Source organism: Ylistrum balloti, unplaced genomic scaffold (assembly GCF_031769215.1).
Source record: "Ylistrum balloti isolate Yb309-2 unplaced genomic scaffold, AGI_CSIRO_Ybal_v1 Utg370672, whole genome shotgun sequence".
NCBI lineage: Eukaryota > Metazoa > Mollusca > Bivalvia > Pectinida > Pectinidae > Ylistrum > Ylistrum balloti.
In genome coordinates, this window is record NW_026782406.1 from 662,144 (window position 1) to 777,793 (window position 115,650).

Consider the following 115,650-nt stretch of genomic DNA (forward strand, 5'->3'; position numbering starts at 1 on the left):
CTACACGGTTACCTTCATCGACCAAATGACCAGTGTGAGACGTACTGACGTATGTAGTGTGGGGATCGACCGACTTTTTCGACTGTACATCTGTGAGCACGTAGGTGTAAAGAAAGTGTTATGCGATGGTGAAAAGATTATTGGAAAACAGTAAAGAACCTGGTAACAATGTACTATTGTCGATTCAGCTTTGCTTTGTTTAACACTTGGTCATAGATGTGTGTGAGGCTGTGTCATTATCGTCCACGTTTGCGGAGGATCCAGATGGCCTCCTTGACTTGCCGCCCGCAAAGGTTGTTTTCCCAGTTGCCATTTTTGGAATTTCCCAGTCAATATGATGCTTTGGCTGTGTAGAATGATCTGTAAGTGCCGATTTATTGATCTGAGAGTGTGATTGCCTTTGAACTGGTGAATTTTTCGCCTTCTTGGAATTTTTCTGGGGTTCATTAAGTCGTACGCCGAACCTCCTGGCCGTTTCTCCGATATATCAGGAATAACAACTCTTTTTATCCGATCTTGTTTACGCAATCTGCGACATTCTCTTTTGGTGTTTTATCCTTTTGATGGACTAGAATTTTGGAGAGTCTTGTGAGGTTTCGTGGCTATTGTAAGTGTAATACCATGGCCACAGTAAGTCCTATGAATTGTTTCAGGACTTTGGTGTGAGGGACGACTACATGTCCATTTTGTTATCTCCCTTGTTTCCGCGCCATTTCTTTGCTTTAACTATATTCGCTGTAACTAATTGCCCAATCAGGGTATCCACATGTTCCATGACATTGTGAATGTAACTTTGTCCTTACTTAATGTCTTGTTCCTCTCTGTCAATGGTTTTATATCTGTTGAGCAAAGTTCGTACGACGTCAAACTTCCGGTGTAAGGGCAGATTCGACCGGAAGTTCAGGTATTGGTCCGTGCTCGTCGTTTTCATAAAGATCAATATTTTATAGTTCAATCATATTTGTTTACTAAAAAGATGTCAAGAAATGGAATAGTGTCAGCGATTTCTCCTCTTCAGGTGAATTTGATGCTGTTGGTAGTGTCTACGGTATCGATGTCAGTCACAGTCTTCTGTGATATTTCCTTGTTTGCTTTCTGTAGGTCAACAATATATCATTTTATCACATAACCGACCCGTTTTCCCATGTAATACGCCCATGTCATAATAATGGTAATACACATGTGTAATAAAGGTTTCGGGTCTGCTGATTGGTCAAAACCTTGTGAACTTATTCATACGCCGCGCGCGTACTACTTTTATTTACTACGACAACAGACTGTAGTAAAATATGGCTGACCAAATCAACATTGGCGACACAGTTTTTATTGATAAGAAGGGGACTGGTGTGGTGAAGGAGATAATCCCACGGGGGTTTGCTGTATTTTATAATGTTGAATTGTGTGGAATTGACTTTCAAATTGAGCTTGAGCGCGATCGTATTGAAAAGGTGGTAGATCCCTCCCAACAGCAGACGACCGCTCCGGATGGCGGTCCTGTTGCCCCTGAACCAAGTCGTTTCGTTTCAATCAGAGAAAATGAGGTAGGAAGTTTATACAGGATCAATCAAACAAGAATACGTTGAGCAAAACTTTGTATGACATGAAACTTTTGTATAATTTTTTTGAGTTACCAGAAATAAATGAAAAGCTATCATTGAAAGTAACAGTGACTCGCAGTAACTGGAGCAGTTAGGCCGAACCTGATGACCCGTGATGACGAGGCGAGTGACGTCATGTTACCAATATCAAGTGAATTTCCAGAAGATTTTTTTGTGTGATTTTTAAAAGTTATTTTGGCATTAAACAGAATTTAAATGCTTTACTTTGTCGATATTATTTTGGAACATAACAATCTCTTATTCAATCATTGAAAAAAGGTACTATTCGCAACACGGATATATAAAACAATGATTACTGTGCGTTGGTTTTGACCTATATAGAAACAGCTGATTGCATAGTTGAAGTAAATAGTAGTTTTCTGGCGATTTTTCCATTTTAATTGGTTATGTAATAAATAGAATCTTACACTCGTGTCAGTGTATTATGGAATTTATTAAACGAGTTCAATAATTTGATATGCCACGAGCCGATGATACATTGACACTCATGTAAGATCCTCTATATCTTTTACCATCTCGTCACAGTATTCTATACCTTAAATGCACATAGATTATGGTACAACCGGAAAGCTGGTCGTTTCCTTACCATCTCGTACACTACGTACGTCAGCGGTAGTACGCTTCACACCAGTTATTTGTCTATGAAGGTGACCAGGTAGTCATGGAAAAGTCACACTCTAATGTTCTACTGGTTGCGAAATAAGAATTTCCATTATATTGACATATGTGTGATAGTTTATTATTTCGAGAAATTAAGTAATAAAAAGATGACAAAGAAATCACTTTGAGAGCAATATCCCTAGGCGGGGTCCTGTTTTGTGTGTTTTGTCTTTTTGATTCTGTGTGGCTTTTTTAATTTTTTGTTTTTTTTTGTTTTTTTGTTTTTTTTTTTTGTTTTGTTTTTTTGGGTTTTTTTTGTTTTAGAGGTTTTTTATTTAAAGCTCGATTGCAGGAGGAAATATGAAATACAGACATGTATAATGAATCAATATCTCATGGAATGACAAGGACAAAGAATACTTCGGCAAAGAAGAAATTTGTCTTGTGTTGAGCAGTTTCCATTCCATGTCATTATCATGATTTGGCGTCTCTTTATCGAGCTTTTAAGGCTGTGATACATTGGGAAAAAACCTTCCGTTTCGAAACATCGTCAATTTTTGATCACATTGAATTGATACTAATACATTGCCTTCGTCCACAGAACATAATCAAAATGTCATTTTCTTGGAATTGGATTCACATAAGCTTTGCAAAATGATGTTCAGCATTGATTTGATGAATTCCCCAATAAACAATTAAGTAATTATCACGATACTGTGAGGAAACACGTGTTTTAATCTATTTGACGTTTATTGCCGTTTTTGTATGTGTTGTAATTAATCTTTATTGTCTGTGTTATGCAATGTTTCTTGGGGACAACTTACACAGAACTCCTCACGTTAACAAGACTCCAGTTTTACTTGATCATTGGAAGTTACTATGGAATTTGTACACAAGATACAAATTAAGAGTTAAATACAACAGAGCCCAATAATGAAGAAAACTGCGTGTTTCAGCAGTTCTGTCCTTCTCGGACACATTAGTGATGATACAGGCCTAAACACTTTGGAGGCCACTGAGAATTCCCATATTATTGAATTGTATAACAGACAGCCTTGAAGTTGTGGTTTTTGTAATGATGTAATTCCTTTCATTGTATGACAAACGGCTCTAACGTTCGCCGTTTTAACCATTGAACGTCTGGCACCCATATTGTATTCACAATGACCATAAATACAATCAGACAGAAGATCAGTGTTTATATTTACATCTTGGATATTATTTTTATTCAAATTCAAAGTTGTTTTTATTCACTTTCGGAAAAGTCTCTTGAAAATCATAGTCAGCTAAATGATTCATGTAAAGCAATACTGCACGTTACCTGAGGCGACGTGGAAAGCGTTGACGTAACGTCGATCAACATAGCACAAAATGACGCCATAGTATTGTCCTGTGGTGCAGACTGCATCTATACTCCTGTGAATACAGTCCAGATTAATACTGAGTTGTTGTGAGGCTTTCACGCGAAATGTAAATATATAGTCATCTACCTCAGTACATTTTCCAAAATCAAATTTCATTTCCATATTTTAGAATTATTTTTTTTTTAAAAAAACCACCACAGGTAAGACAGTCACTGGATAGGCTGGTCTACATCAACGAAAACACTAGGAATCAGTTGACACCAGATACGCCATGTCTACAAACTATACTGATCTTATAGGGTATAGAACGACAACAAACACAAAATATTCACCGTCATTGATGGAATTTTACAAATTAAACACAAAAAGGCCATCCGTTTTTAGTATAACATTGACATTGGCCGGAGTGACAATGTAAGACATCTTTTATAATTATAAAGGTCTACGTTTATAACATTTAACGACAACATCATGAGTACAAGTCAATTTCGCCTCTTTAACAACTGGAAAATAGGATTATTCACGGTAAACAATTTAACAGTTATCCTAATGATGCCGGTGACACTGATAATCTAATATTAACATGGTAGTGTTTACTGTTTTTTAATATACGGGTTTCAAGGGCAATATCCCTGCATATCCAACCTACTGTATCTTACATGTCACAGTGGACTCGATATTCAAGGGCACGGTTCCATTATCACCATTATCGTGCGAGAAGTCGTCACTTGACCGACAAACTCGTTACACAAGGGTTCAAAAGATGCAGGTTGATGGAAATGATAGGAAAGTGTTATGTACATTCTATCTCTTTGTGCAACATGACGCTAGACGTATTTGATGCTCGTTATTTGTTCTGTTGGTTCCGTTGTTTTATACCTTGTTCTTATTCGACAGCGTGACATTACTGACTTGAATTGAGGTTAACATGGCAGTCGTCAATGAACCAGAAGACGCTTACTCTTCTGGAACACCTGAGATATTATTCTCCGTGTAAATCTTTCTTTTGTTTATATTTTGCAGTAGTTTTACGGAATTTGAGTTTGAATTCTGATAATGATGCCATGTTGGTATTTTTTTACCAGATTCTCTGATGAAGTGATCTCCATATCACATTATCAGCACAACACCAATATCATCAGATACTGACCCTACAGGAATTCATTTAACAGAAACGATGAGAGTGGACGAGCAAGTAATGATGAATCGTTTAAAGATTAGCAAATTCATTTTGATGACTTGAAATGATCGTTCTCAAAATATTGTTATTTGTAACAATCTCAGAATATTCATTAAAGTTTGTAACAATCTTAGAATATTCATTGATATTGTAAGCAATCTCAGAATGTTCATTGATGTTTGTTACAACCTCAGAATATTTATTAATATTTGTAGCAACCTCAGAATATTCATTTTTAATACTTTATGGGTGTTTGTAACATACCCAGGATGTATTTTGTGTTTCTGAATCACCCCTAGAGTATTCGGCCAGGAAAAGATTTTTAAAGATATTTCATTGCTAGTAATATGCTGAGATTTTGTGGCACAGGTATTTTGTATGAAGGAGTGAAGTTTCCATGGTTGTTTATAGTTTAGGTTAATCTTGTAGTAAAACTTACGTTATTTTGTCAGCACAAATACGGTTGTCTTGCTCGGAATTAGTTGACCGTTAGAAAACATGTATTATTGAGTGTAGTCGTCAGGTAATGACAATAATAGCGACCATTTAACAATTACGTAGTCACAATGCAGATCAAGGTTTGGGAATCCAGATTAGGAAGAATGTCCGGATTTTAATTTTATACCCTTTTTTATATAAATGTATTTTTGGAATATATTTATTTGTTATGAAAACAGTATTGTGACGTGGTACAGTCTGGTATAAACCATTAAATCATTAGGGCTCCATTATCAGTGACAAGTCCAATCTAGTTCAGGGCTCGTATTACTTTCCAGTATACGACAGCTACTGATGGTGTGTGACACACAATTATGTAACAGTAAACATATACTTACTCTGTACATGTAAGTAAGAATCAATGAACAGTTTCTACAGATTATAGATTGTTTCTGAGGTAGTTCCTATCACACAGTATTCTCAGTTCTTAATGGGATATATCAGATGCTCTCTGTATTTCGACGTCCATATTTCCTCAGATATTCTCTTTATTTCGATGTCCATATTTTGACCGATATTCTCTGTATTTCGACATCCATATTTTGACAGATGTTCTCGGTATTTAGACGTCAGATTTTGACAGATCTACTCCTCATTTCTACGTTCAGATTTTGAAAACGCGATTGATGTACAGTTTATAAACAGTGCCCAAAATATGGATATCCTCACATATACGGTCTCTTTTGTCTTGAGTTCTGTTCTTCATTATAAAAGCAGAACAGTTTCCATGGTAATGATTCAGATTATTGTATTACTAACACCAATTGATTGTACTGGATGGTTAGTGGTGGAGAGTTTAGAACTTTCTATCTATCACCTCTAAACTGATGTTAAAGTAAAGTAAATAATTAAACAAACAACTTTTTCTATAATTATTTGTTTAATGTGAATTCCGTAAAAAAAATAGGGCACCTGTCCCCTAACATCGCCTTCCTCTCTTGTAAACATTAATAACACGTGATTCCGCGTTGTAGAATTAACAGGAACCTGTTTGTACAGACGTGTCTCTACCTTAAGGTATGGATTCCAGAACCGTGTACATAGTCCTGTTTATCAACATGCAGCCTTATAAATATCCATATACAGCTCCTTGTACTTTAAGAAATAATCTACCTGGCTGCACCCGTCCCGCTCATGCCACTCATCATACTGGCCATTCCACCCATACCACCCATCAAACTAGCTAGTCCACCCATTCCGCCCATTGCCGGCGACATCATGGACATCATAGGATTCATTCCGGCCATGCTTCCCGACATTCCACCGCTGGATTCAAGCATGTCAAGCATGGCTGCCTGCATCATCATATTAGCTAATGGATTTCCACTGTTTCCACTGTTGGTGTTGGAATTCGTATTTCTCTTTCCGGAACCAGGTGGAGTTTGACCTCTGTTGTTGTTGCTGTTGTTGTTATTGTTGTTGTTGTTGTTCTGGTTAAGCATGCTTATCACAAATAGTGGATTGTCCATCAGCTGTTGCATTGCTTGCATCATTTGAGAATGAACTAAAACAGTAGAATATACATCAATCAGTCAATCAGTCAATCAATCAATATCAATCACAATCAGTCACAATCAATCAATCAGTCAGTCAGACAATCAACCATTAATTATATCAATGAATCAATTAATCAATCAATTAATCTAATTATATAATGCGATAACTGTGACATTATTTGTTATACATCTATGGTTTACAAGAAAAAAGAAAGAAATATTACAAGGTTATTTGACGGAGAGATATATCGTACATATATTAAGGTTTTTAAGTGTATCAGAATAATCAGTGGCACATATTTTACTGATCTTTAAGTAGCAATTGTTCTCACATTGTTCTCAAAATATCGGCGATAAATTTGTACTAATCGGTAAGATATGGATCCTATACAACAGCTGCACAATCCACAAATGCCTCCACGATGACGTATCTATGATGTGACGACATGTTTATGTATGCACACCTGCCTAAGGTGTATATAACAGAAACAGGCAGGGAACATTGACACCAGGCCAACGCGGGTTATTACAATTTCTGTCAAAGAACCATCAACACTTCAACAATATGTAGATATACAGCTCAATCTCTGTGGCAATATTTTCCATTTATTCCTAGTATAGCCCATAGTTTTCTAAGTAATACATTATATTTCTACAGTTATATAGATGTGGCCATGTAGCACTAGGTATGTATAGTTGACAAAACAGGATATGTTCATTCCTGTCAAAATATTGTACATTATCTGTACCTAGAGGTACTCAAGTTGTAAGGAAGGAACTGGTCTATATGAATAAATGACAGAACTATTCCGAAATATTTTCTTTTGGTTTGTAAACAATATTAAATATAGCAGAGCGTTTCAATGCAAGACACACTACATACCTTCATCAAGAAATTTCTTAAAGTGTTTGTAAATTTAAGTGTTAAGTATATATTTGGTTGCAATCAAGTTATAACCAGATCATACAGTCCCTTTATCTCGATTCCGAACAGACCCAAAGCGGAGTATCCAGACAAAGACACAGACTCTTTTTTACGGGATTTACGGGGATATTGTTCTCTAACATTCAAGGTTTATGATAACTCCAAAATGGTATAGAGAGCCACAGAATTAGTATTAACAGGGATAGCAGGTAGATAAATCATTGTTTTACTTATAATTTAGAACAGTTCTTCTGTATTAAACGACAATTGTTTACAGCGGAAGTCCAACTTCACTGACATAACTAAATATAGTATCAAAGTACCCTCCAGTTTGTTTTTATCGCTGATTCACATATTGAAAATCATTTTGAATAATCCGAGCTTTCTATCCTAACCTGAGAAGAAACAGATCACACTCCGGAATAACTAACGGATGACACAAAATCGATTTTGACGACACAGCCAGCGTTCATTTCGTCTAAGTCTTGTGCCTCTAGATTAAGTATTCCAAAACTATGTTAATCTTTAGTTTGAATTCATATTTCGCCCTTCCGAGAGCTACCAAAAGCTGCGAGTGATGATGATAGTGTACTTCAATCATAGCATTCACCTGTTCCTATTATATTGACACCAGATAAATCAGTCGTCATACTTTCACAATGCTAAACCTTTAAGCAAGAAATTGTAACAACAATTTTAAATACTTTCTCTTAGTCAGGGAAAATAACCCAAAACTTTCTTCAGAGAGGCTAAATCTCAAGTAAAGACCAAAAGTAGGGTAGTTTCAAGAGAACATTAAGACAAAGTGGTTCAAATAAATGAGAAAGATGAGATCCCGTGTTTATCGTGTCTTATAATCAAGCTATGGGATCTACGCCTTACCTGATATACTGATATGTTACTATCTAATACTCACTTCTCCGTTTAATGTTACCTTTCACTGTATATGTCTTCATTATGAAAAAGAGCTAGAATTTTAGCAGGCTCCTAATGCCAAAACCAATTATCGGTTTGACAGTCATTCGACATATGCATGTTAATCCGATTTTTGTAAATTATCAGTTTCCGATTCTCTTCATTCGGGAAAGTAAAATTTCATTAAAAACATGATTTACCAAAATACTCACAAGTAAACAGCCCATGTTGATGTAAATTTAGATACAGAAATGTCAAACTATGAAATAAACTGAATCATATATCTGTCGTCCTTTCATGACTCGTCAGTCATGCTAAGGCTATTAACGTTAAAATCGAGCTTGGTACATTTCGTAATTTTCCTATTTTCACAAAAATGTCAGTGACGTGTGTATTCTGAACCGTACCACTGATGGAATAGGTAAAATCGTGACATGCATGTTACAGTAAACCTCGTGGACTAATAGTCCAAATACAGTGTCTACCATATGCAATTACAAACATTGTGCAAAAGACACAAAAGTAATTAGCCGTGTTTAATACAAGTTTAGATCAAATACAATAAAGCCAACAAGTAAATAAAACTGCATCAAACAGCAAATGAATACCCACATGACAAACGAATCTCCACTCGAGTTCAAAATCGATGAAAATATGTTAAAATGCAAAAGAAAATTCTAGTCGCCATGCAATTCTGTGATAATGTCAATCTCAAATAAAGAGAAAACCCGTTCTATTGACAACACAACCACAATTTGAGAAAATGATTCTGACCAAAGGACATACCAACAGTTAATTAAGGTGTTTACGTACGGTCTCCAGGTGTATACGAGATGAGGGGATGTGTTGATATATGTTATTCAATGTTCGTGTTGAATATCAACATTACTTCTAAACTAATATTTAATAATAGACATGAAATAACTTATTGATTTACAGGTCTGATATTTGGATAAGGAAGTACGTGTCTATATAACTATGTGAATCGATCAGAAAACACAGGCTACACAAACAGTCAAGAAATACCGATATGTTAAATTAAAGTTTGTTGAAACTGTTCCAGGATATAAACAGGAAAAAGATCGAGGACAATGATATAGAAACATCTGTTTCATTTTCATGTAAATTACAGATATACATATTTTATACTACGCACTTTATATCGAGATATAGGAAAGACTAAATCTACTGTCCACAGTAGGTCGATATAGGAAAGACTAAATCTACTGTCCACAGTAGGTCGATATAGGAAAGACTAAATCTGTTGCCACACTGTAGGTCGATATAAGAAAGACTAAATCTGCTGCCACATGTCGATATAAGAAAGACTAAATCTGCTGCCACACTGTAGGTCGATATAAGGAAGACTAAATCTGCTGTCACACTGTAAGTCGTTATAGGAAAGACTAAATCTGCTGCCACACTGTAGGTCTATATAAGAAAGACTAAATCTGCTGCCACATGTCGATATAAGAAAGACTAAATCTGCTGCCACAGGTCGATATAAGAAAGACTAAATCTGCTGCCACACTGTAGGTCGATATAAGAAAGACTAAATCTGCTGCCACACTGTAGGTCGATATAAGAAAGACTAAATCTGCTGCCACACTGTAGGTCGATATAGGAAAGAAAGCCACACTAAATCTGCTGCCACACTGTAGGTCGATATAAGAAAGACTAAATCTGCTGCCACACTGTAGGTCGATATAAGAAAGACTAAATCTGCTGCCACATGTCGATATAAGAAAGACTAAATCTGCTGCCACACTGTAGGTCGATATAAGAAAGACTAAATCTGCTGCCACATGTCGATATAAGAAAGACTAAATCTGCTGCCACACTGTAGGTCGATATAAGAAAGACTAAATCTGCTGCCATACTGTAGGTCGATATAAGAAAGACTAAATCTATACTGTCCACAGTAGGTCGATATAAGAAAGACTAAATCTGTTGCCACACTGTAGGTCGATATAAGAAAGACTAAATCTTCTGCCACACTGTAGGTCGATATAAGAAAGACTAAATCTGCTGCCACACTGTAGGTCGATATAAGAAATACTAAATCTGCTGCCAAACTGTAGGTCGATATAAGAAAGACTAAATCTGCTGCCACACTGTAGGTCGATATAAGAAAGACTAAATCTGCTGCCACACTGTAGGTCGATATAAGAAAGACTAAATCTGCTGCCACACTGTAGGTCGATATAAGAAAGACTAAATCTGCTGCCACACTGTAGGTCGATATAAGAAAGACTAAATCTGCTGCCACATGTCGATATAAGAAAGACTAAATCTGCTGCCACATGTCGATATAAGAAAGACTAAATCTGCTGCCACACTGTAGGTCTATATAAGAAAGACTAAATCTGCTGCCACACTGTAGGTCGATATAAGAAAGACTAAATCTGCTGCCACACTGTAGGTCGATATAAGAAAGACTAAATCTGTTGCCACACTGTAGGTCGATATAAGAAAGACTAAATCTTCTGCCACACTGTAGGTCGATATAGGAAAGACTAAATCTGTTGCCACACTGTAGGTCGATATAAGAAAGACTAAATCTGCTGCCACACTGTAGGTCGATATAAGACAGACTAAATATGCTGCCACACTGTAGGTCGATATAAGGAAGACTAAATCTGCTGCCACACTGTAGGTCAATATAAGAAAGACTAAATCTGCTGCCACACTGTAGGTCAATATAAGAAAGACTAAATCTGCTGCCACACTGTAGGTCGATATAAGAAAGACTAAATCTGCTGCCACACTGTAGGTCGATATAGGAAAGACTAAATCTGGTGCCACACTGTAGGTCGATATAGGAAAGACTAAATCTGCTGCTACATGTCGATATAAGAAAGCCTAAATCTGCTGCCACATGTCGATATAAGAAAGACTAAATCTGCTGCCACACTGTAGGTCGATATAAGAAAGACTAAATCTGCTGCCACACTGTAGGTCGATATAGGAAAGACTAAATCTGCTGCCACAGGTCGATATAAGAAAGACTAAATCTGCTGCCACAGGTCGATATAAGAAAGACTAAATCTGCTGCCACACTGTAGGTCGATATAAGAAAGACTAAATCTGCTGCCACACTGTAGGTCGATATAAGAAAGACTAAATCTGCTGCCACACTGTAGGTCGATATAAGAAAGACTAAATCTGGTGCCACACTGTAGGTCGATATAAGAAAGACTAAATCTGCTGCCACACTGTAGGTCGATATAAGAAAGACTAAATCTGCTGCCACACTGTAGGTCGATATAAGAAAGACTAAATCTGCTGCCACACTGTAGGTCGATATAAGAAAGACTAAATCTGCTGCCACATGTCGATATAAGAAAGACTAACACATGTCGATATAAGAAAGACTAAATCTTCTGCCACACTGTAGGTCGATATAGGAAAAACTAAATCTGTTGCCACACTGTAGGTCGATATAAGAAAGACTAAATCTGCTGCCACACTGTAGGTCTATATAAGAAAGACTAAATCTGCTGCCACACTGTAGGTCGATATAAGAAAGACTAAATCTGCTGCCACACTGTAGGTCGATATAAGAAAGACTAAATCTGCTGCCACACTGTAGGTCGATATAAGAAAGACTAAATCTGCTCCCACACTGTAGGTCGATATAAGAAAGACTAAATCTGCTGCCACACTGCCACACTGTAGGTCGATATAAGAAAGACTAAATCACTGCCACACTGTAGGTCGATATAAGAAAGACTAAATCTGCTGCCACACTGTAGGTCGATATAAGAAAGACTAAATCTGCTGCCACACTGTAGGTCGATATAAGAAAGACTAAATCTGCTGCCACACTGTAGGTCGATATAAGAAAGACTGCCAAAGGTCGATATGCTGTTGCCACACTGTAGGTCGATATAAGACAGACTAAATATGCTGCCACACTGTAGGTCGATATAAGACAGACTAAATATGCTGCCACACTGTAGGTCGATATAAGAAAGACTAAATCTGCTGCCACACTGTAGGTCGATATAAGAAAGACTAAATCTGCTGCCACACTGTAGGTCGATATAAGACAGACTAAATATGCTGCCACACTGTAGGTCGATATAAGAAAGACTAAATCTACTGTCCACAGTAGGTCGATATAGGAAAGACTAAATCTGTTGCCACACTGTAGGTCGATATAAGAAAGACTAAATCTGCTGCCACACTGTAGGTCGATATAAGAAAGACTAAATCTGCTGCCACATGTCGATGTAAGAAAGACTAAATCTGTTGCCACACTGTAGGTCGATATAAGAAAGACTAAATCTGCTGCCACACTGTAGGTCGATATAAGAAAGACTAAATCTGTTGCCACACTGTAGGTCGATATAAGACAGACTAAATATGCTGCCACACTGTAGGTCGATATAAGAAAGACTAAATCTGCTGCCACACTGTAGGTCGATATAAGAAAGACTAAATCTGCTGCAACAATGTATGTCGATATAAGAAAGACTAAATCTGCTGCCACACCGTAGGTCGATATAAGGAAGACTAAATCTGCTGCCACACTGTAGGTCGATATAAGAAAGACTAAATCTGCTGCCACACTGTAGGTCGATATAAGAAAGACTAAATCTGCTGCCACACTGTAGGTCGATATAAGAAAGACTAAATCTGCTGCCACATGTCGATATAAGAAAGACTAAATCTGCTGCCATACTGTAGGTCGATATAAGAAAGACTAAATCTGCTGCCACACTGTAGGTCGATATAAGAAAGACTAAATCTGCTGCCACACTGTAGGTCAATATAAGAAAGACTAAATCTGCTGCCACACTGTAGGTCGATATAAGGAAGACTAAATCTGCTGCCACACTGTAGGTCGATATAAGGAAGACTAAATCTGCTGCCACACTGTAGGTCAATATAAGAAAGACTAAATCTGCTGCCACACTGTAGGTCGATATAAGAAAGACTAAATCTGCTGCCACACTGTAGGTCGATATAAGAAAGACTAAATCTGCTGCCATACTGTAGGTCGATATAAGAAAGACTAAATCTGCTGCCACACTGTAGGTCGATATAAGAAAGACTAAATCTGCTGCCACACTGTAGGTCGATATAAGAAAGACTAAATCTGCTGCCACATGTCGATGTAAGAAAGACTAAATCTGTTGCCACACTGTAGGTCTATATCAGAAAGACTAAATATGTTGCCACACTGTAGGTCGATATAAGAAAGACTAAATCTGCTGCCACACTGTAGGTCGATATAAGAAAGACTAAATCTGCTGCCACACTGTAGGTCGATATAAGAAAGACTAAATCTGCTGCCACACTGTAGGTCGATATAAGAAAGACTAAATCTGCTGCCACACTGTAGGTCGATATAAGAAAGACTAAATCTGCTGCCACACTGTAGGTCGATATAAGAAAGACTAAATCTGCTGTCACACTGTAGGTCGATATAAGAAAGACTAAATCTGCTGCCACACTGTAGGTCGATATAAGAAAGACTAAATCTGCTGCCACACTGTAGGTCGTTATAGGAAAGACTAAATCTGCTGCCATACTGTAGGTCGATATAAGAAAGACTAAATCTGCTGCCATACTGTAGGTCGATATAGGAAAGACTAAATCTGCTGCCACACTGTAGGTCGATATAGGAAAGACTAAACCTTCTGCCACAGGTCGATATATGAAAGACGAAATCTGCTGCCACAGGCCGATATAAGAAAGACTAAATCTGCTGCCACACTGTAGGTCGATATAGGAAAGACTAAATCTGCTGCCACACTGTAGGTCGATATAGGAAAGACTAAATCTGCTGCCACATGTCGATATAGGAAAGACTAAATCTACTGCCACATGTCGATAAAGGAAAGACTAAATCTACTGCCACATGTCGATATTACAAAGACTAAATCTGCCACCCACTGGAGGTCGAGATATAAGGAAGAATACAACTGCAACTACTTGCTAAGAAAGAACACAAGTTTATATGTACACGTCGAAATGATAGAATAATGTATGAGAAAGAATATATTAGCTGCTTTCTACAGTAGGTCGAGATATAAGAAAGAGTGTATTTCCTAACACCCTCTGTAAACCGAATGAGAATATTTTGCTGCTACCTACAGCAAGTTGGTGTAAGAGAAAGAACATGTCTGCCGACCACTATAGGTGTTTACTGTCCTCTGTGTCGTAGGAACTGATTTTCTCTTTGCATAATTTAGACGTTTTTCTACCGAAAACATAACACGTAAACATTCCACTATGATTAAAAAGCACTGATGAAGTGGGCGACTTTTGTAATGGAAGAAACTTAAGGATAGGCCCTCAGCATCACTGACGAGTCGTATTAGGATGTAACTTCTGTAGGATGCAGTTTAAATCAGTTTAGGATATACTTAATCCAATTATTAAGATAAATTTAATTTTTTTATTTTTATGTGTGTCCCTTTTAAGAAGTGCTATGTACACACAGATATTACCCTTTTGAGAAAGTAGTGTAGGTTTTTATCATTTCTTGACATAGCAGAGAAGAAGGTACAGAGACTGGCACTCGACAGCAAAACCATCGACAAGTATGGCCAATAAAACATAAACATGGGACTTAATGTTAAGTCCCTCTTAATGTTTTTATCCAGACATCGTGTTTAAATTCCTACTTTTGTGTATAAAGTGAATAATAATGATATATTTAGTGTGTTGCATTTTAAATTCCTAGAAGGACAAAACTGTTGTATAATGCAGTTTAATTCATTATTTTGGCTCTCACTCTTAATTTGTATTCAAAGGTGGTATTCACTTTTGTGCCTTGTACAATCTTCAGATTTAATATCGTGTTTTCATGTAATAAGTGATGCTTTTATCATTATTAATGAATAGAGGATTAGTAATTAAATACATATATATGATGTTTTATATCTAATTGTATCTGTTCCCTGTACATCACATCGTCGTGGTCTATAAAAAGACCAGTACTGAAGAATTTCGCACTTGCTCATTCAAAATAAACTATGATTTAAATCTGGAAAGTATCTTTATAATGGTAAGAACGTGGTACATGAACTGAAACCCAGATCTAATTATCTGTATTATCGAATTTTTTCTCAGAGCCTTGTTGGGATGTTTATGTAAACTGCACATCTTTAGTCGATTGGAGAAGAATTTTTAAATGTATTAGCTTAGAACATGTAATTTTATAACAATTTTCATGGATTAAAATGCGTTTAATCAATATGGATAAACCTTCCATGCAATGTTGCAGACTCCGAAAAGTTCATCATTTTCTAACTTGTCCTCATTTAATTCTTTTATATTGATTTATATCAATTTTAGTTCTACTGAGATGTAATATGCACTTAGCCGTTCAAATCCCCGTTAATGATCAAAGCAATTTTTGTAATCGGTTGTATGTAACGATCTATAAAACTGATGCTAACTTTACATGTAAAATGCCTGTTTACCTAATATGGGTATTTCGATGTGTAAATTAACTTTATATGGATAATTTAATGTGTTATTAACCTTATATGGAGAGTTTAATGAGTTACGAACCTTATTTGGACAGCGTAATATGTAATTAATCTTATATGGATATTTTGATTTGTTTTCAAACTTCTATGGATAGCTTAGTGTGTGATTATGTTATATGTATTTTTGTAACATTTTTCTACCTGATAACGATATAGATGAGAATATCTACCTGTATTAATAGCGAGTCCGAGAATCAAGATCGCGATAGCTGTCTTCATCTTGTTTTAAGTCCTTGTCTAAAGTTAGTCCGTCAGGGAATAAACACAATGTCCGGCAAGCTAGAAAGTTGAGATAGGTGCTGACCGCTTGGAAAGTATTCAATCGTTTTATAGTCATGGACTCCAGAAAAGGGTCATATTTGATGAGTATTTAGGCATTAGGATGTGTATATTCTGACACGATGTGACAGATATTATTGTCTCAACATGTGATGACATCGCTCCATGTCAACTAAATGCACACCGTAAACAAGTCAATAAGCGTGTGTTATTTTATTATACAATTATCGTCCTCGACCGAGGGAGATATGGACATTTCATAACCCAAAGATTGTAATATTTACCGACAGGTAGCAAAAGGTTATACAATGATCTACATGTAGGCATAGAAACATCAAATGAGGTTAGAAATAACGCTATGTATTTTTGTATTTGATTGACTACAGATTGCTGTGAAAAAATATCATTAAATGAATGAATATATTGCCTTGTCATAAAGATTAATAAAAAAATGTGAATAGCACCTTTTAATACAAGTTTGAATAATATACAGTGGACAGGTGCTCTAGCCCACTAATTCATTTTTAATTTTCATATGTCTGATATATCTACTAATGTTAGAAGAACATCGAGTACAATGTGTACCGTGCCAATATTCGGCAATAGAATGACGTCACAACTGGACCTGAGGTTAATATAATTGATAGGACGTGAACTGATGGGTACTTGCGCCTGTGATACACACATCGCCATGTTCGTGGTAGTGAAAAGGCCAGCGAACTGTCACGTAGAGAAATGTTGGCCGTACATCTGAGTCATATCATCAAAAAAGTCATCTTTGACATTCAACTCAAAAGTAAAACATGTTCCCGTCGTATACATATGATGATATTACAATATATGTTTACCATAAGAAAACACTTTAAGTACAATAGTAAAGTAACTATTCTGTAACAACAGTCGTGGTATCAAGTGCTATATTAAAATTATAGAAGATCAAGTTACAATCTTTTGGTAACGTGGAATTAACCATGAGTTCATATTGATGAAAAAGTCGAACAGAAAGAAACAGTGATAGTTTGATAGAATATACAGATATTACACACCTCTATCATCGATTTTTGTTTGGTCCTAGAATACATAGAGAATATCTCACTCTAATGTATAACATTTATTTCATACTGCGGAATGGGGGATAGTTTTGTGAGTTCTCCTCTGACATTAAAAATGTCTCACGCGGAGGAGGAGTGTCAGTCCCTTTTATCATATTTCTGTTCTAAGTCAATTCTTTAATGAATCCATTTCCCCTATACCACCACAGAAAAAATCACGCGCACAATATATATGGTAAGTAAAACCATTAACAAGTACTCCATATTCGATGTTTGAAAGAGAAATTGAATATTTGTCATGCTATTATAAAAATTATCACTAGTAGGTGGTGAAATGTGTTTTACTGTAAATGGTTCGTTAGATGCTATGCAGTGAGGCTGGATTTTCGTTCCTTCATGTATACATATGTGTGATATACATTCACTTACTGTCGGTTTAATCAAATGTACAGTAATTCGCTCTATGTAAATTGATTCCAATCTTTTTCCCTTGGTGACGTTATAAGTGTTCACAATTCAAAACTGAATTTTAAATGAACATTTAAATTAAGGACAGTCCAACAATAAACCAAACGCTCCATACAGCAATTCGTCCTTCTTGGAATCGTTATTAATACGAAGGACTTACATGTAACTTTTGAAACCTAGGAGTCGACTCGGGGAAAACAAAAACGTAGATTAGGAAGTGATCAGGCATCTAATACAAGTTTAGAATTAGATACAGTAGAGACCAAATATTGAACCACAACGATACACATCTTGGAGTTTTAGTAATTATAAAGTCAGAAATCTCCATGGTGAAATATGTAACTACGGTTTCAATCATTTGTACAAATAACTTATCAGATGGAGATCTGATTTCGGGAAACGCCGAGCAGCATTACAGAAAATCTAAACTGATCTCTTTGAAGTCGATTACCGTTTTATTTCCGCCAAACATTAACTTTAGAAGCCTTTGCATAATAACATGTTCATGTCCTCCGGGAGATGGCGCTGCCAACATCAAAAGGAAGTTGGAGTTTAATACCTAAACAATGCAGTATAAAAATCAGCTCACGGGATTAACATTGGGATTTTATCAGTATTCCGAATTAAACATAAATTCCCCGTTTAAATGTTCAAAAGTCTTAAATAATTCTTCTTTTTTTCAAAAAATCACAAATTAAAAATTGAGATTAAAAATGGTTCAGCTTCACAGACTAATTGAAATAGTTATTGTATATCATTATATCATTCGTTTGCTAATATGGGTGTAACACAAATATTCATCAGAATAAATTCAGATTAACGTCGATTTAATCTCAGACTTACGTAAATAGTATTTAAACTTGGTACAAAGCCGGAAGCTGCCACGTGAAAGCCTTACCTGTAAATATGTTACGCTTAGTAAACTGTTAGTAACGTGAAGCTCATCTGTTCCTAAATTAATGCTCATTGTTATTGAAATACTGTAATTACAAAGCAAAACGTCAGGGTATGAATATAAAGGGTGATATTATAGCGAAACAGTGTGTCCTTGTTTGACGTGCAGCCTCTCATAAAGATGTCCTGTACGCGATATCAAATCTACTATGTTGATCGCCGTGATTGAGAGACAGGCGTACATAATCATAGTAAGATTAATTGATAAAGATACTGATGTGCCTGTTTACGATACCAGGAACTGATTCTTTAACCTTCTATGATTTTGTTAACTTGTACATAATAGCCTTGTAGCATGAGTAAGATGGTCATCGGACAAAAACAGTGTGATGTTATTGATGGTTTAATGACATCACACATGGATATGAAGAGGGTGACAGAAGCGTTAAGTTCCCATCATGCCATTTGTAATATATACCGCATTTATTTCCGCCTATATTGAGTTGCGCAAGCAGCCCGGAAGTTAATCGAATCAACCATTCAGAATTAATGATAGATTACTCAAGGGAGATAAGCAGAAATCATTGTCGTTAGCTTTTCTCATTATGGAAATAAACACTACAGGGAGATCTGAAAACAATTTGGTTTGATGTGATTAGCGTGCAATGCTGTCGTATAAAGGACAATTCCCATAAGTAATTCATTTCTGGATCTTTGCTCATCTGATGTCTAGGATTTTGATTACGTCAGAAACACCAAGTGTAATATCACGAGTTTCGAGTCGTTTACACGATAATACCCGCGCTGCATGTTTGTGCTGAAGCACAGCTGACGTCATCATCAGCAGTACATGTCGTTTTGTTTGACTAACAACAGCAGTTTGATATGTGATGGACTCCCGCTTTAAGTGACCACATAGTACCCATTACACGTCAGTTGTTCATTAGTTTGATTTTGAAGCTCGTTTTAATTGAAATAGCTAATATTTTCCCATTTAACAACATACGGGAGGACCGTCGATTACTGTCCACAGCAACAAGGATGCAATGTCTTCAAGGACACATTCCAGTTATCACAGACCATTTTGTTTCTCAACATCCCGAGAAAAACAAACCAACACGGGAAGTGAGTGTCGAACAACACAGTTAGTGTCTTCACCTTGGGTTACGTTATTGAAGACTCTATCGACTGATCATCAGCATCCCTGTCACAAATGTGACATTGAAGTTCCTTGGCGAGTGCGTGGACGCCTGTCACTGATGTTAGAGAATCAATATTACTAGTAATAGATTTTATTCATTATTTGACTATAAACTAATATCCATCATATTAATTTGTTTACAACAAGATACTGTAAGCGTACGTAATTTGGTGCAACCAGATATAGCATTAATTTTTTCTCATCCTTTTTTCATTAATTGGCAAAATAATGAATTAGCATGTCCAAAACCATTGTAATGTAAACAAAACACAGAAACTACAGTAAGCTAGTCATATTTCAGCGCTGAAATACAATGTAATATTACCGCTAAAGTATGCACGCTTACAGTACTTTCTACAAATTCATTGTTTGGATAATAAGCTGTAATGGCGAGTTTTATTGATATCAGTGACCTTGGGTGACACCGCTACGTCATACAATGACATCAAGAACAGAAATGCGGCACTAAAATGGATATAAACAGGCCATGTTTTGGTTTTGTGTCAGTTCATCGTGTTTATGTTATTCCGTAGTTACTTGTGTACCAATGACACTGCAGATTTACATGTTTTATATGTTTGCTATATCGAGTTCGTACGTTTACTTGATCCGTTCAGAATTTATCTAGACTGAAGTTCGAACATACACGAAAACGTTGCTTTTGTAATGAATACCTGAAGATGGTTGTCTAGTGGAGTTAAACATCACACAACTTTCTGCACTACACTTTCGTGCTAAATATTAAAGATGCTTCTCCGTCCACCCGGTTTATGGTCTAACTAAAGGTCACGAGTACCATCTGTAACTAGAGGTAGAATGTTACAACTGCTTTCTCCTTCCGGTTCACGTTCGGTCTGTAACTAAAGGTCACGAGTACCATCTGTAACTAGAGGTAACAGCTGCTTTCTCCTTCCGGTTCCGGTCACGAGTACCATCTGTAACTAGAGGTAACAGCTGCTTTCTCCGGTTCACGTTCGGTCTGTAGCTAAAGGTCACGAGTACCATCTGTAACTAGAGGTAACAACTGCTTTCTCCTTCCGGTTCACGTTCGGTCTGTAGCTAAAGGTCACGAGTACCATCTGTAACTAGAGGTAACAACTGCTTTCTCCTTCCGGTTCACGTTCGGTCTGTAACTAAAGGTACTTTCTCCACGCGAGTCGTATACATTCTACATTGTAATTACTTTTGTAGCCATTTATAGATTTTAGAAGTACACGTGCTTTCTCTATATGATATATCTTCTGTAAGCAAAGTTTGCTACTAATTAGTCCTGCCAGTTGATACCTGTTGAGCCGACGTCTACACCGCATGGAATCCTCAACAGTTATTTAATTATCACAGAAACTTTTGTCTAATTTCTAAGGTTAAAGGACCATTCCAACCTGTCAATGGTCAGTTAATGGTGATATAATTCTTGTTTGGAATTATTTGATCATAGAATAGTGTTGTACAATATTACATCGTCAATAGAAACGCGAGATATTTTTGTCAGAAATGTTCAACATAAAAGTGTTTAATTATAAAAGAGATGTTAATTAAGATAATGCGTTATATCGTTAAATTACAACTCGTGTGTCATTCTATTCTAGAATTCATTTTGTTCTCGAAATACGAATCCTGTTTATGTCATGTTAATTGTTTATCGTTAAATGTTAACATTTGTGAGTCATACGTAGATGTTTTATAATAACCTATATTGTTAAAATCCTTTGAACTTGTTTTTTTATATATCATTAAGATAGATTCCATTTTTTGGATGTTGGGATGTATCAAAGTTTATTGATTGCTATATACAACTTAATTTACAATATTCCCGTTTCACATGAGAGTATCTAAATAACTCCAAGTCATTATGGATTTTTTTCGTTTAACGATTGGACGGTCGTTAGATTGAAATGGTGTTGTTGGGCCCATGTCTGTGGCCACTAAATCAATAACTGGAGTTTTATCAATAAATTAACAGGTAGTTTTCTAAGACACAAATTTCCAGGTAATCCTAATACGCCTAAATGTATATCGTTATCCTACATATCACAAAGGTTTAGACATGTAGCACTTGTGTTATGGCTTGGTGTGTAGGGTCATTCGCGGACGGCCTGCCATTGTATGTAGGATGGATGCATGTGTCACGTGACTAACTGAGATGTTGTTTTAAGTACAAGCTTCTTTGTGATAATACGTAACTGGAAATGACAATATGGTAATACCACACTTAGACATATTGCCTCTAGCAGGACACCCCACCCTGTCATATCATAAGCTATAAGCACCATTTTTAAAGAAATCTAAAGCCTCGCACAGGCGAACGGGAAACTAAAGGCCATAAATGTTAAGAACGAAGATCATAAGAGAGAGCAGGTAAAGATCACAGAATTAGGTCGCCTCATATTGTTATGTAATGGGAACAGTAGATATCATTCTTACCCCCCACCTGCAGCGCAGTCTATTTTGATCTTTCAGCTGTCCGTTTCATAGAGTACTTCTCACTCCTTCGTTAGGATTGTTCGTCTTCCGCGATTGTCTTCGTCCCTCTCGATAATTCTAACTTTGCTTCTCTTCTTTTTTGTCAGTGATGTTACATCATACAGCTGTTCCGTCTTGTTAGGACTCATAAGTGATGTTACATCATACAGCTGTTCCGTCTTGTTAGGACTCGTCAGTGATGTTATATCATACAGCTGTTTCGTCCTTCTAGGACTCATCAGTGATGTTACATCATACAGCTGTTTTGTCTGTTAAGACTCGTCAGTGATCTTACATCATACGGCTGTTTTGTCTGTTAAGACTCGTCAGTGATGTTAGGGTCCTAAATGTTAAAACCTAGGAGGTATCTGAGGGAACCAATGAATGGTCACAGTCTAGACATATACTTACCCTATAATAAGGTATCTGTTTTTTCATAAGAAGGTCAAGTGCATGTGTATTTTCTGTACAGGGCCACTATCCGTATGAATTAAAACGTGGTATACAGATTACAGCATAAAACACGATCATGCTATTTTCTTTCGGAAAGCTCTAAACAACAAAAAGATCTATCTCCTTGTAATGCAGACTGGGTTCCAACCTCTAGGATGGACGCAGATTTTATCGTCTGTTGCATTTTCTTCCCGACGACTTATGACGTTGTCAAGGGTTATATCCTTGTTTTTACCCGGATTTCAGACGTAAGCTAGTTTCTTTTCAAACATTAAATATACTAAAGTCTCCTGGGATACATTTAAAAATCCAAGTGATCAAAACCAAGATGGATATGTGCTTTAGTTCCTTACTTCAATAAATTTCGGAATTATTGCTGATAATTGGAGAAGAACGCCAGGTACCTGTGTATATTTTGCTTTGTGTCACTTAGTTTTAGGTAATGACAAACCTCGGGCATTAAAAGTCTTCCATCTGTGCCTACCACCTGCAATCTCGAAAAGGTTATTCAGCTCATTTAACCTGTGTTTACTCTGTGCTAATTCAACAAATGAACGAATATTATTTAAATCAGATTTTGTTTTCTTCTTGCGTTGGGACTGGTCGACAATGATGGTATTTTCTCGTTACTATAAGAGTCACACAAACGTTTCATTGTGACGTCATTCCATCTTAATGGGATATCGTTTTCATAAATGCCATACTGTCTTTGACACACAGAGACATTTATATGTGTATATTGGTCGAGAAATAAGCACAACCAATCCGTTAAATTGAGATTGTGGACGAATTGCAGACTTTTAAGAGATGGTTTACTGATTAGGAAATTAACAATTCAGTAGTGTCTAGGTTTTATCTGTAACAGTGTAGATGTTGAGAGGTACAGGTCGCCTTACTAGCTTCGGTTAGTGGGAATTTAGTCGAGCGGTAGATTGTCCGGTAGAGACAGAAGGGTCACTAGTTCGAACCCCAGCGGAGGCAGGTTGTTTTTCATTACTCCTTCCTATTACAGATTTGGTGCCGTGACCACTCCAAGGATAGAAGCTATAGGAAATTGAGATGCGTCCTTGGATATAATGAACCTGAGTTGTGGTTGTTTTCGGGATAGCAGACTTTGTGGAGGAGAGAGTAGTGTAGAAGTTGAGAGTACAGGTCGCCTTACTAACCTCGGTTAATGGGAATTTCCCTTTGGTCGAACAGTAGAGTGTCCGGCTAGAGACCGAAGGGTCGCCAGTTTGAACCCAGCCTGGGGCAGTGTGTTTTTCATTACTCCTTCCTATACAACCTATGTATGGCAGTGTCATCATTATTTGTTGATACCTACTTCGATAAACGGAAGCCAATCAGCTGCCACATATATCCATAGTAAATGAAGATGCGTTGTAATGTGTTTTCCGCAACCAAGCACGTCTTTCTTGGGTCTCTTTAACAAATTTAGGCTTTAGTTTAGGACAGGTGTGTTGAGGTATTTCTGAAAGACTTCCTATGATGGTATTTTGTCTGCCGATAACATGTGACAAATACCAACACAACTTCATGGCAAAGAAAATACAAGTATTCCTTGGACAGTTATTATGTACGGTGAGCGACATTTTCATACTTCATTTCCAATATTGTTCTTTCTAAAAACATTTCTGAGAGGGGTTGGCTGGAATAGAATTGTCTTCACGACTTCTCATTCCATGATGTTAAGTGACATTTTAGTGTTGAATATATCACCGTGCCCATTAAATGCCGTCTTTTTATTATGGAGGCTATATTGCATCCCGTAGTTTGTGATACTTGTATGTTCTATCACCCAAGGTCTGTATTCGTGTTAGGATGGTTCCTCTGTAAATTAAACACGAGTTGGCAGTGACCGAAATCCATCTTCCTTTATTTGATACAGTATTGTTAATTAAAACGACATCTCTTGCCCCTTTCAATATCCAATGTCTGTCTTGTTGCCAGTGTCTTTTCTTTTTCAATTATATAAACGCTCCATCAGACTGACTGTAATGTCAGAAAGACGAGTTGCCCCATTCAGACCGTAATTCGCTCGGACTTGTCCAGCTGATCCATGCCCTAGTCAGGTCATTACTTGAAAGGTTACATTTGATACTACTGGTCTGTACATATCCCACACAAGAGTCACTCGGTCAAGGCTTTACAGTCATTACATGTAGGAAATGAGAACGTTAATTATTCAATACGTCACAAAGCGTTTTATTGATAGGGAATTTTATGGAGTGGCCTAAAAACACTATCACCGAGGTTTTCACGTCTGCGTCTCTATGTGTACATCAGTAATTCCATTCATAACATTTCTCATAAGCGATTCCATGTGAAGCACTATTCAGCAAACCTTCCCCACCCCCCTCCTCCCTTTTTCCCCTTGTAATTCGGTAAAATTAGATGCAGCAGGAAGACCAAGGTTTGAATTTGGATATTACAAAAGTGATGCTTCTGTTTCATTCTTTGGTTGCATTGTTTCACGTCCTGGCGACAGCTATGGTGATTTTAGGCCGGTATTCCGGTGTATGCGAGGTAAGTGCTTATTTTGAGTTTCGTGTTTAGCGGGAGGCTGTAATATAATTGGGAAATGAAGCCGACTTTAAAGTGCTACACGACACTTCAGTATACTGACAAAGACCCCAGGCAGGACGCAACACTCGGGCACATTATACTGATGTTATAATAACTCGTGTCTTGGCCTAAAGAGATTATGAAAACCGTAAAAGACTTTTACAACTCATGGAATAATACATTGAAATACATATACTTTTCCTTCCCTTCTACGATTCCCACAAACTGGCCCATGTGTACAGAGGGAATAAATAAACTTCACTCAACTCGACCTCAGGGACAGATCGACTCAGGTTAAAGATACCACCTAAATCTTAAGTCGAAGGGAACCACTAAATTCTTAAGGCGAAAGGGAGACCACTCGATTCTGAGGATGAATAGAAGCCCCTCGATTCTAAATGTGAAGGGAGGCCGCTGGAATTTTAAATTGAGGAAATACCACTCTTGTATGAATGTGACAGCAGTTAATGAGAGAGCCCAAGATTATGCAGATGAAGGGAGATGACTCTATTCTGCGAGTAAAGGGAAACTACTCGGACTCCAAGTTAAGGAAGACCAAAAGCAGCAAAGCGTGAGACCGTTTTTACAGATACAGCGTCATGCAGCCATAAACATTGTTTTTCCCGATCAGCAGTAACAATGACTGATTAATGAAACATCACCAATTAAAGAAACCAGTCTGATTCACAATGACGCCCGAGAGCTGTTCTGCGTGGAAGAAGAGCATACTAGCCCGGATATAGTTAGTCTAATTACCCACTAACCATCACATACCACTGCAAAAACATCGCGAAATCTATTTACATTTTCGATCTGCACAGAACGCTGACTTGAGCTTAATCAGATTTCTCGGTGTTTTGTCTAGATGCATAATTAACTCTATACACAATGGCTCAGTCTGAAATGAAGTTTGTGTAAAAACTGAAATACAAAACTAAAATAACTGGAACAATTATCAAGTCACGTTCAACATACGTTCATCATAACACGTGTATACTATACGATGTATGTACGACACGTGTCTACTAATGTATTCGTCGCCTTCACTTCAATGAAGCATTTAAAACAATAAACATGTTTTCTCTATATTGGATAGAAGCCTAATCATTCGATGAAGACATTTGGTCAGGAGGTTGTATTTTGTTGTTATTTTTTCACTCTAGATACAATCTCCATTTCTAAAATGCACGTGTTTTTAAACTGCCTGTATATATTGTTCTGATGCAGCTTGATGTCACGTGACAGGGTGACTTGTGAAACTACGGGTATTTGGCCACGATCTGAAAGGTTCTAGAAGTTTAGATATTGTGTTACAGTGTTTTAGTGTATCTTATATAATAGCTTGCGTTGATGGCGAATTATGTGTAACTAAAGGTATACCGGCAAGACTTTTTAGAATAAATCAAACACTAAATAACTGATTGGAATACTGTGATTATATTGCCGAGTGTATGTCTCGTCCTCACCACCCACACTTCTCCGTATGTCCCCAATCGATTCAGTGTTACTTAGAGCCTCCCTGTGCTAAATCTGGTACTAACAGTACGCGATCTCTGAGCGTGACATCTTAGTATGATAATGAAGCATTCTAAGAATTCAAACTATATCCTATATATACAAGAAGCATTTTGGTTTCAGTCGACTTACATTTAGATTCGACACATCGGTATTGTGTTAGAGGCAGTCAATCTGACGTCGTCAGTTATCACAACCAATAATGTTTCGCTCTATTGGTCCACTTCCTACATGTATCACTTGACAGAACTGAAATTCTAGGCTTATGATTTCAAGATTGATGCCCTACCATTACACTAAGGAGCCCTACCAGTACACTAAGGAGCCCTACCAGTACACTAAGGAGCCCTACCAGAGCCCTACCAGAGCCCTACCAGTACACTAAGGAGTCCTACCAGTACACTAAGGAGCCCTACCATTACACTAAGGAGCCCTACCATTACACTAAGGAGCCCTACCAGTACACTAAGGAGCCCTACCAGTACACTAAGGAGCCCTACCAGTACACTAAGGAGCCCTACCAGTACACTAAGGAGCCCTACCAATACACTAAGGAGCCTTACCATCACACTAGGGAGCCTTACCAGTACACTAAGGAGCCCTACCATTACACTAAGGAGCCCTACCATTACACTAAGGAGCCCTACCAGTACACTAAGGAGCCCTACCATTACACTAAGGAGCCCCCTACCAGTACACTAAGAGCCCTACCAGTACACTAAGGAGCCCTACCAGTACACTAAGGAGCCTTACCATCACACTAGGGAGCCTTACCAGTACACTAAGGAGCCCTACCATTACATAAAGGAGCCCTACCATTACACTAAGGAGCCCTACCAGTACACTAAGGAGCCCTACCATTACACTAAGGAGCCCTACCAGTACACTAAGGAGCCCTACCAGTACACTAAGGAGCCTTACCTAGCCCTACCAGTACCTACCAGTACACTAAGGAGCCCTACCAGTACACTAAGGAGCCCTACCAGTACACTAAGGAGCCTTACCATCACACTAGGGAGCCTTACCAGTACACTAAGGAGCCTTACCATCACACTAGGGAGCCTTACCAGTACACTAGGGAGCCCTAACAGTACACTAAGGAGCCCTACCATTACACTAAGGAGCCCTACCAGTACACTAAGGAGCCCTACCATTACACTAAGGAGCCCCCTACCAGTACACTAAGGAGCCCTACCATTACACTAAGAAAAATTCTCACTAGCCAACCACAGTAAGATGACACGTGATTTCAAGGGTGATTCTCTCTACCAATTCACTTACGGGAGATTCTGACTAGCCGACACCGGTGAGATGACATGTGATCACGAGGTCGATGTCCCACCACTAGACTACGGGGAGATTCTCACCAACCAAGGCGGAAATGAGGCATGTTGTCTCAGGCCGAAGCCCTACCATAAGACTAATGGGAATTTCCCATTAGTTGAGACAAATAAGCTAACATTTGATATCGAGGCTGTTGCTCTACCTCCAGACTTACAGAAAAATTCACACTAACCTAGAAAAGTAAAATAACATGTTATCTTGATTTCGATGCTCTGCCACCAGACTTTGGCGCAATTCTCACTAGCTGAGACAAGAAATGTGGTCTGTGTTCTTAACGTAGAATCCCAGCACAAAGTACCATTAAACATGAGGGAAATCCTCACTAACTGAGACAAGAAATGTGGTCTGTATTCTTAACGTAGAATCCCAGCACAAAGTACCATTAAACATGAGGGAAATCCTCACTAACTGAGACAAGAAATGTGGTCTGTGTTTTTAACGTAGAATCCCAGCACAAAGTACCATTAAACCTGAGGGAAATTCTCACTAGCTGAGACTTGAACCATGACACATGAGATCAAAGCTGAATCCCTAACTACTAATACTACAGGGAAATTCTCGCTAGTCGTTACGAGTAAGGTTGTGATTTACCATTAGAGTAGAACGTACAACTTTTATGTATACCTGGCCTTCTGGATACATTCGGCTGTGATAACACAAATCCTACCAGCGTGACATTGTTATTATCTGTTGATTTGTTTTCAAATAAAACGAACACCAACCGCCATGACGGAAAACTTGACTCCTCCGTTGTCGCGAGACTTCTGAACTTCTACCCTAACCATACCCTTATTATTTTACTTACCAGATAGGTAATTTTTTACTTATTCTGTCAATGTTTGCTAACTTTGTAGAGTATCATACATATACCAAGTTTGAAAATATGTCATACTCAGAAATGAGATTTGAGATAAAATCGTGCGTAGGCGTGTTTATACGGTCAGTATCGATATGACTTCGTGAATCCGATTATAAACATTAAATAGCACGATATAAAACTTAGAATTCTATATTGCAGGACTAATCAAACATTGGGAAATAACACCTGAAACTTATCGTTAGGAGGATTACACTAAGATGGACTCACCTCGAACAGACAGGAAGTTCGTCCATCAAATGATTGTTAACAGGAAGCCTGCATAAAATCAAAGATTGTCTTATAGAAAATGGATTATAATATGTTAGTTGTTAACCCTTTCCCATTATCTATAAATACTTTAATGGGTTCAGTGGAGTGACTATGCACAGTATTATCTGTTCAATAAAGAAGAGAAAATAATATTAATTACCTTGAATGATCTTTATACACTGTAATGTTGTATCCAATTTAAGATGTTTTCGTCTGTTTCTCGAGACTCGTACCAGATAAAGACACCCCCACCCGATAGTTTACAGCACCCGGACGTTTATAGACGTTCGCAACCTTAACTTCCACATGTATCCAATTATCCTCCCTAACAACAGAGACCTATTAATCAGAAAAATCGATTTTAATGAGCTTACAATTTTCAATTGGGAATTAAAGAATTGAGCAGCCATGTACATGGGCTTTAGGCTCGCGTGCCAAGTGGGTGATCACTTGGGATGAGGCATTCGACTTTTCTCGTCCCTAATTACGTGGCATTGTATCACCAGCAGATATGACACGCTGATTTGTAATCGCCTGCCAATGAAATGGCAATGGACTCAGTGGCGTCACAGCAGGACCGATGAAGCACAGCCGTGCTTTTTTTAGCGACACAAGTGACAGATAGAAGTAAACCTTCGACATTCGTGATCCCCCCAATACAATGAACAGCGGGCGGAAGTAAAGATAGACCTAACGTACCGGAAGGTGGATATAAACACAATAAAGAGATACCGACATGTTAATGGAACCATAATTCAACCACAAAATCGATGAAAGTAGAGTAAAACACTCCTAAAAAGTACTAGGATAATACGACTAGGTGTGCCGAAAGGGTCAGCGTTTTCATGTTCATCGCCAATACCCGATATATATGCAAACCTTGGTCAATTATAATACAAATGACGAAATGTCACGTTTCCAAGTGAGAATAAGGTAAACAGCGAAACCACCATATATACAAACGAGAATCAAACACGCCCACATTCATATCGCACAAAAGGAACGCATTTCTGATGAGATTATTTTCACCACCATAAAACTTCCAAATCATTTTCATCGACCTGCATCTCTTGAAATCCTGTGAGTTTATCAGTTGCCGACATCTTGCAAGAAAATCGTGACATTAGAAAGAAGCCCTAGAATATCGAATCAACTGCGACATGTAAACACCGTAGGTTGGGGATGTACCGAAGTTATTATTCATAAATGGAAAATTCATTATAAAGAAACTGATGTCATCACGCTTACCATACAGCTTGGTGATGCAAAGATGTCTATGTTGGTTGTAGGAAATGACCGAGAATAGCGGCATAGTTGTGAACAGAATGGAAAAATAAGATGTTCTTATAGCAGAAATGCTTTTAATGGAAGATGTTGAAAACTAGTCAAAAGCTCTTTAGAGTCCTTCAAAATCCACATACTATGAAGTCCACTTGTAGAGTAAACAGTACCATGATAAGATTGCCGCCCTTGTTTGCTAGTTCTTAGAATAGCATGAAAAAGATTTGACAAAGGTTTGGCTGAACCAGAAATAAAACACTATTTATATGGATTCTTGTATAGCTTGGGAATCCAAAACAAACGAGGGAGTTCCGTATCCTTATCACCAATAGGCAATCTACATCATAGCATGATTAGCCAATACTTTGAAAAGATTGCATAATGTATAGGTGGGGTATCCTTCCTTATCAGGCAAACATACTTGTTCTTTGTGTATGCATGGAATGATGTGAAGCCTGTAGACAAGGATCCGGTTATTGGATCTGTATACACAATGATACAAATGTACATCGGCAAGTGTCTATTTAGCTTCAGCAGCGAGGAATACTTGTGTTCATTTTTATTTCAGGTTTTAAGCTACTGATTAATTTAAGAATATGAGACCAAATGGATCTAACTCACTCTGAAAGTGAATCCAAAGCAGCATGTTCTCGTTTTAACCACTTTCTGCCATAGTAAACACTCAATATTCGTGGTCGCTCGAATACAAAAGGTCTGAAGTGAACATGTGCCATTCCTGGTAACCCTAATACAATGAACATTAGTCGAAAGCAAAATAGCCCTACTGTTCGAATTAAAGTAAACACACGGTAGTTTTGATGGCCCTATTACAGAATGGAGGACTGAAGTAAAGCACCATCATTCGTGAAGGTTTTAAGATCAGAAGCGAAAACACAATCGCAAAGAGCAGTTACATTGTAATATCCGACATTTGATGCGGCTTGAAATGAGTTATGCATCTTCACCGAGTCATTTTATTACTAGTATCAAATCTGCTTACCTGTCGTTAAGATACTTAAACACGTGACGTTATTAAGGCAAAATGATTAGCTGTTGCTTGAATGATAATAGTGGCAGGTTTCTGATGTTAAATAGGTCATACAACTTATTTGATGTATAGTACATGTGTATATGATTCCATTTTATACTTTATAATAATACTGATATAAAGTATGAGGGAATGCGCTAATTGCTCTGATAAACAATCTCGAAGGACCTTCCGCTTGGTGTTCAACACGGTAGCTACAAATACTCTCCAGATGTTAATTACAAAAGAGAAGGTATCGAACCTAAAAATTTTAAAATCGATAGATAATTGAAATATATCCTCAAATCTAACCCACTATGAATATACGTACAGTTATTGTTCACGTTGTAGACATGAAACATCTCGCTCTGTAATTTTCATTTTAATTCAGCTGCAAGGCAGATACTTTTAGCTCACGTGTGGGGATCAAAAGCTGCTGACATAATTTAGAAATATCAATCTATTCCAATTGCACTAATTTATTTATCAGAAACTTTTACCGCACATACCATATTTCATATGCCAACATCACTCATGTCTCGATCATTTGTTGATAAATACCAAGCGTCACTTCCAACAGCGACCGTACTGGATATAACGCCGCGCGTGCACCAGAGGCCGAGTAGGCCGCGAGAGCAGCACGTGAGTGGGGATGTGTATTAGATTCGTTATGCTGGCCGTATTAAAACTAATGATGGATGAAATATGATTGGAAGTTATTGAAAATTGTTTCTCTATTGTGTGTGGTTCTTTAAAGGTATATTTTATGCTGTTCTACATGTATGATAAGAGGTTCCCGCCTACAACAGAGCCGGTGACTACAGTATAACACACGGGATTTGAAGCGGAACCATTACGATATCCAAAACTGTAAGTGTTCTTTAAATACTATAACAGATAAGGCTGACCATGTGTTAAACCAGAACCTCTGTTGTAGGGGGTAGAAGTTTTCACGTGACAGAGATACACGTGTAATGTTGCACGTGTAATTATCTATAGCTGCATTAAGGGGAAGCCATGTTTACTGTCAAGAAAGCAGCGATAAAAGTTATCATTTACAGTTAAAGCTTCCTAGTAACGTGCCCAATCTGTCCGGACTGATCTAGCGAGATATTCAGATCACTGGAATTGTCGTCATTACACAAATGTTTATAGTATACGCTTAATTAGATGCTATTCTAATTAAATTCTTGTTTGCTAATTTAAGATTGATTGCAACTATATACCAGAGTTTTGTGTTTGTGTATTGCATTCAATTATCATTTCAACCTTTCCTCCACGATTATAACAAAAAACACATGACATAGGTAGTTCGTATCAATTGGTCAGCATACGCTAGGTAAAGACCGCTTACAGGCATATGTCATGTTCTTCTCACTAATTGTCTGCCTGTCTTGGAACCGTCAATGAGACATTTGACTCGTGAAAAACAGCCTTTTCGTTCCAGTAAATACTATACAACAAAACAAAGTGAAGTTAAAATTTCATGAATGTCATAAACTTAAGTCGGGAACTGTTAACTGTTTTCTGACAGAGCAATACAACAAAACAAAGTGAAGTTAAAATTTCATGAATGTCATAAACTTAAGTCGGGAACTGTTAACTGTTTTCTGACAGAGCAATCTACAATGTACTGGTACTTACAACCATGCCTGATGGCTGGGCGGTCTATGGATTTCCCTGTAGGAGATGTGGTAATTGAGTCTTGGTGTATTGACAGGCTTTGTAGGGGAGGTACAGGTCAGGTGTTGCGCTGGTTTGACGGACATCACGGTATTTGTTGACATAGTATCAAGTTAAAATGTAAAATTACATTAAAATATAATTTTCCAGGTAAATATACGCTTTATGAAGTTGTATAAGGCGTGTTCTGGTCATTACATTGTTGTGGTCATTACATTGTATGTGGTCATTACATTGTATGTGGTCATTACATTGTTGTGGTCATTACATTGTATGTGGTCATTACATTGTTGTGGTCATTACATTGTTGTGGTCATTACATTGCTGTGGTCATTACATTGTTGTGGTCATTACATTGTATGTGGTCATTACATTGCTGTGGTCATTACATTGTTGTGGTCATTACATTGTTGTGGTCATTACATTGTATGTGGTCATTACATTGTTGTGGTCACTACATTGTATGTGGTCATTACATTGTTGTGGTCATTACATTGTTGTGGTCATTACATTGCTGTGGTCATTACATTGTTGTGGTCATTACATTGTATGTGGTCATTACATTGTTGTGGTCACTACATTGTTGTGGTCATTACATTGTATGTGGTCATTACATTGTTGTGGTCACTACATTGTATGTGGTCATTACATTGTTGTGGTCATTACATTGTATGTGGTCATTACATTGTTGTGGTCACTACATTGTATGTGGTCATTACATTGTTGTGGTCATTACATTGTTGTGGTCACTACATTGTATGTGGTCATTACATTGTTGTGGTCATTACATTGTTGTGGTCATTACATTGTTGTGGTCATTACATTGTATGTGGTCATTACATTGTTGTGGTAATTACATTGTTGTGGTCATTACATTGCTGTGGTCATTACATTGTTGTGGTCATTACATTGTATGTGGTCATTACATTGTATGTGGTCATTACATTGTATGTGGTCATTACATTGTTGTGGTCATTACATAGTTGTGGTCATTACACATTGCTGTGGTCATGACATTGTTGTGGTCATTACATTGTATGTGGTCATTACATTGTTGTGGTCATTACACATTGCTGTGGTCATTACATTGTATGTGGTCATTACATTGTATGTGGTCATTACATTGTATGTGGTCATTACATTGTTGTGGTCATTACACATTGCTGTGGTCATTACATTGTTGTGGTCATTACATTGTATGTGGTCATTACATTGTTGTGGTCATTACACATTGCTGTGGTCATTACATTGTTGTGGTCATTACACATTGCTGTGGTCATTACATTGTTGTGGTCACTACATTGTATGTGGTCATTACATTGTTGTGGTCATTACATTGTTGTGGTCACTACATTGTATGTGGTCATTACATTGTTGTGGTCATTACATTGTTGTGGTCATTACATTGCTGTGGTCATTACATTGTTGTGGTCATTACACATTGCTGTGGTCATTACATTGTTGTGGTCATTACACATTGCTGTGGTCATTACATTGTTGTGGTCATTACATTGTATGTGGTCATTACACATTGCTGTGGTCATTACACATTGTTGTGGTCATTACATTGCTGTGGTCACTACATTGTATGTGGTCATTACATTGCTGTGGTCATTACATTGCTGTGGTCATTACATTGTTGTGGTCATTACATTGTATGTGGTCATATTGTTGTGGTCATTACATTGTTGTAGTTATTACATTGTATGTGGTCATTACATTGTTGTGGTCATATTGTTGTGGTCATTACATTGTTATGGTCATTTTGTTGTGGTCACTACATTGTTGTAGTCATTACATTGTTGTGTCATAACAATGGTTGTGGTCATTACATAAACTGATGTAGATATACGATTTTAGACAAGGTTTGGCATTTCCGTTAAATACAACCAAAAGGCAGCAACACCATAAACGTCGATCTCACTGGAGGCGTTTTATGTTCTGTAACCGCAATGCACTCCTGGACAACACACGTGATTTCTCAGCCAGGATTAGGATTCATGCAAAACCTGAGCTGAAAACAGATTAATGAAGCCTGGCTGTAATTTCATATTTCCATCTCCGGTAGTAAACATGCACTTCATCTGAAATGGGGCAGACTCTATGCTGTTGTTTCGGCTCGCTGGGTGATCTACTTCAGCGTAACGTTAGTTGTCGGAGGGTAAAAGCTTTTATTTGATATCAGAATTCATTTCAGAGGCCCTAGATATACCAAAGGTAAATTGTATTACAATGTTTCGTTTGTTACCATGATGAAAAACCGTAAACATTATACAGGTTTAACTTGTACTTGTGAAGATCAATCAATTAATAAGTTATCTAAATTAACAAATGAAATTAGTCAGCGACATGGATTGACATTGTATAGAATTCATTTGCATATCTTCTACAAGGATTAAGGATCAATATATATATATATTACTGTATGTTAGTTATCGCTAGTTTATAAAAGTATGTTAGGTACAATGTGCTACTGTTGTATTTATACCAAATATCCCTCAGTTACCTATCAGAGAACAAAGATGATCATAGAACTCTTTAAACAATAACAAATAGCTTGTAGCCGAGTCAAAGATTCTTGCTTGTTTACAACACCAACAACCAAAAACAAAACAAAAACAAAAATATGAAGTTGGTTATCGAGCACTACATAAGACTGTACAAGAAACACTGGCAGCTCTTACTGGGGATTACGATGTACTCCATTGCATACTGCAACATTGATGTAATGTACAGATCAATTACATACTCCATAACCGACAACTTATTGGGAGACTTCTAGCTAAAGGGAAACTTAACCTAGTATCATTACTAATGCCGTGACAGGCCATTGATTCCTATCAGTAGTGAACACTTTTATTGTGGTTTGTTGGTATCAGCCACCAGCTGCCATTTACACGTAGATACATCTCACAATAAAAACAGACACATCTGTCAGTTTATACAATGTTAACCATTCGTTATTTAGTGGCGTTTAGATTTGATAAGTTGAAACTTCTAAACTGATATTTCATGATGGCAGTGAAATATTGTGTACATAATCCTATTAGCTAGTCAGCACGATCCCACAAGGATTGAGATATCCCAGATTCTGTTTTTACTGTATCATGGTGTTCGTCATACAGGTGTAACATATATCCCATTAATTCAATGTGTTGAATTGCTTAATTAATTGTCTCAACTGTCATTCTGTGCTATAATAAAGGATGTGTGACATGTGTCTTCCTCTCCTGATCAACTTTCATCGTGACATGTCTGTGTCGTGTTAAACTTCGTCGTCACGTGTCTGTGTCGTGTTAAACTTTCATCGTCACATGTCTGTGTCGTGTTAAACTTTCATCGTCACATGTCTGTGTCATCTTAAACTTTCATTGTCACATGTCTGTGTCGTGTTAAACTTCGTCGTCACGTGTCTGTGTCGTGTCAAACTTTCATCATCACATGTCTGTGTCGTGTCAAACTTTCATCATCATATGTCTGTATCGTGTTAAACTTTCATCATCACATGTGTGTGTCGTGTTAAACTTTCATCGTCACATGTCTGTGTCGTGTTAAACTTTCATCGTGACACGAGACCGTCGTTAAAGAATCACTTTAAATGACTACACTCTGGGGTTGAATGCGCCATATTTGCTGAAGATCTTATTTGCCGGAAACTTCTGGGGGCCTACAACACCCGCTTGCCACCCTTCATTTGTGTTGTTCTAAATTGCATCTATTCATTAATTTTGACAAAATTTAATCAAACAATCTTTCAGTCAGTTAACGAAACGAATACAAGTAACAATTTCAAATTGGAAATGCTATTGCTCCATTAATGAGTGCAACTATCTTGGGAATGTTATCGATGCTGCAGGCAAATATATCCCCTCTGTGAAAGGTCTGATAAAGAGTCTAAAAACAATTTTTGCTGTACAAAATATTCGTTAAAATGAAAATCTTATTGTTAGGGCTCATTGCAAACCATTTGAATCTTCAGTTCAACATTCACTTACTTTATAAGACGTCGCTCGATGTCACAACCAGGGCACAATAACAAACACTATGTCTATCCCTCCATTGATTATCAACATTTAAACAAGTACATGTTCATTAAAACATTAGTTGATAAGGATAATTAACTATCTGTATAATGAAGCTAATTAACTTTCGGTAGAAGGAAGATAATTAACTATCTGTATAATGAAGATAACTATCTGTATAATGAAGCTAATTAACTATCTGTATAATGAAGCTAATTAACTATCTGTATAATGAAGATAAATATCTGTATAATGAAGATAATTAACTATCTGAGATAATTAACTATCTGTATAATGAAGATAATTAACTATCTGTATAATGAAGATAATTAACTATCTGTATAATGAAGATAATAACTATCTGTATAATGAAGATAATTATCTGTATAATGAAGATAATTATCTGTATAATGAAGATAATTATCTGTATAATGAAGATAATTATCTGTATAATGAAGATAATTATCTGTATAATGAAGATAATTAACTATCTGTATAATGAAGATAACTATCTGTATAATGAAGATTAACTATCTGTATAATGAAGATAATTAACTATCTGTATAATTAACTATCTGTATAATGAAGATCTGTATAATGAAGATAATTATCTGTATAATGAAGATAATAACTATCTGTATAATGAATGAAGTATAATGAAGATAACTATCTGTATAATGAAGATAATTAACTATCTGTATAATGAAGATAATTATCTGTATAATGAAGATAATTAACTATCTGTATAATGAAGATAATTATCTGTATAATGAAGATAATAACTATCTGTATAATGAAGATAAAGTATAATGAAGATAATAACTATCTGTATAATGAAGATAATTAATCTGTATAATGAAGATAATTAACTATCTGTATAATGAAGATAATTATCTGTATAATGTATAATGAAGATAACTATCTGTATAATGAAGATAATTAACTATCTGTATAATGAAGATAATTACTGTATAATGAAGATAATTATCTGTATAATGAAGATAATTATCTGTATAATGAAGATAACTATCTGTATAATGAAGATAACTATCTGTATAATGAAGATAACTATCTGTATAATGAAGATAATTAACTATCTGTATAATGAAGATAATAACTATCTGTATAATGAAGATAATTATCTGTATAATGAAGATAACTATCTGTATAATGAAGATAATGAAGATAACTATCTGTATAATGAAGATAACTATCTGTATAATGAAGATAATTAACTATCTGTATAATGAAGATAATTAACTATCTGTATAATGAAGATAATTAACTATCTGTATAATGAAGATAACTATCTGTATAATGAAGATAATTAAATCTGTATAATGAAGATAATTATCTGTATAATGAAGATAACTATCTGTATAATGAAGATAATTAACTATCTGAGATAATTAACTATCTGTATAATGAAGATAATTAACTATCTGTATAATGAAGATAATTAACTATCTGTATAATGATAATTATCTGTATGAAGATAATTAACTATCTGTATAATGTATAATGAAGTATAATGAAATAACTGTATAATGAAGATACTATCTGTATAATGAAGATAACTATCTGTATAATGAAGATAACTATCTGTATAATGAAGATAATAACTATCTGTATAATGAAGATAATTATCTGTATAATGAAGATAACTATCTGTATAATGAAGATAACTATCTGTATAATGAAGATAATTATCTGTATAATGAAGATAATTATCTGTATAATGAAGATAACTATCTGTATAATGAAGATAATTATCTGTATAATGAAGATGTATCTGTATAATGAAGATAAATCTGTATAATATCTGTATAATGAAGATAACTATCTGTATAATGAAGATAACTATCTGTATAATGAAGATAATTATCTATCTGTATAATGAAGTATAATAACTATCTGTATAATGAAGATAATTAACTATCTGTATAATGAAGATAACTATCTGTATAATAACTATCTGTACTATCTGTATAATGAAGATAACTATCTGTATAATGAAGATAATTAACTATCTATCTGTATAATGAAGATAATTAACTATCTGTATAATGAAGATAATTATCTGTATAATGAAGATAATTAACTATCTGTATAATGAAGATAATTATCTGTATAATGAAGATAACTATCTGTATAATGAAGATAACTATCTGTATAATGAAGATAACTATCTGTATAATGAAGTATAATAACTATCTGTATAATGAAGATAACTATCTGTATAATGAAGATAATTAACTATCTGTATAATGAAGATAACTATCTGTATAATGAAGATAATGAAGATAACTATCTGTATAATGAAGATAACTATCTGTATAATGAAGATAACTATCTGTATAATGAAGATAATTAACTGTATAATGTATAATGAAGATAATAACTATCTGTATAATGAAGATAACTATCTGTATAATGAAGATAATTATCTGTATAATGAAAGATAACTATCTGTATAATGATAATTAACTATCTGTATAATGAAGATAATTAGATGAAATTAACTATCTGTATAATGAAGATAACTATCTGTATAATGAAGATAATTAACTATCTGTATAATGAAGATAATAACTATCTGTATAATGAAGATAATTAACTATCTGTATAATGAAGATAACTATCTGTATAATGAAGATAAATCTGTATAATGAAGATAACTATCTGTATAATGAAGATAATTAACTATCTGTATAATGAAGATAATTAACTATCTGTATAATGAAGATAACTATCTGTATAATGAAGATAATTATCTGTATAATGAAGATAATTAACTATCTGTATAATGAAGATAATCTGTATAATGAAGATAATTAACTATCTGTATAATGAAGATAATTAACTATCTGTATAATGAAGATAATTAACTATCTGAGATAATTAACTATCTGTATAATGAAGATAATTAACTATCTGTATTGAAGACATTGAAAGAGGAACTACAACTGGAGCCTTATACATATATACATATGACTTCTGTGACCATCACGTATGGTTGAATAGATAACATATGCATGTTCTGTTACTTATATTTCAATATTCCTTCTGTGATTTTGTTCTTTGTGTTTGTTTTTTATGTTTTGTCGTAAAATAGCTCTTCTGAGCTAATGTTACATATTTATTGTATACGAGAGAAAATGAAATCTCTTGTATCTTGTATCCTATTATGTCTCTGTATCTTGTATCCTATTATGTCTCTGTATATTGTAATGCTATTTGGACCGCATTTTTCTATAAAGTTTACAGATATAAGCTATGACATAATTACAGAATTTTATCTGCGTTAAACAAATATATCAGATAGATGAAAACGTTATTAATATTTTAAAAGTAATAAGTTTGAGAAGAACTTTTCATAAAACAGTGTTTAAAACTGAGATAATGTGCTGTCGTACACCTTTAACCGTTATGTATGTTTGTATATATATTGAGACAAACTTTAATAATATGTATTTAGACTACTGAAATAAATATTTCATACTTAAATCAAATCGTATGTGTTACGATGACGTCAAGCATATATAAAGCTCATAACGGGAGTCCAATATCACTGCACTATCCTTGTTGGTTTAGTAATACTGTCCCTGACAATGATAAACACCATTACCATGAATTGTGTTCTCCTATTCTGTTTAATTCGTGAAATCAAGTTTATAGGTCGCAATTCACGTTCATATTTCTGTGAACATTGAAACAAAGTGTTTATGAAAACAAAACCAATTTATTTCAGCTGGAACCTACTTCAATTAAAAGTAAAATTATCGGTATTTAGGGTTCTCAAAGTGATCATCAATCCAAATTAGTTTATTCTCGTAAACTTTACAATATATATGATACATTTTAGCGATATTTGGCGCAAAGTGCCGTCATGATTAAAATGTAATTATATCCTCATGTCTTTTTGACGTACAAATGAAAACACAAATAAAATCATTTTGTAGTAAAAATGAATATGAAATGAATGTTGAGAAAACATTGACGCATTTTTGTTTAATTACTGATCGCTGACGAGTCTGTAGGTGAGAGTTTGTTACTTAGTGACATGTCAACTGAGATAAATCGAGTTTAAGTACTTACATGTAACATACTCTGTTGATCTTTCTCGTTTGGGGCCGATAGAGAATCATGAAATAACACTGATCACACTGCGCCCATGCAGTTACTTAGTGCATTTACTTGGAGACGAAGTCCTTGATTCGTTTGGGAAAATATACAACGTTAATAAAAGAGTTAGAGAGTGCTAGTTCGTCAAAGCTGGCTTTAATATTTAGGTCAATGTAAGCAACAATTTGGACACGAAGTCATCTAGTGACATTTATTGAGTTTGCGATGCCGCAAATTACCTTCTAAAACTTAAAAGTGAAGGATGATAGGTACAGTTTAAGGATGTAACAGGATCCTTGATGGAGTTAATTTAACTTAATCCTATAAAGGCAGCTGATTATATCTAACTAACATATAGTTCAATAACAATCCGTGTTTTATTACATTACACAGCAGGAAGCAAAATTAGATTTTGTTTTACAAAGTAATCATACCACAGTGTGATGACGTGTCAATGAGTGCGCGGAGGCTTCACATGGCGCTCAGTAACAAGGCTTTTTCTTTGTCGTAACACTCTTCCTGTACATCTCGTTCTTTCCTTACAAGAGAGGAAAAGATGAAAAGATCATGTTTTGCCCAATTTTTTTTTTTTTTTTTTTCTAATTTGATTTTGGATTATGATTATGTTGACATGTTGGTAGTTTCTTGATGTTTTTGTAGACAATAATGTCAGTAGTTCGAGTCATTTCTGTTGTTCTCATCAGTGGCAAATTAAGCAGAACACTGAAGACTTTCTGACTGGTTTCAGATTTCGTTTATTTGTTATGTAAAAATCGTTCGTATATTTGACGAAAATGTACGAAGTGGAAGAAAACCCATGTTTGCTGGATACAGCGTCTATTTTATCTAAAGTTCGCTGGACTAAACATTTGATAAAAGTATGAAATGTAGAAAACTACCATAGAAAGTTTAACTCCCTTTTTTATCACGCGTTGCATAAATTCCTGTCACTCATTCATACAATGGTATTGAAACAGTAATTTAACAGTCAGGGAACCCCGGAGAATATTCATATCATACATAGGATTTATATAAACTCACAGAATAATACTGGGTTTGATATGCTATATATTCTGGTGTTTTGTTATGCTTTTCTTCCTTTCGTTTCGATTTTTTTTCTTCTTCTTCTCCTTTTCTGTCTTTGTCATACATACATGTACAAAGTACGCATGTTTTTACAGTACTTACCTGATTTGGAGTAGGCTATTACTGACCATACCCTATAAATCGTGGATCATTAATGTCTCTTGTTCGACCTTAAAATCACTCCTTCATCTTTCGTCCATTACAAAGAGAATAACACGAATGTATTTTTAACATAACGAGACCCGAAACGAACGTTAGCTGCCACGCTAACATTATAACTATCAATGTAATATGCATCCCGCGAGGTGGCAATTGAGGATTTGCCCGGAGTGTATACGGCTGTCTCCCAACAATTTCGCCATGAATTGATAATAATGCCCGTATTTATGAGTCATTAGCTGACAGAGATATGCGACTTTGTTTTATACATACCATATCATAACACGGATTCCCGTAATAACGAAGACATATGGGCATAGCTTGGACAGTGGTACAGGTTTAGGACAAATATTCATGATCGGAGATATGGAAAGCTTGCCGCATGATATCAAAGTCCAAGTACAACCGTATTACTTCTGACTCACTATCTACTCTTGTCAGAATCAGGAATGCAGTGGTAGCAATTAGAGTTTTAATATCAGAAAATTTCGGATGACACTTCCGTTAATTGTTGGGTTATGTAAATTTCGGATGACACTTCCGTTAATGGGTGGGTGATGCAAATTTCGCATGACACTTCCGTCATTTGGTGGGAAATGTAAATTTCGGATGACACTTCCGTTAATTGGTGGGTGATGTAAATTTTGGATGACGCATCCAAACGATTGATTGGTGATATAAATTTATGATACACGATTAAATACATCTATCAAGAAACTAGATTCATGATTCAGTCTGCGTACTCTAATAAGACTGGTGTCTGTTTTACTCCACTGCAATGTACAACGATCAAATATCTCGGCTTTGTGAACTATATGTAAGATCAAGACGTAGAATTAGTTTCATTTCTTTTTAAACGAAGTAAAACGTGTTTGATTTATATAAAGATGATTGTCAGAGATGAACATCCTGTATTGTGTATTTTGAGATCCTCGATGGTTCCTTTCTGTAGCTGTAATCCTTATCAAACGTTTGTAGAAAAGCTTAGAAAGGACCCTGATTACAAACTTTCAGAATGCATGTTTTCTCGGGTTTATTTTCTAGTTTATAGTAGAATGTTAAAAGTACACGTAGACGTTGTAACCTCACTCTGCTACAGTCTATATACAATGTAATCCGACAACTGATGAACCTCCGTCGGTCGGTACATAATGCGTAATGCGCGAAATGTTGAAAAAACATGTTGACAGGGTCTGGTTCTCATCAAATATATCTAATTATCTAACCTTGTCTGACACAGCACAAATTCAATGTCTGACCGTGAAAACTCCTGTAGACTGTCTTCACGTACTAAACGTGATTTAAGCATCGCCATTCCACTGTGCTCTATCAGGACAATAGAAAATCCCAACATTCAGCAATATCTTGGCGTTAGGAAACCCCAACATTCAGCAATATCTTGGCGTTAGAAACCCCAACATTCAGCAATATCTTGGCGTTAGAAACCCCAACATTCAGCAATATCTTGGCGTTAGAAATCCCAACATTCAGCAATATCTTGACGTTAGAAAATCCCAACATTTAGCAATATCTTGGCGTTAGAAATCCCAATATTCAGCAATATCTTGGCGTTAGAAAACCCCAACATTCTACAATATCTTGGCGTTAGAAACCCCAACATTCAGCAATATCTTGGCGTTAGAAATCTGAGCATTCTACAATATCTTGGCGTTAGAAATCCCAACATTCAGCAATATCTTGGCGTTAGAAATCCCATCATTCAGCAATATCTTGGCGTTAGAAATCCCAACATTCAGCAATATCTTGGCGTTAGAAATCCCATCATTCAGCAATATCTTGGCGTTAGAAATTCCAACATTCAGCAATATCTTGGCGTTAGAAACCCCAACATTCTACAATATCTTGGCGTTAGAAAATCCCAACATTCTACAATATCTTGGCGTTAGAAAACCCCAATATTCTACAATATCTTGGCGTTAGAAAACCCCAACATTCTACAATATCTTGGAGTTAGAAAACTCCAACATTCTACAATATCTTTGTCGGATGTCAATGTTAGCTATTCAGGCTGATATTGTGCTACCATCCTAATAGGGCTTTAACATTGTTTAGGTTACCCCATTGTATGACCATAAGTGGTGAATATTGGCCCTAAATGTCCTTTTATTTTAAATTACCGCATCACGTTTGATCTCAAGTAATGAGTGTCCGCCCAACAAGGAAGATAAAATGGATTTTATCCTCTGACGAAGACAGACCTAATAAAATAGATACTTAGTCTAACTACTTTGCGCTTGGCGTTCAGCGGCAAGTCTATTTTCAGTAAAATGTGTTCAGGTAGGATGGTGCCGTTTTTGGTACTGTGTATTGAGGAGGGATGGCCCCGTTTTTGGTACTGTGTTTTGAGGTGGGATGACCCCGTTTTTGGTACTGTATTTTGAGGTGGGATGGCCCCGTTTTTGGTACTGTGTTTTGAGGTGGAATGGCCCCGTTTTTGGTACTGTGTTTTGAGGTGGGATGGCCCCGTTTTTGGTACTGTGTTTTGAGGTGGGATGGCCCTGTTTTTGGTACTGTGTTTTGAGATGAGCTGGCCATCTTACCTTGTCCAAGTAATGAGATGTCATTAGTGTGACCACTAATTAACCATTCTTGGACACCGTATTCATCCTACCATAGCCTTTGATAATATGTAATATCAAAATACACGTTGTGTAATGTGAAGGAGGAGTAAGATAAAGTTAGTTTAGATAACATTTTGATGTGGGGTTGATCTGGATGTTTCGATGAAAGCAAAGGGCAATAACTTTAATAAATTGTAATATCTTGTGTCCAAGCCTGTGTTCGAATGATTTTTAGCTATGATATATTAAAAAAGTCAATTGAGTGATTTTGTCGCAAGCCTGTGAAGTTTCAGTTGATGTTAATTTTCCTCGTGTTCAAATATCGGATTTACACATTGATGGCATGTCGTGTAATCTGCGGAAGTAGAGGCGCCCTCGTCCTTCGAAGAACGATAACTCACGTAATTTAACAGTGTTACAATAAAATCGAGCAATTAAAATAAAAAAAACCTGCCTGTTTCTTTGATCTAGATACATATGTTGTTAAATATTTACACATGTAAGTTCGAATTTATACATGTGTTGTTACACATTTATACATATGTTGTTACACAATTATACACGTGTTGTTACACATTGATACACATGTTGTTACACAATTATACACGTGTTGTTTCACATTGATACAGATGTTGTTACACATACATATGTTGTTACACATTTATACACATGTTGTTACACATTTATACACGTGTTGTTACACATTTATACACATGTTGTTACACATTTATACATGTTGTTACACATTTATACACATGTTGTTACACAATTATACACGTGTTGTTACACATTGATACAGATGTTGTTACACATACATATGTTGTTACACATTTATACATGTGTTGTTACACATTTATACACATGTTGTTACACATTTATACACGTGTTGTTACACATTTATACACATGTTGTTACACATTTATACTTGTTGTTACACATTTATACACATGTTGTTACACAATTATACACGTGTTGTTACACATTGATACATATGTTGTTACACATACATATGTTGTTACACATTTATACATGTGTTGTTACACATTTATTCACGTGTTGTTACACATACGCATGTGTAGTTACACATTTATACATGTGTTGTTACACATTTATTCACGTGTTGTTACACATACACATGTGTAGTTACACAATTATACACGTGTTGTTACACATTTATACATATGTTGTTACACATACATATGTTGTTACACATTTATACATATGTTGTTACACATTTATACATATGTTGTTAGACATTGATACATGTGTAGTTACACATTTATACATGTCGTTACACATTTATACACATGTTGTTACACAATTATACACGTATTGTTAGACATTGATACATATGCTGTTACACATATATATGTTGTTACACATTTATATATCTATAATTTTACCTATGTTAATCATTCCATGTTTCTCCATTTTGGACTCTCAGTTCTTGTGAGAAGGAAACATAACAATTGAAATATGATTGGAAATACAACATAGTTCACATGTGGTTGTCATGCCCCCAGATGGAAAGATCCGATGATACCGCCATTTTTTCACCATGTGACCTTGACTTGCCCTTCGGTCTATATTTGGTCATAACGATTGCATCATCAGTGGCATGAATTTCATATTTAGCATGTGTATTCCTTGTGACAAGATCTTTCTAATGCTATTAACGTTCATCATGTGACCTTTGACCTTCATTTAAAAGTGAAAAAGAAAACCATTACGACAATGAAGACATAAATGGTTCACGAACTGTGCATGCAAATGGCACATGTCATACATAGCACAATTTTAATGTCCCACTTAGGAATTTAGTTGCAACCGGAGACAATGTTTCATAAACACATGATGTTTTTAGCATACTGAAAATCGTAGTAGGAACTTTGAGACATTTACGACAAACGAGCAGAATACTTACGTAAAATAGGTTTAAATGTCCCAGATGACATACAGCATTGTGGGGGTGGATATTATCAGCTCATCATCACATCTCATGGAGTTTTACGTGCATAAACAGATCTACATGATAACTTTCCGCCCCCTGGCGACAATATGTTGTCGTGGAATTAAGCTTTAAACTATCAACAACAAAAACAGCTTCTCACTTCAACAAGTTGGGTGATATTTTAAGATAATCTGAATCGTTTGTGGCCTCGTTAAGATGCCTTACCGACACAGTGGGATTCAAGTTAATTGATTGCGAACAAAGTAATTGGTGTTTTCTATTCACTGCTATTAAAGTGCGGACAACAATGAACTATTTGTTCCCTCGGGGACGTCTTCCGCTCACGAGGAGGAGTTTTAATTATGTGAACGTGTTTCACATCCTAAATATATTAAAAACTGTTTCTTGCAATAGAATGGAAAATAATGATGTCCGAATATTGAAAGAATTAAAATTTGAGGAGAAAACATTTTAAATGGAAGTACATTGGCTCGGCGGTCGATATATGTATGGAAGCCATGTAATATTTCATCCTTTCTTTTTATCACTTGCAAAATGCAACTTCATGCAATTTGAAATCGACGTATTAAATAAGCGAGTAAAACTGTAACGAAGTAATGAATCGCTGGGGATAGCATATCGTGTATCTTATGATAAACTACTGATTTACATGTTTAGGTGGACCTTCAATGGAAACCTGTCATATGTGGCATGGTGTTGCGTCGTAATGAGTGTGATATACACGCCCTGGGCGTCTTTATCGTTTTATGGTTTTTATCATGCGATTGTATTTAACGATATTTTGTTCATGGTAACACAATGTTGTAAACAAGTCCATACAGTTTACATTAGAAATTGATGAGTTGTCATCGGAACGTTCAAACAAATTATGATTAATACGTTACACAGTATGACTGGCCTTAGCAATAAATGAGTATAGAAAGCTGTATTGATAAACAGTTTCAGTATTACAATTTATATGTTCGCGTGTTTACGCCCTTTTATAGGTCTCCACCACAGTGGGAATCTGGCTCGGTATTATCGGAAAGGAAACCGGCAAATTTACCGGAAGTAGTTATATAATAAACGATCAGGAAACTGATAACTGAAAATAGAATTATTTTCCGGAAACCTGACTCGTTGTCATTATCATTAATATTCTACTTCCTGTTCTATGGCGAAATGGAACTGCCGGTGAACGCTGTGTTGAGAGGAATTGTACCATAGGCTGTTATCTTACTCCCACTAGCGTTTAACATACATCAAGCTGTAAACGACTCTCATCAAAGCTGTTCAAGGAAGAAAACGTAAACAATATGTACATCTGATAGGCCTGTTTGTTTATATAGAATAGTAGGTATAACCTTTTACCTTACATATCGAAGGTTGTATAGCTAGAACAGAGTTCACTGTTGACAGTTGGTCCTGTTCTCCGAATTACGCATTTATCAGTTTACAAACCGTAACCCCATTCGCCGGCAGCAGTACTTTTGGCAAGTTAATTATTGTATGGAGGCTGAAGAAATAGTAAAAATTCACCTGAGGTATATTAAAAGTAGCATTGCTTTTTCCTCATAAATGAATGCGCCCCATTTCTGCGAAACAGGAAATCATGATAATGGAATGCTCCAATTTTGACAACTTGAAGAACATGTAAACAAACTAAACAGGATGATGTGTGCTGCAGAATTATAAGTATGAGTGAGTGGAGAGGAATTTCGCGGTTATGCATCGCAGTCTTGTATGTAAGGTATTTCCAGATTGCTGTCAACAACGATTAATTACGAAAGTGTTAACAATTGTCTATCAGACGTCTAAATGATAACCTTACGTCGAATGCCCGTCGACCTTCAACATATTTACCTGACGTCTATTGTCTACCTAACCATGAACATTTTTTCCTGACGTCAACTGTCGGTCAGTCGTCCATACGTTTACCTGACGTCATCTGTCGGTCTTCTGTCCATATTTTCACCTGACGTCAACTGTCGGTCAGTTGTTCATACGTTTACCTGACGTCATCTGTCGGTCATCTGTCCACGTTTTTACCTGACGTCATCTGTCGGTCATCTGTCCACGTTTTTACCTGACGTCGACTGTCGGTCAGCCGTCCTTACGTTTACCTGACGTCGACTGTCTGTTTTCTGTCCATATTTTCACCTGACGTCATCTGTCGGTCATCTGTCAACATTGTTACCTGACGTCGACTGTCGGTCAGCCGTCCTTACGTTAACCTGACGTCGACAGTCTGTCATCTGTCCACGTTTTTACTTGACGTCGACTGTCGGTCAGCCGTCCTTACGTTCACCTGACGTCATATGTCGGTCTTCTTTCCATATTTTCACCTGACGTCATCTGTTGGTCATCTGTCCACGTTTTTACCTGACGTCGACTGCCGGTCATCTGTCCACCATTTTACCTGACGTCGACAGTCACCACACGTCTGTCAGCTGTGCATATTTTGAAAATGCTATGTAAGATTGACGTATGAGTTAAATATCAAACGAAATGACGATACTTTTTTAAGAAACAACACATTTGATTCCCGATGATAAAACAATCTCGTGAGTGTTCGTCCTATTTCTACCGTGATACTAGTGTATTATCCAATACACAAGAAGCAGATTTACTTGTCAGATGCCAATTTAAGTATCATTGCATACTTGGAACTGCGTAACGGACCAGCCAGGACACGATTTATTCACTAACTTAATTAGAAATGGAAATTAACATACAAAGTAATTAATCGATCGATAATTTTGATTACGGAATTTTCATTTACTAAATTTTGGAAGCGAAGACATGCTTTACATGATACTGTGAAATATGATCAAACACCGCGAACTGACTCTGCTTACATGTTAACACGAGGGACGTTTGGCTGCCTGATAGAAACATACTACTACTATTCCACGGTGTCTACCAACTGACCATTATTTGGTCTGATCTTGATCTTTCATTGCCAATGAATTAGGTAACACTAACCCCCTCTCTTAGAATACACCATTCTCTGGTTTATTTTCAGCAGAATTGTCAAGTATGATAAACGTTGAGACACAATGTGCTTGTGTTGTCTGGATGGATACACACATATGTAAACCTTTTTCTACTGTGAATTGTGAATAAGACGCATTCCTGCTAAATTAAATATATTTAGTTCAGAATTTACAAACACACAAAATTGTATAATGGGGCAAGTGCACCTTCCTGGAGTTTGGTATTTCTTAAATCACTTTGAATGTATTTTTACCAGTCGCCTCCTAGGCTTTCCAATGTAGGCCCTTAACATCACTGACGTATTCTAGAAGGACGGAACAGCTGTACGATGTAGTTTTGTTCATTGTTTGGCTCTACTTTATCTACCTTCAGATTTGATTAAATGATGACGTTCACTTGTTTGTCGTCTGTACTTTTGTGATAATCGATTCAAATGAACATGTTCAAGTTCTTTCGACAACTGCCATCCTCCGTCCTGCTGAATCATTTCTGTGTGACTACCTCTAGTCTGGTGATTGCTGGAAAAATCTGTCCTCCTCCGTCCTGTCTTCTTACCTCACCTGACTCCAGCATCACTCCTTTCCCCGTGTGGTTACCTTCTCACCTCAATCGATTTCCGGTCCCCCTTGTGGCTACCTACTAACCTCAACCGTCCTCAGCATCACTCCTGGCAGTGGTGCCTATCTCCTGTCCCCGTGTGGCTACCGTCTAACCTCACCTGACCCCAGCATCACTCCTGGCAGTGGTGCCTATCTCCTGTCCCCGTGCGGCTATCTTTTAACCTCAACCGTCCTCAGTATCACTCTTGGCAGTGATGTCTATCCCCTGTCCTCGTGTGGCTACCTTCTAACCTCAACCGTCCCCACCATCACTCCTGACAGTTGTGCCTATCTCCAGTCCCCCTTGTGGCTACCTTCTAACATCAACCGTTCCCAGCACCACTCCTGGCAGTGATGTCGATATCCGGTCTCTTGTGAAACTATCTTTTAACCGCAACCGTCCCCAGCATCACTCCTGGCAGTGATGTCGATCTCCGGTCATCCGGGAAGGCTACCCCGAGTCTAGGAGTATTTCCTTCTTTGTTCGCGTCCGTCCTGCTGTTTGATTTTAGGCAATGTCTATCATCTCTCTCTCTGTCTGTCTCTCTCTCTGTCTCTCTCTCCTCTCTCTCCCCCCCCCCCCCCTCTCTCTCTCTCTCTCTCTCTCTCTCTCTCTCTCTCTCTCTCTCTCTCTCTCTCTCTCTCTCTCTCTCTCTCTCTCTCTGTTCTCTCTCTCTCTCTCTCTCTCTCTCTCTCTCTCTCTCTCTCTCTCTCTCTCTCTCTCTCTCTCTCTCTCTCTCTCTCTCTCTCTCTCTCTCTCTCTCTCTCTCTCTCTCTCTCTCTCTCTCTGATAACTTGTAACTGTGTTTTTCTGTCCTCGTCCGTCTAACTATATAATTTGTATCTATCTTACAATTGTAATCAAAAGCTACCATAGACAATCTCAGTTGCCACATACCAATAACTTTCGCTCTCCCAGCTTCCCACTCTACTCGTTCTATGGCCGAGTTAGGTCCCTGCACTCCCGCTGTTTAGCGATTTCTAATGACAATACTGACCGCATCTGACCAATAAACGTGATTTAATCGACAATAACATATCCCGAACGGGCATAATAACAGTTACTTGGAAGATAGTACAAAAGACACAGGTATTGATCCACTGTGACATGCACTGTCGTGTCCTTGAGTTCAAATCCCGCTGGGTATGCTTGATTGAGATTAGATTGTACAAAAGACACATAAGTGAAAAACACCTTTTAATACAAACTGCATCATACAGCTGTTTCGTCTAAGACTCGTCAGTGTTGCTGAAGGCCTACATTTTTAAACAAACCTATGAGGCGACTGAGGAACATGATTAGAGAAAAGTCAATATCTAGATGAGGAGGAGGAGGAGGAGGACTAGCCCAGTAATTTACTAAAATCGTGGCTTTATACCACAGAGAACAATGTCAAGTACAGGTGGATTTTCTGAACCATAATTCGAGTGGATTAAAATGTAACGTGCATTTTACGCCAGCCCTTGGTGACTCCAGTCCACCAGCTGTTTACCACCTGCTATCTCAATGACTGTACCAAAGACACATACTACTATTTAATTAAAGCAGAACGAAATACAGTAAAGCCTTACAATGTTGATACCGTTACTGATGTATGGAAAGATTCCTTTTACAGCACAAATACAAACAAACGTCTCTGTTTGTTCAAGCGAATTCAAATGAGGATATTAACTTCTTAATATCTATCTTTAGTTTTATTTTGCCGACAAAACATTATCTATCTGAGGGAAATATTTACATACAATGTAGGTACATATGTAGGTAAGGGACTATTGATGTAGCTATGTGAGGAAAATGTTTACATACAATGTAGGTACATATGTAGGTAAGGGACTAACTATTGATGTAGCTATGTGAGGGAAATATTTACATACAATACCGGTACATATGTAGGTAAGGGGCTATTGATGTAGATATGTGAGGGATATTGGCTGTCCTGTATGTGAGAGAAACATGTTTGTGTTCATGTGGAAATGTGGTGTTTGTTATTTATTCAAGAGTGAATTTGTGTTTTTGGGGAAGTTATTCTGAGATGCACTTGTCTCCATTTTACACTATGTGTATGTTTCGCGTTTAACAAGGCCTCTGGGATGTATTTTTCAATAAAAGGTCCCCGACTGCAACGAACAGTACTTAGAAGTAATGTGATCAAGTAGTACACCGGCCTTGGGCATTGAATACTTAAATTAGAACGACCGGGTTTGTGTGTTTTTTCAATGTTTGACGCATGCTTTCTCAGACAGGGCATCATTTGTATAAGTGCATGTACCCACGTGACTCATGTAGAGAGGAGGTCATGTGTACTTGTGGTATAATTAATATAGTAATGGTCTCGTTTATTGTCAGATTATACTTCTATACAGAGTTAATTGATTTAAGTCAGATAATTTCTGTTCTCATTGAACAACGCTGATCATAGTTCACAGACAATTCGAGGCACCCAATAATGTCCGCCAGTGGCACCTAGTGTCAGCCTTTTTGTGTGGCAGTCAGTGTCAGCCTATTTGTGTGGCACCCAGTGTCAGCCTATTTGCATGGCACCCAGTGTCAGCCTATTTATGTGGCCGACAGTGGCAGCCTATTTGTGTGGCACCCAGTGCCAGTCTATTTGTGTGGCCGCCAGTGTCAGCCTATTTGCGTGGCACCAAATGTCAGCCTATTTGTGTGGCCGCTAGTGTCAGCCTATTTGTGTGGCACCCAGTGTTAGCCTATTTGTGTGGCACCCAGTGTCAGCCTATTTGCGTGGCACCAGTGTCACACCCAGTGTCAGCCTATTTGTGTGGCCGCTAGTGTCAGCCTATTTGTGTGGCAGCCTATTTGTGTGGCACCTAGTGTTAGCCTATTTGTGTGGCACCCAGTGTCAGCCTATTTGCGTGGCACCAGTGTCAGCCTATTTGTGTGGCCGCCAGTGTCAGCCTATTTGTGTGGCACCCAGTGTCAGTCTATTTGTGTTGCCGCCAGAGGCAGCCTATTTGTGTGGCCGCAAGTGCCAGTCTATTTGTGTGGCCGCCAGTGGCAGTCTATTTGTCTGGCCGCCAGTGGCAGTCTATTTGTGTGGCCGACAGTGGCAGCCTATTTGTCTTGTTGTAACAAGTAGTGGGGTAGCGTGACACACTAAGTTATAGATATGTAACCAAATTCTGGGAGGAAACCTTTTCTGAACTGAGAATAATAAGTGAACAGGTCATTTCACTGGTTATGCCTAGTGGTTATCTTCCTTTAGCCCAGTGTTACGAAGAACTACATGTTCGAATCTGCGCTGATCACGTGACAAGGAATTGTTCATATTACTTCTTCCTGTTACAAAGTACCAACATTGCTAATTTTTATTTTAAATCAAAGAACATAACTGAAAGCGGTCTGCCCTAATGTAAGTTCCTGCGCATTGTTTGTCCTCTCGCAAGAAGGACATTTATTCACTGCACTTATTCATTTTAGGAATAAGTAATAAGAACATATACAAGATGTATATGTTTTTACTTTCATTCACCTTTATCCTCGGACACCCTTATATGAGAGTGCCGAGGTGGCGGAGTGGTTGAGGCCTCTGACAGTCTTCACTAGCCTTACACCTCTGGGTCGCAGGGGGGCGGTAGTTTTTCTTCGTGATGTCCGACCTTCCTCGAAATAATCCAAACCTGTTCATAGAATGTAAAACAACACAGCAAACTTATCTAACTTTCAAATGACCTTGATGCCAATCATCTTACTTCATATTTTCTGATATACATTTATTTACAACATATTTAATACACGTGTAGCAAGATTTTATGGACTGTTGCTTAATGCAATGTACGAGGCTCCACTCAGCCTCCCCTCCTCCACACAGACACCACAGACAGATAGTTCCCTGTATTATATAATTATATGCTTGTCAAGGTAGTTTGTACCACGTGTTGACCTTGCTATCAATAACTTTCGGTTCTGACATCAAAGGAATATTGCGATTTGCTCTCTGAATTATTCTATACAAAATTTCAGATCCTTTTTCTCGTTTCTTTTAAATCATTTAAGGTTTTCATTATAATTTTTAAGCTAAAAAATTTATGTGTTCTCGTTTGTAAATAAATGTAGGCAGCACAAAGGTGATCTCTATTCATCAAAATGCTCAGCCTTTACAAGTTTAGGGCCCCTCCCCAATAACTCTAATCAATGCCGTTAAATATCTCTGGCAATTGAATTCAAGATATGTAATATGTTATATAATTACTTACACCGATCGTAGCAATGCAAGGACACTACGCAAGATAACAGATCTGTTTACAACATTGTATGAAATCACGGTAAACTATTGTGATTTTCCTTCACGTTTCACACCAGATGTCGCCACAGTCCTATGGATTAATGATTGTAGTTACGTTTTGTAATCAGATTAAAAACCATTTTTAATGTTATGTCAAAAAACAACAAAATCACTCTATCTGGAGATGGTCAACAGCTGATATGCCCCCAGGCTCTGCGTGGGATCACCAGATGTTGATGGAGATATAAACAATGTTGTGATACGTACTAAATTAGATCACCAGAAAACCTGATATGTACACTGTCGTGATATCTACTAAAATAGATCACCAGAAAACCTGATATGTACAATGTCGTGATATCTACTAAAATAGATCACCAGAAAACCTGATATGTACAATGTCGTGATATCTACTAAAATAGATCACCACAAAACCTGATATGTACAATGTCTACTAAAAATAGATCACCAGAAAACCTGATGATATCTACTAAAAATGTACAATGTCAGAAAACCTGATATGTATGTCGTGATATCTAAAATAGATCACCCAAAACCTGATATGTAACCTGATAAAATGTCACCAGAAAACCTGATATGTACAATCTCTTGATATCTACTAAAAATAGATCACCAGAAAACCTGATATGTACAATGTCGTGATATCTACTAAAAATAGATCACCAGAAAACCTGATATGTACAATCTCTTGATATCTACTAAACTAGATCACCAGAAAACCTGAAAATGTCTGATATGTACTAAAATGTCACCAGAAAACCTGATATGATATCTGATATGATATCTACGTGATATCTACTAAAATAGATCACCAGAAAACCTGATATGTACACTGTCGTGATATCTACTAAAATAGATCACCAGAAAACCTGATATGTACACTGTCGTGATATCTACTAAAAATAGATCACCAGAAAACCTGATATGTACAATGTCGTGATATCTACTAAAATAGATCACCAGAAAACCTGATATGTACAATGTCGTGATATCTACTAAAATAGATCACCAGAAAACCTGATATGTACAATGTCGTGATATCTACTAAAATAGATCACCAGAAAACCTGATATGTACACTGTCGTGATATCTACTAAAATAGATCACCAGAAAACCTGATATGTACAATCTCGTGATATCTACTAAATTAGATCACCAGAAAACCTGATATGTACAATGTCTACTAAAATAGATCACCAGAAAACCTGATATGTACAATAGTCGTGATATATCTCACCAGAAAACTACAATGTCGTGATATCTACTAAATAGATCACCAGAAAACCTGATATGTACACTGTCGTGATATCTACTAAAATAGATCACCAGAAAACCTGATATGTACAATGTCGTGATATCTACTAAAATAGATCACCAGAAAACCTGATATGTACACTGTCGTGATATCTACTAAAAATAGATCACCAGAAAACCTGATATGTACACTGTCGTGATATCTACTAAAAATAGATCACCAGAAAACCTGATATGTACAATGTCGTGATATCTACTAAAAATAGATCACCAGAAAACCTGATATGTACAATGTCGTGATATCTACTAAAAATAGATCACCAGAAAACCTGATAGGAACAATATACAGAGATGTCGGCGAACATTTAAGGAGAATAAGACCAAGATATCATGTAGGGAAGGCGTGTTGTGACTCATCTTCGGCATTCCTCATGGTTGGGGAGATTCCCGTCTTTTGTTGATCAAAGCACCTTTTCATGTGGGTAAATTACAAAATAGCCAGCCACTGATAAATGAAATACTGAAACACGTGTGTATAGGTGTGTATAGGTGTCCTTCGACATCAAAGTCGCCATTTTATTATTCGTTACAACATCATCTTATCGAAAAGAAAATCGTGAAAAATTTTGACCCATGAAAATTATCAGCAATATAGTATTTATTGAGGAAAGTTATCTGTTTATTCTGTTGTACATCATATGTATATATATCTTTAAGTTCAGGGAAATCTGTGCCATTCTCAATAATGTAAAAGAGAAAATCTGGTCGAGGATAAGTCATCCGAAATGTTAATCAGAGTCGTGCAGATTGGGGACAATATCGCAAAAGGATATTAGATATTCCCAATTAGATCATAATGGATGCTATGACAGTCTCCTATAGCCTTCATTAACCTGTACCTCACGTGCTGTAAATGTTCCGCTAGCTTTATTAAACATTGATCCACTGTGACTGTCGTGTCCTTGAATTCAAATTCCACCGGTGTACATGTCCGATTGAGATAAAAGATTGTACAAGAGACACACCTTATAAATCAAATATAGAGTTAGATACAACAGAGACAAACAATTAATTAAAAAAATATTATACATGTGTTTCGTCTGTCTCGTCAATGATGTCTAGTACCTAGATTTTGAAGTCTAGGAGGTGACCTGGAAATCCAAAGCGATCTAAAGAAAGTCAACGTCTAGATGATGAGGTGCACTACCCTATAATTTGATAATTTCCATAATTATCAGATATCTGGCAAAACACCAATTTCTAAAACTAACGCATCTGTAACTTAACCTGATAAGATGTATGATTAGTTCAGCTGTAGTGTAAAGAAGAGAGCTAGTTTTGGTGTCATGGACAAGAAAAAAGTTGCCAAATCAGCGAGCAACAAATTTCATTTTTAGTCTTATGTAACGTTCAAGGTGAGATTAAAGAATGGCTGGAGCCATCAGTTTTATGTTTTACAGAAAAGATAAATGCATTTTCGTGTTTTATTTTATATCTATCCATCATAATGATATATTTTCGGAAGTTATAACCGAAAAACACCTGGCAACCTGTACCCAATACTTGTATATAATTCGGCAACGTAATTGTGTTATGTAAGTTTTGCTGGCAATATTACTTCAAACCATATAATATTATTGTCGTCTCTCTCACTTAGAGATTATTTATCACGTGTACAGTATCTCGTGTTGACAATCATATTTTATCGTCTCTGTCACTTAGAGATTATTTTATCACGTGCACGGTCTCTAGTGGTGACAATCATATTGTTATCGTCTCTGTCACTTAGAGATTATTTTATCACGTGCACGGTCTCTAGTGTTGACAATCATATTGTTATCGTCTCTGTCACTTAGAGATATTTTATCACGTGCACGGTCTCTAGTGTTGACAATCATATTATTTTATTGTGTCACACTCGGATATTATTTAAGACTTGGGCTTGTGTATATTATCTCCGTCACTAACCTCATGTCCTGTCACTGTGTCGTTACACGCACTGGCGTTGTCATACAAGATAAATCTAAAGCCGTTTCCTATCATTACTCATACAGCACCGCCACTCTGCAAAACTCCTCGTGCATTAATCTCTCCTCGCAGCAATGACACATTTCGAGTCGTATTTACATACTCCGGGTCATCGATTCCATGTTTCCTCAGCATCAGTGACACTTAAGTCAGCGGGCTGTATCAGTAGGGATACTATTCATGATCCTGTGATGATTTACATTGTAACATGTCAGATATCGTCTCGTACAGCCACCTTGTCTCTCCTGTATACGCTCTAGAATTTCTTCGTTCGAAGACTTGACACATGATTGTTTTCATCACCCGGTGGCGGACATTTTTTTTCGAAAGGCTTTATCATATTCACGTATACGAAAAATCCAATGGTGTATGTACAGAAACTTGGCGACAAGCGTCTGGACGACTGTCATAAATCTGCTTATATTCAACACCAAAATTGCGTCCTTATTTATGTATGGTGATAAAAACAGTATCAGTGCAACAGTGTTCTACTGCCGAGTTATGGTTACTTCAACTGACATGCGCAAACCGCAATGAAATCTGTAAACGTACATTTGCTTGCCGCATTACAAATATCAGCGATATATAGAATGACTACTTCCTGTCGTAATCCTATCAACAGCAATTGTAAAATCTTCACCATGGCTGAGAAAATCTATGTACAATTCAACATATTGCAGTAGATTAGTGACTCATGTTTGGAGACGGTAAGATTGCGGATGGCTAAAGATTGTACTGTACGTTTTACAAAGGAAACTATCGAATTACATTATTTCACTTAATTTCAATTTCTCATTCCGATTTCAAAGCGTTACTTAATTTGATTGGTTATTGTTTCAGATGCACTTCGTCCACCACGTGACCTGAGGGGTTCAGTAAGGGACAATATCAAACAGATGAGGAGTATGGTTTGATTCGGTATTTCGAAATAACGTATGAGACCGTCAAACCCCATCAGGACTTTTTGCGAATCTCGCATCTCACATCGATGGGATCAAAAGACAATTTACCTTAAGGGGGCTCGTGCCACTGTCAACATATAAAACATTCATGGTGACGGTCGGCAGCGGAGAAGTAAACAATGCAAGTGACACTATCGAGTTCTCTACAGCCGTACCAGAAGGTAGGTTTACTTAATTATTTTCATTTTACGGTATCGCTATGATGACACCATACCAAAGTCCATATACCATATATTGCTATATCATGAAATACCAATGGACTAGGACTATTGGAAATAACACATTTAGGTCGTGAGGTTCCTTAATGTCGAAAGAAAAATGGAACAAAAATAGATAAATGTAGCATTTTGACTGCTTTTAGGTAGTATTCATATGCATATAAATGTCAGCTGCATGATGGGGAAATCGAAGATGAGGCTCTTGCACTCTTTATTTGGCTGTATTACATGTATGTTGACCCATGAATGCCAACTGACAGGAGTACAGTGTTTATTAAGCAATTATATACACTAACCATGATTTCTTCAATACATATTGAGAACAAATGGAAAACGGTTGATTGTATTAGAAAGGACGTAAAAATTGGAAAAAAAAATTCCATGATTTCAAATTAAACACTGATGCAGTAAACGATTTGTTACTCATTTGACGAAGATTGTCTGATTCGATGCGCTGACCTTTTTGTACTGCCAGAGACAAAAATATCTTATCATTTGATTAACCGCGACGATTACATGAATGACAACTGAGCAGTCGTATTATCTACATTTTATTGACAATACTGTCGGACATTAAAGCGATATCGCGTGTATTGTCTGTGTCTAACCACAATTGAAAGTCCCATCCAATAATGAAAGGATAGGAGGAGTCTATTGGGATTGGAAATGTAGACTGTCACTTTCGTCTGCTTTCGTTATAGACTATCGCTTACTTAGAATTTGTAACACACCAAGTATACAACAACGATAGTAACGATCCATGACCTTTATATCTTATCCACGATTCGTTTTCAATCTAATTTTAAAATCTGTCATTCAGTCTTAACTGGCCACCACAACAGTTGAAACATGTGTTTGACACAAATGTCCTTGAAATCTATTCTAAATGTGGACTTGTTGATTTCATAAAGGATTTGTAAAGACAAAGATCTGTTTGATGTGCTGCCATGGCAACCTGGGACCTGACGTTTTAAGCTTTGAAGTAATTCCGGTGTCTTGTCTTACCTTTTTTATTGTAACTGATGGTCTCTAAGAAGTTCGATTGTTTTGTATTGATTTTTTTATATCACACATTATTGTTTTGTATCCTTAAGACTTACTTTCAGCACACGACTTAGGGTCCTATACATCCTCTTCACTTTATATCGAAGATTGTACAATAGATATCAATGAATAGCACCATCTGATACAAAATGGATAAGATAGGGAAGATCCAAGTGGTTAGATAATCTGCATCATACAAATGTTTCACCCATCTAGGACTCGTCAGGACTCGTCAGGACTCGTCAGCCCAAATGTTCACCTGTAAAACATTAGACGTTAACTAAACTAAACTATTAAAAAAAGTCATGTCACTTTCCAAAATGAGGTTAAGGTCAACAAAGAACACTTTGGATACTACCAAAGTCAGATCATTGGATACTCACAAGGTGAGATTTATGGATACTCCCAAGGTCAGATCATTGGATACTCACAAGGTCAGATTTATGGATACTCACAAGGTCAAATAAATGGATACTCACAAGGTCAGATTTATGGATACTCACAAGGTCAAATAAATGGATACTTCCAAGGTCAGATCATTGGATACTCACAAGGTCAGATTTACGGATACTACCAAGGTCAGATTTACGGATACTCACAAGGTCAGATTAATAGATACTACCAAGGTCAGATTTATGGATACTTCCAAGGTCAGATTTATGGATACTCACAAGGTCAAATTAATGGATACTCACAAGGTCAGATTAATAGATACTCCCAAGGTCAGATTTATGGATACTGACAAGGTCAAATTAATGGATACTCACAAGGTCAGATTTATGGATACTCACAAGCTCAGATTAATAGATACTCCCAAGGTCAGATTTATGGATACTCACAAGTGAAATTAATGGATACTCACAAGGTCAGATTTATGGATACTCACAAGGTCAGATTTATGGATACTCACAAGGTCAGATCGATAGATACTCCCAAGGTCAGCTTTATGGATACTCACAAGGTCAGATTTATGGATACTCCCAAGGTCAGATTAATAGATACTCACGAGGTCAGGTTTATGGATACTCACAAGGTCATATTGTATCAAAAAAGGGAGTGATTAGAATAATTCGTTCAGAACTTACAACTCTGTACATTCAATTTCCACTCCGTCCTATTCTTTATTTATATCAACAGTTGCTATTCACTTGTCTTTTTTACATTCTTTTGAAACATCTGGTATTATTCTCTGTGATTCGGTCTTTTGTTCATATATTACATCATCTGTTGTGAGAGTTAAATAAAAATGTCGTTGATATGTTGATATATTCTATTGGTTATTGATACTGCCCCCCGGCTCTTATTGTTTTGTTTTCCTAATTAACATCAATTGGCTTCTTTCATTTAGTATTCTTTTAATGTTTGGTTTTGTTCAAAAGGTTACGGTTTTTGTTACAATTCAATTTTTCATTTTATGAATATTGTACCTTACTCAATTACTTGTCATGAAGAGCTGTTTGGATTGCACCGACACCTGTATACTGTTTTGTACTTATAAATATATACTGAAACTAATGCAAAGTCGACCGAAAATTGAAATCTAGGTCAGTAGTGTTCCCACAGGTATAGACTATCGTGTTGGAATCCAGCCGATTGCTGTAGGGTCAATGTCAGAGATTGTGTATTGGTGGAATCACGCCAAGTAACTACTGAAGAAATTCTTAGCTTGTCTACGTGTAGTGGTTTCCTTGTTTTACTTTCTCTCATTTGGGGACGTTTGATCAAATTTTTTATGATTTATAAAGCGGAAGACGCGTACCCTTTTGAAACTCCTGGACATAATCTCCTTGTACTTTTACAGGAATCTTCGTGTTATTTTTTCTTATGTTTATTTATTGCTCTGGTTTCTTCGAATTTGTGTTTGAAATAAAATTCTGTTAATATGTCATTATTTTAATCTGAAGATTGGATTGAAATCGATGTGAACAACACGCTTGTTAACATACCTTGTTATACCGGAACAGACGTTGTGGTAGCACCAATCCTGACAACATCGATGACGTCTGTATTTGTTTTCAAGGTTCAGTACTGGAATTCTTCCCGAAGTATTAAGTATGCATTCAGGGCAAATGGATATGCACAGCTTTGCTACAGAACTACAGAATCCAATAATCTACACCCAAGGGTATACCCAGGCAGCTACAAATGCCTTAAATCATATACACAAACTATTCACAAAGTTTTTAATGTACAGTGCCTTTTAAAAGATAAGAATAAAGGAGACGCGAAAGCTGAGTAAGAAAAAACCTCCATTTTAGATCGGTTTTGGCGTCGCCGTGTCATTAAAATCGCACTTTTGTCATTTCTGAAGGCGACGAACTAACGACTCTACGCTTGCTTTTCATTTACCATGAAACATTTTTCCTAAGGGAGAAATATCTAGCATTTAGGTAATTCTGTTAGGAAGTCAAACGAGTCGGTTTTCTGATTTAAATATCCGTCTCACTTACTCCAACACACACAGAGACAGTAATGGCACAAAGTGAGTGTAATGTTTAGTGACCAGCTCAAAGCGTGTTGGAGTAGGATTTGTCAAAATTGATATTATAAATGTCCTGACTGTTATGTTTAGATATAAGATGAGGACGGAGAAATACATTAGTGCACTGTCAGTATTCTTTATCATTCACTTCACTTTAATACACTTTACATAGTTACAGAGTACTGTTGGAAATGTGTTTGACAGTCCTGTTGTGCTTTCTGTAGTCCCTTTCCTGGATGACGCATTGTTGGACAAATCAGTATCAATTTACAAACATAGATATCCATGTCCTACTCCATGTATTGTATTTGAATTCACCAGTAAATGCCACCAATGATTAAAGACTTCCTAACCAATCTTAAGAGAGCTCGTGCCGTGCACCGCACGTGACTTCGGTTTGCCGCAGATTTTGCCTCCATTTTTCAAGTAAGGTCATGCACTTTGTTAAGTTTTCACTAAATCAGTCGCACCTTTGGTTTGTTGTGAAAGCGCCTGATATCTCATCCCCACGTATATAACGGATATAAATAAAGATATTGGAATATTTAAATTAACTTTGATCATTTTTAGGTTTCTATAATTATTCTTTCCTCCGTGATATCCCCTCTGTCCATGTTTGTAATTAATCTTTAGACACTATTTGATATTCTATTTATCACATTTCACAAGCAAAATAGTCAAATTACTGAAATATTAAGGACAGATTTGAAACGAGGACACTGACTAGGCTTTTCACGGACACGACTAGCCCGTTGTAACGTCCCAGTGCGCAACACAATTAAGTCCGTTTTTTATCAAAAAGACATTTAACAATGTAAACATCAAATAAAATTTAATCTAAATTTACATCAATATTGCGTTTTTATACTACTAACAGAAAATTTGCTGTAAAACGTTCAGGGAGAGTTTAACCTGTGACAAAATACAACACAGCTGAAACTTTGGTTGCAACCTCGAGGCATCAAGAATCCATTTGAAATGTCTAATGTGTTAGCTGCACATTCAAGACGTTTGGTACGGGATTGAGTTTGATCTCTGATAAGGTAATTTGCGTTGCATTCTTTGCTGAAATTAATGGAAATTAAAGTTTTACCACGGAATTGAAGGCCCTGTCACTAGTGTTATTGGTGTGCAAAAGTGTTATTTTTGAATCGTGAAAAATAACACTTTCATTAATGAGATACTTCTCTACATTTCACTGGCAAAAAAAATCGACAAATCACTTCGATCTGATTTTTTCTGTTTTGGTTTTGGCAGAGAAATTTGATTCCTATTTGGCTTGCAATTAGTATAAAATGTTCCGAGTGTATTTTAGTCCCGGAGGGTTGCCAAAACAAGCTTACAACGCTTTTATTCTGCTGAATAGCGGGGATGTACTTCTACACATGCTGCTCATTTCGAATAGTCCAATTTTTTAAAAGAATAAAATCTATTAGTTACTGGGCTAATACAACTAAAAATCAAGATTTTGACATATTTCTTTTTCTGAAGTTGTCTCCTATGTTTCAACACTAAATGTCCTTGGTATCATTGACTAGATCTAGAAGGACGAAATAGCGGTATGATGCAGTTCAGCTTTTGGTTCTGTTATATCTAAATATCCTTTGTATAACCCTTTGTTTGACATGGTATGCTTCCTTCAGTGATGGATCATTGACGTGAATCCATCAATCTTATCGTGAGTGAAGGCCTTTTACTTGTAACATCAAAGGATTGCTTTATCATAAACAAATGAACTCATGGGACAGAGAGATGATAAAAAAAGCCTTTTGAGGGCCGTTGTCGTCCTCGATATTATACTCCAGCTGGTGTTGTGTACTGCCGTTAAATTGTTATGTCGGTATTGAAAATGTACTTATAGAGAGTCATCAAGAGGTGATTTATATTGCCGAGGACTGGTGTTTTAGGAGAATCCTCGGACTTGAGCGTGTCTTGGCTAGTGTTCTTCTACTGTCCATTTTTGTCCACTTTTAGTTCATAATAGTGTGTGTGACAAGTCAAGCTTTCCGAACTCGCACGAACAATGGTTTTCGGCCGATAGTGCTTTCTACGTTTGGTAACGTCAGTTGATCATTTCACTACATCAAGAACATCGCAAGAGTTGTCGTGTATTTTCTTTAAATAGCTAGATTTTTTCTGAAACAATATCCCTTTCATTTTTATTTCTATTCACTCGTACCGGAAGTAAGCAGTCACACGTGAGTGGACGCTTTTGTTTGCGGAAGGCGACATGTTAAGTTGTGGGATCGCACCACGTTACACGATGCACGATGTGCGCACGATAAATGTACGATGTGTGGACGATAGGACACTGGAGGAAATAAGCTATCGCACATCTGTACGCACGTTGTGCAATTCTATCGTGATTGATTTATTTAGAAATGAACTATAGATGAGTGTGGGATAGAGTTTATTTTCGAAATAAATAAGAGTACAAAAAAGCATGTTACCTAATTCAGGCATAAATTCATAGGCTGTACACATGTTGATCTATTTGATACAGGATGAATAGTCTGTCTGTCTGTCTGTCTGACTGGTTTTTTTTTTTTTTTTCTGTACAGTATTTCGAATTCTCTCGGACCAAAGGCACTCATACGGTATGTCAAGCATCCTTGAAGGAAGTGCATGCTTGGGATATGTAGCTTTTCATCTCCCAAGATTGAAAAGGTCAAGGGCACTGTTACTATAAATAGGAAATCAGTTTCCCTCTGATAACAAAAGCTTCCTTACAAAACTGGTTTGCTTTGGAATGTTTTTTTCAGGTCCCAGTGTCAAAAGTCCAGATAACTGTTACTCTAAGTAGAGAATTGGTTTCCGTGATCAGATCCACAAGTCAAAAATAGTGGTAATTGTTACTATAAAAGAAAATCTATTTTGTAGAATAACTCGAGTTTATTGCAGTCAATCGTACTCAAACTTGATGTAATGGTCCTTAACCAAAAGTTCCTGTTTGAGATAGATTGCTATTCAGGTCTTAAAGGTCAAAGGTCGCTGTAACTATAAGTTAAGCTCAGTTTCTGTGCGATAACTTGAGTTTGTTTTCCCAATCTTGATCAAACTTTATACAATGCTTCCTTACTAAACAGGGCTTGTTTAAGATACTGCTTTTTATATCCTAAATTCTTAGGTCAAGGATACTGTTACCATAGATATTTAAAAGTCAGTTTGTTGAATCGATTTGTTAGTTTTTTAGTTTTTTTTTGTTTTGTAACATACTTTGTTGACTTTTGTGGTAGAGTGTACCTATGTTCTTGCCAGTAAATGTCAGTCTAAGGTGTGTGTGTCTAAAGGTGGGTTAGTTGGTGGGGGAGGGATTTCAAGCCGCCTGGCAGGGAACATGCCGGGTCCAGTGTTATTTAGAAAGCTGTCGAATGGAAAAGGAATTTTATATTCACCTATCAAGTTTGATACACCTAAGACTGCTACAGGAATTTTCCTATTTTTAACTCCATGATATTAGACAACTATTTTTACAAACCACACAAAAAGTACCGTCCTACTGTAAAGTGCATGTGTGTGCACGATGTGCCGACGATGTGTGCCGATGTGCACACGCAGTTTTTGGGTCGTTCAGTATCGCACGTGAGTAAACAGCTTCAGGATTGATTGTCTTCGGAAGAGGACATTTACATTGTATAGATGTATGTGATTTATTTTGGTAACGAAAGTAGACAGTAATCTTGTGCACAAAAGAGCCACACAATGGTCCATTGGGTTGGTAGTATAACTTTGGTAGGTTAATCAGTTATCCCAATGTTAAAGGGACAGAAGAACCTGGTACTAAGTCTAGATCGGCACAACCGATTTCTCTCCATGTTAAAGGGACAGAAGAACCTGGTAATAAGTCTAGATCGGCACAACCGATTTCCCTCCATGTTAAAGGGACAAAAGAACCTTGTATCAAGCTTAGGTCGGCACAGCCGATTTCTCTCCGTGTTAAAGGGACAGAAGAACCTGGTACTAAGTCTAGATCGGCACAACCGATTTCTCTCCATGTTAAAGGGACAGAAGAACCTGGTACTAAGTCTAGATCGGCACAACCGATTTCTCTCCATGTTAAAGGGACAGAAGAACCTGGTACTAAGTCTAGATCGGCACAACCGATTTCTCTCCATGTTAAAGGGACAGAAGAACCTTTGTTTTAAGTCTAGATCGGCACAACCGATTTCTCTCCATGTTAAAGGGACAGAAGAACCTGGTACTAAGTCTAGATCGGCACAACCGATTTCTCTCCATGTTAAAGGGACAGAAGAACCTTTGTTTTAAGTCTAGATCGGCACAACCGATTTCTCTCCATGTTAAAGGGACAGAAGAACCTTTGTTTTAAGTCTAGATCGGCACAACCGATTTCTCTCCATGTTAAAGGGACAGAAGAACCTTGCATTAAGTCTAGATCGGCACAACCGATTTCCCTCCATGTTAAAGGGAGAGAAGAACCTGGTACTAAGTCTAGATCGGCACAACCGATTTCCCTCCATGTTAAAGGGACAGAAGAACCTTGTATTAAGACTAGATCGGCACAACCGATTTCTCTCCATGTTAAAGGGAGAGAAGAACCTGGTACTAAGTCTAAATCGGCACAACCGATTTCCCTCCATGTTAAAGGGACAGAAGAACCTTGTATTAAGACTAGATCGGCACAACCGATTTCTCTCCATGTTAAAGGGAGAGAAGAGAAGAACCTGGTACTAAGTCTAAATCGGCACAACCGATTTCCCTCCATGTTAAAGGGACAGAAGAACCTTGTATTAAGACTAGATCGGCACAACCGATTTCTCTCCATGTTAAAGGGACAGAAGAATCTTGGTTTTACGTCTAGATCGACACAACCGATTTCTCTCTATGTTAGAGGGACAGAAGAACCTTGTATTAAGTCTAGATCGGCACAACCGATTTCTCTCCATGTTAGAGGGACAGAAGAACCTTGTATTAAGACTAGATCGGCACAACCGATTTCTCTCCATGTTAAAGGGAGAGAAGAGAAGAACCTGGTACTAAGTCTAAATCGGCACAACCGATTTCCCTCCATGTTAAAGGGACAGAAGAACCTTGTATTAAGACTAGATCGGCACAACCGATTTCTCTCCATGTTAAAGGGACAGAAGAATCTTGGTTTTACGTCTAGATCGACACAACCGATTTCTCTCCATGTTAGAGGGACAGAAGAACCTTGTATTAAGTCTAGATCGGCACAACCGATTTCTCTCCATGTTAGAGGGACAGAAGAACCTTGTATCAAGCTTAGGTCGGCACAGCCGATTTCTCTCCGTGTTAAAGGGACAGAAGAACCTGGTACTAAGTCTAGATCGGCACAACCGATTTCTCTCCATGTTAAAGGGACAGAAGAACCTGGTACTAAGTCTAGATCGGCACAACCGATTTCTCTCCATGTTAAAGGGACAGAAGAACCTGGTACTAAGTCTAGATCGGCACAACCGATTTCTCTCCATGTTAAAGGGACAGAAGAACCTTTGTTTTAAGTCTAGATCGGCACAACCGATTTCTCTCCATGTTAAAGGGACAGAAGAACCTGGTACTAAGTCTAGATCGGCACAACCGATTTCTCTCCATGTTAAAGGGACAGAAGAACCTTTGTTTTAAGTCTAGATCGGCACAACCGATTTCTCTCCATGTTAAAGGGACAGAAGAACCTTTGTTTTAAGTCTAGATCGGCACAACCGATTTCTCTCCATGTTAAAGGGACAGAAGAACCTTGCATTAAGTCTAGATCGGCACAACCGATTTCCCTCCATGTTAAAGGGAGAGAAGAACCTGGTACTAAGTCTAGATCGGCACAACCGATTTCCCTCCATGTTAAAGGGACAGAAGAACCTTGTATTAAGACTAGATCGGCACAACCGATTTCTCTCCATGTTAAAGGGAGAGAAGAACCTGGTACTAAGTCTAAATCGGCACAACCGATTTCCCTCCATGTTAAAGGGACAGAAGAACCTTGTATTAAGACTAGATCGGCACAACCGATTTCTCTCCATGTTAAAGGGAGAGAAGAGAAGAACCTGGTACTAAGTCTAAATCGGCACAACCGATTTCCCTCCATGTTAAAGGGACAGAAGAACCTTGTATTAAGACTAGATCGGCACAACCGATTTCTCTCCATGTTAAAGGGACAGAAGAATCTTGGTTTTACGTCTAGATCGACACAACCGATTTCTCTCTATGTTAGAGGGACAGAAGAACCTTGTATTAAGTCTAGATCGGCACAACCGATTTCTCTCCATGTTAGAGGGACAGAAGAACCTTGTATTAAGACTAGATCGGCACAACCGATTTCTCTCCATGTTAAATGGAGAGAAGAGAAGAACCTGGTACTAAGTCTAAATCGGCACAACCGATTTCCCTCCATGTTAAAGGGACAGAAGAACCTTGTATTAAGACTAGATCGGCACAACCGATTTCTCTCCATGTTAAAGGGACAGAAGAATCTTGGTTTTACGTCTAGATCGACACAACCGATTTCTCTCCATGTTAGAGGGACAGAAGAACCTTGTATTAAGTCTAGATCGGCACAACCGATTTCTCTCCATGTTAGAGGGACAGAAGAACCTTGTATTAAGACTAGATCGGCACAACCGATTTCTCTCCATGTTAGAGGGACAGAAGAACCTTGTATTAAGACTAGATCGGCACAACCGATTTCTCTCCATGTTAAAGGGACAGAAGAACCTGGTACTAAGTCTAAATCGGCACAACCGATTTCTCTCCATGTTAAAGGGACAGAAGAACCTGGTAATAAGTCTAGATCGGCACAACCGATTTCTCTCCATGTTAGGTGGACAGAAGAACCTTGTATTAAGACTAGATCGGCACAACCGATTTCTCTCCATGTTAGAGGGACAGAAGAACCTTGTATTAAGACTAGATCGGCACAACCGATTTCTCTCCATGTTAAAGGGACAGAAGAACCTGGTACTAAGTCTAAATCGGCACAACCGATTTCTCTCCATGTTAAAGGGACAGAAGAACCTGGTAATAAGTCTAAATCGGCACAACCGATTTCTCTCCATGTTAGAGGGACAGAAGAACCTGGTAATAAGTCTAAATCGGCACAACCGATTTCTCTCCATGTTAGAGGGACAGAGGAACCTTTTATCAAGTTTAGATCGGTACGACCGATTTCTGTAAAGTAACATTTCCATCAACTTGTGTCGGAAAACGCCCGACGACAGTAGACAACATTTGAATTATTTAGTGTGAAGCAATTATCTGTCGTGGTGTTTGTGAATTATACATCGTTAAAGCAGCGATAGCAATGTCCTGGCGAGTAACGAAAATGCTGCTTCAACGTACACTGTTTGAAATCGCGAACTTGTATTGATTGGGTGTGTATTAGGATACAGCTAATGTTTCAGGGCTTTATCTTTGTGACAATATCTCTGTTCTCTCATTGGCAGTTTTTTTTTTTTTTTTTGAGTTCTGAAATATGAAGATATTTCTCATATTGTAACGCTTTCCAAGATGTGTTACACATGGTTCGATTTAGTTGCTGTATGTTATACTTCTATTGTGTGTCTGCTTTGTGGTGCCTTAATTTTGTGCCAGTCCTGTTTTGGAACTCTACATCAGACTGATGGGCTTACACGTGTTTTCGGCTTTTAATAATCATGTATAGCCTCTTAGCCCAAACATTACAATGTAGACTACAAGATCACTTGTTCGTTTTGTTTCCTCATACAACATCGCTTATTAAACTTCTAATTGATTTTCAGTATATTACGTCGTTGTAATGAAATTAGAATTTCAATCATATTAGACTGAGCTCTAATGTTATAAGGTAAACTTTTAAAAACTCGCCTGGTCGTGTTAATGACATTCCGAACTATGCTTTCTCGGCTACTACGCATACGTTAGCCCTTGAAGCCCTGATGTAACGATGACGTCATGGCGGATTGACAGTGTGTGGGTTGTATAGCTATACATCGTGTTGTGGCGATCGAGGCTGTCAGGCGGCATTTGGTAAAAATGACTCTCTGAACAGCAAGGGAGCATTATTGCTATCCCGAAGGGTACATGGAACAGTCTTGCCAAACTTGTTCAAATGAATTTGTTGAACTTTTCTACAGCACAGAGATAATGTATCTGAATCTTTGATAAATCGTTGGCCACAAACACACGGAAATGACTGCGAAGCATGTAATGTTTTAGTTCAAAATTAATTAAAGATGACGTTTTGCATTTTTCACCGCAATGTAGACAAACTTCTGGCATCGCTCGCACTGTAACAATATTAATATTTTCCACTTTAAAACTCTTTGATGGAAGACGAGTAGCGAGTGGATAAAAATGTACAATATTACGTGAAAATTCTCTGTTTTTAATGTGTCGGTAATAGCATACGACTGGGATCGGTAACGACTAAGTATCCTGGTACCTTGTCGGTGCTGCTACAATAGGATCGTGGTCCTCATGACCAATGGTCGTATCAGCCACCGTGGAAGATTGGATTGAGGACAATTCACATGCTAAAACATCATTACCTAATGCGGTCTGCCATATGTGTGGCAATCCAATCGGCATAACGGTTTTAATCATATTGTTTTGCTTTGTTCAATTTTTATTTTACCATGTGTTTAGTGTCAGGACTGTTTACCGCTTCCTGTAATCAGTCAATTGTCGTAGTAATCTCACCGCAGCCCTCTTATGTCTGCATTTTTTAAAGATATAATCAAGAAATGCAAGAACGCAAAGTCTGATGACCTTAACACAAATGTAATGTTAAAGATTTGTATAAATCCATGTGTACCTTCTTCTTGTCCACGTACAAATGTATTAATATATTGATTATATATTTAGTTTTGGTCACGTGATACGGTTATTACTCTATGAATCTCCGACCGGCATGGACCTCGGTGATGTGTAAGGGAACAACATATATTTCATTTATCCTTACATCATTCAGATAAAAAATATCAGGAATTTGTCGGTAGTTGAATACACATGTATGAGACCAAATGTCTTAAACGTAAGTAAACAACACATTAACTAAACACACCAGCTTACAGACTAAAAGGCAGACTAGGGCAGCACTGGGGAAGCCTCGGCAGTGATGGAAACTCAAAAATAAACATTTTAATTTCAAAACTATTTACATAATTCTTGCAATATGAAGCAATTGGGTGGGCTTTCTTGCACAGTGTTAATAGTTTAAACTCGTCGATCTAATTGTCTGCCATTTGTGACCGACAAAGTGTATTTGTGTAAAATTGTATTAAGGCACTACTCAGTGCTTAACAATGGTATCACATACAGGGTGACAGCATTGAAAAAATTCCTCTACATTTTCACAATAGTTCCTGAAATTAGTTTTACATGACGGGTGTCGTCGTGAAGTAGAAGACGCTTACCCTTTGTTACTGTTCAAGAGTCCTCCTGTAAATTGTTCTTTTGTATATTTTGCCCTCATTTATTCGATTTTGAGTTCGGATTACGACGGGTACCTCGTCACTATTTCTCATTGTTTTTGAAATTAGAGAGAAACAATCGTTTGGCATCGGTAGCAGGCTATAATATATAAGACTTCACCATCCTTATGTTATACCTCAATGCTTTACAATATTTTTCCTGCACATTTTTCAGTTTTACCTCAATGTTTTACAATATCTTTCCTGCACATTTTTCTGTTTTACCTCAATGTTTTACAATGTCTTTCCTGCACATTTTTCAGTTTTACCTCAATGTTTTACAATATCTTTCCTGCACATTTTTCTGTTTTACCTCAATGTTTTACAATATTTTTCCTGCACATTTTTCTGTTTTACCTCAATGTTTTACAATATCTTTCCTGCACATGTTTCTGTTTTACCTCAATGTTTTACAATATCTTTCCTGCACATTTTTGCCCTGTAGGGTAATATTGATAAAGCGCTGTTTTACCAGAATTTTGCGGTTATGGTTATTATCAATTACGAGTGTTCTTTACGTGTTAATTATAGAACACGGTATGTTACATGAAAGAGTACACATTTTCCTCTGAAGAAATCCTGCAGGGAAGTCTAACATTCCACAAATCCGACAGATGTTTGATACTAAATAGCCATGTAGGAGTAACGGCGATGTACCAGCTGGACAGTATGGATATGCACCGAATCGACCGGCAGTGTGATGTCCATTGTACTTTAGCAATACGATACATCAGTAATGGGCCGTTATTCAGTTCCAGTATCGATGTATCAGCACATCCCGCTCGTTATCGTATTGAATGGCTAACCATCTGCTGTATCTGCCATTTGTTGTACAGTCAGAAATAGGTTTCGTATTGGAAGGAAAAGAGGATTTAGTTTGTCAGAAATATATGTAACGATTGATCTTACATAGTTTCAACTTCATCATCACATACATCATGAAAATGTAGACGTTCTGTAGAAAATTGAGATTATATTTTCATATTTTATTTTAGTACTGATATAACAGTGTGTGTTGGTGGTGGGCTCTACATTTCACATACTGTAGGTTATTGGGACAGATTCTGATGATAAAGTTTTCATTGATCAATAATATATATGTACTATAGAATATTGGGACAGATTCTGATGATAAAGTTTTCATTCATCAATAATATATATAGACTATAGACTATTGGGACAGATTCTGATGATAAAGTTTTCATTGATCAATAATATATATAGACTATAGACTATTGGGACAGATTCTGATGATAAAGTTTTCATTGATCAATAATATATATATACTATAGAATATTTACTGATGATAAAGTTTTCATTGATCAATAATATATATAGACTATGAATATTGAAGATTCTGATGATAAAGTTTTCATTGATCAATAATATATATGAACATTACACAATTGATGATAAAGTTTTCATTAATTAATATATATATACTTAGAATATTGGGACAGATTCTGATGATAAAGTTTTCATTGATCAATAATATATATATACTTAAGTATTTACTGATACGTTTAGGATATTTACACGTGTACTTGAAGCTGTAATTATACATTTATATGAACATTACACAATTGATTGAATTAATATCACCGACGGAATTTTGACTTTTCTAGAAGGACTGGATTTTCCAGCTAGATTTAAAAATTTAGACGTTTAATATCACCGACAAGTTCTAGAAGGACGAAACAGCTGTATAGTGTGACATCACCGACAAGTCCTAGAAGGACGAAACAGCTGTATGGTGTGACATCACTGACAAGTCCTAGAAGGACGAAACAGCTGTATGATGCAATTTAAGTCATTGTCTCATTGGCTCTACTGTATCTAACTCTGAATTTGTATTAAAATGCGCTTAAAAACTTGTAAACACAACTATTTCAGACAAATCGTTGTTGGTATTGTAATACTCGACGTTTCACGGATACTGGGTGATAAATAATGATCAAGTTCTGTTATTTATACCTCAAACATTATTGACAGGAAGCGATAAATAATTTACATTTGTTTACAAATTGTCGATGTCTGTGTCCTTCTTGTCATTGCGTCCTTTTCAACGTCCCTATTATAGCTATTGTAACTGCAGTTAATTGGGTACAATCACACCAGATCACTTTTTGACAAATGAAGACAGTGTGATATGCACATCCATTGCTATACAAACAATGCACAGAAACAGCATCTGACGCAATTAGATGTTAACACGATATATTTAGTGCAAAAAGTTAAAAAAAAATCATAATATTATTTCCCTTCTGTCGTTCATGTACAAGCAACTTAAGTTTTACCTTCAGAACATAAATATACAGTATTCTCCTCAGAAAAGAAGCACAGTAACGTCAACACAGTTGTGCTGTGTGTCTTTTACAATCTGTTTGGTGACGTCAGAGGATAAACGTTTTACTGACAGCTAAAACAAAAGCAGAATACAATTATTGCATTTCTATCAGATTCATGCGAAGGCCATCGTAAAGTATGTAAAACCAATTGAATGTAAGCTGTGAGTGACCTGGTTTATGTCGGAATTCTGGAATGCGAGTATATAACCTTTACAGAACGTTGAAGCCTTACCTTGACCAATAGAGACGAGAGGGATATGTTTTTAATGTCCCGGTGACTGATGTTTATAGTGAGTGTCTAATGAAATGATCTATTTTATACCTATTAAACCTTGTGACCTACTTTTATTGATCAGGTGACCTAATAACACAGACGGTGTATGATATGACCCACTATCGACCTACATATCTAATGACCTACTTTTAGACGTAGAAATAAATGTTCACCATTTCTAGTCTGGTTTTATTGTGATCAGCACGCGCGATACGAACGTCTCTGTGACAATTCAATTTCACAAACGTTGACAACTCATTTTATCATTATCCTTATCGACATACTACCAAGTGTTTACACATCTTAATTACAGCTGATTCTCGATTATGGTCGTTTTAAGTATCTGAAGTCAAACCTCTTGCAATATCCTAGTTCCAAATTGTTACTTTGAAACTATCAGATACATGAAAAGTTGAATTACGGGACTAGTGCAACTCTCCAATTTTATATTTTTTTTCGATTTGTTCGATATTTGTTGCTTCAGTCGCCTCAAAAGTTTTAAAATTTATGCCATTAACATCACAGACGAGTCGAAGAAGGGCGAAACATCTACAGGGTACAGTTATATCTGTCTCGTCTCTATTAAAGACTATACTAAAATAGAAAAAATTGAAAGGTGTTATTTACCTGTTTGTCTTTGTCTTAGACACATATTTCTCGATCTCCGTTATTTTATAGACACGACGTAGATATACGTATAACTGGACACCTTGAGAGATGGCTGTTTAGAACATGTCTAGTAATGTTAAGAACTTGCGCCCAACCCTTTGATATATATATATATATATATTTGGTAGGGTGTGTGTGTCGGTGTGTTGGAGGTGTATTTTCACTTTTCTTTCTATTACATTTTTAATGGTGAAACAAATGAAAATTAAGCTGATTTATACCTGAAATAAAGCAGTGTTCAACGAACAAAGTTTCGGATATATTAGCTCGATCCTTGACGTCATACAGTTTGCCGTTACGCTTGACAACAAGAGGACGCCATTTTAAATAGGTTTCTTTGTGTTTTTGTCCTGCCATTATGTACTGTTTATTTGGTAAGTATACAAAGTTAAAAAAAAAACCAGAAATATGAAAGGGAATTATTTGATAGAAAACCACTTTTTAAACATCCGCTTCCTAACAGGAATGTCACTGAATTTCAACGCGGTGACTGAAAAAAGTACCGCTTTTGTTGGTCAAAAGTGCAAAAATTATATCATCACTGGATTTTTTTCTTTTTCAATCGATAAATTCCTATATTTCACTGGCTATAACGTAATAAATAAATTGAATCACTTGTTTGATTGACAAGTCACGAGAACCCTATGAGAATTCTGTATTTAATTATCCTTTCCTATCTTAATTTATAACATACATCGACTTCCGTCCGATTTACGAACTGTATTTGTAAAGCTGTAAACACGTATCAATTTCCGCTATCCGGATTCGATGTCGTGGTTCGTTTCGTTCACTAGAAACGTGATAACATAGTCTATAAATACTGGTGATATCGAATGCTTGTAAGTCAGCAATGTCTGTGGGTTATTCATTTGTCCATTAATTTGCCACAATAAAATTGATCTGAAATTAAAACAAAGCTATATATATAACCAATTGTACAGTACAATACACGAGACTGTAACATTCTGAAGGATCCCCAGACTCCACCGGATTTCACATCAAACAAGATGTCTCTGGGCATAAATTCTCACGATCGCTAGACACGGACTTTTATTATAGGTTCCGGCACGTGCGTCTCACATCTATAAATTCTTCAGTCCTTTTCCATTTCTACCGCTAAGCACATTTGAATTTAGCATTTGATTTTCCTCAAGGGTCGTTGTTAAATATCGACATTCTGTGAACATATGTACCCCTGATTAAAACGCAGTGTTTATTGTCTGTAAATAGGTCTCTGTAGGTAAACCAAAGATTAACCGCTTTTCCAGTATATGTTACTGTTTGTTAATGCGTTCTTAGCTAGTCTCCTTCAACATTAATAGTTACAGTACTCGTCCGTCTATCCGTCCGTCACCACTTCTGATTGTAAATGTGCCTTAAGCTGGTCTCCTACTGCCCTAATAGCTATCAGTTCTCGTCCGTCAGGCCGTCCGTCACCACTTCTGATTGTAAATGTATCCTAAGCTGGTGTCCTACCGCCCTAATATCTATCAGTTCTCGTCCGTCTATCCGTCCGTCACCACTTCTGATTGTAAATGTGTCCTAAGCTGGTCTCCTACCACCCTAATAGTTATAAATACTCATCCGTCTATTCGTCCGTCACCACTTCTGATTGCGCAGATTTTTTTGTCAGAAAGTAAGGCACAGATCTTGTAATACCTACAGTATTGGTCGTTACGTTGTTATCTTTTTTTTTTAATTGAATGAAAAACATAATCGGTTTTCTATCATGTTTTATCATTATCTATCAGGTTTTACCATTTTCTATCACGTTTTACCATTTTCTATCACATTTTACCATTTTCTATCACGTTTTACCATTTTCTGTCACGTTTTACCATTTTCTATCACGTTTTACCATTTTCTATCAGGGTTTACCATTTTCTGTCAAGTTTTACCATTTTCCATCAGAATTTCCCATTTCCGAGACAATGATAATAACTCTTTGACCTCCTTTACTGGGTGTCCTTTGATTTATGACTTGAGGTAGAACTGTTTTATCATATATACATGTATGATCAATTTCCCATGACAAATGAATGTTGTGATTTAGAGAGATTAGATGTCGTTAAATTCACCTACCTCTGGTATATAGGAGAATAAACACGTTAAACAAGAAACAGTTGTCATCATATTCAATCCACGCGTCTGATTGAGACTGATTTTCCGGTTTGGGTTACTTCCCGCTACGTCACAAAGTTCAACCTGTGCTTTCTACCAATACGCTGTTGTCTGACATTCGTTTTCATGTTGAAATCCAGAAATTTCAGATTCTGTGGGATTTTTGTATATTCATTATATAAGGTAATACATTTACTCATATGTGGTAGGTATGGTTTGTTGGTTGACAGGATCTTTTGGTTTTTTTGTTTTTGTTTTTTTTTTTGTTTTACATAATTATAAGTTCTGAATAGTCTATAGACAATTTGAAGGTGTGAAGTCATATATATATATGATTATACAAAATTATAGTAGGATGTGTGATAAGGCAGTTACAACTCTGGCTGCCTCTAACTACCCTCTCCAAGGCATTTGACATTTCAACAGAGCGGCCATCCCAAACACAAGAGGCATATTCGGGAGTTGGTCTAATAAAACATGTATACATGATATTTAATGTGTCGTTGCTGACGCTCGTGTTTTGTTTTTGTATGAGTTGCTCTGATTAATCCACGTCCTCTTATATACACTGTACTACAATATATTTTTTCAACCTTTGTACTCTTATAGATAAATTGGATTAGACATTTTACGACTTAAGGTCAAAGGTTAAATTCGTTTAATGTCCGTCTCATTCAATTAATCTTTCCATTATTTGATTGTGTTTCTTTCTACATTGTACAGCTAATACAATGTAAAGTTCACTCAAAGAAGTGAACGAGATTTTAGCTGAATCAATTATCACCAGTCCGTCCTAAATTAGAAACAGATACAGCCAAGCCACATAATACTTAAACTTTATTACATCATACTGCAACATCGACCCTCTAGGACTCGTCAGGGACCTGAAGCTACATCCACCCTCTCGGACGCGCACGGGGCCTAAAGTTACATCGACCCTCTAGGACTCGTCATGGGCCTAAAGCTACATCGACCTATTAGGACTCGTCAGAGGCCTAAAGTTCATCAGCCCTTTAGGACTCGCCAGGGGCCTAAAAACAAATCGACCCTCTAGGACTCGTCAGGGACCTGAAGCTACATCCACCCTCTAGGACTCGTCAGGGGCCTAAAGTTCATCGACCCTCTAGGACTCGTCAGGGGCTAAAGTTCATCGACCCTCTAGGACTCGTCAGGGGCCAAAAGTTCATCGACCCTCTAGGACTCGCACGGGGTCTGAAGTTCATCGACCCTCTAGGATTCCTCAGAGGCCTAAAGTTCATCGACCCTCTAGGACGCGCACGGGGCCTAAAGCTACATCCACCCTCTAGGACTCGTCATGGGCCTAAAGCTACATCGACCTATGACGAGGCCTAAAAACAAATCGACCCTTTAGGACTCGCCAGGGGCCTAAAAACAAATCGACCCTTTAGAACTCGGCAGGGACCTCAAGCTACATCGACATTCTAGGACTCATCATGGCCCATAGCACTAACCTAATACGTTAATCAAGTTCAATAAATTTCATTACGTAGTATTTACAACATAGTTATATAAGAAATAAGAATAAAGGCCATATATCATCGTAGGATTTGATTTTCCTTTTAAATCACAAACATGTTTTATAGAAGTAGAATTTCAATGTTCTGTAACATGTAGATACCTTATCGTACACTTCGGCGGTAGCGAACGGAACCAAGAATACATGAAGCTGTTGGGATATTTTCGGAGACCTGGTTATACAGGATCGAACTATGAAACAGCAGAGTGTTGTCATAACTAATTAATGTATGACCTACAAGTGTGGTGTAAGATCTAGAAATAACCCTACCAGTTTGTGTGGTTTGTGTGTAACATGTCAGAAAAGTTATAATGTCGATATTATCTCCCTTGTTTCTATATCCGACATCCTCGACAGAATTTGTCATTTGTAGCGGATAATTTAATGTTGGAGAATACTGCAGTATATACCGTCCCTTTCTGTTGACGTCACTGTCACCTAGTTTATCTAGTGACGTCATCTTTATGACAAAATTCTCAATAGTGTTTTAAGTAACCTTTATAATTTTTAGTTAGAAAAATCGAAAAATCTTTGGATAATTAAATCCAATAAATCTCATTCGAGAGCGTGACTTGACATTCTTGGATTGATCAAGATCTTCATGACATGTGCCTTCCCTGAAGCAGAAGACCCTTACTCTTCTGAAACACCTGGTCTTATTTTCTTTGTACGTTTTAGGAGTCTCTGTGTAAATCTTCCGTTTGTTTATATTTTGCCCTAGTTTTATTGAATTAAACAATAGATTATGATTATGTTGACATGTTGATATCTTATTGTTTTCGAAGGCCTACGATGACTTAAAACCAACTGTATATTATACGCTTGTAAACTTGGTTGACGCTGGTGGTGGACTTTCAGTTCACGAGGTTTGTCGTAACCTGTATGCCACGTTTTGATTCATACGAATAGTGGCACGGTTATACACATGTACTTGACGCAGAGTTATGAAAATTACCAAATTGATCTAATCAAGGGGCTGCTGCACCTCCCCGTCTACCTTATTTCGTTAAATTTTGGGTTTCCTCAGTCGCCTCATAGGCTTCAATCAAAGTACTGAAAGTACTGAGAGGCTAAACGTTTTGAAAAATGTTCACAAATAACCGCTAAGATATATCACTTTCCCCCATACTCCTACACTTTGGAATGCAAAAATTACTAAAATAAGAGAACCAGAGGCTATTTTTCTTACTTTTAAGCGATTTTATATATTCTTTAATTCTTAATTCAAAATTGACGACAATAATGTGAACAAATCAAAATAGGAAAAAAAAATAACAAAATACACACAACCATATATTTATCGCCAACAAGCCAAATGATAAATAGCTCTATGATGAAGTTGACTAAATAGAACCTTTGAAATACCCAAGATGTTGCAATTACTATCCTATCAATATGAGGATTTAGACAAATCGGAAGGACTTTATACCTACTTCTTTATTTTGAATGTATTGCAAAGTAATAGTCCTTACTTATTATAATTATATTTGTAGTTGAGGAAAGTAAATAAGGTGTACACAGCATTTCAGATAGATTAAAGTGTAAGTAATTACATTAAATGTATTTACATGTCTATCTTCCTTGAAGTATCATGGTTAGACTTTTCGTCCAGTAATTATGTCTATAAAGACATAGTTCTTTGAGATTAAACCAAACTTCCATATATATACAAAATTTACAATATTTTCACTATAGCTACTACTATTTCTGATCTCCAATGCATTAGATAATGTCACCATGACACGCTAAATGAATACATATGTTATGGAAATATTTCGTTCTGGTTAATTGATAATTATAAACATGAATATTTTGGGGTTTTTATACGCACTTTGTTTGAAGGAATATTTTCATTTCAATGAACTTTGATACACATTAACAAACCTTGAGAAATCAGCACAATCAACCTTCATCAAATAGAACTAAAAGACAAAATATATAAGTTATAACAGAGTCAACATCATGATCAGTACAGTATTAAAAATATATTATTCATAAATCATGCGTAACTTGCCTACGAAGCGCAAACTTTTTATCTTCAAAAACTTGAAAAAGTGTCATGGCGGTGGGTGTGAAAAACCTGGAAAAGTGTCATATCGGCGGGTGTGCGCGTGGGACGAACAGTCCAATTCGGTGACGTCTAATGAGGTAAAGTGATGTTATATATTAAGACGATCTTGCCACAACGACAAGGATTAAAACAAAATTGATGTTCTGTTTGTAAGTTTTGTTTGCTTATAAGTGTTGTTAGTTGATAATTCAAACTAAGCCCCAAGACTAACTTCTTATCAACTCGCACGTACAGTGTTCTGTACGCTTACGTCATGTCGAGAATTCCGTAAAATATATTGTTAAAAATTTATCAATAGTTCAACCACACTGTGCTTCTATTTTTATATCTATAGTAATCGTATTGTTATTAAAAAACAAACTAATTTTGGATGCTTTTGAAATAGCGATTTGAAAGATCGCGGCATTATTTACGCAAAAAATTGCCGCTAGAGGGCTCTAACTCTTTTCGATATTTCAGCCAATGAGAAGGCCAGGATCGGTAAATTTTGTCTGAAAGGCCGTCGCAATAGGCTATGCGTACTGAGTACGTTTAACCTAAAAAGTGTACCCTTAGCGTCACTGATGACTCCTGGAATAATGAAACAGCTGTTTTATACAACTTCTAACTCTCAATTATTTAAAGGTAGTATTCACATGTTTGTCTTTTGTACAAACTTTACTTAAACGGAATCACAGACTAAACGTGTCTGTAGCTATGTCCGTGTCATTTGTTTGTACATTGACGTTAACAATGACTGAAATATACTACACTCTGTCACGTGGTACTATATAAAACTGAAATATACTACACTCTGTCACGTGGTACTATATAAACCTGAAATATACTACACTCCGTCACGTGGTACTATATAAAACTGAAATATACTACACTCTGTCACGTGGTACTATATAAAATTGAAATATACCTCACTTTCTTTCTTTTTTGGGGCCAAACGTCCTTGTTCCGGTTATAACCGAGTCTAGGACACAAAATAAATGTTCCGATGCCGGGAATTGAACCCGGGCCGTCTGGGTGAAAACCAGAAATCCTAACCACTAGACCACATCGGAATATACTACAATTTGTCTCTTGGTACTATATAATGAATCTAGTCACATGACACAGATGCAGCCCAAGTCTGTCTACTGGAAGATCTTGAATATTAGAGGCATGGTACATATAAATAAATAATTGATTACCACTATTTTAGCGTTATACTGAGTTTGCTGCAATGTCCCAACGAAGGTCACCCACGATGCTTCATGTCATCCGAAATCATTCTTAGGATCAATCTTGCACATCCTATGGGGATGTGTAATTTGTCATTAAGTATACCGTGTTTAGATTCATACTAAATGCCGGATGCTTCTACTAACGCATCCTTAGTTTGTGCACAATGGCTACTATTGGTTGATGGTCGTCTGGTCCGGGATTCATCTTCATAAGTTTCTCGGCCACACTGGAACTCTAGCGTTAGGTAGTTGCACAAAAAAGGGAAACATTTTTGGTAGATTTACCGTCTGGGACGAGAAACTTTATCTCCACTGTATACTACACACTGTCCATTTTACCAACTCACTGGTGGTATGTCTCTCCAACTCACTGGGGTATGTCTCTCCAACTCACTGGGTTATGTCTCTCCAACTCACTGGGTTATGTCTCTCCAACTCACTGGGTTATGTCTCTTCAACTCACTGGGTTATGTCTCTCCAACTCACTAGGGGCATGTCTCTCCAACTCACTTGGGGTATGTATCTCGTGTCATGAGTCAACAACTTCAGAAATGATATCAGAAATCAGAGGTCAGACAGGGATGTTTATTGGATGTCATACACTTTACCGTCCAACAGTTGTATGATCAGCATTTATATATCTATAATCGACATACCTACTTTACTAATGTATCTAGTGGTTAATACTGACCTACTTTACATGTGTATCTAGTGGTTACTATTGACCTACTTTACATGTGTATCTAGTGGTTAATACTGACCTACTTTACATGTGTATCTAGTGGTTACTATTGACCTACTTTACATGTGTATCTAGTGGTTACTATTGACATACTTTACATGTGTATCTAGTGGTTACTATTGACCTACTTTACATGTGTATCTAGTGGTTAATACTGACCTACTTTACATGTGTATCTAGTGGTTACTATTAACCTACTTTACTTGTGTATCTAGTGGTTACTATTGACCTACTTCACGTGTGTATCTAGTGGTTACTATTGACCTACTTTACGTGTGTATCTAGTGGTTAATATTGACCTTCTTTACGTGTGTATCTAGTGGATACTATTGACCTACTTTTCGTGTGTATCTAGTGGTTACTATTGACCTACTTTACGTGTGTATCTAGTGGATACTATTGACCTACTTTACGTGTGTATCTAGTGGATACTATTGACCTACTTTTCGTGTGTATCTAGTGGTTACTATTGACCTACTTTACGTGTGTATCTAGTGGATACTATTGACCTACTTTACGTGTGTATCTAGTGGATACTATTGACCTACTTTTCGTGTGTATCTAGTGGTTACTATTGACCTACTTTACGTGTGTATCTAGTGGATACTATTGACCTACTTTACGTGTGTATCTAATGGATACTATTGACCTACTTTACTAGGGTATCTAGTGGTTACTATTGACCTACTTTACTTGTGTATCAAGCGGTTACTTTTGACCTACTTCACGTGTGTATCTAGTGGTTACTATTGACCTACTTCACGTGTGTATCTAGTGGTTACTATTGACCTACTTCAGGTGTGAACTCATGTCTCATTCCATGAGCAACAGCATCATGAATTTTTGAACGACTTCTAAAATATTAATCATTGACTGGAACACCGTTTGGAATTTGCCTTTAGACATGATGACGTGTGCTAAATTTGGCTATGGAAGCATTCATTCTTTTGAACAACAGTCATGCTTCTACCGTTAGTGTGGGTATCAAAGGATGCCTTCGTTTCGTTAATGCCATTGTCGTTATATTTTACACGACTTTTGATTTTTACTGTACATTGTATGTACAAGACTTTCTTCACAAAATGTACTTTCCTACAGAGGAAAGCTTTTAACGAAAATGACTTTGTGTACTGTACACTGTTAAATTGGATGACGTTCTGTTATGTTCTTTTCTGAAGTTCAATATCCTGCTTCTATCTCATTGTATTACCCTTTCCAATTATTTCAAAGTGTTTTTGTACCCATTGCATATCACAAGAAAAAGTATGGTTCACTCAGCGAATTGAATGAAACATCAGACCAATCACAACAAGGACGTTTTGTTAGATATTCTTAAACGAGCCGACCTCAGATCAGCTTATCCTGAAAGTAAGCCTATAGCTTCTGGTATAAATACACATGTATTTGGTTACTATTAAAGAGTTTCCCTACCGGCAACATTCATTCGAAGTAGTTTTATTGTATAAAGAAATTAAAATAAAATCTACAGTACATCGCACCTGTTGCGATTGTTATTAATGTTCATACCTTAGTGCTTGTGCATTCCACGCCCCTCGGTGGTTGCGAACAAAACCAGGAATATCTGTATGGCTATTTATAGAAAACTGGTGATAACGGATCGAACGATCAAACTGCAGAATGTTGCCAGATGTAATTTAAGTACGACCTATATGTCTGGTTTACCAAGATGATCTAGAAATAGTCACATCAGCATGCATGTTGTGGTTTGTGTGTAACATGTCAGAATTTGTATCACGTTGATGTTATCTCCCTTGTTTCTACATCCTCGCCGGTATTATTCATGCTTATGTATTGTGCATCTTTTTTAATGTTGCACGGTCGCTATCTCATGACAGCACTCACGACGCAACAATCTAGTGACGTCACGTCTTGCCAGATCTTGAATAGGGGAAAGTCCGGGTTCTAAGTTGACTCCATCCTTTGAAGCGTCTGGCACCAGAAAACAACTCGGAAACACCAATATGTGAACAGAGCCATCATCTAAAATCGACTTCAACAAAACTCGGACAAAATATAAACAAAAAAATATCTACACGAGAAACTCTTGTGAAAAATTACAATTATGATAAAACAAGAGTGAACGCCTTTAGCTGTAACAACGCTACTCACCATGTAAATTTTGGTCAATCGAAGTTAGTGATGTAACATGCCCAAATGACAATAAAACCAGCGTGTATCCTTACAAGCATCGTGGACGTCATATCACAGAAGGAAATCTAACTATTGTCGAATTAGATTATTATGAGGATTGTAAAACATATTATTTTCGTCAACCTTCACCTCTCGAAACCTTGTGTGATCTGTTTGACAATTGTTGATATTTTGCATGAAGCTATTGGATGAAGCAAGCTTTGAACATCGCTTCAGATGTGACATGTAACCGCCATACATTAGGGGTACATGGATGTAACAACTGGATTACTCATTATTATATACCGTATTACTTGAAATGTTGTAGCTGCTGTCTTTTGTAGGTCAAAACAACTTTAAGACGTCGTTTCTTGGGTAAAACCTTTCATTCTATAGATCATTACTAGGAGTATGGACTCTTCATCCTTCATGTCAGAACATTTCCTACAGTTTGATCATGAATAGGAGACCTCTTACACAGCCAGAAGAATATTTAACTAGGACATTTGCCTGAGTGCACGGTCACCTACATCAGACTGATGACCAATCCTGGTCATACTAGCAGTGATGCAGGTAGTGTGCGTGATAGATGATATATTACGTCGAGTTTTCTGTATAGATTTGACCCATATACATGTTATCCGGGATTTTCCGTTCCGATTTGACCTGCAAATATATTATCTGGGGTTTTCCGGGTGTATTTGTTCGGCAAATTTATTACTGGGGTTTAGTGAAGATATGGTCGGTTTACGATTTACCTGCGATTTTCTATGCAGATTTGGTTGACAAATATATTACCTGTTTTTTTTCTGTGTAAATTTGACCCACATATTTTATGCAGGTGTGATCGGAAACTTTATTTCCGGGATGTTTCTGTGTAGAATTGACCGGTAAATGTAATACCCTAGGTTTTCTGTGTAGATTTGATTGGCAAATATATTACTCGGGGTTTACCTTTGAGATTTAACCCAAACACGTTTTACACAGGTCTGATTTGACAGGGAATTTTTACATGGTGATTTCCGTGTTGATTCGACGCAATTCGTTTCTGATAAAGATTTTACCATCAAATGTTTCATTCGTAGCTGATTCAGCATTAGCTATCCTTCTGACATTTGTCTCGGGGACGATTATACAACAACAACAACGTCTTTAGTTAGGTCTTCTAATTAGTCGGCTGTATTAAGGTAATTGGATACGCTTACAGAAAAAAATATTGCATTTTCCGCTGATTTCCGCCGTTCCTGTGTTAGTATTGCGATTGATAAGAACAGAAATAGCTAATTGACAGTGTTTATGTTACTCCTTCAAATCAATGTCGGCTTACAGTTTTTGTCTCTTGCAGGGTCCATTGATGTCCAGACCTTGTCCACTAATTGACACCAAACGAATGATATAAGTCATGTGTTCCCAATTGTGAAGTCTATTATCGATGACTGAATTACGTCATATGTCTATTTCAAATCACGATTATGATCTATCATTGGCCATTGTTATTGTTTCATACCAATGTTAAGAATTGTATGCTAACTGGGCGTGATGGTGTGTTGGTGTGATGTTTCAGCACCGCTTGACATTTTACGTTTAAAGCGAGTTAATATCTTTCGTCCCGTCATCACTTGTATTGCATCAGGATTAATTAATTTCATTGCTTTCTTCCAGTGTGTGATACCGTTCTTCCTTGGTAAATAGAATGGCTTCTCTTTACATCCAGACAGAGTAGAAATTATGTTTAAAAATTTCTGAAGCTTGTATCAAACGCACTAAACCCGTGTTAAAACCAACTGCAAGAGAATGCTGATAACTCGCGTAAACAGTGAAGCCGTGTCGACATGAACAGAGAGGCAATGTTCATACTACCTAACATCGGCTTTTATATATACGACTGTTTCTAAAATGAGATGTTCATCTTGTGATGCAGTTTATTACGCTTTCAGTTTTTGTTTCCCTGGTTTCTAATTGACTTTGAGTTCAGAACGATGCAGGAAGTACCAAAATGTTAAGGGATTTAAAATCCAAACACAAAATCGATGAGACAAGGACAAAATAAGAATGAAATAAATATTTACACAGAGACTGATTAAAAAAAAGTACATAGGGAATTTCTCCATATATTCCGAAAGGTTAAGCGCTTTCTGCTTTATCGACAATACCCCCTGTGTAAATGTAAATCAAGTTGTGTCAAGTTCTCAATGAGAACAAGGTACACGCATACACCAACAAGCAAACAAACAAGCAACGAAAACTACAGCTATATATAAAGAAATAAAACACGTCTCGATGATATGACTAGGACTTGAGCATAATTTTCATCAACCTGCATCTCTCGAAACCATGTGAGTTGTATTTCTGTTGACGACTTCTTGCACAAAAATCATGATATTGGGAACAAGCCATGCCACTGAATATCGAATCAACTGTGACATGTAAACATCATCCGTCGGGGATACAGGGATGACATAGCTTGGGGATTCACTGAAGCATTCTCCCTAGAATGTATAATGTTTATATTGTATAATATCACACAAATAACTAGAATATTTGTCAAAAAGAGACCAGTTTGACGACCTCAAAACTTTCCATAGTTTTCATCAACCTGCATCTTTTGTAACCCGGTGTTATGAGTTTGTCCGACATGAAAATAGTGTTAATTAAAGCCTTTCAATATCGAATCAACTGCGACAAGGAAATGTTTCTATCATTTAGACCCAATTAATCATGAATCGTTTATAAGATTTATAAGAATTCGCCGCAGTAAACAGCAAGAAAATATCAACGTGGCGACATAGTCCTAATCCAAACTTAAATTCATTCAAATTAAGGCAAAATATGAACATTTACACGGCTACTCATCTAAAAATACAAGGAGAATAAGACCAGATGTTCCGGAAGAGTAAGCGTCTTCTTTTTTGACAACGCATGTCATGTCAATCCTGGTCAATACAAGTAAAGTGATGTCATGTTCTCAAACAATCAACCAAGGTACTCGACAACGGAACCAAAAAGCAAACTAACAAGCATCGAACGCCTGCAGTATCAAAGCATGTAGTATTACAAATTTATATAGAAATACAATATCACCATTTCTCCGATAAAAAAAACCATTGTGTAAAAAAGTATTTAGAGAAATGTTTCTAGACCAAAATGCCGTCCACAGAGCTGTTTGATATAGATATTTAGAAGAAATGCTTATTTTCCATATGAAAATGTCATCTCACTTTTATATTAATGAACTCTGGTACTGTGTGTGACGTAGAACTAACGCTAAATGTTTGTAGATAGAGAACAGCGGCCAGGTTTAGACTGCCGAGTAAGTAAGTATCGTCTTATCACTACATGTAACGAAGATTTATCTTATAGAAAAGGGTTTATGGTGACAGGTGTCAAGATATATCATAGATTAAAGATCAGCTTAAACGTAAAGCACTGAAACATGATGGAGAGTTACCTAACTGTTGAATGGGTCAGTCATTTGTTTTTAGCGTGGGCTTGATAGATAACACAGACTGAGGCACTAACATAACAACTTTTCGTTAGATTGTCATGTATCTCTATATTCCTTTGAACCAAAATGGATTCTAAAAAGTTAGAAATGCTCTATAGAAGGTCAGTTTAATGTAGATATTAAATCTAATCATCAATGGAGCGGACATATCTACAATGTTTACAGACACTGTTGTAACCGACTCCTTTTAAATGTTAATTATAAGTGTATATTCATGTTATCAATGAATAATTCCCGCCCTACGTCATCGTCTCACACTCTGGTCCTAAATTTCGAGAGCTTTTTTAACCGGGAAAGTTTGTTTGAAATATTGTCCTTCAGTCAAACTTCTTTTTGAGGTTGTCTGTGACAGAATCGCAATAAAACCAACCTTGGATGACCTTGGATGACCTTGGATGACCTTGGAGAGATTGTATAGATATAAAGATTCACTTTCTATTTTTAGATTAATCCTTAGATGGCAACAAAAACCAAAACATTGATGTTTTTCCTGTAGCAAAAACTTAATCAATCAAAAACACATCAAAATAAGAACATAAACACATATGTATTATTGAAGACGATCTTTCGTCACCTGCCACGCAGTGTAATTTCAGAACAACAGACTTATAATTGAGAAGAACAGGTCATCAATATGTCTATCGTATGGTGTTAATGGTACATTTGTGCTCTAATCTAACGTGGAACCAATCAGCTAGAGACGAGTGATATTAAAAGGTTGGCAGATCGTTGTAAGAAAACCACAGACAAGAAATGTAACACAGACATCTCTAGAGAAAACAAACTACTGGATCTGTGGGCGGCGCCATCGAGGTGCATTATGGGAAAAATAATAAAGTTTACCTATATAATATAATATAATACAACATAATATATAAGAAATTAAGGTATTATTTCTGAAACTTCGGACTATTACTTTATAACACGTAACTGCATAGGAACGAATTGTTCGGAGGTATTTTATTATCCCGTACAGACTTCATCGATGTCGCTCATCAGGAAATTCTATGTAAATTCATGAACTGTACCGTTCTCAAAATAAGAACCGAGTCAATAATAAAGGAACTACCGGGCATACTAACTGAGCATCTTCATAGTCTTTCATATAGCATGGACAATTCGTCTACAATACACCTATCACAGATGGTTTTGCTGTATTCGACGGAGATGGACCAGCTCTCTTTCAGCAAGTTCATTTTTTCTACAGAATTACCAGCTGATTTATTAAAACATGAAATAAATGACTGTTTAAAGCAGATTTTATGTTTTGTAACAAACAGCATTATTTACGAAAATTCATAAAATTGTTGTAATATTCGGTGAACTTTGCAACTATATCTCTGCGAAGGTCAATTTTTTCGGCGTACATGATCAAACAAATAGCGAAATGTCAACGTCAGGTAATCAACAAACTGTTAAAATTCCCTGGGTCTGAATTTTCGATAAATGTTGCATGATAAATAGAACACATAGTCAATAAAAGGTTCGCTACTTTCATCATTCTAACCTTCCCAGAATACAGCTTATTGACAAAGTGACAACATCTGTCGATATTTGTCAAAGTGTTTTAAGTGTTAGTAGACCAGATCTCATCAAAGGAACTTGGTAAGATTGAATGATTTGTTCTCATGGACGTCATAGTTTCTTGATTCTCGATTTACTGTCGATGTAACTTTGCCATTGTTCTTTTTACACGTGTCAATCCGATTTCTGATAATAGTGTGACCAGTCATTGTTTTAGTCTGTTTTTGTTTTCATTGGAAAATCACACTTTTTATTATTATTGTTATTGTTATGAGGGTACTTTTTATCCACTAGTTTTTAAAATTCTCGTTTTAATTAATTGTTAGAAATTCGATATCGATATTTTAAATCTACTAATTTTATGAGGACTGTTTATCTCAAAATCAAGTGTTCTCAAAGTGACCAATCTCGATATATGGACCTCTCATACATGTGACTCTGGATGGGCTATTATTATTTATCCTTCCATGATTATCTAGACATGTTATTTTGACGGGACTGTTTCTTGACAAATATCTCAATGATTTGAATATGTACATAGATAACGACCCACTGGTAGTATCTGACTATCTACATGCATCCCTCTTTGAGCCCCTGTCGCCGACCACCATCGCGTATTCTCAATATACCAATTTGATCCCCAAAGTTTACCCGTTGTAAACATCACAATACTAGCATGTCATTTTCCAGTTCTGTCTGCCGTTGTCCAGATTTAATTTCCCGACGGGAATCATACGAATGAATGTTCTGTGGCCAGACTTTCAATGTGTAAACTGCTATCAACTAGACTGCACGCAGGAACATCAAATGATACGAGCGAACTTAATCAAGGACACTATCTTTCTCACATTGTCCTGCATGTACATCAATATCAATAAAGTATCGGGTTCGGCCATTTGTCCTTTGTTTTTAACCTGTTATTGGTAATTCATCAGATTCTCCTTTCCCCTGTCTGTTTTGATGTTCCATTATCTTATCTCGTCTGTCTGTTTTGATGTTCCATCATCTGACCTCCTCTGTCTGTTTTGATGTTCCGTCATCTGATCTCATCTGTCTGTTTTGATGTTCCGTCATCTAATCTCCTCTGTCTGTTTTTATGTTCCGTCATCTAATCTCCTCTGTCTGTTTTCATGCTCCGTCATCTTATCTCGTCTGTCTGTTTTGATATTCCATCATCTGACCTCCTCTGTCTGTTTTGATGTTCCGTCATCTGATCTCCTCTGTCTGTTTTTATGTTCCGTCATCTAATCTCCACTGTCTGTTTTTATGTTCCGTCATCTAATCTCCTCTGTCTGTTTTGATGTTCCATCATCTGACCTCCTCTGTCTGTTTTGATGTTCCGTCATCTGATCTCCTCTGTCTGTTTTGATGTTCCGTCATCTAATCTCCTCTGTCTGTTTTTATGTTCCGTCATCTAATCTCCTCTGTCTGTTTTGATGTTCCATCATCTGACCTCCTCTGTCTGTTTTGATGTTCCATCATCTGACCTCCTCTGTCTGTTTTGATGTTCCATCATCTGACCTCCTCCGTCTGTTTTGATGTTCCATCATCTGACCTCCTCTGTCTGTTTTGATGTTCCGTCATCTGATCTCCTCTGTCTGTTTTTATGTTCCATCATCTAATCTCCTCTGTCTGTTTTGATGTTCCATCATCTGACCTCCTCTGTCTGTTTTGATGTTCCGTCATCTGATCTCCTCTGTCTGTTTTTATGTTCCGTCATCTGACCTCCTCCGTCTGTTTTGATGCTCCATCATCTGACCTCCTCTGTCTGTTTTGATGTTCCATCATCTGACCTCATCTGTCTGTTTTGATGTTCCGTCATCTAATCTCCGTCTGTTTTGATGTTCCGTCATCTGACCTCCTCCGTCTGTTTTGATGTTCCATCATCTGACCTCCTCTGTCTGTTTTGATGTTCCATCATCTGACCTCCTCTGTCTGTTTTTATGTTCCATCATCTGACCTCCTCTGTCTGTTTTGATGTTCCATTATCTTATCTCGTCTGTCTGTTTTGATGTTCCATCATCTGACCTCCTCTGTCTGTTTTGATGTTCCATTATCTTATCTCGTCTGTCTGTTTTGATGTTCCGTCATCTAATCTCTGTCTGTTTTGATGTTCCGTCATCTGACCTCCTCCGTCTGTTTTGATGTTCCATCATCTGACCTCCTCTGTCTGTTTTGATGTTCCATCATCTGACCTCCTCTGTCTGTTTTTATGTTCCATCATGTGACCTCCTCTGTCTGTTTTTATGTTCCATCATGTGACCTCCTCTGTCTGTTTTTATGTTCCATCATCTGACCTCCTCTGTCTGTTTTTATGTTCCATCATCTGACCTCCTCTGTCTGTTTTGATGTTCCATTATCTTATCTCGTCTGTCTGTTTTGATGTTCCGTCATCTGATCTCATCTGTCTGTTTTGATGTTCCGTCATCTAATCTCTGTCTGTTTTGATGTTCTGTCATTTAATCTCCTTCGTCTGTTTGAATGTTCCGTCATCTATTCTCCTCTGTCTGTTTTGATGTTCCGTCATCTAACCTCTGTCTGTTTTGATGTTCCGTCATCTAGTCTCCTTTGTCTGTTTTGATGTTCCGTCATCTAATCTCCTCTGTCTGTTTTGATGTTCCGTCATCTGACCTCCCCTGTCTGTTTTGATGTTCCGTCATCTAATCTCTGTCTGTTTTGATGTTCCGTCACCTAATCTCCTTTGTCTGTTTTTATGTTCCGTCATCTAGTCTCCTTTGTCAGTTTTGATGTTCCGTCACCTAATCTCCTCTGTCTGTTTTGATGTTCCGTCACCTAATCTCCTTTGTCTGTTTTGATGTTCCGTCATCTAATCTCTGTCTGTTTTGATGTTCCGTCACCTAATCTCCTCTGTCTGTTTTGATGTTCTGTCACCTAATCTCCTCTGTCTGTTTTGATGTTCCGTCACCTAATCTCCTTTGTCTGTTTTTATGTTCCGTCATCTAGTCTCCTTTGTCAGATTTGATGTTCCGTCATCTAATCTCTGTCAGTTTTGATGTTCCGTCACCTAATCTCCTTTGTCTGTTTTGATGTTCCGTCATCTAATCTCTGTCTGTTTTGATGTTCCGTCACCTAATCTCCTTTGTCTGTTTTGTACAATTAAGAGGAGTACCTTAGCAACGAAAGAATGTTGAAAATGGTGACGTTTTTAACTGCACCAGACCGTCAAGAAGGTAAACCTCACGCGAGATTTCTTCAAGTCGTCAAATAATTGTTTTTTCTACTTAATATTAAAAACTAACATAGCAGTACATAAAAACATGAAAGTCCAATATGTAAACGATGGAATTCATTGAATTACGTCCTACATTCTGTCAACCCTCAAAGGTGTGCATCTTTAAGGAATTCAAAATAAATTCCGTTTAAGACTGCAGGGCAATGCGTTAATGAATCAAAAACCGAAGGTATCACAATACAACGCAACACTTTAACCCAATAAACGACCTTGACCATCATCTATAAATAGACATGACAGATGACGGCACTGATTACCATAGAAACATTTTGAATGACTTCTAATCAGTGTGTGATATCATTGTTTTGTGGTATTCTTCTAAAGAACCCTGAGAATACATCAACGTGTGGAATCTTGGAAACATATCCTTGTTCATAACGCTCGCATTTTTTTCTATCTGGAGCGTCATCAGTAGACGTTATTGATACATAACAAAACCCAAGGATATCACACAATCAGTAATACGTTCTCATATAAGTCACACTACAATCAAAACCAATCTTGAAAACAAATCTGGAATTGCCTTCCAAAAAGTATTGTTTGGTTTTATTGTTACCAAGACAGAACTTCGCTACAGTTAAATAAAAAATGGGGGACTTGATATGGGGAAATACAGGGATATCGATGTCCATACAGGAAATGTTTGTTTAAACATACAACCTCGAAAACACCAGGAGTCCAGTTACAGTATCAGAATGGTAAAGAAACTATATAGTAAGGATGGTTGGCATATCTGTACGTATACAGACTACACGGTGTACTTGTATATTAACTCTTTTGCTGTGTTTAAAGGTATCATCGCTGACAACAAAATAACTTAACAAAAAGTACAAGATAGTTCCCTTCAACCAAACTCGATATGAAACGTTCTCACGTGATAGCTCCCCTCAACAAAACCTTATATAAAACGTTATCACGTGACAGCTCCCTCAACCAGACCTGATATAAAACGTTATCACGTGATAGCTCCCCTCAACCAAACTCGATATAAAACGTTATCACGTGACAGCTCCCCTCAACCAGACCTGGTATAAAACGTTATCACGTGACAGCTCCCTCAACCAGACCTGGTATAAAACGTTATCACGTGACAGCTCCCCTCAACCAGACCTGATATAAAACGTTATCACGTGATAGCTCCCCTCAACCAGACCTGGTATAAAACGTTATCACGTGATAGCTCCCCTCAACCAGACCTGATATAAAACGTTATCACGTGATAGCTCCCCTCAACCAAACTCGATATAAAACGTTATCACGTGACAGCTCCCCTCAACCAGACCTGGTATAAAACGTTATCACGTGATAGCTCCCCTCAACCAGACCTGATATAAAACGTTATCACGTGACAGCTCCCCTCAACCAGACCTGGTATAAAACGTTATCACGTAATAGCTCCCCTCAACCAGACCTGATATAAAACGTTCTCACGTGATAGCTCCCATCAACCAGACCTGGTATAAAACGTTATCACGTGATAGCTCCCCTCAACCATACCTGGTATAAAACAGAGTCATAATCCAAATTCAAATTCAATAATACGAAAAAAGAAAGATTTACACAGAATCCTATAAAAGGACAAGGAAAATAAGACCATGTGTTCCGGAAGATAAGACCATTTTGTTGAACAGATGACTGAATGGTGTAGACAATGTTACGACGAGATGATGATACAAAGCACCTCTTACCAATAATAATGTAATATACCTGTCGGTAATCAAACCGGGTTTTACCTCCGAACAGAAACACTCTCAGACATATATTGTAGGTAAATGCTACACTACAACGAGAACATGGCCTCGTTATGGGTAACATTACACTACAATTGAAATTTAAATCTAAAACAAGTTACACCACATGTAGTCTAATGAATGTTTATCCAATATACAGAGGACCAACGTATGATCACGACGGCATCTGTTACTATAGAAATAAAATACCAATGTATGTCAGATAATGATTAATATACGTGTATTATGGATGTTAAATGGTTATAATCGTTTGATATACGACAGTAATTTTTTCAGGTCCGCTGCTACATATAACAAAATAACATGATGTTTAGTGATGGAAGTGAAGAACCAGGAATTACTTCTTTGTGTGACATGAAGCTGGACGTGTTTGATGCTCGTTAGTTTGTCTGTTGGTTCTGTTGTGTGATATAAAGCTGAACGTGTTTGATGCTTGTTAGCTTGTCTGTTGGTTCTGTTATGTAATATAAAGCTGGGCGTGTTTGATGTTCGTTAGCTTGTCTGTTGGTTCTGTTATGTGATATAAAGCTGGGCGTGTTTGATGCTCGTTAGTTTGTCTGTTGGTTCTGATATGTGATATAAAACTGGGCGTGTTTGATGCTCGTTAGTTTGCCTGTTGGTTCCGTTGTGTGATATAAAGCTGGGCGTGTTTGATGCTCGTTAGTTTGTCTCTTGGTTCCGTTGTACGATATGAAGCTGGACGTGTTTGATGCTCATTAGTTTGTCTCTTGGTTCCGTTGTACGATATGAAGCTGGACGTGTTTGATGCTCATTAGTTTGTCTCTTGGTTCTGATATGTGATATAAAACTGGGCGTGTTTGATGCTCGTTAGTTTGCCTGTTGGTTCTGTTGTGTGATATAAAGCTGGACGTGTTTGATGCTCGTTAGTTTGCCTGTTGGTTCCGTTGTACGATCTAACGTTGGACGTGTTTGATGCTCGTTAGTTTGCCTGTTGGTTCCGTTGTGTGATATAAAGCTGGGCGTGTTTGATGCTCGTTAGTTTGTCTCTTGGTTCCGTTGTACGATATGAAGCTGGACGTGTTTGATGCTCATTAGTTTGCCTGTTGGTTCCGTTGTGGTGTATTTTGTTCTCATTTCAGAACGTGACATTACTTACTTTGATTGACCAATATTTACATGGCGGTGGCGTCGATAAAGCAGAAGACGCTTACTCTTCCGGAACACCTGGTCTTATTGTCCGTGTACTTTTTTCAGGAGTCCCTAGTTTTTATCATTGAATTTGAGATTGGATTATCATTCTGTTTACCAATTGTTGTTCTGATCAATGTGTAGTACACGTTTCTCCTGTTCATAAAAGTCCAAACTATTGCAATGATACATACACTAACGTAGAGGTCTTATCGGCTTAATTGATCAATCTGGGGTTGACGCGGTCTAGTTTGACCATGTTCTCTGAAATTGTGTCAAGCCAGAAAGCCACCTGCCAATAGCAGTTGTGATAGAATGATCCCATGCAGACCTCCAGTGAAGATAATTAACAGCTTTTGATGTGATCAGTTCATGGCATGGGGACGCTTCTGTTATGACACTGTCAGTGTATATAACACTCCCTTTGATAAACGTTTGATAAACGTATGGTTATTTTCAATCTATATCGGAACTAAAAAAGTTACGCAACAAACATGTGTGATATTATTACAAAGATAGTATGTTATACGTTCCGATTAATACAATATTGTTGAAGTTGTTTTTTGGGGGGGGGGGGGGGAGGGGGGGGGGGTCTTCTTCTTTTTCTTCTTTTCAATCTAATATCATTTTATAGATATGTAGTATACAATATTGTATATTTTAATAGGTTGAGAATTAGATTTCCTCCGTACATCACACTAGTGTAATATACTGTCACAGACATGGCGGATTTACCAATACGTTACACTTTAGTAGGATTATATCTCAGCAGTTGTACCATGATATTTCCTGATTGTCAAGGATACAGCTATTTTTACCACTGTACCAACGGAAGACTGACAGGTAGTGGAGGAGTATCTACAATAATTTATGATTGTTGACAGTACGGAACTTATCTAAACATCTTGTAATGATATATATTGCCATTTTTAATAACAGACCTTTACAGTATATATATATTGTACAATAGTGTTGTTTCCGTAACTTTATGATTATTGACGTTCAGTGCGGAACTTATTCAAACATCTTGTAATTAAATTTACGATCTTTATAAATAACAGAGCTTTTCAGACCAAAACTCCTGTTGTGCGATGCAGTATGTTTGTTTTCATAACTTTGTGATTTATAACGTCCATGAATGCCATAAACATACGATCCAATGCTTAATTTTTTTCCTACGTGTTGCTACCAGTCATGCTACCATTATGAAAAATGTGACACAATCCAAACTACTATGAAACTAAATGTTCCGGAAGAGATAGCGTCCTCTGCTTCACCGACGACATCCGCCGTGTACACCTTGGTAAGTTCAAGCAAATAACGTACCGTTCTCCAATGAGGACAAGATATAGAACAACGGGAGTGGTGTGTATACTAACGAGCATCAACATGCCATAAAGCATAAGGATCATTATCACCATCGTAAAACTCCGCCATCGTTTTCATCCATATGTGTCTCTTTAAAAATCCGGTGTCGTCAGATTTCCAGTTGCCGATATGTTACACGATAACAAGTACAATCCATCAAAAGGGACAGCTCTTTTTACTGTTTTTCGTCGCCGTTTCCATGCCAACAATTATGACGTCAGTCGTTGGAGATATGGTAGCTTTAGATTACACATTTCTAAGTTAAGTTAGTTTTACGGCCTGGTCGTGCAAATACATGTCTTTCTTATTCCAGACACTTTCTCTGGAGATTTCCAGTTTCATGACTTACTTGTCACCTGTATTCCTGATGATGTTTGGAACTTGGTAATGACCTAAATCTATACAGACGGTGGTGTTTAGACAAGGACAAGATCCTTACGCCCTTTTTATTTTATCTAACACATAAACAGTGTATAATACATGAAATTTAAAATAAACAAACAAACAAAAAATTCAAACTTTAAAATGCCTGCCAATTTCATAAGACGTTGAATTGTTTTGTGTAAATACCATTTGTTTTTGTGTGAATTATCAGAGAAATATGTGTATGTTTAATGTCTAAATCTTCAATGTTGATCTGACGGTCTGTCCTAATATCATTAATTTATTTTAGCTTACGGCTTTATTGAATTAAACAAAGATATTATGGGAATTCGAGTTAGTAATGATGTCTAGTGTTTGTATGTATAGAATATGTATATAACAGTGTCTGAATTATCTGATATTAGCTATCCGTACTGACAAAAAAATAACTGATGGGCGTTACCCTTAACGGTCATTTGACAGTACTATACTAATAAAGCATGATCAAGTCTCAATAGAAGGAGGAAATAGGCAAGGGAGATAACTGTTGCCCGTTCCAGTTTCGTGACTTCTGCTAGATGTCGCCGAGATTGAACAGACGTTATACTGTAAATTCCACGCGCACAATGGCCTCCCGCAGCATAGGTTTAGTGACGTTGTTGACTGTCTGTCTACCTGTCAAATATTGTCAGAACTGACCAAGCGTTGACCCCTCTGTCGTATACTCCATTACAACAAAATGACTGCAGATGTTTGTTTCCGAGGTCGAGCCGCCAACACGCTACTAGAATGACGTTGGTTTAGTTTTATGTGTCAGAACCTTTTTTCTTTGAAGGGACTCTATAACGATAACACTTTACATACAGAAAGTTTCAAAATGAATATGTACTTTCTGGAAAATTTACCAAGCAGATGGAGGAATCATTGATTTGATTTAGAAGTTTAGTGGACTCATATATGTTCTGTACTCGAAAGTAATCGTTACAAGTATAAGCTTTCTAAAATCCGAGGTAGACCTATACAGCACTTAACCACAGGCACTTGTATCTGGAATGTAAAAAAACACAAGCAAAAATCAAGGCCACTAACTTGCCCGTTCGAGATCCTCAGAACGACGTTCGGAGTTCCTCAAAAAACTACAAACATTGGTATTTTCACTATTTGTTTTGCGCCATTTAAAAAGTCATCTTACCACTAAAGCATGTTTGACTTAACTTTCATTAACATTACGAACATATGTCACATGACTTACCTTTAATTAACATTACGAACATATGTCACATGACTTACCTTTAATTAACATTACGAACATATGTCACATTAAGTTTCGCCGTGAAATGTCACTTTATGTTCGCTTGGGTTTTTCAAGCGGTCAGTCCATCTATGTAAGACGAAAGTAGGCCCCCAGTTCAAATATAGATCCCTAAATAAGAACTCCCAAAAGTCAGCCAATCAGCTAGCTCCTTACAAATCTGTGTTAAGAAATGACGTACTTTCGTCTTAAAGAGAATGGCCTTGTTTGGGGTTGGGCGGGTCAGCTTGGAAACAATCCTAACATTGCTTTGTCTAAATACATGTTTAAAACTGCATTGTGTCATAATGAAGTGATAACGATCCCACTGATGTATTGATGGCAGTACAAAATAAAATTTCAACTCTACAGAGACTTTTCAGTTCGATACGTGTGTTATGTATATGAGACTCGCGCACAGTTACAACAGATAATACAAATATGAAACGTTCGAATCATTACCATTTCTGTAAATAATGCATTGTGTTTATGTATTGATATTTTGGATATGGAAACACAATTGACAAAGGAAGACAATTTCGACTCGTGCTCTGTACGGCCTTGAACTCAGGATCTACGAAACCAAATCGCCAAGTCAAGAAATCACGACATCCCCAAAAAGGGATGTTTGGATGTTATACTGATAGACAGCTGGAAAGTCTCGATTTGATCATAGTGGCAAATTGTCTGATTACGTGATACAAATAATTCAACTTCTTACAAAATATTTAGTACTTCATAGGACTTCTTTCATGATAAGTATTTGATATATTGGTGAGGAAGTGAGTGAATGCATGTAGGTGTGTTATTATGTATACGTGAAAAATCTTTCAAAAATAGAAGAAATATAGAAAAACAAAATAAAGAAAAAGAAAATACACGTTTTAAACTGACTGAAGCTTTAACAACCGATTTTGGAGCCAAGCATTTATCATTAGTGTTTCTATTCTTGTCTTATTCTGTAAAAACAATTTCAATTTTGAAACATCAATCAGGTAACAAACAGTATGTACTTGTTCGGCCACAGCCATGCTAATTTATTTCTTGTTTTAAACTGTAATAGGTTATCGGCCTCGGGGATGAAATCAACACCTCGCTGATTGAGAGGTCGATACTGGTCTGTTTGAGTACGATCAATTATAAGTAATAAGAATCGTTTTGTGGGGTTCCGAGATTAAACAAGAATATGTTGTCATTAAATTTCATTAGCTACGAATAATAAACTGATAAGACACATACGTGTCACGTGCTAACAGATATTTAATTGGATATGTCGACCAATATTTGGTTAGAGGCCATTACAATGAGAGTTGGATCAGGGTACTCAGGTGGAGAATGGTTAATAGGCCACGGTAACAGACTTGTACAAGCGTTTGACTAACTCAGTAGTGCGCGTGATTTCCTGATTAAACATCTCAACTGCACGTGTATGGCTGATTTAACTTCTTAACTGCACGTGTATGGGTGATTTAGCCAAATACAGCTGCACGTGTATGGTTGATTTAACCAATTACAACTGCACGTGTATGGCTGATTTAGCCAATCACAAATACACGTGTGTGGTTGATTTAACTAATTACAACTGCACGTGTATGGCTGATTTTACCAATCACAAATACACGTGTGTGGTTGATTTAACAAATTACAACTGCACGTGTATGGCTTATGTAACCAATTACAACTCCACGTGTATGACTGACAAAACTAACCATAATTGCACGTGTATGGATGATTTAACCAATTTCAACTGCACGTGTTTGACTGATTTAACTAATTACAACTGCACGTGTCTGACTGATTTAACGATTTAACCAATTTCAACTGCACGTGTCTGACTGATTTAACTAATTACAACTGCACGTGTATGTCTGATTTAACCAATTTCAACTGCACGTGTCTGGCTGATTTAACTTATCACAAATGCACGTGTATGGACAACGTAATCATGTCTCATATTTTCGTGCGATAGTGAGGAGGAAGGATGGCTATGAGGTAATGACGGAAGTTATCAGTTACAAATCTGCATTTTAAGGAAATATGTCGGTTATGCACGTGATATAAGAGCTACTTTGACAGGTGTTTTTTCATCTGTTAGTTATATTTTCTTCCTCCACAGGTGATCTGTCTGTTTAACAAAAAAAAAAAACACTATAACGCGCCATTTGGTAACACTGCCTTGTTATCCAGTCCAATATTTGTCTACACAATCAGATCTCGATAAGAGGTTTTCGGCGTTGTAGTGTGTATTCTGGGTATATCTTGTTTGTATAGTATTTGATTCCCCCGGAAACATCGTCATGAATATTTATATTTAGGTCAACACGGTAAACAGAAGAGCAGACCTCCACATTGATTTTCCTGTCAGATCGATATCGTGAAAACAAAAGAGCACACTCTACTCACAGTCTTAATCCTCTTCATTACTTTCATAGCCATCTAACGTTACATAATGTTTGATGTGAACTGCGTGCCCGGACTCAGCTAAACCTCATTACACACCAGTATACCATGCAAGCCATCAAAGACTCGTGACCACCAGCTTCAAGCTTGTTCTCGTTCATGTGATTGGACTTTCATGTTTCATTTTCATTTTTTGTTAAGGTTTGACTGTCAATTGTTTTCGTTTAATATTGAGGTGGGAAATGATGTTTGCGTGTGTTACTGTGGTGTGTAACATAACTGGGTTAAAATGACATTAGGTTTGACTTGGTAAATGTATATGTATGTAACATAACTGGGTTAAAATGACACTAGGTTTGGCTTGGTAAATGCATATGAACATGACAAAAATGCGTAAAAATGGTGCTAGTTGTGTGTTGTTCTGAGGTATAAAAATGAAATAACGACAGGCTTTGTACGGTACGATGGTAAATGTTTGTGTCAGAACTACCTGAAAATGATACCAGTTCTGTGAGGAATAGTTGTACGAGACAGAATTGAGTGACATTTTCGCTCCATTGGGAGGAACGTCAGTAAGAGATAGTATATCTAGACCTATGATAGATATCATCAACATTGATACAAGACCAGCTTTGTCTACTTAACGATATCAAAATAACTTTCAAAGATTTTTTCTGATATTACTGTTATATATAGAAAAGTCTTGGGCAGTTACCAAAACTACGAAGAAATGTCGTGTATTTTATAAAAATGTAAAGTACACGCTTACATTTTGGAATGATCTGAACAGGTTTTGATATTTCATTCACATTTTCTATAATTGCATATTTTTTTATTATGAATATGTCAGATTGTTTATTTATTGGTAACTTAGGATCATAAAACTAGGACAACACATGTTTTGCCAATCATCACACGACGAGAAATTAAATCATATGCCTTGTTTAGTCACACCGACGTCCCTAATCTGTGATACAGAGACGACTCAGTGATTCCATTGTTTAAAACCTTAATTGGTATCGATTTGAAGTAAAAGGTATTGTAAAAATGTAAAACTTTTTGTTGAACAAGTGATTATACAGAGTTAATGCGTCTGTGTGATGTCTTCATGTCTCGGAGTCTTGATCGGAATCAATGACAGCCACTGATAGACATTATTGACACAGCTGTCATAAAAGCGCTGTTTCTTCTTCTTGTCCAACTATCTAACGACAGGAAAAATAACTCTTCAAATACGCTTAGATCGTTTTAAAGATCAAGGCAGTTAATTATATTTCATGTTAATAAGAACATTCAAACAAATAAACACTATCAAATTACCACAGATACAATGTTACACAACCACACACTATCAAATTACCACAGATACAATGTTATACAACCACACACTATCAAATTACCACAGATACAATGTTATACAACCACACACTATCAAATTACCACAGATACAATGTTATGCAACCACACACTATCAAATTATCACAGATACAATGTTATACAAACACACACTATCAAATTATCACAGATACAATGTTATACAACCACACACTATCAAATTATCACAGATACAATGTTATACAACCACACACTATCAAATTATCACAGATACAATGTTATACAACCACACACTATCAAATTATCACAGATACAATGTTATACAACCACACACTATCAAATTATCACAGATACAATGTGATACAAACACACACTATCAAATCATCACAGATACAATGTTATACAAACACACACTATCAAATCATCACAGATACAATGTTATACAAACACACACTATCAAATTATCACAGATACAATGTTATACAAACACACACTATCAAATTATCACAGATACTATGTTATACAATCACACTCCAGTAGATACTACATGGAACCTTCTGATAGTATAATAAATATATCGCTTGAGTGGAGAATTAAACACGAACTCATGAAGTAGATGAGAGTTTTTTCTTTATTCAGATTAACCTGCTCTAGTCTCGATCAGAACATCTTCCATGTAACATGTAAACCAGAACAACAGCTGTGTCAACAAGACACGCTCCAAGTCTTGTCAGCTGTAGAACAACCAATGTATATCTATAGTGACTCCTAGATGGTCATTTCATCCCATGTACATGCTAACTGATTCTTCATCATATAAATATTTTGTAGATATATTTAAAGACACACCGAAACTATCTCAAAGTGTCCAGAAGTTGACTACAACCGAGAGTGATCAATCTGACCGTGTTATTGGAAGACACTCAATACATACAATGTTTAGATATACTGACGTCATCAGAATGTGCTCCTGACGTCATTTCTAACGTGATAATCATGCAGTATATTTTTTCAATGAATCTCATAATGTTTGAGTCATTAGATATCATAACTTAGTTGATGTCGGTGTCCTGTTACTAAGCTGTTTTAATACCACTAACACTGTCAGATATCGTCGATCCTCGCTATATCATTTTGATGTTTACGAAACGCAACATATGTTAAACATCAAAATACTTTCTCTAAATTGCTGTTGATATAATTACGATGAGGACGACGTGTTCAAGTTTCTTTTAAAAAATTGCCCCTTTTCTTCAGTTTTTATGTTCTACTGCGGAGTTATGATAACATAAACGATCAACCTATACGTCCTTTGAATGGGAATGAAGTTAGTTACAGTGTTGATACCATAAGGATTGTTGTAACCTGCTCTCTAGTCAGAGTTATCTACCTTTACATCCTCTCTGTGTTTATAAATAATGATAATTCTTAGTGGAGTTAAGACGAGAGGTATATAACAGGAAGATGTGACTCTAGTCAGAGTTATCTACCTTTACATCCTGTCTCTGTGTATATAAATAATGATCATTGTTAGTGGAGTTAAGACGAGAGGTATATAACAGGAAGCTGTGACTCTAGTCAGAGTTATCTACCTTTACATCCTCTTTGTGTATATAAATAACGATAAATCTTAGTGGAGTTAAGACGAGAGGTATATAACAGGAAGATGTGACTCTAGTCAGAGTTATCTACCTTTACATCCTGTCTGTGTATATAAATAATGATCATTCTTAGTGGAGTTAAGACGAGAGGTATATAACAGGAAGCTGTGACTCTAGTCAGAGTTATCTACCTTTACATCCTGTCTCTGTGTATATAAATAATGATCATTGTTAGTGGAGTTAAGACGAGAGGTATATAACAGGAAGCTGTGACTCTAGTCAGAGTTATCTACCTTTACATCCTCTTTGTGTATATAAATAACGATAAATCTTAGTGGAGTTAAGACGAGAGGTATATAACAGGAAGATGTGACTCTAGTCAGAGTTATCTACCTTTACATCCTGTCTGTGTATATAAATAATGATCATTGTTAGTGGAGTTAAGGCGAGAGGTATATAACAGGAAGATGATCTTGGATGTTTTGCGCATGTCCGTATATGTCGCTCCAAAGTTATTAACCAAACACAAACACAATTTCCAATATCTTAATCATTTAGTATTACTCTTTTAATTAAGTTATCAAAATTTACACAGATTATGAATGCAGCCGGTTTTTCGCTGAGGTCGTTTTACTACGTGTGCCAGGAAATCTCAGCTATGAGTAAAACTATTAAACAATCCGCCCGACATCGTCGATCCCTTTAAGGACGACATCAGTAGATTGATATAAAGGAGACTATCCTATTTGATCTCTGTACTCAGTACTTGAGATGATGCTGGGACCTTTTGTTAAACATAATTTAATATTTCTTTTAAACTCTTAAAAATTGAAAAATTACAATAAGTGGGATATTAATTGGTTCTGAAGCAGTCTTGACCTTGACCTTGACCTGTTATGTAACACAGATCCTGACAGAACAGTTATACTTCTCATACACCACATCATGTCGGTGCACATAATTTATTGTGCAAGGGTTTGATACAATGTAAATTGTTAAATGACAAACAAGAACAGAACATTGATAATGATTTCAGTCGGACAATGATTTTTTCATCCCAACATTTCTTTTTTATTATTTGTTTTAAAGCTATTAGAAGGGACTACCAGCAAACTCTGTGAAGAGAAGGGATACACGACCCCCCGTGAAGCTTTCTGTTTTTGTATTCTAAAACAATGGTTCGGCAAACAAAGTGAATGAGAAACACACATGGTCCATTCGTCCATTGTTTGATCTGGAAATGCTTTGTTCTCTCTGAATAATAACAAAACAACAATACATATCTGGTTTATCAAACACAAAGTCTCTTTTATTCTTTTTAAACGTATTTGATAATTACTGAACATGTTTCTGGACATGGTCTGTTAAATCTAAAAATTATTTTTGACACAGCGGTAAAATAACGACCTACCTTTGTAATTTTAAGGAAAAGAGCGTTTTGTTTGAATCTGACAGTGATGCTTGCTACTGTTGTAACTTTATGTTTTACACAGAGAGAGAGACAGAAAGAGAGAGAGAGACAGAAAGAGAAAGAGAGAAACAGACATACATACAGACAGACAGAAAGAGCGAGAGAGACAGAGACAAACAGACAGTCAGTCAGACAGAGAGAGAGACAGAGAGACAGAAAGATAGAGCGAGACAGACAGAGACAGACAGACAGACAGTCAGTTAAACAGAGAGAGAGAGAGAGAGAGAGAGAGAGAGAGAGAGAGAGAGAGAGAGAGAGAGAGAGAGAGAGAGAGAGAGAGAGAGAGAGAGAGAGACAACTAGACAGACAGACAGAGAACACAATTACGGTCACTTAAAATTCTAGGTTATCTGAAAGATGTTGATCTACATTACAGAAGATGACTTACTATTTTAATATTTTGTGATAATATAGCCATATAAAATTTTCAGCATTAGTCTTTTACCTTTTAGTTTGTTTGATGTAATTTCCTTTTTTGATCGCTGTGTGTTTTACCGGTTGATGGCCCTAATGGCCTTTTATCTGTTGACGGATCGTTAAAAATAATAATAATAATTGCATTGAAATTGCAAAAAAATAAAGAAAGAAAAATATTTTTATTAAATTTCCCTATAACGTTTTAACTATCTCGATAGTACATGTAATATTTCCAAATGTGGATGTGGATTGTCTCGGAAATCGTATGTTAAATTGAAAACCTGTATTCCCTTCGTCGTAACATAGCTTTGGCTCGATGAAACATAAACACGTTTACTCTTCCGAAACACCTAATCTTATTCTCCTCGCTTTTTTCAATCTTTCTTCTGTCCATATCGTGCCTTAGTTTTATTGAGTTCGAATTTGGATTTTACTTCTGTTGGCTTGCTGGTAGTTTTTTTTATCCCGGACGTAAAGACTCTGCAATCTAGCTATACAGGTACCTGACATACTAAATGCATCTATCATTATGAACCAGATATTTTCCAAGAACATCTGATAATGAATGTATATATTTTGTGTGTTACAGAGAACTACCTGCGCGTGGTCCGTAATTCTGTGTACCCGGAGGAGGCCATCATTATCATCATTTTGCTGGCTATTTGGATTGTAGCCGTGGTACTCTTCTTCAGACAGTGGGACAGTATACGGATTTTACAACCGATGGAACCGCGGTATCGACATTCACCTAAAAACCTCGAGTCCATCAAAGTGGTGAAGCGACCACAGGATAGTGTCATTTATAAAAACTACAATCGTAAACTCTCAGTTACCATGGTGGCACGAGAGAAACGGCATCTTCAAAGGATGCACACGGCACCAGCGTTACCCACGTGTTCTCTGATCATGAGTACGTTACCTACAATTCAAATGGAGGATGTTATGACGGAAATGTAGAACGAGCGTTATTAAAATACACGTGTTTTCTCCTGCAACATGTGTTTACATACCGCAATGCTGTGGTCGTCAGTCTGGCAAAGTCCCGCGCATAGTAAACCAACTTAAAGTTGTTTAGTGGAATTCAATCATAATGGATCTTAAAGTTGTTTGTTTGCAAATATTGAATTATTCTTTTTTTTTTTAGTCAGAATTTAAAAATAAATTTATATTCATAATGTAAAAATCAATGCAATGGCTTCCGTGATTCGGGCCTCGGGATACAAAAAACATAAATACTAGTAGTAACAAGATGGTGTTGCGGACCTCGCTATACGGCGTGAGTGATCAAAGGGAGGTAACTTCTCTTTGTGTAAGCCCAGAAGTTCGATTCGTCAAGACTGAGTGAATTTTAGGAAAGAAAAGTGTTTCACTGAACATGATTATAGTTCTTTCTCACGTGAAACAATATACAATGGTGCTACAGGAACGGTGGAAACAGATTTAAACGTAGCAGTAACATTCCGGGTACTCAACAGCATGTGACTAGTTGTTCAAACCAAGTTAATTCATAATGATGACTGGTGCTTTCTTTTCCGAATCGTTAAAAATACTGCAAACATAAGGTTAAATTTTATTCAAACTAAATTGCTAGTGATGCTGTTCTAACTGTACAAGTGATCCATTAATGATAAGATAACTGTTTATGTATACAAATAGGATGTTTTATTTCGATGCTATCCTGGACCTATTTGTAACACTTTGATTAGTTGACAGGTTTGAACAACTGGTACCAAATCTGTTAGATAATGTTTGGTATATCATTCACCATGTCCTCTGTATATACAACATACTGTACCGGCACATTATATATATATTACAGTCATGTTTTTATTTGTAGGTGAAAAGCGGCCTTCCTTTTGAATATAAAGTTACATGTGACCGTTATAAATATATTGTTTGTATGTTTGTGTATGTTTATGTTTACTTACATCATAAATTCATTTATATTTTAGTTTTATCTGAATGAAAAGCAGTTAGGTAAAAATGTTTCGTAAACTATCTCAGATCACTATTATCTGAAAATCATGGCAAAGCTTTTTACAACTTTCGGCAATGACATAATGATAATCCATGTATTAACTTGAGCTCCAGTAAATTCCGAAACTATGACGAATATACCATTGGTTAAGGAGATAGCGAAGACCTGAATATATGTGTTTTCTTTAATAATTCTTCACAACAAAGGTATACTATCTGAACTGGAATGGATAATATGGACACATTAAACATTAATCAAATGTCGTCCGAGTGAACCATTTGACTGGTGATTCTCAAATTCCACATAGTGATTTCTCATCGTTTCTGTGGTGCATATTAGGTTTTGGAACTGATCTGAAAAACAAAATGGACGGTTGTGATCACTTCTTTAGAAGGACTTTATGGGTTATTATCAAATTTCATGTTAGGGGTGTAGATTACAGAGACAACTCGTTATACATGTTTAATAGTGGGGCTGATCAGAAAAACAAAACAGATCAATAGATGGTTATCTTTGATTTTTTAAATCTAAGTTTGTTGTTGTTTTGTTCTGAAAATAATCCGTTTCAATAAATATGGAAATCGGGAAATGAACGACGGGCGTCTTTGATTTTGATAGTATTCAGTTTGTTATTCGTATATTCGTAACGATCACGTGACACCTTGGTTACCAACCTTATCTAGCTGGTCTGACAAAACGTCAGAATTCTTTAGACTTCTTATCTAGTGTATATCTAAACGATGTCGGATATTATTTTAACAGAAAAGGGTTTTATTTAAAATGATGTGAATATTTTATTGTTTGTACGTGTGCACGATCATATTTGTTTTTATGTAATGGAATCGGTAAATTTTTGTCTGTGTGCACGAGCTTGTGTGTAAGATAAGTGGAATGATTTAGCGAATCTGTTTGTATGTACATGTCTACTGGGATCTGATGTCGTAAGAGCAGGAATGTTAGGAATGTGATTGGCTGGAGTTGGTGCAAGCGTAATCCAAATATATTGGCAGGGTATAACGCCTGAGATTACGTGACATGTGTTGGGCAGTTTAAATGTGCATGTCTGTTTGTCATACTTTCTGTTTATATTTCATGACGGGATTTGTAAACGTTAATTTGTATCGTGTCACTAATTTTGTATTTACTAACGAGCCTTGTTGAGCAATATTGACCTCGCTAAATTGCCATTGTATCGTTATTATGTCAGTGTATTTATAGATTGTCCCTGTATATAGACGTATCAATCTTCATCTCCTCTATGTCGAATGTCATGTGAAACAGCTTCAAATAATAATTGTAGTTGATGTAGAAGAAAATATTGCCAAAACGTATGTGTTCCTACAACAATGGATGCACGTGTATGTCCCATAAACTCGCTATATTGTATAGTGTATAATGATCTTTTCCATTCCAAGGCAGTTTCGGGGGTTGAAATCGATTCTGAACTTCTTGTCCATTACACCATTTAAAACACGTAGTAAAGCGCAATATAAAATATTACAAATATTACGACGGTAACATCATAATAAAAATAAAAATAATATTCACATTGTTACGTTATATAATTTACTACAACACTTATCACAGAATATTACTTTCTGACAAAACAATATATTTGCTGAATTTATGAACAGAATATGAACACATTTTTTCACACAATGGACGTCAATTTGGGGGCATCAGTCAAAATTCGCATAACATCACACCAAAATGATTCTACATGTTTCAGAAAGGTATTTGGTGTCACGCGTAGCCTCTGCAGTATGAAATGAAAAATCTGTCGCTGTACGTTAGGAAGTGACATTAACCTTTCTTGTCCAGAAACACGTGCTTTTACTTCAGGCTCATTATACATACCTGTAAATTTCCACGGTCACACAGCACACGTCAAGGTATAGGCTATTTATTGCAGAAGATTCAGCTCAATGTCGATTTCCAGACAATTTACAGCTGTCGAACAGTCAGAGAAATATAAAACAGCCTCTTAATATCCTGCTTCAACACATCGTGTTTTTTTATAAATGGAATGTTGATCGATACAATTTTAAGCATTATGTAAAAATACTCGTGTGCTCCATTTCTGGCTGCATTACAGTATGTTAAAAGTCCGAAGTCCGCTGTAAACATGATCTATTTGGTGTTGTAAACATGTTGTTGTCGTTAAAAGTCATGGATTCAAAACATAAAATATGGGTTGTGTTCAGAAATATAGAACCATGATTTTTTCATACATTTCTCTTACCTTTGTGACGTAACATGTTTTCCTTCTTTTTTCTGTATGCCGATTCCATCTCTGGGGATAGATTTATCTATATGACGTCACATCTATTTGACACGTATCACTTTATTTAATGTACTTGCAGGTGACGTCAGAGTTTTTTATGTACCCATCTCCTTGTATCTGCATCCGCGTATTGCATTTATTTAGTTATAGATATGTATGACGTCACGGTTAATTTATACCTATCACTTTATTTACTGTACCTTCACATGCAAATGACGTCACATTTTGAAAAAAATATATATGTACCCAGCCCTACCTACGTCAGTGTATGTCATGTATACATATGTATGACGTCAATGTGTACTCATCCCCTTGTAACTATGTTCCACATTAACGCTTCAGTATAGTACTAAAATTAACCGGAAGCTTTAAATTCACATTCAGCGAAGAAATAACAAAAATGAGTGAATGTATCTCTCTTTTGGTGATTGACAGTAATCGGTCATTGATCATTGACGGAGTTTCTTATCTCCAAAGATAATACCAAAATATATCGAGTCAAAACTATTAATCACCATACAATATGCTATATTCCTTAACGTTTGTAACTATACCCACATATCTGTATGTATTACAAAGTGTAGGTAAATAGTCACTTCCCGATACCATGTAAAGATGACGGGACGTCAATGACATTCGCTTTTGATAGTGAGAACGCGGTGAATCCAATCATAATTATTAAATGTTAAGGTCAGTTCTTCCCTCTAAATATTCCCTTTAATAATAGATGTTGTATCTAGACTCGTGTCACAACAAGTAATCTCTAATGTCTTCTTAACGATGTCAAGTGCTTTTAACATTCAGATAACAAAGTCCACTGGTTCTAACGTCTAGATAACAAAGTCCACTGGTTCTAACGTCTAGTTAACAAAGTCCACTGGTTCTAACGTCTAGTTAACAAAGTCCACTGGTTCTAACGTCTAGTTAACAAAGTCCACTGGTTCTAACGTCTAGTTAACATTGTCCACTGGTTCTAACGTCTAGTTAACAAAGTCCACTGGTTCTAACGTCTAGTTAACAAAGTCCACTGGTTCTAACGTCTAGATAACAAAGTCCACTGGTTCTAACGTCTAGATAACAAAGTCCACTGGTTCTAGCTTCAAGTTAACAAAGTCCACTGGTTCTAACGTCTAGTTAACAAAGTCCACTGGTTCTAACGTCTAGTTAACATTGTTCACTGGTCCTAGCGTCTCGTTAACTATGTACGGTTGTTCTAACTTCTAGTTTACGATGTCCAATGACTCTAAAGTCTATTTAACGATATCCAGTGATTCTTCAGTCAGTGGTGTTTTATATCGCTCATCATATACTGATTTCATTTTCCGTCCGATGTCTTTGTACTCTCTCGTCATATTTGAATGGTTGAATTGGCGATATCCACTGTTTATAAGTAATTATAGAGATGGGAGAGCAGTGAGGAAGGGCGACAACTCGCATGTTCTTTGGTCCAATGTTGTAAGTCATGCATACTGTACCTCATGTGCTGTCATTATGTGTAACAATTCCGTTTGTATGAAATGAAATAAATCATTCTCGATATCAAAATACACATGTGTTACTTCTATACGATTTTCCTTCTTTTAAAAAGACCAAATTATGACCATTCAATTACACCGAAAACATGTTTATATCTGGGTTTGATCATATTCTGACATGCTGACCAATCATGAGACATCTTCTAGATGGTTATAATCTGTTCCTTCAGTGAATGCAAAAGCGAAAATTTCTCGTTGATGAGGTATGAGACCCTTCCAGAAACACTTGGTCTTTCCATCCTTGTACATTTTTCACAAGTGTCTTTGAAAGTCTTTCTTTTTTAATTGAGTGTAATTTTGATTAAGCTTTTGGTAACATGTCAGTATCACTTCTTCGTCTGATCTCGGTTCAATAGTGGATCATTTTTATCGTGACTCGAAACTATAAACGATAGAGAACAGTGAGACTACACCCAATAGAACACAGACGTGAGACTACACCCAATAGAGTACAGACGTGAGACTACACCCAATAGAACACAGACGTGAGACTACACCCAATAGATCACAGACGTGAGACTACACCCAATAGAGTACAGACGTCAGACTACACCCAATAGAACACAGACGTCAGACTACACCCAATAGAGAACAGACAGAGACTACACCCAAAAGAGTACAGACGTGAGACGACACCCAATAGAACACAGACAGAGACTACACCCAATAGAGTACAGACGTGAGACTACACCCAATAGAACACAGACGTGAGACTACACCCAATAGAACACAGACGTGAGACTACACCCAATAGAACACAGACGAGACTACACCCAATAGAACACAGACGTGAGACTACACCCAATAGATCACAGACGTGAGACTACACCCAATAGAACACAGACGTGAGACTACACCCAATAGATCACAGACGTGAGACTACACCCAATAGAGTACAGACGTGAGACTACACCCAATAGAACACAGACGTACACCCAATAGAGAGACCCAATAGAACACAGACGTGAGACTACACCCAATAGAACACAGACGTGAGACTACACCCAATAGAGTACAGACGTGAGACTACACCCAATAGAACACAGACGTGAGACTACACCCAATAGAACACAGACAGAGACGACACCCAATAGAACACAGACGTGAGACAACACCCAATAGAGTACAGACGAGACTACACCCAATAGAACACAGACAGAGACGACACCCAATAGAACACAGACGTGAGACTACACCCAATAGAACACAGACGAGACTACACCCAATAGAACACAGACGTGAAACTACACCCAATAGAACACAGACAGAGACGACACCCAATAGAACACAGACGTGAGACTACACCCAATAGAGTACAGACGTGAGACTACACCCAATAGAACACAGACGTGAGACTACACTCAATAGAGTACAGACGTGAGACTACACCTAATAGAACACAGACGTGAGACTACACCCAATAGAACACAGACAGAGACTACACCCAATAGAGTACAGACGTGAGACTACACCCAATAGAACACAGACGTGAGACTACACCCAATAGAACACAGACGTGAGACTACACCCAATAGAACACAGACGTGAGACTACACCCAATAGAACACAGACGTGAGACTACACCCAATAGAAGTACAGACGTGAGACAATAGACCCAATAGAACACAGACACAGAGACTACACCCAATAGAACACAGACGTGAGACTACACCCAATAGAACACAGACGTGAGACTACACCCAATAGAACACAGACGTGAGACTACACCCAATAGAACACAGACGTGAGACTACACCCAATAGAACACAGACGTGAGACTACACCCAATAGAGTACAGACGTGAGACTACACCCAATAGAACACAGACGTGAGACTACACCCAATAGAACACAGACGTGAGACTACACCCAATAGAACACAGACGTGAGACTACACCCAATAGATCACAGACAGAGACTACACCCAATAGAGTACAGACGTGAGACTACACAATGAGACTACACCCAATAGAACACAGACGTGAGACTACACCCAAAAGAACACAGACAGAGACTACACCCAATAAAACACAGACGTGAGACTACACCCAATAGATCACAGACGTGAGACTACACCCAATAGAACACAGACGTGAGACTACACCCAATAGAACACAGACAGAGACGACACCCAATAGAACACAGACTTGAGACTACACCCAATAGAACACAGACAGAGACGACACCCAATAGAACACAGACTTGAGACTACACCCAATAGAGTACAGACGTGAGACTACACCCAATAGAACACAGACGTGAGACTACACCCAATAGAACACAGACGTGAGACTACACCCAATAGAACACAGACGTGAGACTACACCCAATAGAACACAGACGTGAGACTACACCCAATAGAACACAGACGTGAGACGAAACCCAAAAGAACACAGACGTGAGACTACACCCAATAGAACACAGACGTGAGACTACACCCAATAGAACACAGACGTGAGACTACACCCAATAGAACACACAGAGACTACACCCAATAGACTACAGACGTGAGACTACACCCAATAGAACACAGACGTGAGACTACACCCAATAGAACACAGACGTGAGACTACACCCAATAGAACACAGACGTGAGACTACACCCAATAGAACACAGACGTGAGACTACACCCAATAGAACACAGAC

The 115,650-nt window shown here is 36.9% G+C and overlaps 2 protein-coding genes and 1 non-coding gene across 3 annotated transcripts; 1 reads left to right on the top strand and 2 right to left on the bottom strand.

Annotated features, from left to right (window-relative positions):
* Positions 1-6,370: 6,370 nt before the first annotated feature.
* On the bottom strand, positions 6,371-16,324 carry LOC132557448 (nuclear transcription factor Y subunit beta-like). The gene is made up of 2 exons (XM_060221933.1): positions 16,276-16,324; positions 6,371-6,765 (listed from the first exon to the last, which is right to left on the bottom strand). The coding sequence occupies exons 1-2, from the start codon at positions 16,322-16,324 to the stop codon at positions 6,371-6,373; spliced, it is 444 nt and encodes a 147-aa protein (XP_060077916.1).
* Positions 16,325-25,965: 9,641 nt separating this feature from the next.
* LOC132557449 (uncharacterized) lies at positions 25,966-113,016 on the top strand. The gene is made up of 4 exons (XM_060221934.1): positions 25,966-26,051; positions 27,297-27,688; positions 59,486-59,650; positions 107,797-113,016. The coding sequence occupies exons 1-4, from the start codon at positions 25,966-25,968 to the stop codon at positions 108,162-108,164; spliced, it is 1,011 nt and encodes a 336-aa protein (XP_060077917.1). The 3' UTR covers positions 108,165-113,016.
* On the bottom strand, positions 82,653-82,724 carry Trnae-uuc (transfer RNA glutamic acid (anticodon UUC)). The gene has a single exon. It is a non-coding gene; the product is annotated as a tRNA-Glu (tRNA).
* Positions 113,017-115,650: the final 2,634 nt, after the last annotated feature.

What these genes read in the sequence shown, in the direction of transcription:
- LOC132557448 (XM_060221933.1), bottom strand. Translation starts at nt 16,324, where the DNA reads ATGAAGACAGCTATCGCGATCTTGATTCTCGGACTCGCTATTAATACA. An exon ending in CGGACTCGCTATTAATACAG is followed by an intron (nt 6,766 to 16,275) that starts GTAGATATTCTC and finishes CTACTGTTTTAG; the next exon opens with TTCATTCTCAAATGATGCAA.
- LOC132557449 (XM_060221934.1), top strand. Translation starts at nt 25,966, where the DNA reads ATGCAGATGAAGGGAGATGACTCTATTCTGCGAGTAAAGGGAAACTAC. An exon ending in AAGACCAAAAGCAGCAAAGC is followed by an intron (nt 26,052 to 27,296) that starts GTGAGACCGTTT and finishes CATTACACTAAG; the next exon opens with GAGCCCTACCAGTACACTAA. An exon ending in CTCTACAGCCGTACCAGAAG is followed by an intron (nt 59,651 to 107,796) that starts GTAGGTTTACTT and finishes TGTGTGTTACAG; the next exon opens with AGAACTACCTGCGCGTGGTC.